This window comes from Salvelinus namaycush, chromosome 7, assembly GCF_016432855.1.
Source record: "Salvelinus namaycush isolate Seneca chromosome 7, SaNama_1.0, whole genome shotgun sequence".
In the NCBI taxonomy this organism is placed as follows: Eukaryota; Metazoa; Chordata; class Actinopteri; order Salmoniformes; family Salmonidae; genus Salvelinus; species Salvelinus namaycush.
In genome coordinates this window covers 21,855,327-21,998,141 of record NC_052313.1, presented here as the reverse complement: position 1 = coordinate 21,998,141, position 142,815 = coordinate 21,855,327, and the positions used below count along the sequence as shown (strand labels likewise).

The 142,815-nt window shown below is 42.1% G+C and overlaps 2 protein-coding genes across 2 annotated transcripts; both read left to right on the top strand.

Annotated features, from left to right (window-relative positions):
- The first annotated feature begins 52,991 nt into the window (after positions 1–52,991).
- On the top strand, positions 52,992–117,031 carry myo3a (myosin IIIA). Its single transcript, XM_038997242.1, has 38 exons — positions 52,992–53,159; positions 56,698–56,832; positions 70,306–70,410; positions 71,817–71,916; positions 77,537–77,613; positions 79,275–79,420; positions 83,727–83,792; positions 84,193–84,348; positions 86,359–86,400; positions 89,819–89,918; positions 91,210–91,326; positions 92,660–92,764; positions 92,893–92,976; positions 93,149–93,351; positions 94,286–94,384; positions 94,510–94,624; positions 95,943–96,069; positions 96,989–97,199; positions 97,505–97,652; positions 99,103–99,256; positions 99,762–99,850; positions 100,056–100,185; positions 101,180–101,274; positions 101,587–101,631; positions 102,933–103,016; positions 103,551–103,634; positions 103,975–104,180; positions 104,325–104,436; positions 104,552–104,714; positions 104,871–104,960; positions 105,074–105,197; positions 105,765–105,957; positions 106,105–106,971; positions 107,090–107,234; positions 110,595–110,686; positions 111,400–111,440; positions 116,196–116,570; positions 116,914–117,031. Exons 1-38 carry the CDS (start codon positions 52,992–52,994, stop codon positions 117,029–117,031), a joined length of 5,511 nt encoding a protein of 1,836 aa, XP_038853170.1.
- A 6,659-nt stretch (positions 117,032–123,690) lies between these two features.
- Positions 123,691–137,253, top strand: gad2 (glutamate decarboxylase 2). The gene is made up of 16 exons (XM_038996967.1): positions 123,691–123,769; positions 124,178–124,240; positions 124,399–124,554; positions 124,995–125,228; positions 126,169–126,259; positions 127,154–127,266; positions 127,773–127,888; positions 128,651–128,730; positions 128,845–128,899; positions 129,140–129,256; positions 130,089–130,153; positions 130,241–130,319; positions 130,811–130,960; positions 131,747–131,854; positions 132,886–132,975; positions 137,080–137,253. Exons 1-16 carry the CDS (start codon positions 123,691–123,693, stop codon positions 137,251–137,253), a joined length of 1,770 nt encoding a protein of 589 aa, XP_038852895.1.
- Positions 137,254–142,815: the final 5,562 nt, after the last annotated feature.

Genomic DNA, 142,815 nt, shown 5'->3' with positions numbered 1-142,815 from the left:
AATAACACATGGAATCATTTGTAACCAAAAAAGTGTGGCACAAATAAAAATATATTTTAGATTCTTCAAAGTCGGCACCTTTTGTCTTGATGACAGCTTTGCACATTGTTGGCATTCTCTCAACCAGCTTCATGTACTCTTGAAGGAGTTCCCACATATGCTGAGCACCTGTCGGCTGCTTTTCCTTCACTCTGCGGTCCAACTCATCCCAAACCATCTCAATTAGGTTGAGGTCGGGTTATTGTGGAGGCCAGATCATCTGACGCAGCACTCCATCACTCTCCTTGGTCAAGTAGCCCTTACACAGCTTGGAGGTGTGGTTTTTGATCATTGTCCAGCTGAAAAACAAATGATAGTCCTACTAAGTGCAAACCAGATGGGATGGCGTATCGCTGCAGAATGCTGTGGTTGACATGCTGGTTAAGAGTGCTTTGAATTCTAAATAAATCACAGACAGTGTCACCAGCAAAGTACCCCCACACTCACACCTCCTTCATGCTTCACGGTGGGAACCACACATGCGGAGCTCATCTGTTCACCTACTCTGCGTCTCACAAAGACACGGCGGTTGGAACCAACAATCTCAAATATGGACTCATCAGACCAAAGGACAGATTTCCTCTGGTCTAATGTCCATTGCTCGTGTTTCTTGGCCCAAGCAAGTCTCTTCTTCTTATTGGTGTCCTGGTAGTGGTTTCTTTGCAGCAATTCGACCATGAAGGCATGATTCACGCAGTCTCTTCTGAACAGTTGATGTTGAGATGTGTCTGTTACTTGAACTCTGTGAAGCATTTATTTGGGCTGCAATCTGAGGTGCAGTTAACTCTAATGAACTTATCCTCTGCAGCAGAGGTAACTCTGGGACTTCCTTTCCTGTTACGGTCCTTATGTGAGCCAGTTTCATCATAGTGCTTGATGGTTTTTGCGACTGCACTTGAAGAGACTTTCAAAGTTATTTTCATTTTCCGTATTGACTGACCTCAGGGCAGGCCGTCATTTTTAAATAAGAATTTGTTCTTAACTGACTTGCCTAGTTAAATAAAGATTAAATAAAAAAAAATTAAAAGACCATGTCTTAAAGTAACGATAGACTGTAGTTTCTCTTTGCTTATTTGAGCTGTTGCCATAATATGGACTTGGTCTTTTACCAAATAGGTCTATCTTCTGTATACCACCCCTACCTTGTCACAACACAACTGATTGGCTCAAACGCATTAAGAAGGAAAGAAATTCCACAAATTAACTTTTAACAAGGCACATTTGTTAATTGAAATGCAAAGTTGTCATCAAGGGAAAGGGTGGCTACTTTGAAGAATCTCAAATATAAAATATATATTTCATCGTTTTTATGTCTTCACTATTATTCTACAATGTAGAAAATAGTAAAAATAAAGAAAAACCCAGGAATGAGTAGGTGTGTCCAAACTTTTGACTGGTACTGTGTATATCATTAGTGTAGACGTGGCCATTTTACACTCAAACTCCCTAGGTGCTCATGTTTGTCGTTGTCACAGGTCAAATAGCATTTTTCTGACATCACCCCATTAAAATTGACATTTAAAATGGTTAAAGTAAGGGTTAGGTAAGGGTTATGATTAAGGTTAGGGTTAGAGTAGGGGTTAAGGTCAGGGTAGGGACGCTCCAAGGATCTTAGATAGCACTATACCATTTTTCTTGTCTTTGACACCAACTACAAAGAGACAGCAGCCCGCGTCACCTCCAATAGTGTATCCGTAAAAAAAACCTGTTATATAGCGACCACAACGGCTATTCAGGCTAGGCTACTACGAAGGATGCTCTTATCTGCTGAGACGCATGCATTGGACACCTGCATGACAAAACTACTATTTTGGAAAGAAGTAACCTGCAAAATGCCAAACCTCGGTTTGTAGTGTGAAAATATCTGGAAGTAAAAGGTTTTTCAAGACGGTAAGGTCACAAAGGCTCATTAGTGGCTCTATTTTTCTGCCTAGTTTGCAGCCATTTGCATCCATCTTGAAAGGTTAATTATCGCTGATAAAGAAATGGTAGCATATTATAATGCATTGACACAATACAACCAACGGTTTAAAGTCATATTTGTGTGCTAAAACATAGTCATTTGACGGATTTGTTTATATTAAAAACGCCTACGTAATGAATATACTGCTATAGTAAGTAAATTATTACTGAAAGATCAAATGCATTGTCCTTTGTACGCAACTTTCATTTGTAATAATTAACAGTGTAACTAATGAATAGTTAATGATTAATAATGACTCACTGACTAATGTAAAAGCCTATATTTTTACTGGTTTTACTATTATGAATTTGAGCATCTGAGTAAATTTGACAAATCTCTAGGCAGGTGTATGGGTAGACATCTCCATGGAAACCTCAAGCGTGTGTGTGTGTGTGCGTGCACCAGACATATGCCTGGGGTCAAGGTTAGTGGAGGTTTAAAGTTATTACTCAGAGGGCATTTTATGTGTTATTTTAGGAAGTTATACCAAACAGTGCATTGCAACACTGGCCATGCATTTCTTCTTCCCAAGTAGAGACTAGAGATGTCCTCTGTGTGGCAACAGGAGCCGATAGTGTACTCCCCCAGTGTAGAGATTGATTCCAGCACCGTGAGGAGGAAGGCCAGGGTGGGTTCCTCACAGCACTGGCTAAAGCAGGAGCATGACCTGGAAGTTGTCAAGTGGGAGAGCATGACCTCTGGGGCAACTAGCGATGTGGAGCAGGACAACACACCCAGCAGTGCTGTATCCAGTAAGAACTCCATAGAGGTCTAGAAAAATGCATGCACCAAGATGCCTTAAGATGACTTTATTACCCATAATCCATGTATTGTCCTAGATCTTCCTGTGGGTTGTGTGTATTCACACACTGGTGGCTGATATGTCCAATAATACTACCGTATTACAACTGTATAATAATACTTTGGTTCATTAATAATACATGTATTGCGTCAGTGTGCAGCTAGCTTCTATTTCTCACTGCTAATGTATCGTGTTCCCAGGGGTGAAAGTAGACATAAAAAATGTTTTATGGGCCTAATCATAGAATTACATATAGAATCCATATTAAATCAATAGTGGGCCTAATCGTAAACATATCTGTTACACAGAACACCAAAAGGCAAGCGTCATTAGGCCAGAATTTATGCGTCCACTGCTGTCGTTGCGCATCTTGGTGTCGGCCACTCATCTTTGCCTTGGCAAAATGTCAATTTTTTTATCGAACCACATCGCATTTTGGAGCGTAGGCTATACCACCCGTTTTAAAGTCCATTCGCTAATTGTTCATGCCTCTGACATGCTGTAAAGATTAAAAGTGGTCTCATAGGCTACAGTTTTCTTGACATTTTGTTTTAATTATTATGATATGCTCATGTTTTACCGGTACGGCATACTCCCACTATTTATTTTGCCGTACCGGACCGTACCACCTTATTTTCATTCCTGGGTGTTCCTCCAGCTGCCTCCCAGCCTGAGGGCAGCCTGCCTCCCCGGGTCATGCTGACCATCACCAAGCTGCAGTGCATGCTAGAAAGTAAACAGGAGCGCATTGCTGCCCTGGAGAGACAGGTGGAGGACCTGCAGCAGGACAGGAAGTTCCTCAGGAGCCAGATTGAGAACCTGACCAGCCAGCGCTCTGTCCCAACCTTCACTACCACCGCCACTTCAGCCACTGAAGGTCAGTGCCCCCAGTCCTGAATGGTGCTGTTGTTATAGTGGACTGGACAGTGGAATCTGTATGTATTATTTAAATGTGGATTTGTATGCTATCATAAGGACATAATTCAGTGTTAAATACTTATTTACCTCTATTTTATACTGTATCTCCATATAATGTAAGAAATAAGTGAAAGGTGGGAATAAAAGCAGATCACTCCGTCTTGTCTCATCACAGCACCTAAAGCGGGGAAGTCACTGTATTCCGAACCCAAACCCCGGAAGAGAGAGAGGGTTGCATCATCCAGCTCTTCCTTCAGTAATGAAAGTGGCTCAGAAATGTCTGTCTCCACTGTTATGTCCGGAGCCTCGAGCGACCACAAGAAGCGGAGACACCACAAGGAGAGGAGGAGAGGAAAGAAAGGGAAAGACTACAGCAGGAAGAGAGGTATGCTTAAAAATGGTATTCTTATCATGCCTATGAGTACTGTACAAGTTCGCTTTCAGCATCTGATCGGTTTGTACTTTTCCCATTCATTTTTTTTATTGTTCTGCCCATAAATATAAAACAAATCCATCTGATAATTCTAATATTGACTCAGTTAGCCAGCAGCATACCACCCTGTATCTCACTGCTGGCTTGCCTCTGAAGCTAAGCAGGGTTGGTCCTAGTCGGTCGCTGGATAGGAGACCAGATGCTGCTGGAAGTGGTGTTGGAGGGCCAATAGGAGGCACTCTTTCCTCTGTTCTAAATAACAATATCCCAGGGCAGTGATTGGGGACATTGCCCTGTTTAGGGTGCCATAATTCATTCATCCTCCCCCCTCTTCCCTGTAAATGTCAGTCAACTTACCTTGTAAAAAAAGTTATTGTTTGAAAAGTATCAAAACGTCAGGAACTATATTCATCATATAATTGTTATAATAATGTTATAATTAAATGTTCAGAATATGTTTTTATACTCAAATATTGATTTGAGAGATCAAGCCAAAGCCTTTTAGTGAAATGTAGTTGCAAATTAAAGCAGCAACTAAAAAGAGCAATTGGAAATGATTTGACTGGATCCACGGAGACTACATGCAATATCTATTTTCTTTAAGACAAAAGGGTAAGTTGTCTTCTTCAACATTGAACCATTTTTCAACTCTTCAATCCCCACATTCCAAGTCAGTTTTCATAGAGTTCAGCATTCCTAGCACGGACATACCATCTTCCCCTTCCTCACCGTCTCTCTTCTCCTCAGCCACTGGCGTCCAGTACGTGATCCACCGCTACAAACAAGTCCTCGCGGCCTTCATCAAGAAGAAAAGCATGAGTGGCGCTTTCCGTCACTACGGCATCGACAGGAACACCATTGCCAACACGGCGTCCATCGCTGAGCTCTACCTGGCAGCCAAGGAAACCCTGCCGCTGGTGGGGATGTTCCGCCCACGAGAGGAGACCCTGGTGAGCTACGCCCAGAAGTGTGCCCTGGTCATTGAGACTGACGTGGCGCTAGCCAGGAAGATTGAGCAGATGAAAGCCACAGGGGAGCTCCTGCCCATCACTGTGAAAAAGGCCAGGGTCATGCACTCTGCTCACCAACAGCTAGGGGGCACCGCTGAGAGCCTGTTAATGGGCTGATGATGTAGCTAGGGGGCTTTGAGGGGTGAGTTATACTGGAAGTGGAGAACACTTGTGTTGACAGATTGGAGACATATTTAATTTAAAATCTTGGACCTGGGTTGATATAATCACATGGGAAGGATTTCTCTGCCTCTCTTTATTTATTGCAATGTAACTATTAGTGTATCTAGAATGCCTTCTTTAAAAGTAATGAATGTTTTTCTATAGTTTTTTGATATCGTATGAATACAATATTCAACCGGTTTAAGCGGGTACACTTCACCCATGTTCCACAGAAGACCATGTCTTTTTGCTTAGGAATTTCCTCACTCAATAATTGCCATTCATTCATAGTGGTCTGTGCTGAACAAACACGATACTCAACAAACACGGTACTGAACAAACATGGTAGCAGCTAGCCATAGCCACAGAATGGGTTTTCCCTGTAGCATACATGACACCAGTAAAAGTAGTGACTTTTGTTTGACAGTGTTTTTCCCTGGAAGTATCCCTCTATATTTGACTTAATGTTGATAATAACTCATCTGAAGATTCCTTATAGCTGCCCTTTCCCTTGCAGACCCAAGGACAAATATACAGTAAACTCATTGTGATGGTCAGAAATGACACGTAGCTGAATGTCTTAGACGGAGACTAGAAATATGTGATGAGTACGTCCACCAGATGGCGCTGCACTCACTTCAATGGATGTTTACACTACTACTTCTGTAATCCTGAGTACATTTTCCAGGAGTATTTTTCCAAAATGGTGGACACTTTATGTCTGCTTCCAGAGAGCACTTTGATATTATTTTATTTCTTGCACCTAAGTATTTATTTGGTTTGATATTTTGAAAACCACACAGTTGGCATGTGTATACTGATGCATTTGGAACATGCTGCCGTTTTTAGGGCTGTAATTTATATGCTGTAATTTATACATTGATTTAGCTTAGTAAAATATTGCGGCTTTTAGGTGTTTTAACTCACAACCTTCAGAATTTAGGAGAATAAAATAGAATACCTGCTATTAATTGATGGTGTGAACAGGTGTTGAACTACTGTTAGTCCTACCTAGGGATATCCAATGTACTGTTGTGAATTATAATTGCTAATATGGACAATTCTTCTGTTGACACTGGGCTATTCACTTTTTGTATCAAGTTTGTTCACTTATCTCTCAAACTATGATTCTTCAAAAGATATTTTACTTCTTTGAATGGTTTGAGAAATAAAGCATTTGGCAATACTCTCATGCAGTTATGAATGTTCTTGGCTGTACCTCATTGTATTTGTGACATCACATCAACATGGTCTCATGACCAATCATTAGAGTTCTACGGTAGAGTACTCAGACCTGTGGGATTTATTTTTTTATGTCCACATGTGCAATAGCAAGCCCATTCCATAACATCAAATGTGCTCACTTTGTGTACTAATTTGTTTTCCCACCTTGTGGATAAGTTATGCACTTCATGCTTGCTCAAGCTATTCTGAGTCTTGAAGTGTTCCTTCAATGGGGGTCCATTTTGTTTGTTTGTCCTGTGACCAGAATAATCTGCAGTGCTTGCATGGACAGATGGGGCTGTTCGCTATTAGAAATCCTTGGGCAATAGTAAGTGGCAGTGCATAGCGTTGCCATTGCCTTCCCCGCTGTTTGCTTTTCAATCTGAGTGACAAATGACCAGTGCTAAGCCATTACAGGGCTGCACCCGGGCTGTTTATCTTTGCATGCGACTCACTGTCACTCTGATTCACACACTGGCCCTCCCTATCTCTCACTCTCACATCCCCCTCAGTCCGTCATTCTGTCTGCCCTAACCCACCCCACCCTCTGTTTCACTCGCTGTCTCTCCTCCCAACCCGGTTGTATCAGTCCCAATTTCCTTCATTTCCGTCTCTTGGTTGGAGATCATTTTGTCTGTAGGCCTTGTGTTTCTTTCCCCTTCTTTTTATTTTGCCCGTTTATTCTCTTGCCCTTTCAACCAACGCTCTTCCTTTTCACCTCTCTTTCTCTCTATCGCTCCCTCCTTCACTAACAATAGAGCCGATTGTGGATGAGGGGCCTGGAGGAGGTGGAGCGGTATTGCTGTGGTCAGCCAGGCGTCTCAGTCGCGCCGGCGAGAGCAAACATGAGAGAGAGCCCACACACTATAACCTGAGGTGGCAGGTGCATGCTGGTATTGTGGGAGGCACTGGGGAAGGGGCAGGCATACAGCTCGACCATCTCTCCTCACTTCCTCAGGGACAGAAATGTCACAAATGGCTTCCTCCTCCAGTCAAATATGGGATGTATCCTACATTTTAAATGGATATTTTCCTCAATTGTATTGGCATATGATTGTAATCACAACCAACAGAAAAAAAGTCATTTAAGACAAGCTATTCATACCATGTTGTAGATGTCTACATATTCATACCATGTTGTAGATGTCTACATATTCATACCATGTTGTAGATGTCTACATATTCATACCATGTTGTAGATGTCTACATGTTTATACCATTTTGTAGATGTCTACATGTTTATACCATTTTGTAGATGTCTACATATTCATACCATGTTGTAGATGTCTACATATTCATACCATGTTGTAGATGTCTACATATTCATACCATGTTGTAGATGTCTACATATTCATACCATGTTGTAGATGTCTACATGTTTATACCATTTTGTAGATGTCTACATATTCATACCATGTTGTAGATGTCTACATATTCATACCATGTTGTAGATGTCTACATATTCATACCATGTTGTAGATGTCTACATGTTTATACCATGTTGTAGATGTCTACATGTTCATACCATGTTGTAGATGTCTACATGTTTATACCATGTTGTAGATGTCTACATATTCATACCATGTTGTAGATGTCTACATATTCATACCATGTTGTAGATGTCTACATGTTTATACCATGTTGTAGATGTCTACATGTTCATACCATGTTGTAGATGTCTACATGTTTATACCATGTTGTAGATGTCTACATATTCATACCATGTTGTAGATGTCTACATATTCATACCATGTTGTAGATGTCTACATGTTTATACCATTTTGTAGATGTCTACATATTCATACCATGTTGTAGATGTCTACATATTCATACCATGTTGTAGATGTCTACATGTTTATACCATGTTGTAGATGTCTACATATTCATACCATGTTGTAGATGTCTACATATTCATACCATGTTGTAGATGTCTACATGCTTATACCATTTTGTAGATGTCTACATATTCATACCATTTTGTAGATGTCTACATATTCATACCATGTTGTAGATGTCTACATGCTTATACCATTTTGTAGATGTCTACATATTCATACCATGTTGTAGATGTCTACATGTTTATACAATTTTGTAGATGTCTACATATTCATACCATGTTGTAGATGTCTACATGTTTATACCATGTTGTAGATGTCTACATGTTTATACCATTTTGTAGATGTCTACATGTTTATACCATGTTGTAGATGTCTACATATTCATACCATGTTGTAGATGTCTACATATTCATACCATGTTGTAGATGTCTACATGTTTATACCATTTTGTAGATGTCTACATGTTTATACCATTTTGTAGATGTCTACATATTCATACCATATTGTAGATGTGTTTGCAAGTGTTGGTCAATTGACCAGAAAAAGGCAAATAAACAACATGTCCACCTGCCGGTCTTTAAGAGTGGCAGCTGTGTATGTGGCAGTAATGACTTGGGGCAATGGAGGAGATCAGTGATGGGTGTCGGCCTAATCGAGCCTGATGCATCCCCTCTCTTCTCTCTGGCTCTCTGACTCACGTTGGTCTGAGTGCAGCTGGGACTTCACTTTGTGGCGGTGTGGTTGTTTGTTTGGTACTCAAATTTTATGGCAGGTGCAATGGCACGGTCTGGGGCCCGTGTGCCTGATGAGTGCGACGTTTATATCCCTCTTGTCCAGTTTTGTAACAGACAGACGCCCCACCCCCTTTCTGATCCAAGCTAATGGTTGAATCGAGAGCATTTACATGCACTTGTTAAGGGGAGCTGATAATGACCTCTAAATACCCTCTACCAGATCTGTATCTGTGGGATGAATTGTTTGGATTTGTTACAATTTCAGCCACATGACAGATCCTATAGTCTTGGTATTTACCAGTTACTTGTTAGTAAATGAGTTAGTATGCTTCTAATGGAGGATGGAAGGATTCTAAGACAAATGTGAGAAAATAAGTTGTTTACACTTCAGCAATTGATTTGGAGCTTTCTAGTAAATAAAGAGTTGAATAACATTGCTGCCTTCTACTGTCAGATAACTTGAGTAACAACGAAAACCCTGTTTCATTACAGTATGTTGTGCTGCAGTGGTTAATACATGGCTTGTAATTGGATACTTAAACATGTTCAGGGGTTTTCAGTATTTCATGGCACATTAAAAGCACATATAATTGGGATGTGTGTAAATGAACATAGATACATGTTCCTTTAATTTTAAGGTAGAATCCTTAGTTGAAACGATAGCAAAGTGGAACACCCCGCCTCTGTTTTGGTCATTGTTAATAAGAATTTGTTCTTAACTGACTTGCCTAGTTAAATAAAGGTTACATTTAAAACATTTGGTAAAAGCTGAGGGATGGGCCTGGAGAAATGTCGCCACTCTCACATTCATAGACAAAGCTATGGATGCAAGGACTGACCATCCATGATATCAAAATTATAGTTTTAACCATGTTTTGAGGCTATACATTTTTTGTTTACATTTACATTGTTTACAAACAATGGAGAAAGAAAAGCTTATATTTTGGGTTCTGATACTGGTACAGCAGTTGAACTAAGCTCATGATATTCTTCAAGAATCAATAGGTATATATCATTAACTTAAGTCCAAATATGGATGTAGCAACTAAGGATTCTAGCTTTAATAGGGTTATTGCGATGTTTACCATCAAAATAGGGTTGGAATTCAAGATTCTTCTAATTACATATGATTTCCAATTGTCTGTATTCAATACTGTGATGGGACACCAGTTCACTACATTTTGATTTTAAGTACTGTCTTTTAAATGAGATATCAGAAGCACTTTTTGACACTTCAATGCAGCAATATAATACAGTATTTATAGTTTCAGTTATGTTCTTAAAGCCAAGCATTGATTTTTTTCATGCTCTTTAAGAAAAATAATTAAATGTAAAGTCCAAGCTTGTGGTATTTTGACATATACCTAATCAGCTACAGATACCTAGGACTTTCAACGGAGTTGGCCCTCATAATGTTATTCATTCCTGAAGGTTAAAGCCGTCACTGATCTATTATAATCTATGAAAGAGAAGTGAGAGGCTGATAAACCACGGACAGGATGTTGGTTCTAGTTATGAATACATTTCCTACGGTGAAGGCAATTTATAAATACATTTCCTACGGTGAAGGCAATTTAAAGAATTGCAATATGAAAGGGAATGTCACTGACTGTATAGCTGTACTTGTTTCCCATATTTTTGTGTAAACTGAAAATGTGATAACTGTTCAGTCATGTAGAGTAAAATATCACTCTTGCAAGATAGCAAGTATGTTGACAGATCAAATGGCCCTCGGTATGATAAGTTGGTAAAGCAATGATGAAATAGAGTAATGCAAATGCTTCTAGTCTCACCCAGCCATTCTTTGATGGAGTAACTGTCATTGGTTTTCTATTTTCTCTGGGTGGGTTTCAAAGCTGATAATCTGTTATTTGTCTGACGTGGTCTGTCGCCTCTCCATGTCTTTGTAGATGAATTGCCCATAGGATCAACCTTTGACCCCTATGATGTATCTCCCTGAGCTGAACTGACGTGTCATTTCATCTCCATGTCAGCAGTGGGTTGGAAATGATCATTTAAAGCCACCTGATAGAACAATGAAGCACCACATCTTTGAGGTAATTTGGGGACTCGAGTTTGACATTTTGTGCCATTGTGTACAACAGATGTCCTCATGTCCATGTTTTGTCATAACTCATCGCTATTCTTAGAGATATGTAAATGCTGAATGTTTCACAAATTATGAGACATCTTGACTGAGTGCGCACAAGCGAATTTGTACATTCTTTGCATTAGTATTCATTAGGATCGTTCTTAAATGGACATCTGCTCTGCATGTCTGTAAGTCATTGGCCAGGCAATCCACCTTTTATTTGCCCTGTGGGCAGCTCTCCGTTGTGAAATCTTAAAATAACCTGCCCACTGCTGAAAGTGGGTCAGAGCACCATGGCGACGTCAATCCAAAACAAAAGGACCAAGTGGTGCATTATGGGTATTTACCCCATTGGTGATTAATGTGGCGTTATAAAGAAAAGGGTTGCATGGTACCTAGCAAACTAGTCAACATCCTTATCAGTCTTCTCCAGTCGGGGTCACAACATCCTCATTGACCTTTTTGATTCATGGCCAGCCTCTGAATCCACTCTAGTGAGCACACCACCCTTGGGTAACTGCAGGGTTGCTGTAGTAACTGACTTAGCTATGTGGCAACTATTTATCAATGTGGCACTAGAGGGCACTGTTGTATCCAGAAGAATATGCAGTGTTGATTTGATTTGGCCAGACACATACAGACATACCTGGATGCACAGCCCTACCACAGCCTATTAGATTCTGTCTGAGGGTTTTATGTGGGATATTCAGTGTCTGTTTCCATTTGGAACATGTTGTGCCTATACCTTTAATTATCTTAATGTCTCGAAGACAAACCTAGAAAAATGCAAAGACATTTTCTCAAAGGAAGGCATTCAAACACAGACAAACCTTACAAATGGAATTGTGCACAATTCAAAAAGAAGAAAAAGCCTCCCACTTTTAAGGCACTAGCATTTAAATCGCGCACATACATTGGTGCTACCAAACCACTCCCCTTCCAGCATCTCGGGAAAAATGAAAGTGATCAAATACTGAGTCATTAATGCAATTTATTTTGCCCATTGAGACAGATGCAAATCTGTAGCTGCTGAATTTCGCCTTAAAGGCAGTTTTTTGCCCTCTCGATCATCAAGTCTGGAGGTATTGACATTGCTCATGTGCTTTCCATCTGGCTGTCACTGATAAGAACTTCCAAGGGGCTTCTGGGTAATAGTCTCACCAGCTTAAAAGCGGGGGGCATAATGTATTCTGCGGGAGTAGGGGGCCTTAGCAGGCTGGCTCTGCCTCTTACTCTCACTCTCACTCTCCATCTCGCTCCCTTTCTTTCTCTCTCTGAGAAGCGTCAGACACAGACAGCAGTTTCAATATAGCTGCAGGGAGGGCCATCTCGCTGCCAGAGAGTCATGATGCGCTCTGAGAGCAATGTTGTCCTGGGAGAAACAAGATGGCTGCTTTCAGATACAACCTTCAGCAATAGAGCTCGGCTAAAGCCTCGTACATAGTGACCACATCATAGCTCCCCTTGTGTATTATTGCTCATTGGATGAGTTGGCAATCTGTGTTACAGATTGACCATCCTATGATAGGATCCATGTGATTTGTGGTGTAATGCCCTTCACCCTTACCTCTTGCTCTGTCTCCATGGACAGAAAGAAAATATGTAAAGAAACAGTCACCTTTATTTTCAGGGTCACTACCTCCTGTTTACACCCCCAGGTGTCCTCAAACCCGCACAGGTGCCTCATGGGAGATGGTTGCATAAAGATAAAAAGCATGCACACTAGGTTTAACATTTTTATATTTGTGGTATTTTGCCCCAATATACAGAATGCATGTGGCATCCTATGAACACTGTTTGACCATAGTATTCAGTGAGTCAGACAGCAAAAACAAAGAGCAGTTTCAGAGGCTAGAGAGTGATATGCTCAGCAGTAGGGGACAGAGAGAAGATGATTCTACGCAACATACTGTATTAGAGAAAAGTGGGGCAAAGAAAAGAAGGAGAACGCCTCCATTCCCCCATCCATCCTGTTGGCCAGCCATAGAGTGACGTAGAGGCACAAATGCACGTCTGAGGAGAGGAAAAAAGAAAACGCTCAGGGAGCACGTAATGCAGAGTGACAGTTTTTGGGAGCCGCACCCCACGTCTGTACGCTTGCCAGACACACACAATACAAATCCGATATGTCACTCGCTCATTTCTTTCTTTTTTTATGTCAGATGTTGGACTGGACCCTGCCAGCTCTGTACCCTATTCTCTTTTGTGTTGCGTGACAACAGGGAGATTCAGATCGTGCCCACTAGACCATCTATCTCTGAGGGAGTTAATGACGGACGACAAAGGGGGATTTTTCCCCCTAAATTCTGGCTGCCATTAGTAGCCAATCAGAGCTGTCATATTACCAGGGAACACAGATAGATGACAGATTACGGCCATTGCCTTTGGCCGTAACCAAAGGCAATGGCGGGACTGTGATAATGTCGGTGTCCTGGCTGGCACACAATAAGCACACTGAGACAGCCACATGTTTTAGGGTACAGTGTAGCATGTTGGAGGCTTTTGCACGATAATCAAATCAAATCAAATCAAAAAAAAAATATTTGTCACATGCGCCGAATACAACAGCTGTAGACCTTACCGTGAAATGCTTACTTACAAGCCCTTAATTAAGAAGCCTTTTGGACCTAGACTTGGTGTTCCGGTACTGCTTGTCGTGCGGTAGCAGAGTGAACAGTCTATGACTAGGGTGGCTGGAGTCTTTGGCAATTTTTAAGGCCTTTCTCTGACACTGCCTGGTATAGAAGTCCTGGATGGCTGGAAGCTTGGCCCCAGTGATGTACTGGGCCGTACGCACTACCCCCTCGCTAGTGCCTTGTGGTCGGAGGCCAAGCAGTTGCCATACCAGGCGGTGAGGGAGAGGTTGTTATCCTGGCACCACACTGCCAGGTGTCTGACCTCCTCCCTAGAGGCTGTCTCATCGTTGTCGGTGATCAGGCCTACCACAGTTGTGTCATCAGCAAACTTAATGATGGTGTTGGAGTTGTGCTTGGCCATGCAGTCATGAGTGAACAGGGAGTACAGGAGGGCACTGAGCACGCACCCCTGAGGGGCCCCCGTGTTGGGGATCAGCGCGGTAGATGTGTTGTTACCTACCCTTACCACCTGGGGGTTTCCCGTCAGGAAGTCCAGGATCCAGTTATAGAGGGAGGTGTTTAGTCCCAGGGTGCTTAGCTTAGTGATGAGCTTTGAGGGATGATGGTGTTGAACGCTGAGCTGTAGTCAATGAATAGCATTCTCACATAGGTGTTTCTTTTGTCCAGGTGGGAAAGGGCAGTGTGGAGTGCAATAGAGATTGCGTCAGCTGTAGATCTGTTGGGGTGGTATGCAAATTGGAGTGAGTCTCGGGTTTCTGGGATAATGGTGTTGATGTGAGCCATATCCAGTCTTTTAAAGCACTTCATGGCTACAGACATGAGTGCTATGGGTTGGTAGTCATTTAGGCAGGTTACCTTGGTGTTCTTGGCACAGGAACTATGGTGGTCTGCTTGAAACATGTTGGTATTACAGACTCGGTCAGGGAGAGGTTGAAAATGTCAGTGAAGGCACTTGCCAGATGGTCAGTGCATGCTTGGAGTACACGTCCTGGTAATCCGTCTGGCCCTGCTGCCTTGTGAATGTTGACCTGTTTAAAGGTCTTACTCACATCAGCTACGGAGAGCATGATCACACAGTCATCCGGAACAGCTAGTACTCTCATGCATGCTTCAGTGTTGCTTGCATCGAAGCACGAAGTCATAGAAGTAATTTAGTTCGTCTGGTAGGCTTGTGTCACTGGGCAGCTCTCGGCTGTGCTTCCCTTTGTAGTCTGTAATAGTTTGCAAGCACTGCCAAATCCGACGAGCGTTGGAGCCGGTGTAGTACGATTCAATCTTAGTCCTGTATTGATGCTTTGCCTGTTTGATGGTTTGTCGGAGGGCATAGCGGGATTTCTTATAAGCGTCCGAGTTAGAGTCCCGCTGCTTGAAAGCGGCAGCTCTACCCTTTAGCTCAGTGCGGATGTTGCCTGTAATCCATGGCTTCTGGTTGGGGTATGTACGTGCAGTCACTGAGGGGACGATGTAATTGATGCACTTATTAATGAAGCCAGTGAATGACGTGGTGTACTCCTCAATGCCATAGGAAGAATCCCAGAACATATACCAGACTTTTAGCTTAGCATCTCTGTTATTGTAACACTTCCGTATTGAGCGAGTAATTGGTACTTCCTGCTTTAGTTTTTGCATGTAAGCAGGAATCAGGAGGATAGAGTCAGATTTGCCAAATGGTCAGATTTGCCAAATAGAGGGCAAGGGAGAGCTTTGTGTGTGTCTCTGTCTGGAGTAAAGGTGGTCTAGAGTTTTTTTTCTCTGGTTGCATGTGAAACATGCTGGTAGAAATGAGGTAAAACAGATTTAAGTTTGCCTGCATTAAAGTCCCCGGCCTCTAGGAGCGCCACTTCTGGATGAGCATTTTCTTGTTTCCTTAAGGCCTTATACAGCTCATTGAGTGCGGTCTTAGTGCGTCGGTTTGTGATGGTCAATAGACGGCCATGAAAAATTTAGATGATAACTCTGTAGATAGTGTAGTCTACAGCTTATCATGAGGTACTTTACCTCAGGCGAGCAATACCTTGAGACTACCTTAATATTAGACATCGTGCATCAGCTGTTTTTGACAAATAGACACACACCCCCACCCGTCGTCATAGCAGACGTAGCTGTTCTATCCTGCCGATGCACGAAAAACCCAGCCAACTGTATATTATCCGTGTCGTCGTTTAGCCACGATTCGGTAATTCATAAGATATTCGTTTTTAATGTCCCGTTGGTAGGATATTCTCGATCGGAGCTCATCCAGTTTATTCTCCAGTTATTGCATGTTGGCTAATAGAACGGATGGTAGAGGTGGGTTATCTACTCTCCAACAAATTCTCAAAAGTTATCCTAGTCTCTGCTCCCTGTATTTCCTTATTTTCTTCATGCGAGTGATGGGGATTTGGGCCTTGTCTGGGAGCAACGTTATACCCTTTGCGTCCGACACATTAAAGAAAAAATATTTGTCCAGTTCGAGATGAGTAATTGCTGTTCTGATATCCAGAAGCTCTTTTTGGTCGTAAGAGATGGTAGCGTCAACATTATGTACAAACAATGAGAAAAAACACACAAAATAGCACAATTGGTTAGGAGCCCGTAAAACTGCAGCCATCCCCTCAGGCGCCATTCTTTGTGGTGATAATAATCCTGTTGTCTTGTAGTTGTTCTCCATCGGCAAAGATACAATCGCTACAATCGCTTCAATGAACCAATCCAAGACCTGGGGTTGTCACAGCTTTTGTTTCCTGGCTTCTTGAAGAGGTGTGCCACGAATTAGCTAGGGCCGACCAACCAGTGCTCCCGCACATTGGCTAACCGGGCCATCTGCATTGTGTCCCACCCACCCACCACCCGCCAACTCCTCTTTTACGCTACTGCTACTCTCTGTTCATCATATATGCATAGTCACTTTAACCATATGTACATGTACATACTACCTCAATCAGCCTGACTTGTCTGTATGTAGCATCGCTACTTTTATAGACTCGCTACTGTATATAGCCTGTCCTTTTACTGTTGTTTTATTTCTTTACCTACCTATTGTTCACCTAATACCTTTTTGCACTATTGGTTAGAGCCTGTAAGTAAGCATTTCACTGTAAGGTATACACCTGCTGTATTCGGCGCACGAGACAAATAAACCTAGATTTGATTTGACGGTTTGACCTCCATTACGATAACATATGTTAATTACACAGTGCTGGGTTTCCCAATGAGCCACAATGTGCCTGTCTACTGCTCGGACAGACTCGGGCTTCTGAAGCATGTCCTTCTCCCAGACTCATCTGAGGTGCATGCAGAAATCAATGTCATTCAACCCCTTGTTCTAATATTAGAAAATTACAATCAGCAAAGTTATACAATCTGTGAGTTTCTGGCTTGCATTCTTACCATGTCATTATGGCACAGCACATGATATCGTAAGGAAAACTCACAGTATGGAAAACCCTCTATAGAAAACCCGCTATGGAAAACCCTGGCCTTAGTCAAATAAAACAGAGACAACTGTCTATTCGGGGCACTCAATACAGAAGCCTATATGTTTGTTCCACTGTTTACCCTTACGGAAAAAACACATTCATGTGAAGTTAATGTGATAACAACATGTGACAACATGTAAAAACAACATGTGACAACATGTAAAAACAACATGTGACAACATGAATCTACACGTGACAATATTTGAATGTTTTTCACATTTGAATTATTTTTTCTTCCGCATGTGAGAGTTAGACTTTCACATGTGAAAGTGCATTTTTGATTTTGTCACATGAGTTTGATTTCCACATGTAAACAACTCCCCTCACATGTCTCCTTGGTTTACCACGTGAACATTTCAGCTGCTATTTCACATATGTGTCTCATTGTAAGGTAAGTGGTACGCTGTTCAGCTAAAATAGTGTAAACATCTATAATCAATATGATATGATCACTTAGTGCTGATTTTTCAGTATGACTCTATCTGGGATTTGAACTCACAACCTCTGGATTTGGGGTTAGCTGATCTTTCTGCTGTGCCACAAAGTCTGTAGCCTTCTCAGAAGTCCCCATACAGATTCATTAACTACAATACATCTCTGCAAAGAGTGACATCTGCACTGCAATTTTTGTTATCAGTTAATCTGACTATTCTCTCATCATTTTTAATGTTCTTATTTCAGCAATTTGAGGATTTTCTGTATAGTTGTCTCATGTTGGTGAGGAATATTATTCTGTTTTTATGTTACTCCTGAATCACTATGATAAATATAATAGTTTTTCTTGAGTGTATTTTCAACAAAGCTGAGATTTACTAACTGTAAGAATACAGGTGACATCAGTTCGTCATGGTGGTGTATCAGGAAAATCGGAATGCCATAAATCAAGAGGTTGTGAGTTCAAATCCCAGGTGAGGACATGTTGAATAATAATTACTGTATAAACGTACACAATGTAGTCATGTTTGTCAAATATGTTAATTGAAAACATTTAGTTTGCAGTGTTCCAAACCACATGTGAAAAGTTATGTCAAAATCCACGTGAAATATCATCACATGTAAAGAGTTCCAATACCACATGGTTTCACATGTGAAGGACAAAAAAACATTTTTCCACATGTGAAATCATGTGGTTTTTCCATAAGGCCCTATTCTATGCTAAAACATGGAATTTCAATGATAAACAGTGTTGTCCTAGGTCAAGCGTAATTGGTACCAAAATAGTTTAATTTATGGTGCAGACCCTTACACCAACAATGCTTACTGCTGCATGCGGCATATGATACTCTACAGGCCAAAGCACACACACACATACACACATTCACACAAACACACACACACGCAAGGGGAAGGCACTGCAAGTCTATAGAACTTTTATGCAACTGAGGAGGGCACACTTTTCTCGATGAGACATTGAATTACATTTTTGAGGGCCTCTAGCTATCACATCAAGTAGACCTCTAGTTGTGTTTATGTGTGATGGGAGAGGAGTGGGCAGAGGATATAAACGACTGTTCTTCATCTGTAGTCCTCATTATGTGATTCATGTACTGAATGATTCAGCAGCATTGGGTTTGTTTACACCCACAGAGCTTTTCAGTCTTAGGGACCAAAGATAGTGACAGTGGTTGTATCAAATCAAATTGTATTTGTCACATGCGCCGAATACAACAGGTGTATTACAGTGAAATGCTTACTTACAAGCCCTTAACCAACAATGCAGTTTTAAGAAAAAATAATAAAAAAATAAAGGTAACAAATAATTAAACAGCAGCAGTAAAATAACAATAGCGAGGCTGTATACAGGGGGTACCGGCACAGAGTCAATGTGCGGGGGCACCGGTTAGTCGATGTAATTGAGGTCATATGTACATGTAGGTAGAGTTAATGTACATATTACCTCAAAGTGACTATGCATAGACAATAACAGAGAGTGGCAGCAGTGTAAAAGGGGGGCAGGGGGCAATGCAAATAGTCTGGATAGCGATTTGATTAGATGTTCAGGAGTCTTATGTCTTGGGGGTAGAAGCTGTTTAGAAACCTCTTGGACCTAGACTTGGCGCTCCGGTACCACTTGCCATGCAGTAGCAGAGAGAATAGTCTATGGCTAGGGTGGCTGGAGTCTTTGAACATTTTTAGGGCCTTCCTCTGACACAGCCTGGTATAGAGGTCCTGGATGGCAGGAAGCTTGGCCCCAGTGATGTACTGGGCCGTATACACTACCCTCTGTAGTGCCTTGCGGTCGGAGGCCGAGCAGTTGTCAAACCAGGCAGTGATGCAACCCTTCAGGATGCTCTCGATGGTGCAGCTGTAGAACCTTTTGAGGATCTGAGGTCCCATGACAAATCTTTTCAGTCTCCTGAGGGGGAATAGGTCTTGTCGTGCCCTCTTCATGACTGTTTTGGTGTGCTTGGACCATGTTAGTTTGTTGGTGATGTGGACACCAAGGAACTTGAAGCTCTCAACCTGCTCCACTACAGCCCCGTTGATAGGAATGTGGGCGTGCTCAGTCCTCCTTTTCCTGTTGTCCACAAACATCTCCTTTGTCTTGATCACGTTGAGGGAGAAGTTGTTGTCCTTGCACCACACAGTCAGGTCCCTGATCTCCTTCCTATAGGCTCTCTCGTCGTTGTCGGTGATCAGGCCTAACACTGTTGTGTCGTCAGCAAACTTAATGATGGTGTTGGAGTTGTGCCTGGCCGTGCAGTCATGAGTGAACAGGGAGTACAGGAGGGGACTGAGCACGCACCCCTGGGGGGCCGAAGTGTTGAGGATCAACATGGCGGGTGTGTTGTTACCTACCCTTACCACCTGGGGGCGGCCCATAAGGAAGTCCATGATCCAGTTGCAGAGTGAGGTGTTTAGTCCCAGGGTGCTTAGGTTAGTGATTTGAGGGCACTATGGTGTTCTCACATAGGTGTTCCTTTTGTCCAGGTGTGAAAAGGCAGTGTGGAGTGCAATAGAGATTGCATCCTCTGTGGATCTGTTGGTGCTGTATGCAAATTGGAGTGGGTCTAGGGTTTCTGGGATAATGGTGTTAATGTGAGCCATGACAAGCCTTTCAAAGCACTTCATGGCTACAGACGTGAGTGCTATGGGTCGGTAGTCATTTAGGCAGGTTACCTTAGTGTTCTTGGGCACAGGGACTATGGTGGTCTGCTTGAAACATGTTGTTATTACAGACTCAGACAGGGAGAGGTTGAAAATGTCAGTGAAGACACTTGCCAGTTGGTCAGCGCATGCTCTGGGTTTATGTCCTGGTAATCCGTCTGGCTCTGCGCCTTGTGAATGTTGACCTGTTTAAAGGTCTTACTCACTTCGGCTGCGGAGAGTGTGATCACTCAGTTGTCCGGAACAGCTGATGCTCTCATGCATGTTTCAGTGTTATTTGCCTCAAAGCGAGCATAGAAGTAATTTATCTCGTCTGGTAGGCTTGTGTCACTGGGCAGCTCTCGGCTGTGCTTCCCTTTGTAGTCTGTAATAGTTTGAAAGCCCATCCACATCCGACCAGCATTGGAGCCGGTGTAGTACAATTCGATCTTAGTCCTGTATTGATGCTTTGCCTGTTTGGTGGTTTGTCAGAGTGCATAGCGTGATTTCTTATAAGCTTCCGGGTTAGATTCCCACTCCTTGAAAGCGGCAGCTCTAGCCTTTAGCTCAGTGAGGATGTTGCCTGTAATCCATGGCTTCTGGTTGTGGTATGTACGTTCAGTCACTGAGGGGACGACATCATCGATGCACTTATTGATGAAGCCAGTGACTGATGTGGTGTAGTCCTCAATGCCATCGTAGGAATCCCGGAACATATTCCAGTCTGTGCTAGCAAAACAGTCCTGTAGCTTAGCATCTGCTTCATCTGACCACTTTTTTATTGACCGAGTCACTGGTGCTTCCTGCTTTAATTTTTGCTTGTAAGCAGGAATCAGGGGGATAGAGTTATGGTCAGATTTGCAGATGGAGGGCAAGGGAGAGCTTTGTATGCGTCTCTGTGTGTGGAAGGTGAAATTGTTGCATTTTCCATTTATATTTTTGTACAGTGTATGTTTAAGATGTGCATTCTCCATTGCACCATATTAAATTGTATTTTTACCTAAAGGCTTTTAAGTTCATTAACCATAACCAACAAACTGGATTAACTTGCTAAATACTGTGCTTCCCTCTTATTACATTTTAGTCATTTAGCAGACGCTCTTATACAGAGTGACTAGGGTTAGGTTCCTTGCTTAAGGGCACATCGACAGACTAGTCGTCTCAGGAATTCGAACTAGCAACCTTTTGGTCACTGGCCCAATGCTCTTAACCGTTAGGCTACCTTCCGCCCTATCTTAGATTATACTACAGGATCCAGCAGTGGGCGAAAATACGCTTCCAATTACACAGAAAGGGAGCAGTTTCAAGGTTACCTGTCAGGGAATCAAGCTTATTTACATCTTATGTAAGATGTCACACTAGTAGTTTGGTCTCAATGAAAGTGGGCCGCCGTTAGTGTCAAGTGGTTTGTGGCTTCAGCTCACTCTTAGGTCCTTTGGCATAGCGGTATGTTATTTTGATGCCTTGGTTAAGCGCGATACATTTTGTGACAATGTTATCATAATTTGCCAATATTTATATAACTAACAAACTGAAATATTTAGGTAAATACTGTGTTTCCCTGTCTTATCTCATAGTACACTGCAGTTTTGAAAGTTCATTTTCCATATAAAACAGGCTACCAATAACAGTTATAATAATTAGGACTAGATTCAATCATATCCGTGCTTCCCGACACCCTCATACTGAGAGAGCTGTCAAATCCACAAGTGGCACCCGGTGTTATACCTATCTCAGACATTGCCATTAAATGCACCGAGTCGCATTAGTAGGAATCCCATCCAGCCATGTTACAAGTTTGAACACTGGCATGTGTGATGTAATCTATACCTTGATTAGGCTGATATATATCCTAATTATTTTGTTAATGATAATTATCAATGATTTTCAGTTTAAGTATCATTATTTATATATAGCATACTTTTTCTCGTTCTGAACTTAAAATGCGGGTGCAACAGGTGTGGCTTCGTGACAATGACCACAAGAGTAGCCATTGACAGCTCTATTGCAGTTACACTTCCAACACCACCAAAACACCAACTATGCGGGTGTCGGCTAGCGTGGGTTAACACTAGATCTGATTGAATCTAGGCCTTAATAGCAAAATAGTTTATGGAAATAAATATGATTCTGTGATTCTGATTTGTATTAGCATAAATACGGATACATGAGGTCTAAATTAGGTTAAAAACTGCCCCCATCTCTACAGTATTCATACTTCACAGCATTATTGTATGGCTGGCCTTCATAAATTGAACTCCATATGACATGGCTATGATAGCCTTATGACGACGTTGTTGAGAAAATTGTGCACCAATATACTCCACGTCTCTATTTATAAGTGGCTCATCTTTGCATTCTGCCACAGCTGGGTTAGTCATTACTCAATAGCTTTCCACAATAATGGCCAGGCAGGCGGTGATGTCAACGCTGGAGCAGTCAGACATTCCGACCACGTACCTATGACCACAACGACCTCATCAGTTGCTTCATTTCAATCAACCTTCAGATACAATGCAGAAGAGCACCAGCTATTCAGCCGTCCACAATCCAGCATATCTCAGTGGCATCCATTACCGTGGCTTTGTTCTAACGTTGAAATGCATACACCGTAAACCCCAAGGCATTTTCTACTCAAATACTTCTAGTAAATTGAACTCAAAGTCAACGAAAAGTCATTATTACTTAAAATGTTTATGGCACTGACTCAAAACTAAATGAGAAGTCACATCAACTCTATTTTTTAAAGTTATGATAACAAAATCACTTTTTTCCCAGCATGTTCTACTGCAGGTAGATTTTTTGGAATTGTTTTCAATGTCTGTGTTTTTGCATGTACATTGAGTGATTGATCAATCTAAATGCTACACAAAGATATATAACATAAATGTTTCTAAACTAATCCAATAATTTAGTTAGATTGTTCTTACAATGTGGTGAAATGGTTGTTCCAGTTTAAATGGCTTAAGAAGTCTCCTCACACTGTTCCTAACCCTGGCAGTCATTATGAATGCAGGGTGCGGGTGAATACAAATTTCAACTGTTGGGGATATCCTAACTTTGGCTGGATTCCAGTATTACACATCACTTTGCAAGCCAGGATAACGTGACTTTCAGGAAGGGTTGCACATTTCTGGTTCACTTCCCACGTTTTCCAGAAATCCCAGTTGGAAGATTTCTGGAAATCCTTCAACCAGGACTTTTTGAAAATCTGGGAATTTTTGGGAAGTTATCAACATTTTGCAAACCTACATGCAGGCCTGATGTGGCCTGTAAACCATGAGTTTCAGGCCACTGTATTAATGTAAAACTAGGCCTCAAAATAATGCCTTATGAGATATGTAATGTTTTGTCATAAATTATTTTACCATAATGATAACATTCGCCTAGGAACTCACTGAACGAATTCAACAACCATGTCTCTTTCGCTAACAAATACAGTCAAGGGTGGTAACGTTACAATTTACTCGCAAAGGCCAGGCACACTGGGAAATTATATTAGCGGCGTGGCTTACTCAAAGTGTTCAAGCTGATAAAACTCAAATCTGGACCCCCTACAGGGTCATATTGACGCTATCGGTTTGAGTAATGACTACAAAATCACTTCAAGTAACTGTACCCAAATATATATTTATATATTATATATTAAGTGCAACATGTTTTCTCCTCAGTGTAGGTGATCACTGATTAGACATGATTGGATAGGTTAATGCAGGTGTTCCACCAATCGGGTGGGATTACTTCAGTAGTGGCACAGACAGAGTGTGCTTTTATAGAGCGTTCTCTTAAAGTTGCAATAAGTGGTTGAAGGTTGATTAGTAGGTCATCACATTCAAACTGGAATTGCCCCAAAGAGGTCAGGGGGTATAGATAGATAGATAGCTAGATAGATTTGTTTGACAGTTTATAACACAATACAACCACACACGCGGATAATGGATTTACAGTCATCGATGATGATACAAAAAGTTTGAAAGTATTTCCATTGTGGTCCTCTTAAATAAATGGTTAAAAAATGAACAAATATTAACATAGTAGTCCTAGGCTACACATTAGAGCTAGCCTATTAGCCATACATTTTTTACACATACAAGTTTGGGGTCACTTAGAAATGTCCTTGTTTTTGAAAGAAAAGCACATTTTTTGTCCATTAAAATAACATCAAATTGATCAGAAATACAGTTTAGACATTGTTAATGTTGTAAATGACTATTGTAGCTGGAAATGGAAGAATTTTAATTGAATATCTACATAGGCGTACAGAGGTCCATTATCAGCAACCATTACCCCTGTGTTCCAATGGCACGTTGTGTTAGCTAATCCAAGTTTATCATTTTAAAAGGCTAATTGATCATTAGAAAAAATGTGCTTTTCTTTCAAAAACAAGGACATTTCTAAGTGACCGCAAACTTTTGAACGGTAGTGTATAACAAATAATTAAACAAAGGACAGGACGACATTGTCATAGCCTAGAGCATTACATACAGATATAAAGAAAAAAATCATATTGTCCGATTATTAGCCAGCTTTTGATCGGCATGGCTTTGAGTTGCTGTGGTAGTTTGTTCCACTCAACAGCACCGGTGTATAAAAAGGTGTTCTTACCAGATAGACTCTTAATTTTAAAACAGGCAATATCAGAGTCTCTTGCTCTGGTGTTGTATTGGTAGACATCTCTAATATAAGTGAAATTATTCGATAGGTACCTGGGGGCTGAGTCAGTAGTAATTCTATGGACCAGAACAAGTTGAATTAAAATGATTGTTTTCTCTATTGATAGCCTGCCTAGCTGATTAAAATGCTCGACCTCCAGATGTCACGGATCCCTCCGGAACTTTCATTACGAACATCTGTCCCCTATTCTCACTGATTAGTACTTGTATAAGTGTGCCCTTTGGTTTCCATTGGGCTGTCGATTTTTGTTACAATGTCCATTGGTGCATATGAGTACCTGTGCTGTGTGTTTTGGATTTTCGTGCCCTTGTGGATTGCGCAGATGATTACAGGTCTCGTCCCGTGCGTTAAACATTGTGCGCGTGTGTATTTATTCGAGGTACTCCTCGCTTTTTTGTTTGGGTTTCAACCCTGTGTTTTTGTTACGTGTTTGCTTGGTCTTCGTCTCCGTGCCCTTACACGGCACGTCGTAATTTGGGGTATAATTTTTAAAAAATTACGCATTCCTGCGTCTGTCTCCCGATCCATTTATGCCAGCATGACACCAGATGAGTACGGGTGGGGGGTTTAAGTACAACTCTCACCAGCTTGTTTTGGCTATTCTGTAGATGTTTAGGGATGCTGGTGAACCATGATGTGCACGCATAATCAATAATCACTATCAAGATATGTTGAGGTCGGAGCTAGAAATATTTTTTTTTGCTTTATCTTTGTTCAAACATTTAGGGCCATAGTCTCACCAGTCAGGTACCCATCCAATTCACACCAAAGGTGGCTGACTGAGGCTTTTGGTGTAACCTCTGAGTTGCCCACTTTGAAAATAAAACCAGGAGACCTTGCAAGCTTTACTCTGGAACCAAAGAAGATGGATTCTGTTTTTCCAAGATGCAGAGAAAGTTTGTTATCGGAAAGCCATTTACAGATATTGGATATTTCTTCTACTGAGGCTTTGTTCTTATGGGACACCAGTAGAGCAGAGTCCTCCACATGCAAAGACTAATTATGAGAGCAGGCTGATTTCATATCGTAGGAAGAGAAGTGGGCCAAGGATGCTCCCCTGCAGGACCCCACAGCTAATACCCTTTGCACTAGAATGTGTCCCATTAACATCCACGTTTTGGTGTATACCTCAATGGCCATGGCCCTGCTGTTAAAACCAAGGGCTTTAAACTTGTAGAGCATGATACTATGATCAACCATGTCACATGCCTTCTGCAGATCCAGCATTGCCATTCCACAGAAATGTCCCCGGGTCAACTTCTTTGCTGATGAAGTCAGTTAAAAACAATAGACGTGTGAGTTGAGTGGGATTTTAAAAAACCAGACCGTAGTTTGTATAAAATATTATTCTTGCTCGTATATTCCTCTATCTGTTAATAAATTACTTTTTCCAGCACTTTAGACAGCACACTCAAAATGGATACAGGTCTATAGTTGCCCTTGTCTGTTTTGCCGCCCTTCTGTGGATAGGGATTACTGTAGCGTGTTTCCTATCCATATAGATGTTGATTAAATGGGTGACCCCAATAAGTTCAGCACCGTCTCTCAAAAACCTGGCAGCGATATTGTCGAGGCCTTAAGCTTTGGAGCAGGGTTCAGACAGTCTCTTGACAATTCAGCCTGAGACTCTGCTGTAAAGGAAAAGGCATCAAATTGTACATCCACCTTGGAGTAATAACCTAGGACCTGACCCTCCCCATACTCTCCACTACAACCAGATAGCTCCTCAACCAAATTTGAGGCAACTGTTGTGAAAAAGGTATTGCGATTGTCAGCTACCACTTCTTTGTCAAACGTGATTTCTCCATTGACCTCAAAACCCAAGCTTTTGCAATTTGTTTTCTGTTCCTCACTATATCTCAACAGTTTTAGTGACTGCCACAACTTCCTAGGATTATTCCTACCCTCACCGATTTTGAATCATCTTCAATCATCTGATTAGCTTTGTTCTTTAGGGTTCTGTGTCTAGTGAATCTTCCTCTTTGGTTCTGTTATATTCTCAAAATGCAGTATTTAATGGCCTCAAGGATTTCCTGATTCATCCAAGGTTCAGGTCTTTGTTTAATTATTTGGGGTTTCCATAGAGCCACTATATCCACAATGCTTAAACAACAGTTGTTAAAACAGTCCCATGCTTGTAAGTACCGGGTTCCAATTAACTTTCCTCAAGTGATCAATTAATGTATCTTTGCTATAATGTTTCAGAGCTCGAGCAGTTATTGTGTTGTGACAGTTAAACAACTTTTTCTGAACCTTGTTGTGTAGTAAATCATCGAATGGTAACTAATCCAAGAGGGAACAACACCACGTAGATCAACAAAAATCTTAGATCAAATCTATGAGTTGCGTAATCTAGTATGCTCTTTTATCAGTTGATGCAAATCAAATAATACCCTGCAGAATTTAATGAGGATAGGTTGATTGATTCAAAGTTAAACCACACACACGCACACGCGTACACACACACACGCACGCACGCACGCACACACACACACACACACACACACACACACACACACACACACACACACACACACACACACACACACACACACACACACACACACACACACACACACACACACACACACACACACACACACACACACACACACACACACACACACAGACGTGATGTGTGTCAATCAATATCTCTACAAATCTATCAACCTTTACATTGTTATTTGTCCTTCAGACCAGTGTGTCACAAACCCCAGCTGAACTTACACTTTATTGCCCCAAAGAGGCCAATTCAAATAGATTGGAGATCAATTAACACTTTTTCGGGGTGTGAATAGATTATTTTCCGATAAAAAAAAATTATGTTGCAAAAAACTAAAATGTCTGCTGTTTAATTACAAAACAATGTAATCTGCTATGCCTTCTCTGCTGCAATGTAAAGCAAGGTCACGATAGATTTGTTTTGGCTGACATTGCTTGGTTATATTTCTATGCATGAAGCTGTTGTTTTTCCCTTACCATTAAAGCCACAAGCAGCTATTTCACGCCATATGGCACATGAAAATATCAATTATTACAATGAGTTTACTGTGTGGGCAAGAGACTGGGCTGAACGAAAGCACAGATATCTCCCATCAAAGGCACTTCATTCTCAATGGGATAAAACCAGCCATACAGTTCTGAATCACAACACAGTGCTACTTTCTAACATGTAACATACATGTCAGATGACAGCCGCGTCAACTTCTGGTAAGATTCTCACTCTTGTTCATCTCATGCATGCAAACAGTCTTTATAATTGTCAGAAATATCCTTATATGTTTCTTACTGGAGTAGCTAAGTTATGTTATAGTATTTGTTTTGTATGTTGCTTAATTTGTGTATTGACATAAGGGATTGTATTCTGTACCCTAATTTAGAAGTTGTAATCTTCAATCTACCAGAGCAACTTCATTAGCTTTTCATTAGCCACCTACCAACGTGTGATCAAATATCTGTTTTTGTAATTCAGTCTGGTACCTTTGACCAGACCCTTGACCCATCTCTTATGGAGTTGCTTTTGATTCGCTGTCACAGAGAGGGAAATGGCTTGGGTCAAACACCTGCTTCAGCATCGATCCTATTTGCAAGTTTATGGAGCAACAATAATGGCTTCTATGTAAATCGAAGAGACTCCAGCTGATTGCAGAGGGAAACAAAAAGATAGAGAGATGGGGTTGTAATCATGTGGCTATGTATTATTTGCTGGGTGAGTGTAATGAAACACGCTACTGGAGCAAGGACGATGTTTCTTTCAACGATTGGAATCATTGATGTACTTAGCAACACTCAGAGAAAACTGAAAATCAAAATGCCATCTGAATGAATCACTTTAAAAATGTACACTACCGTTCAAAATACATTTCCTTGTTTTTGAAAGAAAAGCAAATTGTTTGTCCATTAAAATAACATAACATTTATCAGAAATACGGTGTAGACATTGTTAATGTTTTAAATGACTATTGTAGCTGGAAATGGCTGATTTGTAACGGAATATCTACATAGCCGTACAGAGGCCCATTATCAGCAACCATCACTCCTGTGTTCCAATGGCACGTTGTGTTAGCTAATCCATGTTTAGCATTTTAAAAGGCTAATTGATCATTAGAAAACCCTTTTGCAATTATGTTAGCACAGCTGAAAACTCCGCTTTCTATTCTGGTTAGAGCCAGTTTGCGCTGTTCTGTGAAGGGAGTAGTACACAGCGTTGTACGAGATCTTCAGTTTCTTGGCAATTTCTCGCATGGAATAGCCTTAATTTCTCAGAACAAGAAAAGACTGACGAGTTTCAGAAGAAAGTTCTTTGTTTCTGGACATTTCTAGCCTGTAATTGAACCCACAAATACTGATGCTCCAGATACTCGACAAGTCTAATTGCTTCTTTAATCAGGACAACAGTTTTCAGCTGTGCTTACGTAATTGCAAAAGGGTTTTCTAATGATCAATTAGCCCTTTAAAATGTTCAACTTGGATTAGCTAACACAACGAGCCATTGGAACACAGGAGTGATGGTTTCTGATAATAGTCATTTACAACATTAACAATGTCTACACTGTATTTCTGATCAATTTTATGTTATTTTAATGGACAAAAAATGAGCTTTTCTTTCAAAAACAAGGACATTTCTAAGTGACCACAAACTTTTGAACGGTCGTGTATATGATAATTGAACACAAAGGGTTTCATACTTTCTCATGGAAACTGCTAGAATCACATGTAATGTTTACCTGGTGTTCCGTCACGTCTCGATTATGCATAACGTTCTATCATACTTTTCCCTTTCTCAATACGGTCTTTGATCAAAAGAGAAGCATGATATGTCATTCTCCATTTCAATTTAGATCAAAGTAAAGATGGAAAAAACTAGGTGACTGAAATCCACAATAATCCAAAGATTCAACACACCAGAGTGATTTATGCAAGGGACATTGTTCAATTACTGGCCATCATTCATGTTCCATATTATCATCTTAATATTCTCTGACAGTTTCCTGGTGAATCATTGACAAGTCATTATTCATTGCATTGTGTCTGATGACTCCATCAGTGTGGAAGCTGCCAATTACACAGAGAGGGATACGTTTCTAGGTTACCTGTCAGGGAATAAAGCTTACTTGCATCTTATGTAAGATGAAAGTGGTGCGACATTAGTGTCAAGTAGTTTGTGGCTTCAGCTCACTCGTAGGGCCTTTGGCATAGCGGTATGTTATTTTTGATGCCTTGGTTAGGCATAATACATCTTGTGATAACTATGCTAATGTTATGGTCCGTGCTATTGGAGATCCTTGGGATGTCCCTACCCCAATGAAGTTTACATTTAAATGGTTAAGGTAAGGGTTAGGTAAGGGTAAGGGTTATGGTTATGGTTATGGTTATGGTTAGGGTAAGGGTAGGGGTTAAGGTTAGGGTTAGGGTTTAGGGTCGGGTATGGACGTCCCAAGGATCCCTGTTAGCACTGACCCTAATATTATCATAATTTGCCAATATGGATGGCGTTGTTCAGTCAAAACTCTCCATCCCAAAATGATGTCATGTTGTTGTTGTCCAAATGTATTTGATGAAAAAGGGGGCTAATTATACTGACTCAGGGCCAGAAGGGGCAATTGTCTCGCATATTTCCTTAATGTTGTGAGGGGTTAATCAGTCTGACCTTAGATAAGTCCGACAATAAGACTTAGAGGTTTATCCACCCAGCGTGCTGGACCTGTGCCCACACTAATCACAAGGTCATTATGGCCACGAGTGTCTCTCTCCATTCTGCATCCAAGAGCCATTTGTTAACCAACGGAGCAGGAAATGACCCAGGTTTTGCGGCCAGTAACCCAAGCCTGGAGGATCTGGTTGAGGGAGCGCCACTTAAGACGAGACGTTGATCAAACTAGGTCCCTTCTAGACCGAGAGTGCGGGATTAGTGGGCGGAAGTGACATTGTGATTCACGGCGCTACTGCTCGTTGACGACGACATCAACGGCTTCAAACTCACTATTGTTGACAGACTATGGTACTCCCAGTCCACTGATGGATGTGGTTCGATGTTTAATTCCTCCTTGGTGCTCGGTGAGGAATGAGATCCTTGCCTCATCCAGTTGATCTATAGTTTTAGTATGACATACATGCCGAGCGGTTAAGTGGACAAACGCACTACTTCCTATCCTCCACTTTGTAACTCTAATCCAGAGGCAAGAGAAGGGGAAGCGAGGGGAGGAGCACCACAGTATCCTCGTAATAATGGCTGTGAAAACGGAGAAGCTGTCATTAATATTGCAACTTTCTGGATGCCTTTAGCTATTGTACTGTCCCGTCAGGCAGAACCTATCATGGCCACGCACCCATAAAACACGAGCCTCCATTACACAACGTTCCATAGAGCAGCATTGGGTGTGGAAGATGAGTAGGACTGATTGGCATATGACAAGGCATAACTCAGAGATTGAGTCAACTGGACACCCAGTACAAGCCTATTAAAGTGATTGGATTACATAGATAATACTGGTTTGACTCTAGAAGTCCAGTCCAGTACAGTACAATTCTATGTTGGGCTGACAGTAGGTGGACACGTTAGTGTAAAAGGCCATTGGTGGTTATTGATTGGATAGAGTAACCTTAACATACACTATACAGTAAAGCAATACAGACAGTGGATGGTTCATTCAGGCATATATTTTATTGATTTCATATTAAGATGACCAAATCACATCCCCAGAGGTATAAGTGTGTAGTTAAACCCAGTTGAAATAAAATCCCAATTCTCTGTAACTTTCCTTAAAGAGGCAGTGCAGTCAAAAACGTGAATTTCCTGCTTAAAAAAAGGATATTTCCACACTATGAGTTCAAAATAACACTGAAATGTTTGTGAAAATGATGATAATGCCCTTTTCTGTGTGAGAGCTGTTTGAAAAAAATGATTATTCTGACCAATAACCAGTAATATTTTATTTGCATATACTGTATATCCTCCTACTCTGAAGGGGTAAGTGGGGTAGGCTCTAGAGTCTAGAATCCTATCTGCCAATCAGGGCTGTGTATGTAAATATATAAACATTTGTATCAACACGCCCATACGATCAGCCTGAGCATTTCAATTACAAAAGGAGGCTCAGGGAAATAAATTATTAATAATATATTTGGAGTTATTTTCATGAAATTAACACATATTTATTAAACATACAGTGATGATTTAATACAATTAAAAAGACTGCATAGGGGCTTTAAAAATCTATTAACTCCTGCAGTCCCACTGTGATACATGCACATTGTGGACTTCTAAACCCTTTTAAACATTGTGTATTTGAGCTACAGACTTCTGCACCATTGAATTCGTCTATTTCTTCTGCACCGGTTGGTACCAATCAGTAGTATGTGTGATTAATGGGGGCTGAGCTAGAGTGGTGTTTGTGAGACAAGGGTGGATCCTGAAGGGGCCTGGGGCCGGTTCTTTTACAAAAACGTCAGTAGAGTCAAATTATGTTCTACTTGTAGCACTGCTTTTCCTGAAAAGAAAATAGAAACACACTTCATTGTGAGGCTAACTATAAGGGCTGGACATGCAGATAAATGAAAGTCAGATAAATGAAAAGACGATTTTCGCTGGGGTCTCGGTACTGACACGGTTAACAGTTGTACACCTTACTGTGATCAAATCAGAAAGTCTAAGGGATAACTTCACAATCAATATCTAATTTTAGGCTTCATTACCTTTTACTACGGCCAAGTTGACAATGGAAGTTTGTTCCCCAGAAGCATGGCTCATGGATCGAAATAGAGTAGAACAGTTGTAGAAAGAAACACACATGTGGAGTTTGCATCAAAGCAATATCATATTGTGTTTTTATGATGGATAAATGCCAGTGAGTCTGTCGGTCACAAACTCTGTGGAGAAAACAATCAGGGACCCATCTGTTCCCCTGCATCAGCCATTACCAGTTACATTTCTACAGCAAGCTGTTCTTGCCAATACGAGCACAATCAATCAATTACAAGCACAGTGTCGTAACCAGTCATAACAACTGATGTTAGTTTATGACAACCAACATGGTTGCAGAAAATTACATTGACTGCAGGGCTCCAGACTAACATTTTCCCCTGGTGGCACTAACTTTGTCAGTTGGTCACACCAGCCCATGATTTGTTGGCACCCCAAAACATTTTTTTTTGGCGCAGCGTCAAACACATCAATGTCAGTCATCATAGAAAGTATTTAGTAATCGAGGGGCCTCCCGGGTGGCGCAGTGGTCTAGGGCACTGCATCGCAGTGCTAACTGCGCCACCAGAGTCTCTGGGTTCGCGCCCAGGCTCTGTCGCAGCCGGCCGCGACCGGGAGGTCCGTGGGGCGACGCACAATTGGCATAGCGTCGTCCGGGTTAGGGAGGGTTTGGCCGGTAGGGATATCCTTGTCTCATCGCGCTCCAGCGACTCCTGTGGCGGGCCGGGCGCAGTGCGCGCTAACCAAGGGGGCCAGGTACACGGTGTTTCCTCCGACACATTGGTGCGGCTGGCTTCCGGGTTGGAGGCGCGCTGTGTTAAGAAGCAGTGCGGCTTGGTTGGGTTGTGCTTCGGAGGACGCATGGCTTTCGACCTTCGTCTCTCCCGAGCCCGTACGGGAGTTGTAGCGATGAGACAAGATAGTAATTACTAGCGATTGGATACCACGAAAATTGGGGAGAAAATGGGATAAAATTTAAATTTTAAAAAAAAGAGAAAAAAAAGAAGTGTAATCGACTAATGATATGGTATTCAATAAATACGTTGTTACATCTAACATGTCCATGCAGGAACGCATGATATTTTGATATGCGTTTTGGGTTGACAATTAGGCTATTTTTAGGTAACACTTTACTTGGATAATCTCAAGTAGATGCTTTGTAGATGTTCAGTAGATGTTCAATAACTGTCAACAACATTTCAACTAACTATCCTCGAACCATAACCCTGACCTTAACCTTTATCCTAACCCTGAACTGAACACTTACCCTAGCCCTAATCTTTACCCTTAGCCTAACCCTTATTCTGAACCTAACCATAGCAAGCATTTGCATATCAACAATGACTTTGTTGATAGTATGACAATCTGTTGATCATCTATATGGCACTATCTAAATAAGTGTGACCTATTTTGTTAAAATTTTACTGTCAAAATAGGGCTCCAGAATGTTCCGATTTTTTTTGTTCAAAAGAGATGAATTTGCTTTCTTCTTTACGTACACTAATATTATATACAGGCCTAATTCAATTGGTTCTAATTCACCACCCGAGGAAGTGTAAACTCAAAACACATTAGCTAGATTGCTAACTCTAAATATAACACCTACTGCTAGTAGGCATGTATTCATCTAAGAGTAAATGTCTGGAAAAAAAGTGCACTCGCGGTGGCCAATGTGCAATTTCACGAGCTACGTATTTCAAACCCATATCAGATATCTTGATTGTTAAACAGTGTGCTTTGACCTTAATACTGATCGGTGAGAAATACAAAGTATACTTCCTGAAAGCTTAAACCCTACTCTCTTTAATATGGACAACTAGTTCCTTTTTACAGCAGCCCATCCCAACGAAACAGGCAGGCACAGCGGCAGGACAGACACTTTTATTACAGGAATCATGAGGATAATGTACTTTATTGTTTAACAAATTCATGGTTTTATCTGCCCCAAAATTTGGACGTTTTGATTGAGGTGACCAGGTAGAATGTGCAGCTCTCACCAGTGCGACCAATACATTTGTTTACTTGCAAAGCCAAGTCAAAGGGTCGCTTAATGTGTGGTTGCAGTCTGAAGCCTTGTGTTACGTGTTACTGTTTACAATGTGACAAGAATAGATCATGACATATTGACATGATTTGTTACGTCTGAATATGCTTTTTTAACTTATGACTGTGGTAACCAAATCTTATTTTTCAACTGGTCAAAATAAGTCCCAAAAATAGTCTTTACATCCAAGTTCTCAAGCTACAGTTTAACTTACATCCTTGCTATATCTTAACTCCTCTCCTGCAAGGGCTAAACAAAACACCAGTGCATTGTAAGCCGATACCACCATCAAGTGATTCTGAGGAGACTTTGATGAAGTCATGCCCCGTCTCACCTGACATGGACCTCTGGGTGCCCATGCTGAAGCCTGTTTTGAACCTGCCGTCTCTCGTCTTATTTATTGATTCATCTATTGGACTTCCCAACACCTCCGTAGGAAGGACCATTAAACTGATTGTCAGAGCGTGATAACTTTAACATACTCTGCAATATAGTGTTACTTATTCGGGATGAATAATAGATTGTTGAAGAAGTTGAACCCAGCCGTGAGTGACTGCAGACCGCTCTTGCTGATTAACACTGATATCAAGGATTGATACTCAAACATGTAGACGCATCTCAGAGCGGTAAGTATATTGAAATGATAATTTGATTTCAGTTAAACGTATGCCTTTGACGGTTATGAGAATTATTTGAAATGGACTGCACAGTAGGTCTCAGTCTTTGGCCTTTTGAGATGCACACTGAAGTTTATTGTCAATGCATGCAAAACAGAGACTTTGTGTAGTTGGAGCATGTCTTATTTGCAAGTCATTGGGAGTGACTATATGTGAGCATGGTGTGTCTCTGGGTAGAACCAGGCTTCTTCCCTCTCAAAGGTCAGTGAATCTTTATGTTTTATTAACTTTTTACATAAGTGATGGTAGTTGTCAACAGGCTTGTTTCTGTAAGTCTCTCTGGAGCTACAGGTTATTGATACAATAATAGATCTATAAGTATATTGTGAAGTGAGCCAATCTTAAGAGCAGTTTACTCTTCTCCTTTATCTGTGTGAAAACATAATGACAGTAGCAATGGTTGAAAATGTAATGTATTTATGGAAATACATATCTGAGGTGTATTATTAACAACCAAATGTTAGATCCGAACATGCTAGCAGGCAATAGTTAATGTGGATTTAACACTATACTTACTGTGAATGTTGTGATAGATTCAGTGAAGGCTTATCAGCAAGAGAGCAATAAATTATACTCTTACATTTGGTTTACACTTTAAATATTAAAGCACATGCTTCCCTATGAATGACCAACAATGTAAATACAGACAGTCAGGGAGACTGTAATGGCCAAAACCAGTTGACTTGGATATACCCAAATGAGAAAGTTTATCCTGGCATGCCTTCCAATGCCAAGGTTAACCCGAAACTTTAACCAACTCATCAGACACAGATTAACCAGGTCTCATTACCCCTTGTGGTGATCCGATAGGATCTCCTGTTTCTCTTAAGGGCCTCAACCGGCCAAACTTGTGTCTTATTGAAACACAAATCAGGTTGACCCGTGCATCACGTTTGTAGCCGTTTGTTTGTATTATGGGTCTTGTCAAATTGTAATTGGTGCAGAAAGCTAGATGGAATCTCAGAAGAGGTAGAGCTGTCTCTCTTCTCTTCTTTGTTTATTTTCTCTGCTCCTTGCAGCTAATCCTTCTACCTGAACACTTCATCACTTTCTGTCTGAGTGAGCAGGCACACACACACACGCATGCACACGCATGCACACACACACACACACACACACACACACACACACACACACACACACACACACACACACACACACACACACACACACACACACACACACACACACACACACACACACACACACACACACACACACACACACACTCTCTCCTCCTAGGGTTAAGTCCCCACGGCATGTGTTAGTATTGAGGTGAGCCAGCCAATTGTTAGATCTTGCCCATGTCTTCTGTGTTACAATATGTCATCACGTATAGAGTTGTAATATATTATTCACCATTTCTGTGGGTTACTTAGGTCCTGTACATTACACTAACAAGCAGCTCTATTATAGCAGAGTTGAACGCCTGTATAGAAGCCTAATTGCTCTGCATAGGTAATTGCTGATAAATGTCTCTGTAGAATGATGTATGTAGTCAGGTTTAGTTACAAACCTCGAACTTTGTTTAACTGATTTGTTCATGTTCATTTTTAACACAAACATTTAAACAACCAACATTTTCAGACTCCAAAACCAATGTGCCAAGTGCAAAAAATACCATAAATCTCATTAGAGTCTGGCATTGTGATTTATATTGAAACTTTTCTTCAATAATGTGCACGATAAAGCTGTGACTATTTATGCATTGCTGTTTACTAAACTTTTATTTAAAAACTAGCTTCCTTTATAATGCATATTGTTGAAGAAAATTTTCTAAATTAAATCACACTGAGAGATTTCATTGAGGTTTAGAGTATTTTTAGCACTTTGCACAATTATTTTGCGCTAAGAAAATGTTGCCCTTAATGTATGAAATACAGAGTTTATGTGTATTGGTTCAATTGTTGTGTCTATTTATACTGAACAAAAATATAAACACAACAGTTTAGTACTGACCAAAAATATATACACAACATGTAAAGTGTTGCTCTCATGTTTCATGAGCTGAAATAAAAGGTCCCAGAAATGTTCCATATGCACAAAAAGCTTATTTCTCTCAAATTTTGGCCACATATTTGTTTACATCCCTGTTAGCGAGAATTTCTTATTTGCCAAGATAATCCATCCACCTAACAGGTGTGGCATATAAAGAAGCTGATTAAACAACATGATCATTACACAGGTGCACCTTGTGCTGGGGAGAATAAAAGGCCACTCTAAAATGTGCAGTTTTGTCACACAACACAATGCCACAGATGTCTCAAGTTTTGAGGAAGTATGCAATTGGCATGTTGACTGCAGAAATGTGCACCAGAGCTGTTGCCAGAGAATTGAATATTAATTTCTCTACTATAAACCGCCTCCAACGTTGTTTTAGACAATTTAGCAGTACGTGCAACCGACCTCACAACTGCAGACCAAGTGTAACCACGCCAGTCCAGGACCTCCACATCCAGCATCTTCACCTGCAGGATCGTCTGAGACCAGCCTCCTGGACAGCCGATGAAACTGAGGAGTATTTCTGTCTGTAGGAAAGTCCTTTGTGGGAAAAAAACTCATTCTGATTGGCTGGTCCTGGCTCCCCAGTGGGTGAGACTGGCTCCCAAGTGGTTGGGCCTATGCCCTCCCAGGCCCACCCATAGCTGTGCCCCTGCCCAGTCATGTGAAATGCAGAGATAAGGGCCTAATTAACTTATTTCAATTGACTGATTTCCATATATGAATTGTAACTCAGTAAAATCATTGAAGTTGTTGCATGCTGCATTTATATTTTTGTTCAGTATATATAAACTCAGCAAAAAAAGAAATGTCCCTTTTTCAGGACCCTGTCTTTCAAAGATAATTAGTAAAAATCCAAATAACTTCACAGATCTTCATTGTAAAGGGGTTAAACGCTGTTTCCCATGCTTGTTCAATGAACCATAAACAATTAATGAACATGCACCTGTGGAACGGTCATTAAGACACTAACAGCTTACAGACGGTAGGCAATTAAGGTCACAGTTATGAAAAGTTAGGACACTAAAGAGGCCTTTCAACTGACTCTGGTAAACATCAAAAGAAAGATGCCCAGGGTCCCTGCTCATCTGCGTGAACGTGCCTTAGGCATGCCTGAAGGAGGCATGAGGACTGCAGATGTGGCCAGGGCAATAAATTGCAATGTCCGTACTGTGAGACGCCTAAGACAGCGCTACAGGGAGACAGGACGGACAGTTGATCGTACTCGCAGTAGCAGACCACGTGTAACAACACCTGCACAGGATCGGTACATCCAAACATCACACCTGCAGGACAGGTACAGGGTGGCAACAACAACTGCCCGAGTTACACCAGGAACGCACAATCCCTCCATCAGTGCTCAGACTGTCCGCAATAGGCTGAGAGAGGCTGGACTGAGGGGTTGTAGGCCTGTTGTAAGGCAGGTCCTCACCAGACATCACCGTCAACAACGTCGCCTATGGCCACAAACCCACCGTTGCTGGACCAGACAGGACTGGGGAAAAGTGCTCTTCACTGACGAGTCGCGGTTTTGTCTCACCAGGGGTGATGGTCGGATTTGCGTTTATCGTAGAAGGAATGAGCGTTACACCGAGGCCTCTACTCTGGAGCGGGATCAATTTGGAGGTGTAGGGTCCGTAATGGTCTGGGGTGGTGTGTCACAGCATCATCGGACTGAGCTTGTTGTCATTGCAGGCAATCTCAATGCTGTGCGTTACAGGAAAGACATCCTCCTCCCTCATGTGGTACCCTTCCGGCAGGCTCATCCTGACATGACCCTCCAGCATGACAATGCCATCCGCCATACTGCTCGTTCTGTGCGTGATTTCCTGCAAGACAGGAATGTCAGTTTTCTGCCATGGCCAGCAAAGAGCCCGGATCTCAATCCCATTGAGCACGTCTGGGACCTGTTGGATCGGAGGGTGAGGGCTAGGGCCATTCCCCTAGAAATGTCCGGGAACTTGCAGGTGCCTTGGTGGAAGAGTGGGGTAACATCTCACAGCAAGAACTGGCAAATCTGGTGTAGTCCATGAGGAGGAGATGCACTGCAGTACTTAATGCAGCTGGTGGGCACACCAGATACTGACTGTTACTTTTGATTTTGACCCCCCCTTTGTTCAGGGACACATTATTCAATTTCTGTTAGTCACATGTCTGTGGAACTTGTTCAGTTTATGTCTCAGTTGTTGAATCTTGTTACGTTCATACAAATATTTACACATGTTAAGTTTGCTGATTTTAAACGCAGTTGGCAGTGAGAGGACGTTTCTTTTTTTGCTGAGTTTACATATACACCTACTCATTCCAGGGTTTTTCTTTATTTTTACTATTTTCTACATATGGAATCATATAATAATAGTGAAGACATCAAAACTATGAAATAACACATATGGAATCATGTAGTAACCAAAAAGTGTTAAACATATCCAAATATATGTTATATTTGAGATTCTTCAAAGTAGCCACGCTTTGACTTGATGACAGCTTTGCACACTCTTGGTATTCTCTCAACCAGCTTCACCTGGAATGCTTTTCCAACAGTTTTGAAGGACTTCTCACAAATGCTGATTACAGTACTTGTTGGCTGCTTTTCCTTCACTCACATCAAACTCATCCCAAATACCCTCAATTGGGTTGAGGTCGGGTGATTGTGGAGGCCAGGTCATCTGATGCAGCACTCCATCACTCTCCCTCTTGGTCAAATAGCCTTTGCACAGCCTGGAGGTGTGTTGGGTCATTGTCCAGTTGAAAAACAAATGATAGTCCCATTAAGCGCAAACGAGATGGGATGGCATATCGCTGCAGAATGCTGTGGTAGCCACGCTGGTTGTGCCTTAAATTCTAAATGAATCACCGACAGTGTCACCAGCAAAGCACCCCCACACCATCACACCTCCTCCTCCATGCTTCACGGTGGGAACATCTCCATGCTTCACGGTGGGAACAACACATCTACTCTGCATCTCACAAAGACACAGCGGTTGGAACCAAAAATCTCAAATTTGGACTCATCAGACCAAAGGACAGATTTCGACCAGTCTAATGTCCATTGCTCGTGTTTCTTGGCCCAAGCAAGTCTCTTCTTTTTATTGGTGTCATTTGGTTGTGGTTTCTTTGCAGCAATTGGACCATGAAGGCCTGATTCACACAGTCTCCTCTGAACAGATGATGTTGAGATGTGTCTGTTATTTGAACTCTGTGAAGCATTTATTTGGGCTGCAATTTCTGAGGCTGGTAACTTTAATGAACTTATCCTCTGCAGCAGAGGTAACTCTGGGTCTTCCTTTACTGGGGCGGTCCTCGTGAGAGCCAGTTTTATCATAGCGCTTGATAGTTTTTGCGACTGCACTTGAAGAAACTTTAAAAGTTCTTGAAATTTTCCGCATTGACTCACCTTCATGTCTCTAAGTAACGTGTGACTGTCATTTCTCTTTGCTCATTTGAGCTGTTCTTGCCATAATATGGACTTGGTCTTTTACCAAACAGGGATATCTTCTGTATACCACCCCTACCTTGTCACAACACAACTGATTGGCTCAAATGCATTAAGAAGGAAAGGCAAAGTGTGTCTACTTTAAAGTATTTCAAATATAAAATATATTTTGATTTGTTTAACACTTTTTTGGTTACTACATGATTCCATATGTGTTACTTCATAGTTTTTATGTCTTCACTATTATTCTATAATGTAGAAAATTGTAAAAATAGGTAAGTTAAAAAACCCTGGAATGAGTAGGTGTGTACAAACGTTTGACTGGTACTGTATATGTTATCCTAACAAAACACTGTACATGGATAACAGGGATTAAATACAATAGAGTTAATACAATGCTCAGTGCTAAATTATGTACAAGACCACCAAGAAGAGAAAGGGATGGCACTGTGTCTTTAGCAAGCACCATATTGTAAGGTTGCACTAATCAGCTTTGCTTTGTTTATGAATGAGCATCTATATGGGGAAAGGCTCATGTTGCAACTGGCTAATTCCTCTTAATCCTGACATATCTCCTACTACTTAGAGATTGTTTCCAATGGAAGGAGCGAGGGGATTGCTAGCGAGATTAGCGCTGGTTAGCTCCTCCTCTGCTGTTTACACTCATAGTTGCTTTCCCTCTCTCACTCCCTCGAAGCTAACCGAATTCACCGAAAATGGATTAATCCTCCTCCAAAATATGTCCCCAGGCACAATGACAAAACGATGTAAGTTTTTTTCTGTTGTTGGTTTTGGTGTTGTTGTGGATTAGATAGACAAAGTTGTGTGAGGTTGACCAGGGGATAACCTTGGCCTGACTGAAATGTGGACCCATGGAGGTGTACTGTGTGTGGTTGTCAGGTATTAGTGGAGCTGTAACTTACTGGAAGATAATAGGGCAAGATTGCCTTCCCCCATTCCAGAAAACAAATGTTAGTAACCAAATAAAAAGATCCAATCAACACTCAAAGAGCCATGTCTGTATATAAGTGCATATAAAATGTATCTTTTTTCTAAACCACATTGTATATGCACTTACATGCAGACATGGCTCTTTGAATGTTGGTTGGATCTTTTTCTTTGGTTACTACAGTATCATTGGTTTTCTGGGATGGTGGAGGGTTATCTTGGTCCCATTATCTTCCTCTGATTGTAGGTCATGCAGTGTAAAGCCCCCATTCAGGAGATGGAAGACCAACTGGGGCTGCAGGTAAAATGATGAGTCCTCTGCTCTAGAGATTGGGACTGATATCACTGCTTTGACTCTTGTCCTGGATGCTGTTGGAAATGGGAACATACACCCCTGCTGTGTGAATTTATAGAATGTGTGTCAAAATACAAACCTTGCTTTATTTTTCAAACATCCAAGTTAAGGAAACTCACAGTGGGATGCAATCTCCACGTAGGTAGTGACTGGAGGAGTTGACAGCATGCACGTACACCTATAGGCCTTTAAGTTGAGCTGTATCTTTATAGCCTAATTAGGCTGAGATACAGTGCATTCGGAAAGTATTCAGACTCCTTCCTTTTTTCCTCATTTTGTTACGTTACAGCCTTATTATACAACTGGGTGTGAATACGTATGTAAATGTGATATTTCAGTTTTAAAACATTTATAAAAAATTTGAAAAACCTGGCTTTGCTTTGTCATTATGGGGTATTGTGAGTAGATTGATGAGGGGGGAAAACTATTTAATCAATTTTGGAATAAGGCTGTAATATAACAAAATGTGGAAGAAGTCAAGCGGTCAGAATACTTTCCGAATGCACTGTACTAGTAAGCACTTTGTATTGATCATTATTTTCCCAAAATGTTTGTTGTTGTTAGTCTTTTAGAGCTTTCCTAGTATGTCTTGTTGCCTTTTCAGATACCAAAACTATAGTACATCCATCCATTCACTAATACAGTATTATACAATTTGTTGAACATTGCTGGCTATCAGCTATCATCAAAGTGCACCGTCAAAGAACAGAGTTCTTCCAGGTGGAATGATACACTCACCTTTTGGTCTTTCACCTTATACCAAGAGAGTAGGCTTATTTAGGCCTTCCTGTTCTATCCCATTGTTGTCTCTGATGTTAGAGGGATCATCCATTAGGTTTTGTTCTGGGAGCCTTTGATCGTGTAATGGACCCAGAGAAACTTCCCCCTGAGTTCTTGGCCCACGCTAACAGGGTAGTCATTCGTTCAGTACTGGTGTGTCTAGTGTTCTCAATGTCTAAAGTGTTAGGACTCATTCCCACTCACACACGCACAGTGATGTAAAGTACTTAAGTAAAAATACTTTAAAGTACTTCTACTTCTATTTAAAGTACTTACTTCTACTTCTATACTTCTACTTAAGTTGTTTTTTTGGGTATCTGTACTTTACGGTTTACTATTTCACTTTTACTTTACTACATTCCTAAATAAAATAATGTACTTTTTACTCCAAACATTTTCCCTGACACCCAAAAGTACTCATTACATTTTGACAGGAAAATAGTCCAATCGATACAGGGACGTAATCCCCCATCCCTCTTTCCAACAAAGAAAAAACCCGCTCCTGCAAGTGAAGTGGACAGCCGAATAAAACCAGCCCCCAGCACCTCCTTAATATAACTTTTCATGGCTGAGTCTCTGGACCTGAGAGAGAATACAGCCCTCCTCTCAGAAAAGTGGTGTCGGGCAGGAGGTCAATGGCACAATCGTAGGTCCTGTGAGGAGGCAGTCCGCTGGCCCTTCGTTTGCTGAAGACCTGATTCAGATCCCAGTAATCCCGAAGGTACTGGGTAAAGATCAGGCTTGTCATCCCCAGCTGGGGGAACAGGAGAATCGGAAGCCTCCAGATGAGCAGGGCCAGAAAGATGTGGAGAGCGTTGCTGGCAGGTGGACTGGCATGAAGGATTCCATCCCAGAACTCTTCCTGAGGGCCAGTCAATTTGAGGATTATGGATAGAAAGCCACGGATGTCCAAGAACCAGGGGAAGCTCAGGAGAGTCCACCAAATTTCACTGGATAAACTCCACATGATAATCCAGAAGTCGTAGCTGAATAGGCATGGTGAGTTGCTTCACCTTCCCAGATCCTAGGGGCACCCCATCCAGCGCAGTGACCGACAACGGAATGTCCAGCTTAGTGAGGGCGAGCTAATGTTGGCGAGCTAATGTGCGATCCAGAAAACAGCCGGCAGCCCCAGATTCTATGAAAGCAGGAATGTCCAAATGCCCCATTGTCCCACCGCAGGTTGGCTGGAAGCATCTGACTCGCCAGTATTCTCCCATCTACTGTCAGCTCGGGACAGGAGGCACGGAAATGTCCAGACTGTCCATAGTAAAGGCAACGTTGCTCGTTAATCCTGTGCCTTCTCTCCAGAGCGGAAAGTCTGGTGCGTCCCAATTGTATTGGCTCCTCTGAAGGAGAATCAGAGCCGAATTGAGAACTCTGACGGGGTATAGGACAAACAGACGCAGCATAAGGCAGTGGAACAAATTAAGAATTGACTCCCTCAGCGGAACCCGAAACACTTGAAACCACTCAGAACCCCTCCGTCCTCTCACAACAACGTTCCCGAAGCCGGTTGTCAATCCGGATGGCCAGAACGATAAGCTCATACAGAGTGTCAGGGTTGTCCCGGGAAGCCAGTTGAGAACCTCGCTGAGTCTGTTCAGAAAGGCTGAGTGAGGTGCCTCTGTATTCCAACCGCTCTCAGCGGCGAGTGTCCGAAAGTCAATAGCGTAATCAGCTACGCTCTGGCTGCCCTGCCAAAGCACAATGAGTCTTTGAGCAGCGTTCATGCCACTGATGGGGTGATCAAAAACCCACTTAATCTCCTGGGTGAAGCTTTGCCAATTAAAACAAACGTCTGATTGCTGCTCCCATATTGCCATGGCCCAGGCCAGAGCCCGTCCTGAGAGCAAGGAGATGACGTATGCCACTCTGGAACGCTCGGTGGGAAACGTTGATGCCTGCAGCTCGTTGATGCCTGCAGCTCGAAGGCCAGCGAGCATTGGAGCAGGAACCCACGACACCTCCCAGGATGCCCCTCATAGCGCGCCGGTGCCGGGAGATGAGGCTCCCGAAGGGAGGAAGACGCTGAGCTGGTAGGGAGTGGAGGATTAGGAACAGCCACAGGTGCAGCAGCCGTTGCTCCCGTCTGTCCTGTCTGCAGAGCGGACACAAGAGTTCTTAAATCATCCGACAATGTCTGCAGCCGTGCCTCATGGCGGCCAATCACAGTTCCATGGTGGGTGAGAGCCGACCGTAAATGGTGGAGTTCGGAATGTTCCTCGCACGGCTGAGAAATCTCTGCTGGGTCCATTGTTGGCTTAGGTCTGCTGTCACAATAATGCTTGTACGAACTCGAACCCAGGCGCAGAGAAACACAGCAAGCAGAGGTAAGGGTAAATCCAGATCTTTTACTTAGAGTCTTAACAGAAACAAGTCAACCGCACAAGAGCACACTAATAAAACATGAGACCTAAGCAAAGATCCAGACCAACTGAGGAAACTAAATAAACAAGGCAACCAGGTGAACAGAGAAGATAATTAAACACAGGTGAATCCAATAAGTAATAATCAGGGTAACCTGGAAACTAGAAATCAAGGTAAGGGTGCCCTCCAGCGGTAACCTAAGGAAACAACAATCAAATAAAACAGAAACTGTGAAACCTCTCCCCTGAATTCTGCAAAATACAAAAAGTATAAGAACACATTTACTCATCTACTTTGGATATCCCAAGAAAATATATTTTACAAACAAAATCCAAGAATCCTTAAATAATATAAAGTCAACTTGGAAAATCATCAGCTATTGAATATGGAAACGACATCTACAAATATTCCATCTCAATTTATTGTTATATAGTGATCCTGATATTATTTCATGTGAATTTAATACACTTTTTTTGTGAATGTGGGTTCCTCTCTGTCAAAGAAAATGTAGAAAACTGATGGAAATCCCTTGGATTTGTTACGAATCCCGCCGAGGATGGTGCCTCTTCCCGTTCGGGCGGCGCTCGGCGGTCGTCGTCTCCGGTCTACTAGCTGCCACCGATCCCCTTTTCTGTTTTCTTTTGAGTTAGTCTAATTTGTATCACCTGTTTTGTGTTTAGGTTAGAGGGTATTTAAACCCAGTTGGCCCGCCGACTTTTGTGCGGGCTTGTTTTTCTGTTTGTGTTGGTGGTGTTCCTTATAGTGGATTTCAGTCCTACTTTTATTGGACAGTATTTTGACGCGCCCGTTGTTTGTGTGGCGTCGCCGTTTATGTAATTTATTTCTGGAAGAAATAAATATCCACTTGTTGGAGATTACCCTGCTCTCTGCACCTGACTCTCTCATTCCACCATTGGAACTGTTACAGAAGCCCGCACCTGAACATGGAGTCAGCAGAAGCAGCAACCACCCCTCTTCCATCGATGGAGGAGCGTGTCCTTCATCACACCGCCGTTCTCCATCGGATTGGGTCGGCGATGGACATGATGATGGAGAGGATGGAGCGATGGGAGAGGAGTGGTATCCCGACAGCTACACCAGCTCCTTCCCAGACGTCGCAACCTACTCCTTCAACGTCGGCATCTGGTTCAGGCGCATTGCGTCTCGCGCTCCCAAGGGAGTACGACGGAGCGGTGGCTGGGTGCCAAGGGTTTGCCAATTACTACAGGAGGTTTATCCGGGGTTTTGGTCAAGTGGCGGCACCCATTACCTCACTGCTAAAGGGAGGGCCGGTGCGTCTACAGTGGTCGGCCGAGGCAGAGGGAGCTTTCAACCAGTTGAAGGCACGGTTTACTGAGGCTCCCGTGTTAGCGCATCCGGACCCTTCATTAGCGTTCATAGTGGAGGTGGATGCGTCCGAGGCTGGTGTTGGAGCCGTGCTATCACAGCGCTCGGGCACGCCACCGAAGCTCCGTCCCTGTGCCTTCTTTTCTAAGAAGCTGGGTCCGGCGGAGCGGAACTATGATGTGGGGGACAGGGAGCTACTAGCTATGGTAAAAGCCCTGAAGGTGTGGAGACACTGGCTTGAGGGGGCGAAGTACCCTTTTCTCATCTGGACTGACCACCGCAATCTGGAGTATATCCGAGAGGCGAGGAGACTGAATCCGCGTCAGGCGAGGTGGGCCATGTTCTTTACTCGTTTTAGATTTACGATCTCTTACCGACCAGGTTCCCTCAACACTAAGGCCGACGCGCTGTCTCGTCTCTATGACACGGATGACCGGCCCATCGATCCGACTCCCATCCTTCCCGCCTCTTGTCTGGTGGCTCCGGTGGTATGGGAGGTGGACGCGGACATTGAGCGGGCGTTGAGGGTAGAACCTGTGCCGTCCCAGTGTCCGACTGGCCTTAGGTACGTACCGCTTGGTGTCCGTGATCGATTGATTCGGTGGGCTCACACACTACCTGCTTCGGGTCATCCGGGGATGGAGAGGACAGTGCGTGGTCTTAGAGGGAAATACTGGTGGCCCACCTTGGCTAAGGACGTGAGACTCTATGTCTCCTCCTGCTCGGTATGCGCTCAGAGTAAGGCTCCTAGGCACCTACCGAGAGGGAAGTTACAACCCCTTCCGGTTCCACAACGGCCATGGTCTCATCTCTCGGTAGATTTTTTGACGGATCTTCCTCCATCTCAGGGGAACACTACCATTCTGGTCGTTGTGGATCGGTTCTCTAAGTCCTGTCGTCTCCTCCCATTGCCTGGTCTCCCTACGGCCCTACAGACTGCGGAGGCTCTATTTACCCACGTCTTCCGGCATTACGGGGTGCCGGAGGATATCGTATCTGATCGAGGTCCCCAGTTCACGTCCCGGGTGTGGAGGTCGTTTATGGAGCGTCTGGGGGTCTCGGTCAGCCTCACCTCTGGGTATCACCCCGAAAGTAATGGGCAGGTGGAAAGAGTGAACCAGGAAGTGGGTAGGTTTCTGAGGTCGTATTGCCAGGACCGGCCAGGAGAATGGGCGAGGTACGTCCCGTGGGCGTAGTTGGCCCAGAACTCACTCCGCCACTCATCAACGAACATGTCGCCCTTCGAGTGTGTACTGGGGTACCAGCCGGTCCTGGCTCCGTGGCATCAGAGCCAGACCGAAGCTCCTGCGGTGGAGGAGTGGGTACAGCGCTCTAGAGAGACCTGGCGAGCGGTCCAGGACTCTCTCAGGCAGGCCAGTGAACGGCAGAAGAGGAGCGCTGACCGCCACCGCAATGAGGCCCCTGTGTTCGCACCAGGGGACAGGGTCTGGCTCTCGGCCCGAAACCTGCCCCTCTGCCTGCCCTGCCGGAAGCTGGGGCCGCAGTGTGTGGGGCCATTTAAAGTCCTGAGGAGGATAAACGAGGTGTGTTATAGGTTACAACTTCCCTCTTACTATCGTATTAACCCCTCGTTTCATGTGTCTCTCCTCAGGCCGGTGGTAGCTGGTCCCCTGCAGGAAGGTGAGGTACCGGAGGTCCCTCCTCCCCCTCTCGACATCGAGGGGTCCCCGGCGTATAGGATACGAGCCATTCTGGACTCAAGACGCCGGGTGAGGGGCCTGCAGTACCTCGTGGACTGGGAGGGGTACGGTCCGGAGGAGAGATGCTGGGTACCGGTGGGGGACATTTTGGATCCGTCCCTCTTGAGGGACTTTCACCGCCTCCATCCGGATCGCCCTGCTCCTCGCCCTCCGGGTCGTCCTCGAGGCCGGAGTCGGCGCGCTGCGGGAGCCGCGCGTCGGGAGGGGGGTACTGTTACGAATCCCGCCGAGGATGGTGCCTCTTCCCGTTCGGGCGGCGCTCGGCGGTCGTCGTCTCCGGTCTACTAGCTGCCACCGATCCCCTTTTCTGTTTTCTTTTGAGTTAGTCTAATTTGTATCACCTGTTTTGTGTTTAGGTTAGAGGGTATTTAAACCCAGTTGGCCCGCCGACTTTTGTGCGGGCTTGTTTTTTCTGTTTGTGTTGGTGGTGTTCCTTATAGTGGATTTCAGTCCTACTTTTATTGGACAGTATTTTGACGCGCCCGTTGTTTGTGTGGCCTCGCCGTTTATGTAATTTATTTCTGGAAGAAATAAATATCCACTTGTTGGAGATTACCCTGCTCTCTGCACCTGACTCTCTCATTCCACCATTGGAACTGTTACAGGATTACATTAAGGGACATTTCCCTTCTGTAGTTCAGTTTGATCTCGCTCAACCAGCTTCATGAGGTAGTCACCTGGAATGTATTTCAATTAACAGGTGTGCCTTGTTTAAAGTTAATTTGTGGAATTTCTTTCCTTCTTAATGCGTTTGAGCCAATCAGTTGTGTTGTGACAAGATAGGGTTGGTATACAGAAGATAGCCCAATTTGGTAAATTAATTTTGTTATTTTTAAAACATTTTATTTAACGTTTGTTTAACTAGGTAAGTCAGTTAAGAACAAATTCTTACTTAGAATGGCAGCCTAACCCGGAAGACGCTGGGCCAATTGTGCGCCCCCCTATGGGACTCCCAATCACGGCCAGTTGTGATACAGCCTAGATGTAAAAAGACCAAGTCCATATTATGGCAAGAACAGTTCAAATAAGCAAAGAGAAACCACAGTCCATCATTACTTTAAGACATGAAGGTCAGTCTTTCGGAACATTTCATGAACTTTGAACGTTTTTTCAAGTGCAGTCACAAAAACCATCAAGCGCTATGATGAAACTGACTCTCATGAGGATCGCCACAGGAAAGGAAGACGCAGAGTTACCTCTGCTGCAGAGGATAAGTTAATTTGAGTTACCAGCCTCAGAAATTGGCAATTACCTGCACCTCAGATTGCAGCCCAAATAAATGCTTCACAGAGTTCAAATAACAGACACATCTCAACATCAACTGTTCAGAGGAGACTGTGTGAATCAGGCCTTCATGGTCCAATTGCTGCAAAGAAACCACTACAAAAGGACACCAATAAGAAGAAAAGACTTGCTTGGGCCAAGAAACACGAGCAATGGACATTAGACTGGTCGAAATGAGTCCAAATTTGAGATTTTTGGTTCCAACCGCCTTGTCTTTGTGAGATGCAGAGTAGGTGAACGGAAGATCTCCGCATGTGTGGTTCCCACCGTGAAGCATGGAGGAGGAGGTGTGATGGTGTGGGGGTTATTTTCTGGTGACACTGTATGCGATTCATTTAGAATTCAAGGCACACTTAACCAGCGTGGCTACCACAGTATTCTGCAGTGATAAGCCATCCCATCTCGTTTGCGCTTAGTGGGACCATCATTTGTTTTTCAACTGGACAATGACCCAAAACACACCTTCAGGTGTATGAAATATAAAATATATTTGGATTTGTTTAACACTTTTTTGTTTCCTTATGTGTTATTTCATAGTTTTGATGTCTTCAGTATTATTCTGCAATGTAGAAAATAGTACAAATAAAGAAAAACCCATACATAAGTAATGTGTTTCCAAACTTTTGACTGGTACTGTATATCTTCATCAAATCTATGCAAACTGGTCTTGTTCCTAAAGATTTGAACATTGACTAAGTTATCCCCCTCTATTAATCTGGGGATCCAATATATTTTACAAATGATCGCCCAATATCTGTACTGCCATGTTGTTCTAAAATCCTACAAAAATTGGTGTATAAGACCATATTGAAACATGTAAATCAACATTGTATTCAATACTCGCACCAATATGGTTTTTGGGATAAAATCTTTACAGCCTTTAACAACAATGAATTCGCTATTGGCATCTTTTTAGATTTATCCAAAGCTTTTCACACCGTTGATCATGAAATATTATTTTCTAAATTGCATTATTACGGTTTTCGTAATTATATATAAATATATATTTTTTTTTTCACCTTTATTTAACCAGGTAGGCTAGTTGAGAACAAGTTCTCATTTACAACTGCAACCTGGCCAAGATAAAGCAGTGCGACACGAACAGCAACACAGAGTTACACATGGAATAAACAAGCGTACAGTCAATAACACAATAGAAAATGAAGTCTATATACAGTGTGTGCAAATGGCGTGAGGAGGTAGGCAATAAATAGGCCATAATAGCGAAGTAATTACAATTTAGCAGATTAACACTGGAGTGATAAATGAGCAGATGATGATGTGCAAGTAGAGATACTGGTGTGCAAAAGAGCAGAAAAGCAAATAAAAACAATATGGGGATGAGGGAGGTAGATTGGGTGGGCTATTTACAGATGGACTATGTACAGCTGCAGCGATCGGTTAGCTGTTCAGATAGCTGGTGATATAATGTAGCAATATGTATGATAGAGAACAATTTGTTTATGCAAACGGCTGTGCATCTACCAGGACCAAGATATCCTGTGGTTTGCCACAGGGTTCAATAATTGGACCTTCTTTATTCCTAATCTATGTCAATGACTTTGCTGGTGTGTCTTCTACCGTACTTCCTATTCTCTTTGCTGATGATACACACAATCATTTTGATTCATTTATTAATGAAGCCAACTCAGGTATGGCCACATTTTATGGCCACACAAATTATCTTTAAATGTTTAAAAAAATCCAACTTTATTGTATTCACTAGTAAGCATAAGAAATATAGTTACAAAATTAAAATAAAAAAGAGCCAGAATCTCAATTGGTAGGAATGAAATGGAACAAGTCACATCCACTAGATTCCTCAGAGTTCTAATTGATGAAAAGTTATCCTGGAATGATCATATTCAATTTGTTTGTAGCAAAGTGATGAAATCTGTTGATATCATCAGAAAGAATAGTGGTTTGGTTCATCAGGCTTGCTTCCTAACTCTATACTAAAACTTAATTAACTGTAATATTGTCTGGGCCAGTACATATGCCTCCAGCCTACACAAATTACTCATCATACGAAACACATTTAATTACCTGGCTCCATCTGCACCTTTGTTTAAGAAACTCAATATCTTGTCTATTTACAACATTAATGTACGCCAGTTATGCACTTTCATCTACAAATACTCATACCTCCCAGATAGTTTACCCTTCAATGGATTCTTCCATGTTAATTCTGAAATCCATCTATATAACACAAGACACTGCGATAACCTTCATCCTCCCCTCTGCCGCACCTCACATAGTCAATTCTCTATCAGATACAAAGGTACCATACTCTGGAATTCTTATCTTCACATTGCCAAAACCTCATCATCGATCAATAACTTAAAGCGAAGACTGGGGGTCAGCCTGAAACGACATAATAATCCCCTCCATATAGCCTAACTCGCACGCACGCACGCACACACACACACACACACACACACACACACACACACACACACACACACACACACACACACACACATTTTTTCTTGTATACTGAGTATATCATGCACAATTATAATTAATATGCTTTGATTAACTGATTGAAAAAACACCTCACTTGCATTACCAGTTTTTTTTAATCTATTCTGTCTTTCACTTCTTTTCTTTGGTGCAAATAAATAAAACCTAAAACATTGGCTCTGTTTCAACCCAATTAGATCCACTCCAATGTTCAAAGTGCAAGGCCTATGCACGCTGTGTATCTGAGGTAATCAAGTATCCTTGAGTAATGTTCTCAGGACATTGTGAACAACCCTTACAATTACAATCATCTCAGTGGAATTCCAACAAGGATAAACACTGCAGTAACAAATCTAATGAGAGATAAAGCTACAGATCCTTTACAATCACTTTACTTTACATGAACCAATATTTGAGAAGGCCCAGGACTACACTATTGTTTTGACTACCAGAAATAGACCATGGATTTATAAAGACACAAATAACAAGCCTGGCTAACAAGCTTGCCCATCCATCCATCCATCCATCCAGTACCTTCTTCGTCATTTGAACTGGCATGTGGGGAGGGGTTAAGGAAGACACAAGACACACGAATGGAAGCATGCAACCATGGTAACCACAATTGGAAGGAAATATGTAGAATGAACTGCCAAGACTGGAGACATATTGCTTATATGCAAAGATGTGAATCATTTGATTTGATGTGCCAAGATTGGTCGCCCTTTTGTTTATTTCATTCATGGAATGACAAGTTGGGGCTTTAGCAAGAAACGTTCAATCACAATGGCCATGTTATTCCTTTACCCCTCTCTTTCCCAGGAGATCTCTCATGAAGATGTTTCCACAATCAGGGAAATCGATTATCTTCGACACATTTCCTGATCCGACAGATACCTGGGAGATCATCGAGACCATCGGGAAAGGGACTTATGGCAAAGTCTACAAAGTCCTCAACAAGATCGATGGCAGCAAAGCGGCTGTCAAGATCCTGGACCCCATCCATGTGAGTAATGTTTCCTTACTTAGGTTCTGAAGTATGTGTGTCTGCATGTCGAGGTGAATGCTTTTGAAATGAGCATGTTTTTGAAATGAGCATGTTGGGGCTTGGTATTTAAGTAGGCCAATAGTAGGAATGTCCTTTCATGCCATGCAGGTGTTGTCGTTACTATGCATTAGTGTGGCTGGCCGGTAGTAGTCTTCGGTATGTTTATGGTCCTGGGGAGCCATAGTGAGGACACATCACATTACCTGTAGCCCCAGACCTGTCATGTGGGGAGTTTCAGGGAGCTTCAGGCCCTGTGCTGCCATCCATGATGAATAGAAATGACACATTAGTCGGGCACGTGGTTTTCAGGCACAGGTTTCACATGGATTTTCCCGTTTATTTTTCACACATTTTTCACATGACTCAGACACATGGTTTTCCAACATTTCACATGTGCTATTCTAAGTTTCACATGTGTGCTTTTGGAACCGGTGGTATTGGAACCCATGTCTCCCACAGGAGAAGCCAATGTCTTGACTGTTTGATCAAGAGGGCCAATATTGGGTTTGTCTTCCAATGTATATGTAATGAACACAATGGGAGACAGAGAGCTGGTTTAAAGCGCAGGGCGAAGCAGGTGTTTATTTGTAACGGACCACAGGAGGAGGCAGGTAGCTGGGTCCAGGGGCAGGCAGAAGGTCATACACATGGGGTCCAAAAAGGCAACAGTACAGGCAGAACAGTACAGTACAGGCAGGGAAAAGGCCAGGAGTTCAGGCAATAGGTTGATAACAGGAAATCCGATAGGCTAAAGTACAGACAGGGAAAAGGCGTTGTTAGTGAGGCAGTGAACAATGTGAACAATATCTCACAATGACGGGGTGCAAAGAACTGAACTAAATTGTGTGTGATAATGACATACAGGTGTGTGAACAGGTGATCAGAATTCAGATGATTGGGATCTGGAGAGTGAGCTGCGTTCAGGAGATCTATGTGTTTGAGAGTGTGAGTTGGAAACAGACATTACAGTATATTTATTATCAATTTCTCTCAATCTCAGAATATTGACTGTTCAATAAAAAATAGGGCTGTCAAATGATACATTTTTAAAAATGAGTTAATCGCAGGATTTGCTGTGATTAATCACGATTAATAGCAAATTCAGAATGTTCTCGAATTGAGCTGTCATTTAAGCTTTTTTTACATAAAGAATATTGACGTCTTGATTTTGTCCAAAGTAACATTTAGCAAAATCAGGTATATTTAAGATTTAGCAAAGCTGTCATTAAGGCAAAGGGTGGCTACTTTGAAGAATCTCAAATGTAAAATATATTTGGATTATTTTAACACTTTTTTGGTTACTTCATGATTTTATATGTGTTATTTCATAGTTTTGATGTCTTCACTATTATTGTACAATGTAGAAAAAAGTGAAAATAAAGAAAAACCCTTGAATGACTAGGTGTGTCCTAACTTGTGACGGGTACTGTATATTTAAGAGCCAAAACATTTATTATGGACATAAAAAATCCTCAGAAACGCCATCTTGTTCTCATTGACTAGCATACTAAATTTAACTAGCTAGCTATCTTGTTTTCACTCGGTCAAAACAATAAGAGGATACAACAAAAAGACCAGAAAACTCATCACAATTTTGTTAAACATGTAATCTCTAGATTTAGAAAATGTAACCATGTGTACAAACTGGAAAACAGGATAAAAAATAAGAAGATATGGAGAGATAGCTTCGCTGTTCTTTTCACTGGACTTCAACATTGGAAGAAAAAACACTCCAAATACCTCTCCCTTGTGGTATCGCATAGTATACATGTATATCAGTGCAACACAATGGAGCGCTACAATAACAATGTGGTGGATGGCTCAGGAAAAATAAATCATATTTTTTTACGCACTTGAATTATTATACACAGGTAGAAAACATTGCTACTGCAACATGTTAACACCACCTTTTCACGTGAGGAGAATAACATTATTTCACCCCCACATGTGAACTTGCAATTCCACATGTGAAACTTTGATTTTCACAGGTGAAGGTTTTTCAGATGTGAACTTGCAATTCCACATGTGAAAGTGATATTTTCACATTAAGAGTTTTCTTACATGTGAAACTGCAAATGTGATTTTTACGTCATTGTTTTTCACATGTGAAATTGCAATTCACATGAGGTGAAAACATGTTATTTTCCTCACATGAGAAAAGGTGGTGTTAACACGTGAACTGTACATTTAATACATGTGAAAATATGGTGTCATGAAAACAGCAATTTCCAATATGAAAATCCGATTTTCACATGTTAAACTGCAAATTTAAAGTCTATCTTATTGGCTTCTGTTCTCCTCTGAGGTTCTGTCTTCTGTTTGGTCACACTTTGTCACTTTATCAATCTTTTCTCTCTTTCTTTATTTCATATTCTCTATGTCTTTCTCTCTCTCAGTCAGTCTTCTGTCTCCACAACAGACTTCCCCAACCTCCTCATTAGAATTGTTCTTTCTCTTTCTTTCTCTTTATCAATTTATATATTTTATCTATCTCCATCTCTCTCTCTCTGTATAGCTTAATATCAGCCTCCCCTTCTTTTGATAACAACACAAAGCATCAACTGTAGATTTACCTAGATTGTGCTTTCAAGGCCCTACAATTACATGAAAGAGGGAAATGTTTCATTGTTCATTCATAAAACATATATTTCATTACTGATCTAGAGAAAATACACGCTTGAAATGAACGTGGTTGCTATGGCTATAAAATCGAGCTAACATTTTCTTCCTCTCACTCAGTTTTGAGAAATGACATCTGGTGAGATGCTGGAAAAATATGACACAAATGGCACATTGCTACGTTGACAGAACATTTGAAAAGATCAACTACAGTAGCTACTTGACTGTATAATGTTTTCATTATTGGTCATGTAGTTCAGTAAGCACTAGAAGTGTTTACAATTCCTAACAATGGTTTCTTTCAAAAGCAGATACTCAACGCTATACGTGGACAAGGTTTAAGTAGATTATGCAACTCTTGTTGTGTTCATTTGCTTTTCCAGGTACAATGAATGGCACTATTAAGTGAAAGCGTAATGAACAGTTGTTTTTATCCATTTACCTCTAGAATCATCTTAATAGCTGTCTCATTAGTCTGTAGGGAGTTTGTTACTGTATTTCATTAATGAAGAATAATTATCTATAGACCCTTCTCTGAGAGGAGCATCCTTTTAATCAATCGGTTGATAGGTTCCTGCAGAGAACACAAGCATGCAGTACATGCACAATATCACTCATTAAAGATGATCAGATTCGTAAGCATTGAGATGACATTTTTGTAACCACAGCGGTTGGTTCCATTATGACTGTTTAATTCTTCTTTGTGATGCGAGCATGTATTGTGATTTGGCATATGATTGAATACATAACATGACAAACAATCTATCATAAGATTTGGCTGCAGAACACCAAATTGTCACAGATTAGGTCATTGAGGATTCATGATAAGTCTCCTGTCATTTTACATTGTTGACCCATGTTGGTTATTGTTTTCCAGGATATCGATGAGGAGATTGAAGCAGAATACAATATCCTCAAGGCTCTCTCTGACCACTCCAATGTGGTTAAATTCTTCGGGATGTACTACCAGAAGGATGTCAAAAACGGGGACCAGTTGTGGCTAGTTCTTGAGGTAAAGCCCACAATGTTTTTTTGCTGTACATCAATGTGACTAACTATTTACATTTTAGTCAATTATAAGACACTCTTATCCAGAGTGACTTACAGAAGCAATTAGGGTTAAGTGCCTTGGTCAATGATAGATTTGTTCAACTAGTCGGCTCTATACTAGGTAGACAGCACAGTGGTGAAGGGACAAGGCAGGGGAAGGTATTATGTAACAGTATAAGATCCAGCAGGAGGTCTGGACATACAGCTTTCCCATAGAAGGCCATATGGGCTCTGGTGTCATTGGCTCAACCTGTGTCGTGCTGAGTGAAGCAGAGGAGGGATTTGCATTTCCTGGGCTGTCTCCACGAATCAGTGTGGACAGCTGATTTTGCTCTTGTCTGGCTGAGTGCAGTATATTCTGGGTGTCCAGGGGCTGTTTTCACAACTGCAAATATAAGTTCATTACACTTTTTATACTACCCTGCAATCGCCAACACATTGCCTGGCTCAGGTATTTTGTTTTCACATTGTCCTTTGGAGCACAGTTCAAGCAACTTATTGTGGATTCGTAACCAGTTTAGCTCAGCTTGGCTCAGCTCGGCTCAGTAGTGTCTAAAGGGTATAGGTGTCCTGAATGCTGGCCGTCAAGGGCCACTTAATTTGCTGTTCTTCTCCAGTCAATGGTTTGAATGATCAATTAATACAGTTTATTGACCAGAGTCGTTGATTGAAAGGTATGGATGGAAAACCAGAAAACATAACTGGTCTGGAGGACCTGAGTTGGGGATACCTTCTCTGGAGGCTCCATCATGGGAAGCTTATGTTCAGTATTGGTGTGAGTAAGACTCAACATCAGGTAGAGGATTTAGCTGAGCAATGTGCCTCAAGATTATAGCAGGTATCCCCAGGTGACCCTTTAATACGACGCACATTAACATGAACATTAAAAGATCAACATGTATAAATATTGTTCAAACTCAAGCATGTGTTGTTACAGTTTAGTAGTGAGTTTTTAGGGCAATACAAAGGCACAATGTCAGCAGTCCAGTAAGCTTGTCAGTGTTACTAACTATTCTACTGTAAGTACAGTGTAATGCCTCGATTAAAAAGGATTTCCTCATTTCGACATGTCAAGTCAAGCGCAGTATTTGGCTGGCTCAAGAGGAAGAATAACCACAGTGAAGTCTGAGACTTTTGCCTGGCTGCTTTTTATTCACACAATGAAAAACAACCGTATCCTTCTGAACGTACTGAGTGTGAATTTCGTGACTCAATTATGAAAACGGTGTTTTTTGAGAGAAAAATTTCAAGGGGACCTTGTTGATGTTATGATTGTGAGAGGCAGTGTGGCCCGTAGCTCTGCATCCTTTACATTGTATTTCCCCCAGAATGCCAAGCTCCAGACAAACGTGTTTTACGGAGGTCAACCTGCGTCTGAGGAAAGTGTTAGCGAGATCTGATGCGCCACTAGCTGAGCTTTGTGCTGTCTGATATTTGACCCTCAAATTTGAGATCCTGCTGTGAAGATCGAGAGAGACTGTTTCAAATATTATATGAACTGCTGGTAATAATGGTCAGCTGGCCCAGGAGGCTCTGGTGGGAAAGCTCACAGCGCCAAAAGTCACACATGCTGTCTGTGTTAGATGTTCAGATTCCAGTTGTGTGTTCGTTTGTGTCTAATCACATAATATCTTTGTATGTAGGGTTAGATGTAGGATATTTTCTGTATGTTACCGAACAGTGTTTGCCAGTGTAATTGTGTGCGTTTTTGAGTTGTGTGAGTGTGATTGTGAATGTATATGTGCACTTGCGTGCATTGTGTGTGCACGTGTGTCCCCGGCATTTGTTTGTGAGCCCCTATTGAAGCATGCAGGACAAGCGGCCTCTCTGCTGTGCCTCAGGGAAAGTTATTTGTTGGCCTGCTTCTTAACTGATGTTGTCCTCCGTGCCGCTGTGTTCTGTGTGATGCTTCAGCCTGTTTCCATTACCCTAGCCTCTTTTACAAGTCTGTAATCTAAGGTAAAGTAGCCAAGCTTGAACAAAGCTCACACATTTCTGTTATCCAAGCTCAGAGGGCTTGAACATTATCAACTATCCCCTCTCGGTGTAATGCTAACCCAGTAGATAGTTTTCACATCGCCAGCTTATGTTTCTGCCTGGCTCTCCTCAGTTTCCTTCTCGGTGGAAGGGTCGTTTAATCACCTGTCTGACTTTAGATGTCAGGCTCCTCTCTGAATGAAAGTTGGACTTCAAACCAATAATGTTACCAGCAGGAGGACAGGGGTTTTCTGTTAGCATGATCACCATAAGCATACTCTGAATACAATGTTACCACACCATTCAGACTTCCAAAGCATACCAATCAAGGGCCGCAGTCTTAGTTAGAGTAAATCCTATTCTGTCACAAGGCAGGTGTTGATATGTACCAATTGGGCCTTTGTTTTAAGTCCTCACTAGGACTCCCTGAGGTATTTCAGTGGAGCACATTTACCGCGGGTTAGAAAAGCAAAGCCAGTGTTTGGGCGAGTTCAGTCAACTTTGCTACTTTGTTTGCTCTCTATCCCCACTGTGTTTTGCATATCTGTATGCAAACTCTTTCCTCATTCAAAAACCTCAAGCCAGCAGGCCAAATCTGAGGGACTAATCCACGGGGCCTGCCAGTCGCGTTTCTGGACGCAGTGTGTGTGTGTGTGTGTGTGTGTGTGTGTGTGTGTGTGTGTGTGTGTGTGTGTGTGTGTGTGTGTGTGTGTGTGTGTGTGTGTGTGTGTGTGTGTGTGTGTGTGTGTGTGTGTGTGTGTGTGTGTGTGTGTGTGTGTGTGTGTATGAGAGTGTGTGCATGTGTGTGTATTTATACAAAGGGAGAGGGGAAAATACAAAGGGGCGAGGATGGGTGATAGAGGATGCAATCACCATGGTTACAGTCCTTCCTTCTGAACTGTAATTTTCCGTGGTTCATTGTGGATCAGAGGATCCCCTCTCCTCACGCCTCGCTGCTCATTATGACGACGATCTGCACAAATTGCATCCTTCACTTTGTTGCTTCCTCATTGGGCCTCATTGGGCTCTGCTCTTGTGCTTATAACTCAGTCTCTCTAGTGGACTCCTTTATGATAGATAGCGGATGTGGGGAGATGAGGGAGCTTTCATCTTTTGCTCCCAATCTGGGTCCATTGAAGGTTTGAGACCTCAACCCTATAAAAACTTCAAAGATACCAATAAAGGGACCAATTTGATTCTCTAATTGGGAATATTGTCGACCTAAATTGTATACCTTGATATTTTTGGTTCTCATGGTTGAATGGTAAACCCAAGGAGCTGTGCTATTTATGGGGCAGCAAGTAGCCTAGTGGTTAGAGCGTTGGGCCAGTAACCGAAAGGTTGCTAGATCGAATCCTAAAAATCTGTCGTTCTGCCCCTAACAAGGCAGTTAACCCACTGTTCCTGGGCCGTCATTGTAAATAAGAATTTGTTCTTACCTTACTTGCCTAGTAGAATTTTTTTAAATGTAATTATCAAGATCTTATTTCACATGGCTTTTTAAATTTACTTGGTACTTTATGATGAAAAGCCATGAACTAACATAATTAGGAGTTTAGTTAGGAATAACTTTAATTCAACTTTAATGTTCTCCTGTCTTTGAAATCAAATCAAATGTTATTTGTCACGTGCGCCGAATACAACAGGTGTAGACCCTTACAGCATTTACATTTACATTTACATTTAAGTCATTTAGCAGACGCTCTTATCCAGAGCGACTTACAAATTGGTGCATTCACCTTATGATATCCAGTGGAACAACCACTTTACAATAGTGCATCTAAATCTTTTAAGGGGGGGGGGGGGGGGGGGGGGGGGGGTTAGAAGGATTATCCTTTATCCTATCCTAGGTATTCCTTAAAGAGGTGGGGTTTCAGGTGTCTCCGGAAGGTGGTGATTGACTCCGCTGACCTGGCGTTGTGAGGGAGTTTGTTCCACCATTGGGGTGCCAGAGCAGCGAACAGTTTTGACTGGGCTGAGCGGGAACTGTACTTCCTCAGAGGTAGGGAGGCGAGCAGGGCAGAGGTGGATGAACGCAGTGCCCTTGTTTGGGTGTAGGGCCTGATCAGAGCCTGAAGGTACGGAGGTGCCGTTCCCCTCACAGCTCCGTAGGCAAGCACCATGGTCTTGTAGCGGATGCGAGCTTCAACTGGAAGCCAGTGGAGAGAGCGGAGGAGCGGGGTGACGTGAGAGAACTTGGGAAGGTTGAACACCAGACGGGCTGCGGCGTTCTGGATGAGTTGTAGGGGTTTAATGGCACAGGCAGGGAGCCCAGCCAACAGCGAGTTGCAGTAATCCAGACGGGAGATGACAAGTGCCTGGATTAGGACCTGCGCCGCTTCCTGTGTGAGGCAGGGTCGTACTCTGCGAATGTTGTAGAGCATGAACCTACAGGAACGGGTCACCGCCTTGATGTTAGTTGAGAACGACAGGGTGTTGTCCAGGATCACGCCAAGGTTCTTAGCACTCTGGGAGGAGGACACAATGGAGTTGTCAACCGTGATGGCGAGATCATGGAACGGGCAGTCCTTCCCCGGGAGGAAGAGCAGCTCCGTCTTGCCGAGGTTCAGCTTGAGGTGGTGATCCGTCATCCACACTGATATGTCTGCCAGACATGCAGAGATGCGATTCGCCACCTGGTTATCAGAAGGGGGAAAGGAGAAGATGAATTGTGTGTCGTCTGCATAGCAATGATAGGAGAGACCATGTGAGGATATGACAGAGCCAAGTGACTTGGTGTATAGCGAGAATAGGAGAGGGCCTAGAACAGAGCCCTGGGGGACACCAGTGGTGAGAGCACGTGGTGCGGACAGATTCTCGCCACGCCACCTGGTAGGAGCGACCTGTCAGGTAGGACGCAATCCAAGCGTGGGCCGCGCCGGAGATGCCCAACTCGAGTAAGGTCTACAGTGAAATGCTTACTTACAGGCTCTAACCAACACCTGGGAGCGGCCCGTCAGGAAATGCAAGATCTAGTTGCAGAGGGAGGTGTTTAGTCCCAGGATCCTTAGCTTAGTGATGAGCTTTGAGGGTACTATGGTGTTGAACTCTGAGCTGTAGTCAATGAATAGCATTCTTTCATCGGTGTTCCTTTTGTCCAGGAGGGAAAGTACAGTGTGGAGTGCATCATCTGTGGATCTGTTTGGGCGGCATGCAAATTGGAGTGGGTCTAAGGTTTCTGGGATAATGGTGTTGTTGTGACATTACCAGCCTTTCAACACACTTCATGGCTACGGACGTGAGTGCTACGGGTCTGTAGTCATCTAGGCAGGTTGCCTTCATGTTCTTGGGCACAGGGACTATGGTGGTCTGCTTGAAACATGTTGGTATTACAGACTCAATCAGGGACATGTTGAAAATGTCAGTGAAGACACCTGCCAGTTGGTCAGCACATGCCCGGAGCACACGTCCTGGTAATCTGTCTGGCCCTGCAGCCTTGTGAATGTTGACCTGTTTAAAAGTCTTACTCACGTCGGCTTCGGAGACTGTGCTCACACAGTCGTCCGGAACAGCTAATGCTCTCATGTATGTCTTAGTGTTGCTTGTCTCGAAGCGAGCATAGAAGTGATTTAGCTCGTCTGGTAGGCTCGTGTCACTGGGCAGCTCGCGGCTGTGCTTCCCTTTGTAGTCTGTAATAGTTTGCAAGCCCTGCCACATAAGATGAGCGTCGGAGCCGGTGTAGTACAATTCAATCTTAGCCCTGTATTGACGCTTTGCCTGTTTGATAGTTCATCGGAGGGCATAGCTGGATTTCTTATAAGCTTCCGGCTTAGAGTCGCGCACCTTGAAAGCGGCAGCTCTACCCTTTAGCTCAGTGCGAATGTTGCCTGTAATCCATGGCTTCTGGTTGGGGTATGTATGTACAGTCACTGTGGGGACGACGTCCTTGATGCACTTATTGATAAAGCCAGTGACTGATGATAAAGCCAGTGACTGATGTGGTGTACTCCTCAATGCCATCGGAAGAATCCCGGAACATGTTCCAGTCTGTGATAGCAAAACACACAAAGCAGTGTTTCAGTCCCTTATTATCAATTATGCAAACAACCTCTATAACGTCAGCCCAATGTTACATTTTGAATTATTATCTTTTTGTGGTACTAATAGCTCTTCCAGCATCGTATTAGTCATAAATTGATATTGCTGTGTATTCTGTGCCCATGTTGTATTTATGATTTTTATTTTAATCAGTGGACCTTAGTCTTCTCCTCACTAACAGCACATAACACATTGCTAATTAAGTGATACTGCCTGAGAAGCCGGTGTTCGGAGGATATATTGGCACAGGTGTTGTGTACCATCATATTCAAATAATGATTGACATATTTTCATTAAAGACGTTAATTTGATTAAATTATTCATACTATTTAATCCTTCCATGAGATATAGTCCTGACACAAATCTAGGGTTGCTACCCAAGCCGGCTGGTTGTTCATTCTATCGGTTAGGTTGCCAGAGACCCAATCGTGAAGTCTTTTCGTTCTCAATCTATGGACCTTCGTTCTAAATGTTTCGTTGCCGTGATGGCTAGCAACATTCTTATCCCTTGCTTGCTAGCTAGCCAACTTCGGCTAACACAGTCACGTCAAACAGTGCAGCCAGAATAACAGCAAAGTGCAGCATTTGTGTTTGATTAAGCTGTTTTCTTGTGACATTTATTTCGATACATCCATAACAATGAGCTAATGATGTGCAATTTTGCCTGGCATAGAACATTTGCTCTCTCGCCAGGACACTGTTCAGAGGAGCTAGCCATCAACACAGCTAACACAATCACATAAAACTGAAGCTGGAATGACAGCAAACCAGCTGCATTTAGTTTCTTTTGACCTCTTTTTCCACTGACATTTCTTTGTATATATCCATAAAAAGGATGCTGGTTCATGATTTCGACTGTCTGAGTAAAGCTGCTTGCTTGTCTGTCTCATCCAGAGTCCCAACATCTTCATTATGGTGGGACAGCTGCAAATTGAGTTTTGATATTGAAACAATGTTGCAAATGTCGGAGAGATAGACGGCAACGTTTACACAAATCTCTGCTATTTTTTGTGGTGGAGATCAAGTTTATAAATTGCCTGGTTGGGCTGATCAGACAGTGGATTGCGCAGTGAGATAGAACAGTAAATGGGCATTTTAACGTCATAGCCTTAGCCGGTGGTAACTTGTGGAATAGACACCGGCTGGAATTAAGTTTTAGCCAATCAGCATCCAGGATTACACCCACCTGTTGTATAAAAGGAAATAAGGCCTCGAGTGCCAGGAAGTGAAGTGGTTGGCAGGATAAAGCTAGCATCTTGGGTAGTTCTGGCTTCACATATGTTTTTAATCTCTGCACCCAGAATCAAGTCATGCGTGCGTGCTTGGTCAGCTACTCAACAAATGTAAAATGGTTTGTCTGAAACGAGTGACTTCCTATGTGCAGGGCTAGCTATACATATGCCTGACTACTGCTGTTTCCCCTCACTGAGTTGCTACACAATGTCGAGGTTCCAGTTCCTCACAGAGATACGGTGCCTAAAGACACCCTGTCTTACACTTACACTGTGTGCTTTTGGAAGTCATCGAATCAAATCAAATTTGATTTGTCACATACACGTGTTTAGCAGATGTTATAACGGGTGTAGCGAAATGAGTGGTAAGGTAAGCCGATGTAAAAATACTTGTAGCCATGTCATTCAGTATCAAAGCTCAAAGGATAACCTCTGAGCTGATAACACCAGACTTAAACTGTAATGCAAACTCTTATGTAGGTAAGCTAGTTGAACAGCAATGCGCCAAAACAACGGTTAGTGTCATCAGTAGTGGCATGATCACAGTGTTATGGCAGTTGTCGTCAGCGTTTACATATTGTTACATACATGGCTAAATATTGTACAGACTTATTTTCAAACCAATGAAAATGATCCAAAACAACCAAACAATTACCATGAAGCACGTTGGCATGATTAGTATTGGAGCACACTGCAACCATCAATTCTATGACCACCATCCCACCATAATAATGAAGGATCATTGCAGCGATGGCATGTTTAATGCAGATAAACTAACAGGGGGGAGATTGCGTTCATTATACACCGGGTGACTTAAATATTGAGACAGCGATCCCTATGATAGGGGTAGATAATTGTTCCGTCTGTGAAATGAGCTGAGAAGATGGATCCGTGGTCTGACGTTTAAATAGCCCGGCACTCTGCTTTTTGACACACATATATCAATCATAGTGTGCCGCTGCTTCAAACCCTCGGCCACTCTGCCCTTGTGTACCCAATACCTTAATTTGAACAGCAATCCAGTGCTCTGTTCTACGCTTTAAGTTGTGAAATCATTTCATATAAAGTACTAATAACATGCATCTAATCATGTTTAATGTTCTTTTTTGAAACACACTATTTGTCTTTCAGCTCTGTTGTCTTCAAGCCTGCATTTTACTCCCTTAAAAACACTGTCCTTATTCTCCCTGACTCCAAGTCGTCGCCAACTCTGGCCGTTATTAATTGACAATGAGGTTTATAATGGCTTTGTTTTTAGGGCTTTAAATAAACACAGTCAGAAATCAGAGACCTTGGCCTGAGGACCAGACACGCACACCATGCACTCACACACGTACACACACACACCCACACACGCACGCGCACACGCACGCACGCACGCACACACACACGCACACGCGCACGCACACACGCATGCGCATGCACACACGCACACACGCACACACGCACACACACACACACACACACACACACACACACACACACACACACACACACACACACACACACACACACACACACACACACACACACACAATGATTAAACATCATTTTTGTTACAAGTTGAAAAGTAACAAAGGTCCTTTTATGGAGACATCTCTTTGTGCTGCAGTAAACATAGATCTACACAATTATACTGCTCAATATAACTAGCTGCACCTGTAGAGAAAACATCTCCAAGCTTAAAATGGAATGCCCAATCAAAAGAGGGGGGTATGGGGAGGGGGGGGCATACATATTTGTGACATCCTCATCATCTTTTCTTCTTCTTTTTTTCATGGTCTTTGATCCATTAAACTCATTTACATGACAAAAGCAGCACCTGATCTGTATTGGATCATCTCCTGTTCTGTTTCGAGGCTTACTGGCCAAACCTTTGAGCTGACAAAGAAGAACTATGGTGATTCACAATATGCATTTCTTTTGAAGCTGTCTTGTTGCGTTGTGGTGATTGGTTAAGGTCCACATATCCTATAGGCGGGATCATCATGTGATGACTCACAGTACCCACTGACAGCTCTTAGCTAATGATTGACAGGACCCAGTATAGCAATGATGATGACCCAGTATGGAGCTCAGAAAGCTTCACATCCCTACTACTAGTTATCTATCGTCATCGGGTTTCCACTAGCTACCACAACCACAAAGTCAAAATGGCTATATCGTAAAAATGTATTAAAACAAAAATGTGCTTTTGTCTTCATTTAAGGTTAGAGTTAGGCATTAAGTTAGCAGTGTGGTTAGGGTTAAGGTTAGGTTTAAAATCTGATTTGAAGAAAATAAATTGAAATAGGTGGTGTTTATGACTTTATGGTTGTGGTAACTAGTTTGTGTACAGTATTTCATACCATCCCTCCATTTTTATTGTGGGTATAAATAGCAGGCTAAGACTTTTAAATCCAACAGCTAGTCTAGCAGAAGGTAGGGGGATGGAGCCGGTGATGGCAGCTAACAGTATTAGCCCCTAAGTCTCAAGTCATTTCCATACAACATGTGAGGAATTATGTTCATGTCTGACTGTAACAATGTGCCCACAGTCTCTCGCGGGGAGATAACCATGAGGTTTCAAAATGAAGCCAAAATCTGACATTAAAGTATATGTTCTTCGTGTAGACTTGTCTGAACTCTGGGGATATTTGACCAATGTTGACAGAAGAGACAATCTGATTTGATGGGTTCTGGTTTAGGGCCAAATGTGGGTATTGATGGAATTAGCTATTTTGGGATGTGTACCTGTAACAGTAGTTGGCAACATGACTTGAAGTGACTCAAATGCAAGAACTTAATAAGCTAATACGCTACATCTAGGTAATCCCAAATAGAAAACAATGTAGCTAAGTGTGAAATTTCACACGTCGTCTTTAGTCAGCCAGGGGGTGCGACTGCCTCTTTCAACATGTCCAAAATAATTAATGTTGGCGTTAAATGGGGCACTCTAGAAGACCAAACAGTGTGGCTGGGAGAGAGAGTGCTAACGTTTAGCTTGGCTAATGCCATGGCACTGGAGCCTAGCTAGCTCATTAAAATGGATCGGTCTGCCTTGCCCTGTGTAATTTAATGATGACAGGTGATCTCGGCTGTGATGTGGACTCTGACGTCAGGCTCAGCCGGCTCTCTGAGACGCTCCTGTCTGCAGAGGCTTCTGATACGCCCTGCTTGACTGCAGTCTGTCTGCAAAGGCTGATAGGAAATAGCCGGGGCTTGCAGGAAGTGAAGTGAAGTATTACTGTTACAGTTTATGGAATACTGGGGTTTTGACTGAGCTTCTATTTAACAATGTTTTTCCATATCATCAGGACAGACAGACAGACATGCAGGTACAACATATCATGGTTTAGTCCTTGCGAGGGCAAATCAGTTTGCCCATGTTCAGCCCTCTAGGGGTCTGTGTGAAGCTCTCACATGTGAAGGGTGCTTGACATCATCTGACTTCCCTAACAATACACCACCTGGCTACCACACATCTTGTCTGTCGTCATCACACGTCTTGACGTCCGTATCTAAGTGTTGAAGGAAACATAAGAAAACAGGAGAATTTAAGCATATCAAAGCGGCACGTCCATCTACAGTCATGACCAAAATTACTGGCACCCTTGATAAAGATGAGCAAAAAAGACAAATACTGAGCTATATTGTGTGCCCAAAAAAATTCAGAAATGCTATTATTTTCTGCTAACACAACTGCTCAGATTTGATTTAACAAGGTATCTTTTTATTTTTGTAGATTTTTACGTGTCAAAATGATTGGCACCACTGTTTTTATTGCTACGGCAGGATAACAACACTGAGCCGTTAGACCAATCCATCTTTCCAGATCCTTGATGTCCTTCATATGTGTTTACGGACTGCCCTCTTCAATTCAAACCACAGGTTTTCAATGGGTTTCAAGTGTTGCAAATGTTGATTTTGCGGTCGATTAACCATTTCTTTGTGGATTTTGATTAGTTCTTGGGGTTATTGTCTTGCTGGAAGATCCACTTGCAGCCAAGTTTCAGCCTCCTGGTAGAGGCAGCCAGGTTTTTTGGCTAAAATGTCCTGGTACTGGGTAAAGTTCATTGTGTCGTTGACCTCATCAATGGCCCCACGACCAGTGGAAGCAAAATAGCCCCATAACCTCAAGCTCGGCCGCCATATTTTACTGTAAGTATGGGGTTCTTTTCTGTAGTATGCATCCTTTTTTTGATGACAAATTGTTTTGGGGCTCTTTGGCCACACATACCAGTGGTTGAAAACGGGCAGCACTAATTCTGACCCCTATCTTTTATATAGTTATTTAATTGTCTATTCATTTTATTAGTTTAAGATAATATCACTTTTAAATGTTTTGGAGCATTACAATATTGCTCAGTATTTGTATTATTCATTTTATACAGTCTTTTTTGCGCATCTTTATCAAGGGTGCCAATAATTACGGTCATGACTGTATATTCGAACCATTTCCTTTCCTTTCCCCCATTTAAAAAGTGCACACTGTGTACTGTAAACTGTAGACTAAGTGGAACAGGCAAATTACAACTCCCTGTGGTTAGCTCAATGAATGCATGTAACTGGCAGAGAAACATGAGGGCAGAAACACAGTGCACAATGGCTTTGGGCCATGTGGACAGAATGTTAATGAGATCAGAAAATGGCTCTGTCTTTTTGGGAACTCCTTACGAAGTCACAAACAGAGAAGCTATCTATAAAAACCTGGTTGTGTTACTGCATTTTTCCTCGATCAATTTCCCATCCTCATATATTTTGGGAATTTAGTATTAAAACATTGTTTTTGCTTGCATTTCCGTGACTTGTGAATGATCATGGAAACAAATATCACAAAAACGCTATAAACTCTCTATAACTTGTTACCATTACATCATAGTAGACATGATTACATTGATGATTACACTTTGTGTTTTGTGACTCACTCTGAGAATTATTGTGAAACATTTTTAGGTTGTCCTCCACAAGAGGATGCTTCTAATTTTCTGTAACCACTGAATTTTCTTCCCTCATTATCCTTTCAATTCACAAGTGAGACAGAGATGTCTCTGATTATAGGAGTGTAAGTGTTCTACGCATAATTAGACAAATAGACATTTCCCTTTTTGAATGCAAAATGCTTTTATGCATGCAATTCCTCATGAAAATGCAGGCAAAACAAGTACCACTTCTGAGAGTGCATAGACAAAATATTTATTGCTTGATTCAAGCTTTCCACTGATGCAGATGAGATGTCATTGTATCTGTCTATAAAGTACTTAGACACAGCTACTTAGAGTGTACTATTATGTGGCACTCTGTTTCCTCCACATCTCAGTCGGCACTCAAGGGCGTTTTCCCCTTTATCTGGAGGTCAGGTGATGACAGCCCAAAATAATGGGGTATTATTGTTGCCTTGGCAACACATAGGGCAATTTTCTGTGATTTTCCTGTGATTTTCAGGCAGGCGTTGACATAATCGAGCCACATCTCACTTTAAGGAGATAGATTGTGCTACTCACAATGTAACATAGCAACCTTTATGTAGTATGCGGAAAGTTACAATTCTTCGTACGAGAGATATGTTGTGTAATCAAGCGTAGGTTTTTTTTTTTTTTTTTTTTGTGGTGGAAAATGAGCACTGATCACTTGGTAATGAAAACAAATCCAATGACTCAAGTCTGCTTTCCCTTGACATTCTGCTCAGTAAAGCTCTCTGCCAAATGTATACTTTAAAACACTTTTCGTGGGTTTTCATCAAGGCATATGCATATGCATGGACTTTAATCTTCCTGACAGGAATAGTCTCCAAAGTAGGCGGAGGTGCTTCATTCGAGGACCTCGATTCGCACATCTTTAATAATTACAGTTTAGTCATCACAAAGCCGATTATACCCCTCTTAGGAGAATCTGCATTTTCTCTATACGCACAATTCCTACCTCCCCCTAAGCTGTTTCATATAGATAAGCGTAGAGAGATTGAACAAAATAATCAACTATCACCACCATGGTCTTCAGAGCTTTGAAGATTCCTTCTGAAATCTTAATTTTATACCCAGCGCTTTTATCAGAAGGGTGTTACACAATGCGAAGCTACGGTATGCACATCGAGATGTGGCATATCTAGATTTAAGCTCATTGTCTCAGCTTTGGCCAGAATATGCTGACTCACGCTACGGTTTAGCAAAGGAAAGCTATTGTCTTCTCTCTTTCTTATGTGCCTGTAGCTCTGCAATGGAGGTTCGGTGACAGACCTGGCCAAAGGCATGCTGAAGAGAGGGGACAGAATGGATGAGGCGATCATTGCCTATATCATACACGAGGCCCTCACGGTAAGCATGCTCTTTGAACGGTGGATGGACTTGTGACAGAGAGAGAGAGAGAGAGTCGCTCACCAACCAAGATTTCACAAAATGGGACAAACACCAAATTGAGACTCTGCATGCAGAATTCTGCAAAAATATCCTCCGTGTACAACGTAGAACACCAAATAATGCATGCAGAGCAGAATTAGGCCGATACCCACTAATTATCAAAATCCAGAAAAGAGCCGTTAAATTCTACAACCACCTAAAAGGAAGCGATTCCCAAACCTTCCATAACAAAGCCATCACCTACAGAGAGATGAACCTGGAGAAGAGTCCCCTAAGCAAGCTGGTCCTAGGGCTCTGTTCACAAACACAAACACACCCCACAGAGCCCCAGGACAACAGCACAATTAGACCCAACCAAATCATGAGAAAACAAAAAGATAATTACTTGACACATTGGAAAGAATTAACAAAAAAACAGAGCAAACTAGAATGCTATTTGGCCCTAAACAGAGAGTACACAGTGGCAGAATACCTGACCACTGTGACTGACCCAAACTTAAGGAAAGCTTTGACTATGTACAGACTCAGTGAGCATAGCCTTGCTATTGAGAAAGGCCGCCGTAGGCAGACATGGCTCTCAAGAGAAGACAGGCTATGTGCACACTGCCCACAAAATGAGGTGGAAACTGAGCTGCACTTCCTAACCTCCTGCCCAATGTATGACCATATTAGAGAGACATATTTCCCTCAGATTACACAGATCCACAAAGAATTTGAAAACAAATCCAATTTTGATAAACTCCCATATCTACTGGGAGAAATTCCACAGTGTGCCATCACAGCAGCAAGATTTGTGACCTGTTGCCACAAGAAAAGGGCAACCAGTGAAGAACAAACACCATTGTAAATACAACCCATATTTATGCTTATTTATTTTAACTTGTGTGCTTTAACCATTTGTACATTGTTACAACACTGTATATATATAATATAACATTTGTAATGTCTTTATTGTTTTGAAACTTCTGTATGTGTAATGTTTACTGTTAATTTGTATTGTTTATTTCACTTTTGTATAATATCTACCTCACTTGCTTTGGCAATGTTAACACATGTTTCCCATGCCAATAAAGCCCCTTGAATTGAATTGAATTGAATTGAATTGAATTGAGAGAGAGAGAGAGAGAGAGAGAGAGAGAGAGAGAGAGAGAGAGAGAGAGAGAGAGAGAGAGAGAGAGAGAGAGAGAGAGAGAGAGAGAGAGAGAGAGAGAGAGAGAGAGAGAGAGAGAGAGAGAGAGAGAGAGAGAGAGAGAGAGAGAGAGAGAGAGAGAGAGAGAGAGACTGAAAATTACTTTTCCCAACTATGAATTGAATGACCCTCTTTCCGATGACTTACTATATTACTACTATCTCTACTGTTACAGGGTCTCCATCACCTGCACATCAACAAGACCATCCACCGGGATGTCAAAGGCAACAACATCCTACTGACCACACAAGGAGGGGTGAAGCTGGTGGACTTTGGTACGCTCTGTGGTCTGTGTGTGTGTGTGTGTGTGTGTGTGTGTGTGTGTGTGTGTGTGTGTGTGTCTGTCTGGCTCAGTATATTGTGTTCATTTGTCAGCCGTCTATGTGTGCCTACGTGTCTGTGATACTGCCGATGGATCAAATCCATTACCCCAAATTGTTTGCCACCTTAATTGGCTTACATTTATTTTCTTATCCAGGGTGGAATACGTTTACCCGGTGGTGGGAAGGTGGTAGGTGGGTAGCCGCAAATACATTTCCATTAGACGCAGTGTCTCCTGCATTTGGCCTCACCGCAGAGGACATTGTTGTTATTTCCTCTGTGTTAGCAATGCAGCGCTGATTTGTTTTGTGTTATTCTCAACCAAATGAAGCTCTCTGTGCACTAGCCAGAATCTGAATAAGGAGAAATGATTCAGGCCATTTCAAGCGGTGACTCAGCGAAGCTCCTTTGGGGCCTGAAAAGCAGCATGCCTCTTTCCATTACAGCTGAATCTCCTCTTTATTCAGCCTGTTAAGCGAAGCTTCTCTTAAAAGCATCAACCTGCGCATGTTGCTGCCTCCCTCTCTTCCCTCACTTAAACCAATGAGTAATGCGTCTTGTGAATTTTTGTCGGCTCCATAGAAATTCCACGAATAACACACTTCGCCCATTTGCGCTCTCTGTTGCCGCTCCTCTGTTTAACACTTCCATTAACGAGGTATTCACTTCTGAGGAGGCTCCACTTTAGCTATAAGCTACTCTCAAGTGATACTCTCATGACTCGCTGTGCTCGCCCAATCCCTCAGTAAGATGGTCGCCACCCGCTTCAGTCCATATCAGCCCCAGTGCAGAGGCAATGTAAAGATGCTAATTACGTTGGGGGAATTCTGGGTAGCGGAGAGATAACGGGGAAGCTTGGCATTCACGCAATGAGGGTAGAAAGGGAGGAGGAGGGTGAACCTGGACATATGAAATAAGCAGATAGGAGGAGCAGACCCCACAGAGGGAAAGAGAGAGGGAGACAGTGATGACTCACAACCCCACAGAGAGAAAGAGAGAGGGAGACAGTGATGACTCACAACCCCACAGAGAGAAAGAGAGAGGGAGACAGTGATGACTCATGACCCCACAGAGGGAAAGAGAGAGGGAGATAGTGATGACTCACAACCCCACAGAGAGAAAGAGAGAGGGAGACAGTGATGACTCATGACCCCACAGAGCAAAAGAGAGAGGAAGATAGTGATGACTCATGACCCCACAGAGAGAAAGAGAGAGAGAGATAGTGATGACTCATGAAACCCACAGAGAGAAAGAGATAGGAAGATAGTGATGACTCATGACCCCACAAAGAGAGAAAGAGAGAGGGAGACAGTGATGACTCATGACCCCACAGAGATAAAGAGATAGGGAGATAGTGATGACTCACGACCCCACAGAGAGACAGCGAGAGGGAGATAGTGATGACTCACAACCCCACAGAGAGAAAGCGAGAGGGAGATAGTGATGACTCATGTTTCAAAGTTCCCCTGGCTCCGTCAAAGTCAGTCAACAGAAAAGCCTTGTTTGGTCAGGATAGTAAAGTAATGGTAGACTATAGAAAAGCTATGGTGTTGTTACAGAGAAGCTGTCATTTAGACACACAATGTGCTCCTTCCACTCTGTTGTTTAATATTTCACTCACCACATTCCCGATGAATACTTCATTCAAATGAGGGCAGAATTCAATCAAACCTGCACTCCAGGAAACACCCTGTACCCCTCCCTTTCAAATGACCATTCTGCATGATCTGATTTAGCAAATACTAGTGCTACACTCTACAATATGAATACAGAGTTAGGAGGTGACCTATAAACAACTAGGACTGTTGGAGGCTGTCTGAATATCCCATGGTCAGATTCATTTGATCAAGCATGCCTTTATTTTGACAAGCACCCCATCAGAAATAAATAACGCCCCATACGTTTGTACAGAGACACAGAGATCTGTGTTTTACAGTGTGGTGTTATGTTGGTTTCATCAGTGTTTCTGAGGCTGTAAACTATAATACATATCACTGATACGAGGGGGGGGTACCAAAATGTTATGCATTTTTTTTTTAAATCTCATTTGCAGGGGCTCTTTTCCAGAGCGACTTACAGGAAGGAGCTTTGTTCAAGGGCTCGTCAACAGATGTTTCACCTAGTCAGCTCAGGGATTCGAACAGCGACCTTTTGGTTACTGACCAAACGCTCTTAATTTAACCGCTAGGCTACTTGCCGCATAAATATGTGTTGCTGTGACAAAAACAAAGATTGTCATGGGAACAGAGAAGAGTTTGTTATGTTTCTTCATTTAGCTTCAAATGTGCTGTCGTTATGGTGAGAATCACCCAAATCCTCCTCCACTGAATTAATGTAGTCTACTCTTGTTGGGGTTGGCGACCCATGTTATCTCACCCACTGTGAAAACTAAAAGACACTCAACTGCACATTTATTCAAATAGGCTTTCATGCTGTGCAGGAAAAATTGTATTCCGCTTCTCTCCTGAATCCTGGTAACTGATTTTGATAAGAGAAAGGCTGGGGAATATATAAATGATACGTGGAGCTACAGACAGACAGACAGACGGCCTAGAGCGACGAAATAGACAGACAGTGGTGATATAGGGGGCTGGACATAGGTGGCTAGGAGAGAGGGGGGACAGAGAGAGAGAGAGAGAGAGAGAGAGAGAGAGAGGAAGATAGGAGGGACACGTGCTCCACGCGTGTCCTGCGTCACGCCGAGGCTAATAGTTTTCCATGTGGGGGACTGGCACGTCCCACGCTACACTAAGCAGCTGAAAAGATAAAACCCCTGCAGTGACTCATCACCACCCTGAGAAAAAAGAAGCCCTGAAAAAGAGAAGAAGAATATGGATGGGAGGCCATCTTTTCAGTTTCTTAATGAATATGCTAATTGACAGTGTTATCTCTCTGATGATTATTAAGGGTGTTCCGCCGGGCCCTGCCTCTGGGTAATGTTGTAGAAAAAGAACGGCCACGGGGGCTTTTTATAGGCCCGTCTTTGTGCATACGTGTCAGGGCCTCATAACCATTTCATCACACGTAATGAAATGGTTAAATACTGTTTAATATGTGTGAACATATGTGTGTAGGACGTGTGTGTTTGATTGGGTGTAGGTTTTCTGTGTGTGTGTGTGCGTGTGCGTGTGCGTGTGCGTGTGCGTGTGTGTAAGCAGGTAGCCTAGCGATTAAGGACATTGGGCCGGTAACCGAATGGTTGCTGGTTTGAATCCCAGTCCTGACTAGGTGAAAAGTCTGTCGATGTGCCCTTGAGCAAGTCACTTAACCCAAGTCGCTCTGATAAATGACTCAAATGTGTCTGTGTACTGACTATCTGTGCACATTTTTCTGCTAGTAACATGTATGTGTTCGTGCATGCATCGTTTGTGTGTGTGTGCATGCATGAACGTGTGTAAGCACAGTGTGTCAGCCCTGTGTATATCCCCTCCTGCATATAATCCTAATCCCTTTTGATGTTTGCTACAGCACCGTTGAGAATCTGCTGCTTACTGCATTCCTTCTCCTGGCTATTCATTCCATCCAGAATTCAGTTTAACCCATTCAACAAGGAGGTCCTCGGAGAGATATCCAACATATACTCTTTACAAATAACATCATTTTATACTCTAGTTCATTAATATTTACTATACAGTTACATACAGCATAGATAAAACAAACATTGTTTTACAAATTTGTGATTTGTTGACTCAGATGGAGTGTACTGTATACTGTATATTAATCTATGCTAGCAACATGTCATATACTGTATTGTAAATACTTTGGAATTCTCCAGTTGTCTGTTTAAACATATAAGCACATAGTAACCACATAGCTATTTGTTGATGCACAGCTTCTCTCTCAGTCCGTAGTTGTCCTGCTGCATTCTGTTGATAGCCTAGTACTCATCGGTGGATTCAGTTCAAGCTGTTCCTCTACCACCTACTGCAGCTTCACACTGATTTGTCTGGACTGGAGTCTGGAGTCACGACTGTGGCTCGGCCTGTCGTTGATTGTCCAGACATTTTGATATTAACACATGAGCAGTGGTGGAAAAAGTACCCAATTTTCATACTTGAGTAAAAGTAAAGATACCTTAATCAAAAATGACTAAAGTGAAAGTGAAAATCACCCAGTAAAATTCTACTTGAGTAAAAGTCTAAAAGTATTTGGTTTTAAATATATTTAAGTATCAAAAATCAATGTAAATGCTAAAATATACTTAAGTATCAAAAGTAAAAGTATAAATCATTTCAAATTCCTTATTTTAAGCAAACCAGATGGCATCATTTTCTTGTTTTTTAAATTGACAGATAGCCAGTAGCCACTCCAACACTCAGACATCATTTACAAATGAAACGTGTGTTTAGTGAGTCTGCCAGATCAGGCAGTAGGGATGACAAGGGATGGTCTCTTGATAAGTGCGTGAATTTGACCATTTTTCTGTCATGCTAAGCATATAAAATGTAACGAGTACTGTAAAATGGAGTAAAAAATAATATTATTTTCTTTAGGAACGTAGTGAAGTAAAAGTTAAACGGTAAAGTACAGATACCCCCCCAAAAAACGACTTAAGTATTACATTCAAGTATTTTTACTAAAGTACTTTACACCACTGCACATGAGTGTTACTCATGTGTGTAACATCTTCCTACCCTCACAACTGTGAAGGTAGGAAGAGAAAGCAGCCTTCTGCTAATGGCTATGGTCACAGTGAAGAGCCGACCCGTGGTCCCATTCAGATTGACTGGACCTTTAGAATAATTCTTAGTTAAATATCCACCGTAGACGTAGCTGTTTGAGATGTATACAGTCTCCTTTCAAAATGACCAGAAGATAATGTGAACACTTACCAATTGATACCAATTAAATCATGTCATGGTTTGAATGGGTTTAGTCGGTATTGTGTAGATTAGAAAGCAAGTGCTAATAAAGTCGTTCTGAGGTTTGTTCGTGATGGATCTCTAGTCAAATGCACTGCTAAATCACCTGAGGGTATTTGTGATGCAAAGCAATCCATCATTTGCTTGAGAGCTATCACAAGTTGGCGTGTGTATAGGCTATGTTTGAGGCTATGTGTGTGTGTTTGAGTGTTTGGGTGTGTGTGTGTGTGTGTGTGTGTGTGTGTGTGTGTGTGTGTGTGTGTGTGTGTGTGTGTGTGTGTGTGTGTGTGTGTGTGTGTGTGTGTGTGTGTGTGTGTGTGTGTGTGTGTGTGTGTGTGTGTGTGTGTGTGTGTGTGTGTGTGTGTGTGTGTGTGTGCATGCGTTTGTGCACACGTCTGTTTTCGTTCAATGTCACCAGTGACCGCACCATCATGGCTAACAGAGTGGGTTTGGAATTTCGTTTACCTCATCCATCCCAGCTGGAATATGAATAGCACTTCACTCTTTGACCCTATGACAGCTCATCATCGGAACCAGCTGCTCTGGTTTCTGTCTGATGGACATGAGATGAAAAAATCATTATATTGCTTTAAATGAATGCTCCTGTCTATAGATGTCCTATGTAACTGAACTGTGCTGTCCCGATGTATACAGCCGTTCATACTGTGGATCCTATCTAATTGAGCTATGTTGTCCTTGTGTCTTTGTGCAGGTGTTTCGGCCCAGTTGACGAACACTCGTCTTCGTAGGAACACCTCAGTGGGAACACCTTTCTGGATGGCGCCAGAGGTAGGCCTCATTCCTTTTACCTCGATAGACACTTACACAGCACCCAACACTGGACCTGTAGAAAGAATGCTGACTTTTGTTGACCTTGATAAGTAGAATTTATTTATTTGACCTTTATTTAACTAGGCAAGTCAGTTAAGAACGTATTCTTATTTACAATGAAGGCCTACCCTGGCCAAACCCGGACGACACTGGGTCAATTGTGTGCCGCTATGAGACTCCCAATCACAGCCGGTTGTGATACAGCCTGGATTCAAACCAGGTTGTCTGTAGTGACGCCTCTAACACTGAGATGCATTGCCTTAGACCGCTGCGCCACCCGGGAGCCCCGAATAAGAACCAAATCTCACCTGAGTGTTGGCCTCTGACCAGCTACTCAATGTTTTTGTCTGTCACAAGACACTTGGCTGGCTCACACCACAACATGATGCTGAAGATGACCTGGTTAGAACAGCCGTCCTTCTTTTTTTACATGACTTTTACATCCACTTTGCAAACGTATTTGGTGTTAACTCATGCGGAGAAATGGCATTTTACATAACGTTTACATAGAGTATAGCTAATGACATTAGATTCGGAGGTGGATGTCCTTTCAGGTGGACCATTTGAGTAATAAAATACTTAAAAAAAAAAACAACGTACAGAACACCGAACAGACACAGAGAGAGGAGTGCGGCAGATAGTCGATAGGCTATCGTAAGGCTTCTCTGCCAGTTTTGGAAGTTTTTTACGAAGGGTTGGATGGTACCTACTGTGCTTTGTTGGAAAAAGATAAGAGTACCTCAAATGAAGTGGATTTGAGTTGAGGGTAAGGCAAGATGGATTCTAATGTATCTGCTTGGCTCGTCTTGTTGTCGTAAATGTTGAATATTCTTCATGACTGTTGAGATGAAGATTCCGTATTGCTCACGGTTTCTTGTTATTCATGTGAGTTGTTCATGACACTACTCTTCATCTGTGTTTGTGCGTGTGTACTGTGCTGTGGTGTGCATTCTGCACGTTAATGTGTACTTCATTATGTTCATGTGACATTTTGTCATTTAGAATATTTATTTCTGGGACCCTTGTTGATAAAGGTGTCTTAATGATGTTGTAATTGTTATGTTTGGACAATATTATGCATTTGTTGAGTCCGCTACTAAAGTATGTACCTTGGGAATGATTACTGTTGTTTCCCTGCAGGTGATTGAGGTGTCTGGGTGTGGATTTAACTGTGTGTATCGATGCTCTGTCTGTGTACGTACCGTATGTGTCTCCTATGGGGAGATCTATTTTGTTAGTGGGATGCCATTTCGGCCTAAGGATATTGTTGATGGCGGTGTTTGTGTGTGTGTGTGTGTGTGTGTGTGTGTGTGTGTGTGTGTGTGTGTGTGTGTGTGTGTGTGTGTGTGTGTGCGTGCGTGCGTGCGTGCGTGCGTGCGTGCGTGCGTGCGTGCGTGCGTGCGTGCGTGCGTGCGTGCGTGCGTGCGTGCGAGTGTCCTATCTGTACAATATTCCCTGTAGATGCCTGCAGCAGTTGTTGATAAAGGTGTGCCCGTAACTCCCAAGACACTCTCAGTAATATTCTCCTTAGAAAAGCTTTTTGAAACTATTAGAAAGACAGACTGCATTTTCCTGCTGCTAATCGTAATGAGGGTGTGTGCGCGTGTCTCCATCTACAGGTTATAGCGTGTGAGCAGCAGTTGGACTCCACGTATGACGCTCGCTGTGACGTCTGGTCCCTGGGCATTACTGCCATAGAGCTGGGAGATGGAGACCCGCCCCTCTCCGACCTCCATCCAATGAGAGCTCTCTTCAAAATCCCCAGGTCAGGCTCCTATAACTGCACATTTAACCATCTTGGGATTGAACCGGGGTTTTCAGTGCAAGATATCCAACAGAGAAGGAAGTAATTGCCTAACTCACTGAGCTAAAGGCTAGGCGTTAGCTATGAGAGCTAACATCTGTTGTTAGATATCAGACAACGAGACGTTATTGCAACAACTAACATCAGCCTAGCAATCTAACTACTACACAGATGGCAGCTGTGGTGGCTATTCATAATGATAAATGTCCATTGGGGTAGGGGCAGGGTAGATGTCTGTTGAGGGGTGGTAGAAAGTCAGGGGGGGGGCAGGGGGAGCAGGTAGCTAACTAGTGGTGGCTATTCAGCAGCCTGATGGTCTGGGGGTAGAAGCTATTGGCCAGTCTTAGTTTTAGCCATAATGCTCCTGTACTGCCCGCATTTGAGTGATGAAAACGGGGAGAACAGGCCGTGGCGAGGCTGAGGTCCCTGATGATCTTCTTGGCCTTCCTGCGACACCTGGTGTTGTAGGTGTCCTGGAGGGCAGGCAGTGTGCACACAATGGCGCATTCGGCTGAGCATACCACCCTCTGAAGAGCCATGCGGTCAACGGCGGTGGAGTTGCCGTACCAAGCTGTGATGCAGCCTGACAGTATGCTCTCGATGGTGCTCCTGTAGAACACTGTGAGGGCCCTTCATACACAAAAGAGCAACACAATCATCACAACTAGGTTTTATGCACGCCTAGTCTATATCATATGCAGCAATCATATGTCCATTACTGCGCTTTTCAGTTGGTAGAATAGAACGTCAAAGTAGGGCAGTGCAGGCGGTTTGGACTGCAATTTACAAAACCATTTGCACTCTACAGTTCTGTAGCCAGCGAGACGAATTGGCCTTCCATACAACTGTCTGTGGGGCTTGGATCTGTCAGAAGGCAAAATGAATAGATAGCTTTCTTTTGCATTACAGCAGCTTAGACGTACCACCTCTCTCTGCTGTTTACTGTGATCCTCCTCTTTCTGTTGATACATAGGGAGGAATCTAGATCATCTTTTTCCTCCTCTGCCCCCACTGTGTTGGGGGCGGAGGAGGTGAATGGTTATTGATTACTGTCATTGGTCTTCAGGTTGTGAGGCGGGTGCACAAGCGCTCATCACCGCTGTCATCTTGACGCCACAACATTTTGTCCATCTCCACCCTACCACTGTGTGCGCCGACACACAGAGGCACACACACACGCCTCACTAGACTGGAAAAATTGCACATTGCAAATGACAAAAGAGTAGCTTCCTCTCTATTCTTTCTTTCACCTCTCTCTCTCTCTCTCTCTCTCTCTCTCTCTCTCTCTCTCTCTCTCTCTCTCTCACTCTCTCTCTCTCTCTCTATCTCTCTTTCTCTCTATCTCTCTTTTTCTCTCTCTCTCTCTCTCTCTCGCTCTCTCTCTCTATCTCTCTCATTCTTGCTATGACCCTCTCTGTCTAAAAACACACACACACACACAAAGGCCATTCTCTCAGCTCCCCCCTCTGTTGTTAGTGTACTCTTTGCCTTGGAGGTTTTTTGCTCCAGAGCAGTCATCATCACACAGCTTTCTCTGAATCTTTGTGACTGCTGTTACAAGAGCTGCAGGCTCTCTCCACACACTTCCCTCACACTCCTCTTTCACCATGCTGGCCAGGATCTCCATTGAGAAACCATGTTAAATGGACAAAATTCAATAGATTCAGTGGGATGATTGCCACTGACTTTTGTATTTTTGGTTGCCAAAATTCCCTTATCCTTTGTTTTGCCAACACTCTACATCCAACGCTGTCCTGTCATGCCAGCAGACAGGCTAGTATACAAGTAATCAAACACATTGAGGAGGTTTGTAAATGCATTTTCACTAATGCATTCAAATGGGCCTTGAGTTCAACAGTGATTCATTTCATTCTCTTACTCACACACTAGTGACCAGCGGAGGTACGCGCTGTGTTTTTGCTTGAAGTGCTGTCCCCATTTAATAGCCATGATGACATCACCCAAGATGTCCGGAAGCTGTTCCTCCACTGGATTATGGCTAGGGAACCTGTGTTCAGGATTATCCCGGTTTGATCCCAGAGAGAGCAGTTCTGCCAACACTCCCTCTGGCCTGGCACTGCCTAGCAGTGACCCAGCCAGATAAGGGACGGGAACAGACCCCAGGTCAAGTCTAAAATACACACTACACATGCAGGCAAACATACACACACAAAATATGTCCCAGCATACAGTGCATGTCCAAAATACATGAATTTAGGTGAAGGAAGGGTCAAAGGAACACTTCAGTTTGTCCCCATAGGGGACCCCTTGTTTGATGCTAGGTAAAAGCCTTTACAGAGGGTTCTACCTGAACCCACTATGTAGGGTTCTCATAGAACCCCCTGTAAATGGTTCTACCTAGAGCTCTCTATGAATGGTTTAACCGAGAACCCTTTTATCTTCTTCCTAGAACCCTCTATGAACAGTTCCACCAGCCTTACTAGCCTTTAAAATGTCATTATTTATGACAATATATTACATATATCATAAGGCCTTTATTTGAGAGCCTAATTATACCCTAACACTTGCCTAGTTAAATAAAGTTAAAAATATGTTTTTTTTATTAACACAGTGGTGTTAGGAAACTCCTGGTTTACAGGCCACATCAGGCCTGCAAGTCACATTATGCTGGCTTGCAAAGTGATGTTTAATTAGTTTTGGAATCCAACCAGAGTTAGGATATCCAACAAGTGGAATTTTGTAGGGAAGATTGACTATTGAGAATACCTCAATCAATCATCTTAACTGGAACAACCATCTAGAACAACCATCTCAGTAACAGGTGCAATAAGTCCAACTACTAACAGATTGGATTAGTTTAGAATAATTCATGCTATTTTTCTGTGTGTAGCATAAAATGTATCAATGTACATGCAAAAACACAGACATTAAACAAACCATTTTGAAAACCACCCTGCAAAAGAGTATGCTAGGAAATCTGTAGAACCATTCTTGCCTTCCAAAGAGTCCTTCTTGCCTACTAAAGAATCATCAAAGAGCCCTTTCTTCCAAAAACGGTTCTTAGGATGACAAAGGTTCTAGGTGGAACCCTGTACCTTACAAAGAACCGCTGTCTTCCATAAAGGGTTCTTCAGATCAAAACGGTTCTTGGTAAAACCCCATACCTCCGCAAATAACCCTTTTGGAACCCACCGCCTGTGGAGGAGGAGAAGAAAGATACAGGGGTGTATAGGAATGGTCCAAATGTTTCCCGGAATAACACATTTTAAACACATTGAGTAGGTTGTACTAATAACACAGATCAATTAGTTGCATGAGAATTGTATGAGATATGATGAGCTCGTTTGACCACCGCTATTATCTTGACTCAATATTATTGATGGCTGCGTCCTTTTACAATTGTCAAAACCCTTTAGTCTCTCACCAGTATATCCCTACAGTCCTTGTTTCCTCTCAGCTCTTAGATTCCACATTCAGCTCCAGTATCCAGGTCTAGAAAGCAGATGTTTGACTTTCCCCTCCCCACAGCTTCTCCAGACCTGTTTGTCTTCCAGATAAGAATTCATTTTAATAGTGGGAGCGTTGGCAGAACAGAGTCCATTTAAATGTCTGACACACACTCTGTCTATATGGGGTGTGAACTAAGTGTGATAACCAGGAGATGTATGCCCTCCCGTTACAGCAATGAATCGCTGTCGTTGCGGACGTGAAAAGGCCCCGCTGCATTAGCGAGTCAATATCAACTCTTACATCCTGTGCCAAGCACCCTCTTATAAAGAGACACTTTAAACAGGACAGGGAATTATAGCAAATTAGCGTTATTGTTCCTTAGTGGGTGAGGTCTTGTCTTGTCAGGGTTGGGGAGCTAACTACAGTGTCTGGCTGTATTTGCTTGTTAAAGGACAACTTTTTTGTATTCATTATGGTTACTTTGAGATTGGAGTAGAAAGTCTGCATAATGGGCATAATGTCTTATAACTGTGTTATATCCCGATTGGCATAACACCTGTCAACATTTTGATGGTCCCATGACAAGTTTATGTCAGCATTCTGCAAGTACAACCTGGTGTTGTTTAGGTTCGAAATCATTTGTTGGTGTTTTTCACCGAAATGCTTAGATCCAAGTGGCCTTAAAGTTTCCCTATGTGAGTGTCAGGCTTAACGTTGAGATTTCTCTTGGTATCTGAAATGAAGCACAGTGTTAACATTTCATTCCATCATCCTGCTCCCAGCCGTAGCCTCTGTTCTCCTCCCAGTCTGTGTAATTCACATTTTATCTTATCTTTTGATGATTTCCCCCGTACAGAAACCCTCCCCCTACCCTGTACCAGCCGGAGCTGTGGTCGGACCACTTTAACGACTTCATCTGCAAGTGAGTTTAATGGGAGCTGTGTGTGTGTGTATGTTATGTGTCTGTTGGTGTGTGGGTGCGTGTGTGCATGCATTTGTGTGCTTGTGTGTGTGTGTGTGTGTGTGTGTGTGTGTGTGTGTGTGTGTGTGTGTGTGTGTGTGTGTGTGTGTGTGTGTGTGTGTGTGTGTGTGTGTGTGTGTGTGTGTGTGTGTTGTTGCTAATTACAGAGCACAAAAGTGTAAACATTCCCTCTCATTTACAGGCCAAAATACTTGCTTTATTATCCTCTTCAGATTTGCTCGTCATACACCATTCACCCCCTAAAATAGAAGCATGAATCAGAGTATCACAATGTTCAGTTGCTGATTGCAAGGCCCAGAGCATCAGTAACATTCTCCCTGTCCAACTGTCTCACCCACAGATGTCTGATCAAGGACTTTGAGCTGAGGCCTAATGTTCTAGACCTGCTCCAGCATGTGTTCATCAAACAGATTGTAGGCCGAGAGAGGATCCTGCAGAAACAGCTGATGGAACTCATAGACCTCAACCAGCAGATAGGAACCACTGGGAAGACAAGGTACCGTCATGATGCAGATGACCTCTGTTAGACAATGGTAGAAAGATAAAAGCTACAAAGGCCCCACATAGCACTATGTATTCAGGATCCAACTGACCTTTGCATTAAATGACTGTCTCGCCTTGTTCACCAACTACTTCTCAGATAGAGTTCAGTGTGTCAAATCGGAGGGTCTGTTGTCCGGACCTCTGGCAGTCTCTATGGGGGTGCCACAGGGTTCAATTCTCGGGCCGACTCTTTTTTCTGTATATATCAATGATGTCGCTCTTGCTGCTGGGGATTCTCTGATCCACCTCAACGCAGACGACACCATTCTGTATATATCTGGCCCTTCTTTGGACACTGTGTTAACAAACCTCCAAACAAGCTTCAGTGCCATACAACACTCCTTCCGTGGCCTCCAACTGTTTTTAAATGTTAGTAAAACTAAATGCATGCTCTTCAACTGATTGTTGCCCACACCCGCCCGCCTGACTAGCATCACTACTCTGGACGGTTCTGACTTAGAATATGTGGACAACTACAAATACCTAGGTGTCTGGTTAGACTGTAAACTCTCCTTCCAGACTCACATTAAGCATCTCCAATCCAAAATTACATCTAGAATCGGCTTCCTATTTTGCAACAAAGCATCCTTCACTCATGCTGCCAAACTTACCCTCGCAAAATTGACTCTCCTACTGATCTTTTACTTCGGCGATGTAATTTACAAAATAGCCTCCAACACTCCACTCAGCAAATTGGATGTAGTCTATCACAGTGCCATCCGTTTTGTCACCAAAGCCCCATATACTACCCACCACTGCGACCTGTATGCTCTAGTTGGCTGGCCCTCACTACATATTAGTTGCCAAACCCACTGGCTCCAGGTCATCTATAAGTCTTTGCTAGGTAACGCCCCGACTTATCTCAGCTCACTGGTCACAATAGCAACAGCCACCCGTAGCACGTGCTCCAGCAGGTATATTTCACTGGTCATCCCCAAAGCCAACGCTTCCTTTGGCCGCCTTTCTTTTCAGTTCTCTGCTGCCAATTACTGGAACGAATTGCAAAAATCCCTGAAGCTGGAGTCTTACATCTCCCTCTATAACTTTAAGCATCAGCTGTCAGAGCAGCTTACCGATCACTGTACCTGTACACAGCCAATCTGTAAATAGCACACCCAACTACCTCATTCCCATGTTGTTATTTATCCTCTTGCTCTTTTGCACCCCAGTATCTCTACTTGCACATCATCATCTGCACATCTATCACTCCAGTGTTAATGCTAAATTGTAATTATTTGGCCTCTATAGCCTATTTATTGCCTTACCTCCCTACTCTTCTACATTTGCACACACTGTACATTGATTTTTATTGTGTTATTGACTGTACGTTTGTTTATGTGTAACTCTGTGTTGTTGTTTTTGTCGCACTGCTTTGCTTTATCTTGGCCAGGTCGCAGTTGTAAATGAGAACTTGTTCTCAACTGGCCTACCTGGTTAAATAAAGGTGAAATAAAAGAAAACAAAAAACGTATGGAACATTCTAGAAACTCCTTCCATATGAATGTCATAATGTATTTCATAACATCTCCCTGTTGGCCATGTAGACCTATTCTTATATAACCGTGCATGTTTGACATGTCATAGTACAATCATGTTACTTGTTATCTACAAAAGGGACCCATGCCGTGATCCAACGTGAACATGTAGTGGATTTATTTCATCTTAACTTTCAAACTCAAGCTTCACCTACTCCACACAGTACTTTATGTTCTATTGCATTCTATTACGTTCCTACTGGTTGCACAACTGTCTGCCGTTGGAGGAGATAGGCATTATCTTTACTTGGATGTGGATGTAGACAGTAATCCAAATTGCACATCAGCTGGATATTGGGTCACCTTCAGGCTCAACGTTTCACCAGTGACTGAATGTTGGGCCCCTGAAGCCCAGATATGAAGTTCAACCACTGCAACTACATGCCATATCCTGCTTATGAACTGTAATGTTATTTCTGTCATTTAAGCCATCATGGAAAGACAGACAGAAGCACAGACAGTAACGACAGGTAGGGGATATGAATGCCCTAGTAGGGGTTGTAGGGGTAGCTAGTTACCTGCCCACTTATTTTGTCTAATCAAAGCCCTAACTGTAGACTGTAGTTTGTAGCCTACCCACAACCCAGCACTTTGCTGAAATCAAGTCATTGTGCTGTGTCTAGATGATTGTTGTCGACATCTAAGGATGACACTGTCATCCTTGTGTTCCAGATGTGTTTTAGTCAGGCTAGACCCTTTCGAGAGCAGACGTGTTGTTCGTTTCTCCTTCTTCTGTTTCATGTCTGACTTTGACTGTAGTTTTTACAACCTACACCCATGTTTTAACAAATCAAACCTCTGTATGACCCATCAAATAGCGTGAAAAATGACATTGTCACAGCTTTACTGACTTTATTGTCCCCATAGGGAAATTGTGTTGCACTGTCATGTAAAGTGGCGTTTAATTACAAAACAAATTGACAATACAATTTTCCTAACAGTTACATAGCAATAAAAAGAGGCTGGCCTTACTGGGTGGATAGGAACATTAGCCCAAGCTATTTAGGAGGGATATCACACCTGGCACAAATGATTGTCTAGTTCCGTTTTTCCTGCCGAGGGGTGCCCTATACCCGCACCCAGAGGGGACTAGTTCAAAGTCCGGGTACAGGGGGTGGCTTGGGTCTAAAATTATTTTGTGAGCCTTGCAGAGGGCCCTGACCTTAAAGATCTCATCCAGGCCTGTCTGTTTGACTCCAAGTACCTTACTTGCTGTGGTGATAATCCTTGTCAAAATATTTCTCTGACTGACAGTGGCATTGCCAAACCAACAAACAATACAAACAGTTGAAATACTCTCAATGAAAGATTTGTAAAACAGAGTCAGTATAGTACAGTCAACATTAAAAGATCCCAGCCTTTTGAGAAAGTACAGTCTCTGTTGACTCTTTTTGTAGATCAGGTCTGTACATTTACTCCATTGAAGCTTATTGTCCAAGAGGACACCCAGCTATTTGTATTCCTCTACAATCTCTATGTTCTGACCTCTGATAGATGTTGCAGAGGTAGGTGTTGTACACTTCCTGAAGTCTATGCACATCTCTTTGGTCTTGTTGGTATTCAGGACTAAGTGTGATTCGTCACACCACTCTACAAAGTCATTTAGGACCGGGCCATGGTGTTCCTCGTCATCATGCAACAGGCTGATCAAGGCAGTGTCATCAGCGAACTTAACAAGGTGTCTGTCAGGATGGGAACTAGTACAACTATTAGTGTACATGGAGAGCCTGTGTTGGTGGTGCGTATGTCTGACACGTGGGGACCTATTTTGACCCGCTGTGACCGTTGGCTCAGGAAGTCCAACAGCCAATAAAACAGCCCCATATCTAAGGAGAAGTCCCGAATGAGTCTCTGTGCCAGAATGTAAGGCTGGATTGTGTTGAAGGCAGAAGAAAAGTCAACAAACAAAACCCTGACATGGGATTTGGCACCCTCTAGATGTCTATAGACCATGTTGAGGAGTATAAGAATGGCATCATCAACTCCTCTACTGGGCTGATAAGCAAACTGAAACGGGTCGAGGAGTTTCTGGGTGGCGCTGAGAACATGACTTTTCACAATTTTCTCAAGGCACTTCGTTACTAAGGATGTCAAGTCATTCAGCACAGAGGGATTAGATGCTTTAGGAATGGGTATAATTATTGAGTTTTTCCACAATACTGGCACGTGTTGCTGGTCAAGCGAGGATTGGATTTTTTTTGAAAAAACACCAGCCAAGGGGCGGCAGGTAGCCTAGTGGTTAGAGCGTTGAACGAGTAACCGAAAGGTTGATCGAATCCCCGAGCTGACAAGGTAAAAATGTGTCATTCTGCCCCTGAACAAGGCAGTTAACCAACTGTTCCTAGGCCGTCATTGTAAATAAGAATTTGTTCTTAACTAACTTGCCTAGTTAAATAAAGGTTCAGTTAAAAAAAAGAATTCAGCACCATTTTATAATCAGGTTTAGCACAATCAGCCAGTAGAGTCAGACAACGTGGAGTAAGACATGTCGTGGCACCACAAGGCAGGGAGGGAAAAGACAGGAAAAGGAGCTACTAGCCGGTTAGACACAATAACAATAGGATCAGTGGGGACCAGCAATTTATTTGTTTAAGAGTTGGTCAAGCTCTGTTGTGGTCAGCCTCAACCTTTATCCACCTGGGGAGGTAAACTTGGAGTCGCACTCAAGAGAGGTGAAAGGACAAACAGGAGAGGAGGGACTGGACAGCCATGCAGCTAAATTGTCATCGTGGGCAAAAAGCTTGTGTAGAAGCACAGCTTGAATAGATCTAGATCAGGGCTCTACTACCCTGTTCCTGGAGAGCTAACGTCCTGTAGGTTTTTGGTCCAACCCTAATCTAGTGCACCTGATTGATTCTAATGATTAGCTGGTTGATAGACTGAGTCAGGTCAGTTATAACTGGGGTTGGAGTGAAAACCTACAGGATGGTAGTTTACAGTTTACAGTTTAGCTCTCCAGTAACAGGGTTTGGAGACCCCTGATCTAGATTGATTCGATCTAGATTGACTCAGTTACAGGAAAAAATAGTATAGTATAAATACTGTAGTATTACTATAGTAGTTATTCTAGTGTTTTTGCGGACTGTAGTACACTGTATTATTTACTGTAGTGTTTTTGGGGACGTTACTGTAATATTTACTAAAGTGTTTTTGTTTTATTATCTATGACATAGAAGTGGGGTCTTTCTCCTTGAGGAACCCTACTGGAGAAATACTAAAAGACCAATGTTCTATAACCTGTAGGTATGTAGGACTGGGGTCTGAACAGATAGTTCAGTCCTTCTGCTCTTTTCTATAATTTGTATGGAACACAATATGCTCTATATTGGCATGTACTATAGGTTTCTCACTTACGGGTGGTCCAAATTTTAATATTGGTGGAGGGGAATGGGCAGAGTATATGCAAATAAAATACTGTAATATAGTTTTTAAAAACTGCATTGTTTTTGCGGACTGTAGTGTTTAGCAAACTAGTATACTGTAGTATTTACTATAGTATTCTACAGTATACTACAAAACGATATAGTAAGTACTACACATGATCGAGGAATACTAGTGTGTAGTATAGTAATCTACAGTGTACTACAGTTTACTACAGCATTCTATAGTAAGTACTGTAGTATTCTATAGTAAACTGTAGTATTTTTATGTGGGAGTGTGTGGATGTGGGAGATGTGTTTAATTTAAGTAGATAGAAAGTAAAAAGAGAAAAAGGAGTCAAGGTGTTGCAGTTTTAAGAAAATAACATTATAGAGGAACGTAATGTGAAGCCATTGTTAAATGCTGGATTAATCTACTGCAATCACGTATCAGCTATGTTGTTGTTATAAGTTAGTTGTTTAGATGCAACTAGTTGCTTTAGACTTTATACTGCATCCTGTGTTGTAGGCATGAGCGCATCCACACCAAGAAAGGTGGTCAAATGATGTCATCAAGCCCCACCCCCGACGAAGTGGATGACCTTGTCAGCCTGGAAGTACTTGATGAGGTAAGAGATGAAATTAGCTGAAGATATCGGACATCTATTATCAACACGGTAGTAGCTTCCCCTTAGCCGATAGGTGGAATTGTTAGCCATATTGCTCAACTCTAGCCAATCCTTTCAGATCCACACAAAAAATGGAATCGTCTTTGTGTTAATCAGTGTCAAGGTGGTTATATTTTATTCTCACTCTGTATTAATAACCTAGGTCAGGGAGGGGCAACTGGTGGCCGACTTCCCATTTTGTAGGCCCATGGATACATTTCCCAAAACTGAAGCAACTTTCTTTTTTTTACCGCTTAGGGCCCCCAAAAGGCTAGGGCCGCTCTGACTGCATGTGTGGGTATGGATGTGGGTACACAGACCCATGAGCCACTTCAGCTCCTCATGATGAGTTCAGATTTTTTGTTGCCTCCATCCCCATCAAAGCTGCCATACCTGACCTACACTCTTATGAAAAAAAAAGGTTCCAAAAGGGTTCTTCGGCTGTCCCCATAGGAGAACCCTTTTTGCTTCCAGATATAACGCTTATGTGTTCTTTTAGGGTTTCTGTAGAAAGGGATTTACCTGGAACCCAAAAGGGTTCTACCTTGAACCCAAAATTGTTCTTTAAATGGTTATCCCATGGGCACAGCCAAAGAACCCTTTTAGGTTCTAGATAGCACCATTTTTTCTATGAGTGTAGGTTACTGATAACCACCCACAGTTTAAGTTAGGACAGTGTTTCCTCTCAGAATTACGTCCCTCTAGTCTCTACACCGGTATTAAATTAATATACTGTAGAAGCAAAATAGCAATATTTGTACCAAACACATTTAGGGTGATTTATCAAAGCTGAGTACTCCATTGACATTTTGAAACATACAAATTGCTCAGTCGCCTCGGGATATTTCTGCCCATTCTTCTACATGGCTGGTTTAGTTTATATCCTAGTCTGGGCCCGAGGGAGGGTGTGGAAACAGAATGTATGATCTGAGCACAATGCCTAATGGAATCAAGGTGGAGATGATGAACGGAACTGAGTCCAGATTCTCATATTCATGTAAACAACGACAGTGTACATTTGTTACGTTGCATAATGCTTATTTACGCTGACAGATATATTGCCAACTTGCCAGCGTACCGTAAGCAATCCTAATAAGTGTTGAAGCTTACTGCAATGTTTCCTCAGTAATCATTGCTCTGCACCGAGGCCCTCGTCAAATGATACTGAAATACTGTGATGACGTTTCTTCAAACATCAATTATTACCTTTGAATGTCACAATACTGAATGCGCACGTTTGATCTCTTCCCAGAATTCAGTCACAGAGCAGCTTCAGAGGCGCTATGCCAAGGACCAGATCTATACCTACGTTGGAGACATCCTCATTGCAGTTAACCCGTTTCACAAGATGGAGCTGTATAGCCCACAGGTGTGTGTATTTGTGTGTGCGATGTGTGTTTGTCTGTCTGTGTGTATTCCTGTGAGCGTGTGTGTTAATGTGGTCAAACAGACACTACTGAATGTACCCAACCGTATCTCATTAGGACCTCAGTGCCCCATTTCCTCTTTCCCTTCCACGCTCCCGCTCCCGCTCCCGCTCCCGCTCCCGCTCCCGCTCCCGCTCCCGCTCCCGCTCCCGCTGTCTCTCTCTCTCTCTCTCTCTCTCTCTCTCTCTCTCTCTCTCTCTCTCTCTCTCTCTCTCTCTTTCTCTCTCTCTCTCTCTCTCTCTCTCTCTCTCTCTCTCTCTCTCTCTCTCTCTCTCCCCCCCCTTCCACTGGCCACACTTTTCCATTTATCACACGGTTTCTTCACTACCTCTCTTTTTAGAGTTTATACAGTTCTGGAAAAATGTTACTTGTCTTACTGAACTGCTGATGTTTTTGTAATTGAACCCTTCAAGACAAAATGCCATGATACTATTGTTAAGTTGTATTGTCCATTGTGGCATGTTGTACATAATTAAACGAGTCATTACTTAGAATAGTAGCAACTGCACTGATGAGTGTTTGTCTTGCACTATAATGGGAATAAACACATTTTTGAAAATTGCTTGAAGAGATTCTCCGGTACTTTTGTATACTTTCTAGCCAGTAGTTCTGAAAATAGTTCTGAAAGTAGCGCTCAAGAGCCAGAAGTGGTACCACGTCATCGCTCTCAAGTTTCAAGTTTTATTAGTCATATGTATGGTATACACATGGTATACACCGTCCAACGAAATGCTTACCTGCGGGTTCCTTCTCAACAATGCAACAACAATTAGAATTCATAAAAGGAATATGAACATAAAGTAAATGGCTCACTCTCGCTCTGCTGTGTGTGCATGATGTGCCTCTTGCTAGCTGTCCCTCAATTGGTGAGGGGCTGAAGCTCATTGGTTGAACTCGAGTTGCTAGGGGGCTGGCCCACGTGTGGGAAAATCTAAAGAAAATGTCATTATCTTCCAGAAAACAGTTGCTTTCAAACTAGGGATTTCGTGGCTAATTGATGTAAGATCGTAATTATGCTCATAGATTAGGCATGTATGAACTACACAATGACACAACCAGCTCAAAGAGGGAGGTTTAAAAAAAATACATATTACGCTCCAAAGTTCCAGAGCATGTCTTTAATCTCTTTATCTTTTTGCTATACTAGAAGGCAGCTAGAAAGTTGTTGTATTTGATTCAGCCCATTTTAGCTGCATATAGTGTAGCTAACTTACTTGTTGGTATCAAATTCAAATGAAATCCCCTCACATGTGCCTTATCCTTTTCCTTGCACAGTACACAAAGATGTACATAGGAGCGAAACGCACCGCGAACCCGCCACACATCTTTGCTGTTGCTGACATAGCCTACCAGTCCATGGTGTCATACAACGCAGACCAGGTACACAAGTCCGTGTCAACTGTAATGTATGAATGATACAGTACGTTACACTATGTGCTGTACAAGCATAGCAACATGTCAGTAGACCAGAATACCATAGTAACTGGGGACTGGTTGTTTCTGTGCAGTGCATTGTTATCAGTGGAGAGAGCGGTGCAGGAAAGACAGAGAGCGCCCATCTATTGGTCGAGCAGCTCACAGTGCTTGGAAAGGTGAGATACGGTGGTAAGAATGACATAGAATGTAATTACGGCACTTCATGTTCACTTGTGACGGCAAACATGATACTCTGCCTGTTACAGTGCACCATTGCAGATCATGCTTTTATTGTTACTCATCGCTTAAAATGATATGTTTTTATGCTGATCGTCCACATCTTTGCAGGCCAATAATCGCTCACTCCAAGAGAAGATCCTATTGGTCAATAACTTGGTGGAGGCTTTTGGGAACGCATGCACCGCCATCAACGACAACTCCAGCCGCTTCGGGAAATACCTGGAGATGAAGTTTACCTGCGGGGGGACCGTTGTCGGAGCGCAAATCTCAGAATACCTCCTGGAGAAATCCCGCGTCGTACATCAGGCCACGTAAGACCCCTCAGACAGCTTCACTAAGGCATTCATATGGGCCTCATCTGACTGGCACATAGCCTTCATGTAATACGTATAAGGCATTCTTGTGACTTTCACATGACAACAACATTACGATTGTGGCCAGTGGCCAATTAATGTGTGTGTCCATCTATTTGCTCAAAAGTCATTACTTCTATAATTTCTTAGCAGCCTCTGGTCAAGAAGGGCAAGGGATAACTGGAAGATTCTTTTCTCTGTCCCTCTGAAGCTGGCGGAAGTGCCTTCCCACTGCAGTTTATTGCTCCTGTTGTATTATCCCATGACCAGGGAGTGCAGAGAGTAGAGTGAGAGCGGATAGCTTATTTCCTGTTTGATCAAAGGTTCTAGCTGTCGATGTCTCCTCATTGGGGCTTCAAAGGGTGACTTTTTGCTCTTGGTAAATAAATTCAGACTGAGGGTGAAGGATCGGTGCACTCTCTGAGAGTAATGTTGTCTGTCAGTTAACTATGTACCTACTGCCTAGATTCAAAGTGTCACTTCTCTCATGGGGTTATATTGTCTTAGGTGCCAAAAGTCGGTTTTCTTCTGGAATGGAAAAATATATGTGGGGGGAATAAAATTATGTTAAAATTAGTGGTTTAAATTCAACCATCATGAAGCCTATAATCGGATGTGATAAGTATTGCATGACAAATAGCTTTAAAACTGATGACAGTCTATCACAACTGACTTAACACAGCAGTCTAGATTAGCTTGGTTGCTTGCCAATTATGTGTTTTGGAGTACATCTTACTATGTCTTTGGCTTTTTATGAGATTGTAAATAGGCTTCTGGTAATCTTAGGCAACCATAGCTGACAGACTTGGATGGGATTAATATTCTTTGTGTTTCAATCATCAAACATATTCATATGTGATGACATATACCTGTCGTGTGACTGTCCTTACAGAGGTGAGAAGAACTTCCACATATTCTACTACATCTACGCTGGTTTAGCTGAGCGGAAGAAACTTGCCCACTACAAGCTATCAGACAGCAAAACCCCAAAGTAAGCCCCACAATTAACCTTCCTATCTCTCGTAACCCTATGCTTTCCCAAATACCCTACTTTGCTGCCTTCACCCCACCAATCATGACCTTATTTGTGGTTTATTTTCCTTTCTTCTGTCCCAGATATCTGTTCAACGAGCACATTAAATTGGGCCCTGACATAGTGAACAACACCTTCTACAAGGAGCAGTTTGACGCGGTGGAACAGTGTTTCAAAGTCATCGGCTTTACCCTGGAGGTACATACACTATAGTACATTGGCTTCATTGCTGATTCCTAAAGCAAAGAAAACCAACCTCCTGTCCAAAGGTTACACACACAACCGTTCTCAGTTAAAGCCTGGAGGATTTTTTACTAGGTTGCTCTCTATGTGGAGAGTGTCTTTGCCATGTCATGATGCTTTATAAAAATAAACAAAATGTATGTTTCGTCACAAATGGCTCCTATTTTATTGCCTTGGCTGTGAAAAGGGGAAATTATAATAAATGAGGAATTCAAAGGAGAGAAAAAAGAATTAATGTGCAGTAACTGATGTGAAATTTGCAAATGGCCATAAAGCAGTTCCAGGAAAAGAGGCCCATTCTGGTTGAACGGTCAAGAGAATGATTTCCAGTGTTGTTGTTAGCTGTCATATGAGTCAGTGTGGACTGTGGCATGATGCCTTGTACAGTTTGCAATTAGCAACATGGACACTGATGAAGCCCAAGGAAGTACCGTAAATAACTGATTGCCTCTGGGTTCCACAAGTCAATAGTACTTATCGTACATACAGTATAATCACTATAATCGCTAACCACTCTGCTAGTATGGCTACCTCCCATTCTCCTGTCTACCTTGCACATAAAGAAAGGGTGCATCTAAAGTGCATTTCTGATTTGGATTAAATGGATTCTGATTTGATTTTGATTCATTAGGATCCCCATTAGCTGACGCCAATGGCGTCCGGCACAAAACGGAAAAGACATTACAGACAAAATACTTTAGAATTTACAGACATTTAAAAACATTAACATGAATTGTGTGTGTGCGTGTGTGTGTGTGTGTGTGTGTGTGTGTGTGTGTGTGTGTGTGTGTGTGTGTGTGTGTGTGTGTGTGTGTGTGTGTGTGTGTGTGTGTGTGTGTGTGTGTGTGTGTGTGTGTGTGTGTATCTATCAGTTACACATACATGTCAGTACATACACACAAACAAGTAGTTCACATTGGGGGAGAGGTGTTTTAAACCGTGCTAGCTTTTGGATAGCAGCTCCCCATCAAGAGAGAGCAGAGTTATCACGAGTTTGTCGGTGTCATGTCAGTCTGAGTATAGTGACGTTAGGACACGGCATGTGACAGTGATGCCAAAGCCATCAAACAGACATGATGTAGGAATTCTGTCAGATTGTAGGCTACCAAGCCCCAATGCTATTAACTAGGTAGTTCCAATCGAACCACTGAATCTATGAAAAAGCCTTCAGATGAAATCTGCAAATGAGTATTCCATGACTTTGTATCAAAGTATAAATGTGTTATATTCTGAACAATAAGGTCAAGTTTAATCACACATTTTGAACCCTTAGGAGCTGGGCAGTGTGTACAGTACTCTGGCTGCTATCCTAAACTCAGGCGACATTGAGTTTGCCTCTGTGGCCTCCGAGCACCAAACCGACAAAAGCAACATCTCCAACATAGCAGTTCTGGAGAATGGTGAGACACAGACGCACAGTCCAGCACCTGGTGTGATGTAAAGCTAACATGACTCTCACCTCTTTCCCCGCTAATGCCCATTACCTCTACAGAGTGGCCAGCCTAGCGTGAACGCTGGAGACATAAAGCACTAAAGTATCTCCAACCTGTTTACATGCAGTCCCTTTAAATTCAGCTTGACACACCTGACATTAGTTGTGTTTGATGATTTTAATTTATCCCTATCTGAGAACCCTTTGAATAACCCTCTTTGGTTCCAGGTAGAACCCTTTTGGATCCAGGTAGAACCCTTTTGGGTTCCATGTAAAAACCCTTTCCATAGAGGGTTCTACATGAAACTCAAAAGGGTTCTCCTATGGGCACAGACGAATAACCCTTTTGGAACCATTTTTTCCCCCTAAGAGTGTGGTCTTCCATCTGTATCATGGTGTGAGAGCCAGTTATCTTATTTTACCAGCTGCAGTTTGAAGAAGTGTTATCTCGTTTTGATAAATGTGAATGTGCGTGTCTATGTCAGGGTGGCTGTATTCATGTCTGTGTGTATGTTGAGATTTGTGTCCTTGTTTATGTGGAGTGCCATGTATGGTTTTGTTTTGCTGATGGGCAAATGTGGGATATCTGCATCTTTTCTAATAGGACCTATTTTGTTTGACTATGTCTGGTTTATGTGTAAAGTACGTGTACAGGATATCTCTCTGAATGTGTACATTTTCATCATGTTTGCATACACATACAGTATATCGTCCCAACTATGTCCTCCCTGCTGCCTGTCTACACATACCGCATGTCTATATCATGTGCACGTTTTCTGTGTTGTCTCTGCAAATCTACATGCAAACGTCAATACCGCAGGGCCGTTTCTATGGTGACAACACCCAGTACCTCTATATTCTTTCCATCCCTGGGTTTCTCCCCACAGCGGCGTCGCTGCTGTGTATCCGTCCAGACGAGCTCCAGGAGGCCCTGACGTCCCACTGCGTAGTGGCCCGGGGCGAGACCATCGTCAGGCCCAACACGGTGGAGAAGGCCACGGAGGTGAGGGACGCCATGGGCAAGGCCCTATACGGCAGGCTCTTCAGCTGGATCGTCAACCGCATCAACACCCTGCTCCGACCCGACACACACCTAGGGTAAGAGAGCGTGTGTGTGTGTGTGTGTGTGTGTGTGTGTGTGTGTGTGTGTGTGTGTGTGTGTGTGTGTGTGTGTGTGTGTGTGTGTGTGTGTGTGTGTGTGTGTGTGTGTGTGTGTGTGTGTGTGTGTGTGTGTGTGTGTGTGTGTGTGTGCGGATGCCCTGAAAATGAACATAAACCTCACTAGTAGGTGCTAATCATAACGACTGTCATCATTATAAAACCTTCCTGATCTGTCTCTCTCCGCCTCATAGTCTCTAATACTCTTCCTTAATACCTAATCATTTCTGATCTCCCCCTGACAGAGAGGACGACAAGGGCCTGAACATTGGCATCCTGGACATCTTTGGCTTTGAGAACTTCAAGAGGAACTCGTTTGAGCAGCTCTGCATCAACATCGCCAACGAACAGATCCAGTTCTACTTCAACCAACACATATTCGCCTGGGAGCAGGTAGCCCATTCCTCCTTGTCGCTAACATAGTCGTCTCTCTCGGAAATAGTATGAATACTCATCTGAGTGTGCCTATGCCTCCAGGGAAGCATTTCAAAGCACTTGTCACCTTTGGATACGACTTGATTTCCATTTAAATAGTGATAATGCATCGTGGTTTGTCACCTGGCTCTTTAACAGAGTGCGTAACGGGTGAAATATCCTTCCGCTTGTATTTACGATGGGGAAAGGGTTGACAATTCCCTAGCCGTGGTCTCTGGGGTGCGCTTTTGCCTCGGGCAGAGAATGGTTTGCTCATGTTAAATGCTTTAGTCTAACCCCATAGAGAGGTTCCATAAATCATTGCAAAGGAGGGTCAATTAGGAGTTAAAGACAGTTAGTGTAGGATGTAAACTCGCACGAGGGCAAAGTCTGGCATAAGGCCCCGATATATAGATGTACTGTATGTACAGAACGCAAGGCTTTTTCTACAGTGCTAAGTGTACAATATATTTGTCTAAAATGTCCTGACTAAATTCTGCACAGTAACACATCTGTAAAACCATGTATATCTCTTCAGAACAATCATACCGGTATTGTAACATCAGGCTCTTGATAGACTACATCCTTCCTGGAGAGAGTAATAATATTTACTTGTTTTTATCAGACAAACAATAAAGAGCAAAGCCCAGAGGAACAAGCTCTTCCGATGCTTGTCTGTGTCCGTCTGTTGTTCTGGAATGCTTTGTTTTGTTTCCTCAGGATGTTATTTCAGCAGCGTTGTCCTACTGTCCTGAGAAGAGGTTGCAGATTCAGAATGACTTTACCTGAGGCTAATGCTGTGTTCTGTTCCAGATATTAGATGCCTTGTGTGCATGCGCGAGGGTGTTTGTCTGTGTGCCTGTACCCATTGTGAACATGGGTACATAAAAGTAGAGCAGGGCAGTATCGACAAAAATCCATATTGCGATAAATTGCCTGGATTGATGCCATAACGATAAACAGAACGATATGTTTGTGCACCACAGTTTTTTAAATTGTCTTTTATACTACTACTAGTAGTTTGATGGTTGTAGCTATCAATTGTCCCATTAGCAATCACCCATATTAGCAAACTTATTTCATTTAAAGCTTCACATTTCTCTAGTATAGGCTACTTATCATAATGAACGTGCGATAAGTGATTGGTATGGTCGGTGTCGCTAATGTTCGGTTTGTCGTCCCAGCTCTACCTAAAAGCTTTGACGTTGTATTTCAATTGTGTGCTTCACCTCTAGAGAGACATATACTGTATGTTCTGTGATGTTTCTGACTCATAGTTGGGCCTTGACTTTATCAGGTGAGCCGAACATGAAGAACTAAACTCAACCTAGCAAGGGTGATGTTATCTGTCAGATATGGTTTTGGTTTTGTTCAAAACCAGCTTCACCGTTCCAATTGAAATCTTTCTGTCCCTTACCCTCTCCTATAGGACGAGTACCTGAATGAGGATGTGGACGCCAGGGTGATTGAGTATGAGGACAACCGTCCTCTCCTGGACCTGTTCCTGCAGAAGCCCATGGGCATGCTGTCACTGCTGGACGAGGAGAGCCGTTTTCCCCAAGCCACCGACCAGACCCTTGTAGGCAAGTCCCCACAGTCCTCACTCAGTCCTCGTGTAGCTACTAAGATCTAATCCCAAATGCCTCAGGGCAGTGATCGGTGTCCTGGTTAAGTGCCCAACTTGGCCCCATTTTCATCATGGCCCCCCAATGGTGTTCGTGCATTACCCTTGTCGCTGCTTCACATTGGTGGTGGATGAGGTGAGCTCCCTCCATTACTATGTAAAGCACTTTGGGTGTCTAGAAAAGTGCTATATAAGTCCAATAAATTATTATTATTATTATTACGAAGTGTACACCAGTTTTATCCTGTTAGCTAAGCCACTCATCCACTCATGTCATGAATTATTCAATAGGTTCATTTAGGACCTAAAAGTAGTTTAAACATTGCTTTTTAAATAATTAGCAGCCTTGCAAGTGTTATGTGTATGCATTCTTGTTTATTCTGTCATTCAATTATGTTTACATGCTTAGCCATCCAGCTTGGACTGCTAGTTAATTAACCCGTGTGAACTTTTGTCCATTGTAGAAAAGTTTGAAGACAACCTGAAATCCAAAAACTTTTGGAGACCAAAAAGGGTGGACCTTGGCTTTGGAATTCATCACTATGCTGGAAAGGTTATAAGGCCTCCTTGGTCTAATACATCAAATATATGTTTTAGGTCAAATATTTAGAGTTGGCAATAATAATGAAAAAAAGACAGGATATGGGAAACCCCAACCCTTAATGTGAATAACAGTAGCAGGTGAAATAATCTGAGGTTGCTGTAAAACCGTGTTTGTGCGTACAGGTCTTCTTACCCCCTCTGTTGATCATGTTTAGGTGATCTACAACGCTGCAGGCTTCCTCTCTAAGAACAGAGATACACTACCGGCAGATATTGTTCTTCTGCTGAGGTCGTCAGAAAATCAGCTGATTCGCAAACTGGTCACCCACCCGCTCACCAAAACAGGTAAACACACATGGCCTAATAGCAACAATCAACTAACCTATGTTTTCACTTTGTATGTCATAACTGAGGTAGTCTCTCAAATTGACAGTTTTCTTGTCAAGCAAGGCATCGATTTTATTCCCATCTGACTCTCTCCAGACTTGCCTTGTGGTGATTATTCAAATATTGTATCGTAACAACCTCAGTATTTATAAGAAATGAATGCCGATGTAAACAAATGTGTTTATTTGTCTAAATTGAAATGCTAAATGCCAAAGAACCAAAGAAAACCGGTCCATGTCACTTTTTTCAGTACGGCCTGTTGTTATTGGAGGCAGGGCTTTTGTTGTGACAAGCTGGTCTTTGCAGCGTGAGTATCCTTCATAGGCAGAGGACGCGGCCAACTGAGCCCAAATCCAATCAGCAATCCCATAATCACTCTTTAATATACCCCTGAAGCTGTTTTATTGAGCTACGGCAACCTCTCCTCCCCCTTTGTACTGCCATCCCTACTGCCCTCATGAAAGCTAACACGATGACATGCTAGCACGCTACTGGAGAGATTAGCAGAGAGCGAGTCCACTTCTCTATAGCTGTGTGCTATTGAAATAGCATCGGCCTATAGCTATACACCTGACATTATCAAGTAACATGGAAATTCTGGCTATGTTTGTTGATGAATTTGCATGGCAGATGTTGCATCACTAATTTTGATTTTCGGATTGCCTTCTTTTGCTAACTTGGAATTTTCCCTCTTTAGAGTTACTTGCTCTATGGGGTCAAGCTTGTTTCGTTTATTTCTCCCACATATTCCCTCCACCTTCTTCCATTTTAGTACAACTTGATTTGGTTATATTAAATATAAATGTCCACTTGCATGTCTAACTACTGCCTTTTTGTTTTTCCATGAAGGCGCTGATTGCCAGTTATCTCACTAACTCTTTCCTCTTTGAAAGTGTGGTGTAGCTTGTCCATTTGTTCTCAACGTCTCTCCCGCTATCTCTCTATCCTCTAGGTAATTTGGCCCACACAAAGGGTAAAGGGATGAACACACTCATGAGCATGCCTCGCACCCCAGCACACCCTCACCGCACCATGAACTTTGCCAAGGTACGGGTATAAGATGTTCTAACTTATTGTCCTTTATACACACTCAAACAAAGTTTATAGTTCTGTCGCATTGCCTTTCTTGCTTCCCTTTTCTAATACAGTAACGCTAAGTGTCCTCGTTGTAATTCCATGTCAAAAATCTTTGAAAAAATAATGTTGTCTATTTTTTCAGTCTCGCTTTCTCTTTCAGACAAACTAACCTTGTGTGTCCTCTCTGACTCTCCCTGTCTCTCTCTCTCTCTCTCTCTCTGTCTCCCCTGTCTCTCTCTCTCTCTGTCTCTCCTGTCTCTCTCTTCTTTTATCCTTGTAAAGATGGGAGTGCTTAAGTTATTCAGTTCTAGTATGTCACTCTGTGAGGTAATGGCAATCTCCCTGTCTATGTTGTATCTATGTTGTATGGCAAACCATCTACCCACCCCTAGGAAATAATAAGACTAGTCATTTTACATTTGTTTTTCTTCATTACTCGTCCAATTCCTATCCTTTCGTATTTCCCTTTCAATAGATGAGAGTGAGAATCTATGAGTTTGGCTGCAAAAGCAGTCTTTTTGATTTTCCTTAGAACCTCAGAGTGAATTGATTGTCTGATTAGATGTTAAAGGGGAGGCTTTCATGTGCGTACGACTGATAATTTGGATCTTTTCTCATTTACCTTGTTTTAATGGGGTTATTTCTGTTTATGACACCGCGCCCCATGATATTGACTCGTTTTGAGGATGTGCCCTTCACGCACTCGTAAGAGATTGAAGTCATAACATTATCAACTTAAAGTTGTTTGTTGTATTTCTGCATAACAACCTAAAGTTACCCCTAGAACGTATCTTCCCCACAAAAAGGGAACAACCCTTTACTTTCCAGTACCCCATACTAATCTGATTGTTAGGGGAAGAGGAAGGTTGCATTTTTTGAAGTCACAATTCCCACTTTGTCAAACCAATTTATATACCTGAGGGCCATTGGCAGAGGCTAAACCAGGCAATTAACTGTCTTTGATGAGTACATGAATGTATTTCCATTCATCTGCATATTTTACATTTCCGCCTAAGAAAGCACATCAAAGACTCCTCCTGTAGTCATGAGAGTGAAAGTGTCATTTCAGACATGTTTTAGACTCATGGTGTAATGGTATGTTTTGTCAGTGCTGTTGCTTTTTAGTGAGCAATGTGACACATGTGCAATGTTTCAAGGTTCGTATGTGGCCGTGTCCCAGATTAGCATATCTTTGCATTTATAGTATGCGTTCTCCTTATTACTCTGCTATTGAGAACATTGTCTGAAATTCTCAGAGGGCATTTTATGGAATAAGAAATGTCCCACTGATTTTCAAGTGTGTCTGGATTTTTTTTTTAAATGTCAGTTTCACCAATGATCATAAGCAGGAAAATAGCTAGTTCCTCTGTGGTAAAATCCTTATAATCCATGCCATATCTAGCAATGCCAGTGGAAACAAACTGACTGAACACATACATTCTCTTATGATCAAGTGGTCACTGTCCTTTGTCACAAACGTCTAATTTGGTACCTCTGAAGACAATACTCAGCATTAAACATTTAAAACAAGTTGTCTTTATGCAAACTTGATTCCTAACTTGATTCCTAACTTGATTCCTAACTTGGCTCGTGTTTGTTTATGCTTCCTCTTTATGCATCTCTTGCAGCCTTCTTCTCGGAAATTAACTCTCACCCCAGAAAAAAAACACGCGCCTTTCTTGCTTCTCGATCACACAGTACATATTCAAACGGTGATTGGTGATTTTCTAAATTTTGTGATTTTCACACAACAACAAAAATGAGAGACAATTCCATGAAAAAATACGATACACAGATGATTGGGGTAATAAGGCTTCTGAATGCTGATACCCAATTCAGGCTGTTACCTATTTGTTATTCACAGGACAGTATTTTGGGGTTCAGAGCCCTCATCTAACACATCATTGCTTTTCATGTTAATTACACATTGATGAATAACTTCCAATCCATAATGATTTTATACTCGTACCGTTCAGTCAATAAAAAAAGGGCCAGTTTTCCCTAGACTGAGATTAAGCCTTGGTTTTAACATCATTCTCAATGGAGAATCTCAGCTGACATGGCTTTTAAGTCCAAGACTGAAGTTAATCTGTGTCCGGGAAACTAGCCCATAGTATTTTACACTATACTGTATATAATACATATAATACTGTTTTTCAAAATTCACTGATATAACTCAACAAATACACCTACCATAAACCTGTGGTGAATCCTTTTGATAAACTGTGTGTGTTTTGTGTGTCCAGGGTGATACTGGAACTGGAGAGACCACCCACCATCCTAGAGAGTCCACCAACATGAGAACACAGACAGTAGCCTCCTACTTCAGAGTAAGAATGTCTCACTTGATCACTTCCTACATTACTGAGTGGATAGATTATCCCCAACCCTGGTAGTATAGCTCTGAATGGTAGTACAGTTATGTTGATAAACTGACTTGTAGTACAGCACATTTGCATACTGTGACATGTAATGTGTACCTATTTATCTCATTGGCGTTGTAGCAGTACCCCTGGATAATTGGATTATAAATACTGGTTTACACAAGAAAAGAAAGCAACTAAATATGTCTTCTCATACAGGAATTCAAGAATAGGCATTTTCGTCTTATTCAGGTCTTTACCTGGACACTAGTTTTGATTGGATGCTTCCTGCCTCTTCATTCACCAGTATTCCCTAATGGACCTGCTGTCCAAGATGGTGGCGGGACAGCCCCACTTTGTGCGCTGCATCAAGCCCAACAATGACCGGCAGGCCAGTAAGTTTGACCGGGAGAAGGTGCTGGTGCAGCTGCGTTACACGGGTGTCCTGGAGACAGCTAAGATCCGCCGGCAGGGCTACTCTCACCGCATCCTCTACACCAACTTCGTCAACAGGTTGGTGATCCTAATCATAGAAAAGACTCCATAGGCTCCCACGTATTGCTTGTGAATGACTAGAAGAATGGAAAACTCATTTTGAGGGTTTTAGGCTAATAGTGTGCAGGAATGGTTTGGTAAGTCTAGTATTGGTTGTTGCAGGTACTACATACTGGCTTTCCATGCGCACAAGGAGCCGGATGCGAGCCCAGAGACTTGTGCAGCTATATTGGAAAAAACCAAACTGGAAAATTGGGTCCTGGGCAAAACGAAAGTAAGCTCACATTCATGGAGTATTTTGGAGTCTAATGTAAATGATTAGACAAATCTCATGGAGAGTATGACTGAGTCTACACCCTTCGATTGTGTTTCCATGTGGTGTCTCTCAGGTGTTTCTGAAGTACTACCATGTGGAGACCCTCAACCTGATGGTGAGGCAGACCACAGACCGCATCGTTCTGGTCCAGGCCTACGTCCGGGGCTGGCTGGGGGCCAAACGTTACCGCAAAATACTGGAGAAGAGAGCACAGAGCGCTGTGGCCATACAATCAGGTCAGTCCGTGGTCACTTTGACCTTATGACCATAGTGGAACCAAAACTGTCCCAGTTCCTTTTAAACGTGTGCAAATACTGTTAAAGTCGTTATTATCATAAACGATAGTTCATATCTGTATGTTAATGATTTGTCTCTAATATATCGTCCACCAGCGTACAGAGGACATAAAGTACGGAGGAGATGTGCTGATGATAAATTAAGCAAAGCCAAGTTTGAGACCTTCATCACCCAGTTACAGGCTGGTGAGGAGACCATGATGCTACTTCCTCATTGTTTTCTAAGATCGGTTTGTTCGTGTTCAGAGGATACTGAGTACGTTTAGTGTAGCTTCAACTTGTACCATCCTATTCTGCAGTTTGCCGAGGTTACCTCGCCAAGAGGAAGTACAAGGAGATGGTGGAGGAAAAAAACAAAGCAGCAGCTAAGATTCAGGCCCATTACAGAGGACACAGGGAGAGGAAGAGTTTCAAAAAGAAAAGGTAAGGACAACCGTCAATGGATCTGCACTACGCAAAAACATAGTCAAATGTAGGACAGTAGATCCAGCACTTTTTAAGCATTGTGAAGTTAATGTTTTATTTAGTATGCATTTTATATTTAAGCACTAAGGCCCAAGGTGGTGTGGTATATGGTCAATATACCACAGATATGGGTTGTTCTTATGCACAACGTAACGTGGACTGCCTGGACACATCCCCTAGCCGTGGTATATTGGCCATATACCACAAACCACCGATGTGCCTTATTGCTATAATAAACTGGTTACCAACGTAATTAGAACATTAAAAAGTATTTTTTTGTCATACCCGAGGTATATGGTCTGATATACCACTGCTTTCAACCAATCAGCATTCAGGGCTCGAACCACCCAGTTTATAATTCGTATTTCAGTATTTATTAGGATCCCCGTTAGCTGCTGACAAGGCAGGAACTACTCTTCATATAAACGTATATGTGGAGTATACCCCCTATAGTTGTTCCAGATCATAAACCGTTTACATTGAGTTTGATTCTGTTCAGAGCAAAATCAACTGCATTCTCTTTAGGGATGCCATTGAGAAAGACAGGATAGAGAAAGAGAGGATCGAAGCTGCCAAACTGGAGGAGGAAGAGATGGCCAAATCCGCTGTGGTCCTCCAGAGTAATTACAGGGGCTACAAGGAGAGAAAGAAACTCAGGGAGCGCCACAAGACACTGTCCGGAGACGAGTTGAGACTAAGGTCACCCTCACCTGTAGAGGTGGAGCCTGCTATTACGGAGGAGGATGAAGAGGAGGATCAGGAGTTTGCAGTGGAAAAGGAAGAGGGGAATGGGTTGACCGAAGTTGCGGAGGAGGAGGAAGAGGATGAAGACACGGCCAAGGCGGAAGAGGACGACGACGATGAGCACACGGAAGTGGGTGAAGAGCTGGTGGACGAGGAAGACACAGAAATTGACGAGCAACAGAATGCAGAGCGAGCAGAAGGGGAGGAGGTTAACCCGGAACAGGAAGCTAAGGCAGCTACAGTTCTCCAGAGCAACTTCAGGGGCCACAAAGAGAGGAAGAGGCTGGTTGAAGAAGGCAAGATCCCAGCAAGGAAACAGAGAGTGATGAGCCCAACTGAAGACGAGACCGCAAAGGTAGAAGGTATGTCAAAACCAGCAGGAAGGTCAAAGGTTCCAGAGACAGCAGCCGTGTCTGCAGGTGTGGAAGAGAAGGAGGAAGTAGATGAGGCCAAGGCAGCTACGGTCATCCAAAGTAACTTCCGTGGCCACAAGGAGCGCAAACGCCTGCAGGAGGAAGGAAAAATCCCCAAGAAAAAGAAGGCGAAAGAGGCCAAAGAACAACCCAAACAAGAACTTGTCCAGCCACAGGAGCCAACGCTAGAATCCCAACCAGAGCCGTCCACCGCAAGCCAGTCGGAGCCAGACGAGGAAAAAGCTGCCACCGTTCTGCAGAGCAATTTCAGAGGACACCGGGATAGAAAGAAATTCAAGGAGGAGAGAGAACGGGTCAAAAGGAGCAAGGAGGAACCCATGGTTGAGGAACAGGAGGAAGGGTTGAAGGTTGAAGACAGGGTTGTGGACCTCACCGATGTAGAGCTGGTTCGCATGGAGGAGACAGAGTCTCAGGGAGGGGATAGGTATGACGAGGAGCAGGCAGCGGTGAAGATCCAGAGCCAGTTCAGGGGCTACAAGGACAGGAAGAACCTGAAGGCCACCAAGGCCACAGCCCAGAGAGATACGGAGGAACTGGAGGTCTTTTCTAAAGAGGTAATCTAGTACTAACCCACTACAACCCACTTGATATGTCTGCCAGCAGCTTTTCTTGGGGTTCTGAACCCCCAACTTTTTGATTATATGTATCAATTGTCCATTGTCTATACAACAGGTCACTAAGTCTTCCCAGAACTACATGAGCCTCCAGCAGAAGCTGAACGAGATCATCCTGGCCCACCAGATAAACCCAGCCAATAACGGCATGTTTGTCAAAGGGCAGGCAGTCAATGGCTTTGCTGCCAACCATCAGCAATCAGGTAAGTGTCTGACTTGTGTGAAAACCACAAGACATTGTACAAAGCAAAGACACAACAAATGTACTGTTGAGTACAGACATGGATGAAATTCAATACATTTGAGAATAAGTCAATCTAAATATTGTAGACTGGTTTTATACAAAAACCAACTGGTGATCAAAAACTACTAATGGTGATCCCGAGTCACTCTGGCAGTGTTGAGTATAATTTCCTGTCTGAAGAAGCAATCAAATCCTTATTTTCTGGTCTATCCATCTTTCCAGTGGGCTCCTGGCTCGTCTGCTTGGTCAAACAGCTCCAAGACTATCCCTCACAGACAGAGAGCTGAATAGAGTTCACTGACACTCATTGAAATAAGACAGAGTGCACTTGCAAATAGCCTTTACTTCCATAACCAACTCCTTCTTCGTTTGTAAAGAGAACTTATGTCCAGTGTTTCTTTGAGTGTCAGTTTGGCCCTATAGACTACACAATATGTGGTATGTGTTCTCAAACACATTTCAAGTATTTACATTTTTCGAAGCAGCTTTCTCAATGTGTGAAGTGCACAGATATTATAATTTTTTATGTCTTGTGTCATTTCCCCCTTTTTGTGAACTCATTCTCCTATTTCAGGAGCTATTTTCAGCCTACGCTCAGTCATTCCTGCCTCAGGTGCGAAACAAGATGGGGAAAAGAAGGCACAGCTTTTGTTATGTCTCCGCTTCGCACTAGCTGATGATTCTATCAGCGGACAAAGCTCTGTTTTCTCTCTCATTAAGGCTAGATTGTATCTTAAAAAAACCTGGGGATGTCAAGTGCCAAAACCGGAAAGCGGTTCTCGACGCGATGCGTCATCAGAAAATGAATTTGATTCCCACCGGTGATATGTGCAATGGCTTTGAAAGGATGGGCAAGGGAGCTGGCAGAGTGAAAGTTCAGCATCTCAGTGCTTGGTGTGTCAAATCCGTCTGGCAGCTGAAATGTTATTATCATCATGAGTTTACCAGGTGTCAGGAAGAAATATAATTATTGTGTCATCCATGATTAGTTGTATTGGTGTCATGGGTGACTTTCTCATATTGGATTGTGAGAGGCAAGCCTAGAATTTGGGGACTATGTGTGGCTGCTTGCAGTGCTGTGTCTAGGTATAAGCGGCCGCTCAACACAATTGGTAACCTGGTATCAAATCTGCATTTTCTGAATGTGAGATATATACGCTATATTAGTACGATAACAACTCACCACAACAATAAAATCCAAACTGCAATCTCTTGAGATGCCTGCTATGTGCCCTTTACAAGGTGTTCTGAACAGCAACACATTGCCTGAGGAGCAGAATTCATTTCCAGAGACATTATATCCTCCAAAAATGTCTTCATCGATTTGATCCAATAATAAGCTGTCCTCGTACCTCGCTACATTTCAATTAAAATCCTAATTTTTATATGCAGAAAGAAAGTTGGGGACATTTCTTAGAATGCCAATCATATTTCACTTCATGGAAAAGGTCATTAAATGCTAATCACGTTTCATAAGGCACCGCTGTGGCAATTACAACAACCATTAATATGGGGATTTCAAATGAGCTTTTCTCCTTTGAGCAATACAGAATCACTGACGACCTTTAAATAGACAGGTTCAATAATATGAAAAACTATGCCAACCCATGCATGAAATACAGCCTTTCCCTTACATACTGTATCCATATGCACACATACACGTGTTATTCAATACGTTACTGAGAGCTATAGGTCACCATAATATGGAACACAGTGGAGGCTGCTGAGGGGAGCACAGCTCATAATCATTTATGGAACAGAGGGTATGGAATGGCACTTGGACACTATGTGTTCACTCCCGATAGCCTCTCCAGTGATCATACGCCCAGTCATAAAGCCTCTTCAGTAAGTCTTTAGAAAAACAGGGTCAAACATAACGACCTAAGTCAAGTTTCCATACAGCTCTGTAGGCCAAATATCAGCCTCAAGTAGGCTACATAGCAACCAACGCCTAAGCCCGTGAGGTTAGTTTAACTGAATAATGTAGGCTTACGATTTTTGGGGACATTTAAGCTTGTAAAATGCCTAAAATTCTCAAAACTTAAAGTCCTACTCCAGTCTCCTTTTCAGCTCATTTGTCACCTGATTTACTTAACAAAAGATCCATCTCAATAGGTAGTCCAGGTATCTCATGACATGAAACTAGTGGGCGGGTGGATCTTTCCTCTTTTGTTCTCCATTGTTCCTCTATTGTTCATCAATAGTGAGGTTGGCGATGACATCACAAATTACCATCAAACTAACTCCTTGAATGCCCTTCTCCTTGAAGTTTGCAGTTGTGTAAAAACATTTTTTACCCTTTAATGTGTGTACTTTACCATATTTATACTTAGGATAACGCAGTAAAAACTTTTCAACAGTAAAAGTTACAAAATCTTTAAGTCTTTGGTAGAATAGAATCTCCTGAAGCCACCATTATTAAAACGCCCTCCCATTTCAACATTATTTCCAGGTAATATTCTCTTCAGGTATTGCTACAATTGTAGCAATGTTTGTCCTCTTGGAAGCTATGTTTAAAGGCAGTGATTAAAATATTAGAGAAACCGTGCAGAATAGTGTGAAGTGGAGTAGAGTTAACCAGCAGGTGTCACGTTCCTGACCTGTTTTCCCTTGTTTTGTATTTATTTAGTATGGTCAGGGCGTGAGTTGGGTGGGTTGTCTATGTGTGATTTTCTATGTTGGGATTTTTGTGTTCGGCCTGGTATGATTCTCAATCAGAGACAGCTGTCAATCGTTGTCCCTGATTGAGAATCATACTTAGGCAGCCGGGGTTTCACGTGTGTTTTGTGGGTGTTTGTCTACCGTGTTAGTGTTTTCACCACACGGTACTGTTTCGGGTTTTTTGCACTTCGTTTATTGTTTTGTATTTCAGTGTTCAGTTTCGGTTTTAATAAATCATCATGAGCACGAACCACTCTGCATATTGGTCCGATCCTTCTCGCCTCTCCTCGTCCGATGAGGAGGACGAAATAGACAATCGTTACAGCAGGGGAGTCATTGTGTGTTCTCGCTGCCCTCAGGGGGTCAATCGCCTCCTCATGCTAGTCTTTTGGAAGCTATTTTCTCAAGCATAACATGAAGAAAAAAATTCACTCAGTTCCTGTGTAAAAAAACCCCACAAGGACACAAAATGTCTCTGTTTATTACATAGCAATCTTTTAAAATTATGAACCAGGGATTTGTCAAGTCACAATTGATAAATACTGTAGATAAAAATGAAAAACCTGGATAACAATACACCTATGTCTACTTTCTCTAGCTACTTAATAATCAAAGCATTATCGCTGATCTGGGTCTTTTTGTTGTTGTGATGTTTCAGTCGATCTGAAAGTGTGTCGGACGCCTCGCAGAACCCAGCAGCCAAAGACGCTCAACACCCCTGAGGACTCTACGTACTACAACCTCATCCATGTGAGTCTGACTCCATCCATACAGTAGTGAGCCATTCTCTGTCACCTTCACAGCACTGTAATTATTGCATTTTTATCTATTGGCATTCGCACTACATTATTGAGGTGGCCATTTTTCTCCAAGAGTGATTAAGACACAAGATCAAAGGGGATGTAACGATCTGTGTTAAGTTGTTAGAAGTTTTCCAACGTTAAAGTTTTCCATTAATGTAGTTTTGCCAATGTCTGTCCATGACAACTTCAAGTTCTCCGATGGAAAGCAGGAAAGCATATTACAAAACCGTACAAGTCTCTCAACTGGTATAGATTCAACTTGAATCCTATTGGGTGTGCTATTAAGCCTTGATGCACTCCAGCATGTGTTATATTGTTGAAATATTTCTGTCTAATAATTTCAGTATGCACTAGAAAGGCACAAAGTAGGTGCTGGAGAGTCCCTGCAGGTGTGTTCCAACCTCGTCCCTTCAGCTTCAGCTGATCTCAAGCTAGCTGATCTTAATTGTTAGTCAACCAACAGATCGATTGATTACGGGACTAATCACCTGCCAACATTCGACTTATAGGTTGTTACATAGTTATAGGTTGTTACATAGTCTTGAAGGCTATACAGGAGGCTATACGCCTTATAAGTAGGCTATAAAGCTAAACATATTCGCAGATTTGAATCCTAGTTTATTTCCATGTAACACTACTTCCTGTGTCTTTCCCATTCAGAGGTCTGTCCAGGATGACAAACGCAGGCCACGGAAACAAGGGTAAGTCAACGGCCCATCATTCACCCTGTTTTAACGAGCCACTTGTAGCTACTGGCAGGCCTTTAAGAGGTTAGGTCTGAAACTTGGCACTCTGCTTGTGAGTAATGAATATGGGGACAGTGCCAACTGTAAGGCCAGGGTGTGGGTCCAAACTTAACGGCCTGTAGCCTTACACATTTACAATGGACTTAATTGGCCTTATCCTTCATCCTCCTTATACAACGGTTTTACTTAATGAAATCTAACTATATGACAAGTGCCATGTGGACAAAGTCCAATATAATGCACTCATAGTAACATCAGTATTTTTACTGTGTGTTTGTTGAGTATTTTATGAAAGATGCAGTGATCAATTATTTAGGATCTACAATAAACCTAATATGTTGCAATACATGATAGACAGACCATTTGAGCCTCCTTTGTTTCGTTTTTTGTTTGATGTGAATCTGTGTGTGTCCCAGTGTGTCTGTGTGTGTCCCAGTGTGTCTGTGTGTGTGGGCCACGAGGTGAGTGTAGCTCCCAGAAAGGTGATGATAGAGGTTCCCCTAGGCTGGCAGACAGACAGATAGGTCTGGATGAACAAGGAAGGGGTATGGTACTTTATCAAATTAATCTGGACACACACACACACACACACACACATACACACACACACACACACACACACACACACACACACACACACACACACACACACACACACACACACACACACACACACACACACACACACACACACACACACACACACACATACACTGGGATGTGAGACGACGAGACTGTACACATCAAGGGTAATAATTTGTTAGCAGATAAATAAAGCCAGCTATGGACAGGAGCAGTTTACATGCATCATTAAGAATGAGAAGGTCAGGAGGAAAGATAGCATCTCCAACTGTCGCTGACAGCTGAGAGAGGGGGGGGAGAGGGGGGGGAGAGGGAGAGGGACAGGGGTGGGGAGAGGGAGTGAAATAGGAGGGGAGAGAGGGATAGAGAGAGGTGGATTGTGTCAGTGAGGAAAAGCAGTGGTGAAACAGCACAGTGAAAAAATGAAGGAAGACAGATAGATACAGTGCCTTCAGAAAGTATTCATACCCCTTGACTTATTCCACATTTTGTTGTGTTACAGCCTGAATTCAAAATTGAATAAATAAAAATGTTTCTCATCCATCTACACACAATACCCCATAATGACAAAGTGAAAATATGTTTTTAATGTGTTTAGCTAATGTGTTAAAAATGTAATACAGAAATATCTGATTTACATAAGTATTCACACCCTGAGTCAATACTTTGTAGAAGCCCATTTGCCATTGATTACAGCTGTGTCTTTCTGGGTAAGTCTCTAAGAACTTTCCACACCTGGATCGTGCAACATTTACCCATTATTATTTTCAAAATTCATCCAAGCTCCATCAAATTGGTTGTTGATCATTGTTAGTCAACCATTTTCAGGTCTTGCCATAGATTTTCAAGTACAGTGCATTCGGAAATTATTTAGACCCCTTGACTTTTTCCACATTTTGTTACATTACAGCCTTATTCTAAAATGTATTAAATAAATAAAAATCCTCGTCTATCTACACACAATATCCCATAATGACAAAGCAAAAACAGTTTTTTAGAAATGTTTGCAAATGTATAATAAAAAATCATTTAAAAAACGTATTTACATAAGTGTTCAGACCCTTTGCTATGAGACTCAGGTGCATCGTGTTTCCATTGATCATCCTTTCGATATTTCTACAACTTGATTGGAGTCCACCTGTGGTAAATTCAATTGATTGAACATGATTTGGAAAGTCACACATCTGTCTATAATAAGGTCCCACAGTTGACAGTGCAGGTCAGAGAAAAAACCAAGACATGAGGTCGAAGGAATTGTCCATAGAGCTCCGAGACAAGATTGTGTCGAGGCACAGATGTGGGGAAGGGTGCCAAAAACATTCTGTAGCATTGAAGGTCCCCAAGAACACAGTGGTCTCCACCATTATTAAATGGAAGAAGTTTGGAACCACCAACACTCTTCCTAGAGCTGGCCGCCAGGCCAAACTGAGCAATCGGGGGAGAAGGGCCTTGGTCAGGGAGGTGACCAAGAACCCGATGGTCACTCTGAAAGAGCTCCAGAGTTCCTCTGTGGAGATGGGAGAACCTTCCAGAAGGACAACCATCTCTGCAACACTCCACCAATCAGACCTTTATGGAAGAGTGGCCAGACGGAAGCCACTCCTCAGTAAAAGGCACATGACAGCCCACTTGGAGTTTGCCAAAAGGCACCTAAAGGACTCTGACCATGAGAAACAAGATTCTCTGGTCTGATGAAACCAAGATTTAATCCATTTTAGAATAAGGCTGTAATATAACAAAATGTGGGAAAAGTTGAGGGTTCTGAATACTTTCCGAATGAGTCAAAACTGTAACACGGCCACACGGCCACTCAGGAACGTTCACTGTCTTCTTGGTAAGCAACTCTAGTTTAGATTTGGCCTTGTGTTTTAGATTATTGTCCTGCTGAAAGGTTTCTTGGTAAGCAACTCTAGTGTAGATTTGGTCTTGTGTTTTAGATTATTGTCCTGCTGAAAGGTGAATTCATCATTCTATCTGTTGGAAAGCAGACTGAACCAGGTTTTGCCTGTTCAGTATTACTTTATGGAATATTTTTATTCTGTACAGGCTTCCTTCTTTTCACTCTGTCAATTAGATTCGTATTGTGGAGTAACTGCAATGTTGTTGATCCATCCGTAGTTCTCCTATCACAGCCATTCAACTCAGTAACTGTTTTAAAGTAACCAGTAACCAGCGGTTTCCTTCCTCTGTGGGGTACAGAGATGAGGTAGTCATTCAAAAATCATGTTAAACACTATTAATGCACACAGAGTCCATGCAACTTATTATGTGACTTGTTAAGCAATTTTTTTCTCCTGAACTTATTTAGGCTTGCCATAACAAAGGGATTGAATACTTATGGACTCAAGACGTTTCAACCTTTTTTTTAGTTGGTAAGAAAATTGAAAAACATAATTCCATTTTGACATAGTGTGCAGGCCAGTGACAAAAAAAGATTACAATTGAATCCACTTTTAATTGAGGCTGTAACACAACAAAATTTGGAAAAAATCAAGGGGTGTGAATACTAGAAAAGCAGAGAAAAAATAAGAGAGGTTCACAGAGAAGGGGAAGGAACCAATGAACAGAAGAATGTCTGAGAGAGAGAGAGAGAGAAAGAGACACCAAGCCTGGTGTAGAACGATTGGGCTGGTAATGATGGAGGGATATGGAAAGAGTGAGAGAGATAAGCCCTATACCACTGCAAAGTAAACCCCATTCAGGTTCAATAAACCCCATTTGGCTCCTGAGACGCAGGTCCTATTCAATTAATACTGGTAATCAGGTCTCCAGAGAATGACACAAATGATTCCCCTTGCGCTGTGAGAATAAGCATTCGGATTCAACAATAAAACTTGTTTACTGTGTTAATGAAAATGCAAACCCAACTAAAACTCAACTTTCAGTGCTGGAGGAACACCTTTTTAGTTTCAACCCGGAAACCCATTCTGCGGTTTTGATTGAATAGCACCCATTGTGTGGCCGGTCTAACTGAACGATATAATAGTGGCAGAATCCTGTTAGTTAGAGAGTCCGTAGGCATTGAGGCTTGCTCGTCTGCCTGCCTCTGCCTGTGACATAGATTACTGTTTCTATTACATAAGTCAACCAATAAGCCGGAAAGAAGAGGGGGGATATGAAAACCCACAGAGGGGAAATTTCCATTTGAGTCTGTCAATAGAAGAGGAGGGGAGGCAGTGATTAATCAGGAACTAGGAAGGCCCTTCCGCCTCGGCTGTAGAACTAAAGGTCCTGGGTTCACATTATGCACAGCTCCAGCTAGCTCATCACAAGGCTGGTGTAATGAGGAAGTGGAGTAATGGAGTTCATATTGATGCTCATCCTGCTATGAAATAAAAGGCTACTGTAGCCAACGGGTGAATAGCGTGGCTCGCTGGAGAAACTTCCTCAATACCAATCAATGGCCGAGCAAATGTATTGTTCATATTTCCTCGCCATGATACAATACAGCAATACAACAGCTTCTAACCCCAAGCCATGAGACTGCTGAACAATTCATAAAACTCTCCACCGGACAATTTACTATGACTCCCCCCCCCCCTACCCCCCCTTGTACACTGCTGCTACTCACTGTTTATTTGTTTTTGTTACCTATGCATAGTCACTTCATCCCCACCTACATGTACAGATTACCTCAACTAGCCTGTACACTGACTCGGTACCGGTGCCCCCTGTATATCAATCAATCAATCAAATGTATTTATAAAGCCCTTCTTACATCAGCTGATGTCACAAAGTGCTGTACAGAAGCCCAGCCTAAATCCCCAAACAGCAAGCAATGCAGGTGTAGAAGCATGTTATTGTTATTGTTTTTCTTATTGTGTTACTTTTTAATATTACTTTTTATTTTAGCCTACTTGGTAAATCATTTCTTCTTCTTAAACTGCACTGTTGGTTAAGGGCTTGTAAGTAAGCATTTCACAGTAAAGTCTATACTTGCTGTATTTGGTGCATGTGGCAAATAAAGTTTGATTTGATTTGAATTGATCGGTTTGCCATATTCAGAAAGCCAAATTATCATTCCAAACTGAAGTTTGGAAAAATGTATGGCATATGAAATGTCGACTTTGACTTATTGTCATATAGTAAGTGACTGACCATAACTGCATTCTCCTGTCTGTGCTCCAGTCCTGGGAAGCTGCTGGACGTAGATGACCAGTACTACCAGGGCCTCCCCACCAGTAAGTCCACCGGCGCCATAGCCGGAGACCGACGCACCTCTCTCACCAGACGAGCATCTCTCGAGAGGAGGCAGTCTATCGAACAGAGGCGCTCTATAGAGAGGAGACAGTCTTCTGCGAGGAGACAGTCTTCTGACAGGAGGCAGTCTACAGCTGCAGAAAGAAGTCCACAGACAAGAAGAGAGTCTGCAGCCGCTGACAGGAGGCAGTCTACCGACCAAAGACAGACTGCAGGTGCAGACAGAAGTCCACAGACCAAAAGACAAACTCCAGACAGGAGACAATCTAGAGAGAGGGCAGTCTCCGAGCCAGCAGATAAAAGGTGTGTAATCCATTCACTACAGACAAATGCATATACTCACATATCTATTGTGAATACGTGTGAATACACAGACACAAGACACTGATACATACTGTATGTCCATAGCATGAAAGTATGTAATGAAGCAGAGAGACTGTAGAGAGAAAACAAACAAATCCTAAATATTCCACCATGAGCCTTGATCGTTTCTCAATCTATTAATTACCATCTATCATTCCATCTTCATCCCTCTACTCATCTCTCACTGTACTGCATCTCTCTTTCCCTCTTTCACTGTTTGGTCCTCTGTTCATTTCCTGCTTGGCCCTGTCTCACTTTATCTCCTGTGCTGCTGTGTTGACAGGCACTCCGTTCCCAGACTGCCCTCTGCAGAGGGCCAGGACGACAACCCTTATGACTACAGAAAACTCCTGCGAAAGACCTCCCAGAGAAGAAGGCTCATCAAACAGTACAGAGACTGAGCAGTGCCCTTCTCAATGGCATACTCCATTTAAAGCAAATTGGCATAACACCTCTCTGTATGTGACACTGCCAGAAGCATGCCATAACATCTGTCATAATGCGACATGATAGTTCATTAATGTTGACTTTTGTTAACATCTGACAAAAACCCTATTTGAATGTCTAATGAGTTGCGTTCTTCACCTGATAGTGTTGTCTCAGCTGTTATAAACTAACATTGGTTTTCATAAAATGTCATGACAGCTGGTATGTTTTGCTTATGGCATTGTTATGAAGGTATTGCGTCAAGCCACTTCCCTGACGCAGATGGCGTCACGAACAGGTTAACTTTGTCAGTCTGTAAATACTTTTGTCAGCCGACTCAGGCTCTTCTAAGAAGCAGATTTGTTGTATCTACTTTAAACAATGCTGGTAAGCTTCATTCGCTTCTTAGTGTGAGCTGATAATGTGTTCTTTATCCTTCAAAATGTATATGAAAGGAATTGAATGTCAAAAGAGATAGAAAATAGAAATGGAGTGGTATATGGTGCAAGCCATGAAGGCTCTAGCTCTAGGATCTTTTTCAGTGTATTGTGATCGATTTAAAATAGGGTTATTACTATTTATGTCAATTAATATAAAGTTGGAACCAAAATGTGGTCCTATGTAATTTATGGTGATGCGCGGTGGGTGATCAAACAAGGGTTCGTGGTCATCATTGGCTGTAGGCAGTTTACTTTCCTGAAATTCACTGCATTGGCACTACCACGTTTTTTAGTGTATGGTTTGTGATGTACAGTATGTGGATATGAATGCTTCTTTGCTGCTTGAATTGTCAATATTATCAACTCAAACATCATTTTATTACTGTTGTGAAGTGTAAATATACAAAAGCAATACAGGTACATGCAAAAGGTCAACGCTAATTTGAATACATAAATTGACTACTAGACCATAGTGTATGTCGTAACATCAGACCAAATGTAATGTCATATTGGTTTTTAACGCAATAACGGCACGATTTAAGGTTGCAGTGATCTGTCTTTCAATTGCAATGTGTGTTATTACAGTTGATTACCAACCACGGTTAGTACTTTATCTTGTTTAACTTTAATTAAGTGGCTGTCTATATATTTGGGTCTTTTAAAATACATAATTTATAATTTATCAAATAGTGTGTGCATATGTCATTGCTCTCCTTGGTGTGACATACAGAAACCTCTGAAGAGCAGATAGGTTGCTGTACTTCCTGATAAACTATCAGTCACTTTCTGCATTTCCTGTCCATATTTTTTTGTCTTTAAGAATAACTGTCCGTCCGTCTGCCAAGCCCCATCCTTCGGCTTACCTTGCATATGGCTCTAACCGTTTATTAATTAAGAGAGCCCTTGGGGATGTTGACAGCTTGCCCTGACATGGACATTTTGGGGGAAAGTAGTGAAAAGTAGTGCACCTTACCTGAGATCTGGTGTTTGGAGGGGGTTTGAATGTAAACCCAATGTAAGTGTTCTGATACACAGAACGGGTTTTAAAACAGACTAGAAGTACTCTGAAACACCCAAAGTGGTTCTTTAATCTGAATATTGGTGTCTTTAAGAGGGTGTTGTAAAAACAGTTTTGGGGGTTTTAGTGCAGCATTAAAAAAAATGCAATCAAAATAGTTAAGAAATGCAAATGATTTATAGCCTAAATATTGATTGATGAGGACCTGTGGAGAATATTTTTTGTGGAATCTACCTTTTTTCTATGCTTTATTTAGACTGGAAACAGGAGGAGACAGAGAAGGAGTTCTGGGGCAGTAAGATGGTACGTTTCATTTGAATTTTATTCAAATTTTACAAACTCAGCCACAAAAAGATTCTAGGGTGAATTTTTTATTTTTTATTTTTTTACAAACATACAGTATACTTACTAAAAATGATTGCAAGTTATTTCAATGATTTGTTCATTTAATTTTACCTAACAATTTAAGAATAAATCCAACTTAACATGTGGCTTAAAATTTAAGATATTTTATGAGGATAACCAAAGCCTGAGAAATTTGAGACATTGAACTAATTGGTTTTAATCCTATCGTGCCACATGGCTCTGTTTTTAGAGGATTATGGGTCATTCAAAAATGTTTAGACTTTATTCTTATTTTACACAATGATGTATGAATGTTTGAAGAAAGAAAAGTATATTTACAGTATAGTTTAGTATTTAGCAGCTTGATGCACCATAAGGTGTAATAGATCAGGATGAACGGACATCAAAACCGTCATTTTTGATGTTCAATGATGAGAAAACCCAGTCCCACATTTCTAACTTTTGATGGAAGAGGAAAGAAACCACAGTGTGATGCATGTTGCAAAACCTGTAGTTACTGTTGCCAAAATGGGTTAAACAGGCAAATGAACAGACACATAAATGAATGTTAAACAATAAAATACTCTGCACTAGACAGGATTTGAAATACCATAATAGTGTTTTGAAGCTATAGAGGGAGGAAACGGCACCAAAAGAGAAGTTATCTAATTCTGCACTAAACAGAATTTGAAACACCAAAATAGTTTTTTCAACCTTTTTTGGTAGGGCTCCCAGTCCTTGGCAAGGTGTTGTGCAACACTTTATTAAGTGGTGTTACAACACACCATGCAGTGGTGATTTTAGCATGTAAATATTGGTGGGGGAAACTCAACAAAAGAAATTGGGGATGCATGACAGGGAAGCCACTACAGAACACACCATGATACCAAACAATACATTAATTGCACTATAACGGTGACAAACTGTGCCCACAAATTGTTAGGGCCTATTGTACATAAAGCTGTCCCAACAGCAGAGTTTTCTTTTCAGAACCATGGATTGAATCCTTACCACCGCTACACCTGGCTATCAGAGAAGACTTGTCTGGCACCGAAACAGTTCATTCAGCCTCATTTACTGCCTTTAAAATAAAAATAGCTGATATGGCTGACGTGCTTAAACAAATGTGGTTTCTACTGGCAATTGAGATGTACATACTATGGCATAAGGGAGCGATGAGCGGAAAAGAGGCAATCCGTAATTTCGATTAAGACATTAATGAGCAAGCTAAGACGGACGTAGACAATATAACTATTTGTTCAGCACGTTTGAAATGTACAGAGACAAAATTCAGAACATGGGCCGTTCTTACAGTATTCTCCCTGTACACCAAGTCATAACCGTAGGATAAATAAAGGGGGGCATATAAGCAGACAATGAAAGCTCTTACAATATTCAATGATTACATTTCTCTAAAACAGGCTATAGGCTACATGTGCACCACCAAGTCAGAACAGTAGGCTAAATTATGAGGGGGGAAGGGACCCAATTATTAAGATGAGACACATGGGCTATTAACAGCTTACTACATAACATACACTTAGTATTACTTTCTTAGCTACAGTATACATATCTCCCTGGCAGATTACTTAATTTATGCAGCAGCATACAAGACATTTTTGGACTCATCTTGTTGTGCTGTGCTCACTTGAACAGGAAGGTGGCGCGGTGGTCCTTCTTGTGGGCAAATTTTGTCGTCAATTTTTTTAATCAAAGTCTTGCATTCTCTGGATTTATAGTGCTTTTAAGGCAACTGAGAACTGTGAAAAATACAAGGTCGAATCATGATGTCAGTGGTCTTCAGGTCGGAGCTCTAGAGAGTGGCATGTGTTCCCGACTTGGAATTCTGAGTTGGATGACCGTTCAAAAAGTATTTTCCCAGTTTGAGCTTGTTTTTTCGAAGTTTCCAGTTGTCTTGAACTCACTGAAATCTGATATTTCCCAGTTAAGAGTTTCCAGTTGTTTTGAACGCAGCAGAAGTCATGCTGAATTGACAGCATGGCCAATGTATTCAACCTTTTCTGGCCCATGATGTTACATGTGAATGTTTATCCTTTTAAGTTTGTAAAAGAGTCCCTTAAACCCAGACTTGAACTACACACCGTCTCCACCGAATAGCAGGCTAGTGATTGTATTGCAACGCTTGCAGTTAGCCACTGATCCCTTCCAAGCCACTCATTGTTGAATTTGCGATTTTCAACTTGTTGTGTAATGTTTATGTCCAATGGCCGATGAGCACGATACATTTTATCTATAATTTCTCATCATATGACAAGGACCGAAAAGGATTTGCCAGTAGATTGTCGACTTGATTCATGATGATGACTGCTTGTGTAGCTGGCTAGCTAAGATTTTGAAAATATGATGTTGACATGATCAGTCCAATCAAAGCTTCGGTACATATAACGTGAACCGATGTAATTTTATCTGTGGCCAATGACCTTGAGCCTTCTTGGATGGGAACTTCTACTGTAAATCTATGGCAGCACCTACGGGGCCTGAACTTTCTAGCTCTCCCTGTAGATTTTGCAGAGACGTAGTGTCCCCATGAGTGACAGAACACTGAACTAATCATGGCGCAGACAGAGAGCATTACCAACCCCTATGTTCTGTATGTTCCGCTGGCTGCCCCACCACCACAGAAAGCACTGAGCTAGGCTGTAACACCTGCATTTTGGAGCTGCCTTACTCAAGAAAACAAAAAAGAGACCATGTTTGTATGCGGCTTTATTAGTTAAATTCTTCTTCTTCTTTTTTTTACATTGTTTGCAAAATTATATGTTATGCGTATTAATGCCAAAATAACATGCAAAACAGGCAATATTTTTGTTTTTAGCTAAACAGGTGGGGCTCAAAACAGGTGGGGCTCCTGAATGGGGTCGCCACTGACACCATGTATTGCTTCAAAACTTCTCAGGATGATGTGTTTCAATACTCCAGAAATGTTAAGGTTTTATCTCCTTCGTGTTGGTGGCAGCTCAGTTGCCACTCGCTTTGGTGTTACAAAGCACTTAATTTTAACAGTGTAGATTGTATTGCCTAATTTAGATTGAGAATGGCTTTCAACATTACTGTTGTGTTCAGGTATGCCTACATTCACTGTGAATTGTTTTGACTTTACACACTCTACTTCCCATGCTCAGGTTGAATAATGTGGGAATAATTTGAACGCTGTTTAATAATAAATTGTCCAAATATATTACCACTTATGTAACTGCAAACCACGAAGCTGCAGTGTTATTCGTCTTTCCTATGTATTTCCCTTACGTTGACTTAGCAATTTTTTTTTGAGTGAATCCGTAACCTTTAGTGTGACATTTAAAGCAGAAAAGCCCACAGGGTTTGTTACTGATTCACTTGGGATGTGTTCTCAGTGGTCACACTAGCAGCACAACTGATTGATGATAGCGTCCAACAGAATGTAGTCTGCCCAAAAACAAAACACATCCCTATTTCCCCAGACGACCTCATAGCTATGTTTCTTCTATTTGTAGGCCTGTGCATAGCGCAGGTAGTAGGGATGCTGAAAAATCAGAATTACAAAAAAAGATTTATACAAAAAAAAAAGATATATATTATTATTATTGTTTATTTTTTACAAAAGTAGTAAACTGGGGCTTTACTAGTCCTGTATTAGCAGACCGATATAGCCATCTGGGATCTGGATGCATGGCTCTTGGACAGCACTGACAGTCATGGCTTGAAGGGCTACATCTTTTGTCAAGTTAAAACGTCAGATTTGACTTTTCATAGCAAGTTAGGAGAACTTATGCAGCAGAATTAACGTAGCAGGTTAGGGGAATTAGGTTAAGTTTAGGAAAAGGGTTAGGGTTAGCTGAAATTCAAAACATGTCAACTTTTGACATTCATTTGACAAAAGCTGGAGCCCTTCTAGCCATGACCGACGGAGAGCCAGGCACAATAAATGGACCGCGGATTTGAACGCCACTCTCGGTTTGAACTCTAGCGGAGCGAGAGGGACCCACGCGTTCCCACTCCACACCGCTTTACGTTTCCTTGACCGGAGCCCCCCTCCGGTCAAGGAATGATAGGATGCGACAAGGCATAAAAAAGTTTTGGATCAATGAATTACCAGGACAGCCAAGCTGGAGTAAAACAGTTTAAATGAGACTGTTTCTGGTGTTGAGTTCCACGTACCCAGCAGGAGGGGGACAAAGATGTGTGGTCACGACTCATGACGCAACCCAGTTCGTCATGAACTGAATCACATTGGAATTTATTTAGTTTCGTGAAACCAGGTTAGCACTACGGTGGGACACGTTTGTTTTATTAAGTTGCTTATAGCATTAATATAGCAAACCCTGCGCTCTACTTTTCACCGCTGGATTATACTCTGCATAGTAGTGCTTATTCCTGAAAGTGGCCTTAGTGAAATCGCCTTTTTATCGCCTTTTTTCACAATACGGATATATTCATACTCTTACACTCTGCCATACTACATTGCCTTGCCTATTTAACCCAGTGGTGAGAGGTTGCGCTTTACACTGAATCGCGAGGGGCTCTGGGTAACTGTTACCGAATTCTCTGAGAAGACAATGCCTGGCATTCCATCTGTATACCTGTGGTCGCCTGCGTACAGAGAAGAGTCTCGGTGAAGAGAGCGCTACGTTTTGAGCACTTTTGCAGTTTCGTTTGTGTCTCTGTTGAATGCACAGTTTGATTTTGTGCAGCTGGAAAAGAGTCGACAGACAGCTTCAGCACCGCGTCTCTGAACAGCTCCCGTTTCCCTTCGGCACATTTTCCCGGGGTTGAATGGGCGCTATTTGTCCCTGTCTTTCATATAGCTCTTAACTGCTGGCGACTGTTTGCAATGGCATCACACGGATTTTGGGGTCTTGGCGCGCCAGAGAATGCTGGTGATAATACCAGTAACCAAAGCCCCACTACGCGTGAGTATTATCGGCTTGAGCCCCTAAAGGGAAAATGAAATAACCTATTTGGTTGGATAAATCAACGTTAATGCTTGCAACCCCTAACTCGCATAAACAATGTATTCAGGCTACCAGGATAAATGTGGCTTAACAATGACCGGTAGACGATGTCACATATTGTTTTGATGTCATGCATATAGCCCCTAGACAAAATGGGCTTAGTCAAGGTTAAGGCGACTTCAAAAAAATGTTGATTATATAAATTGCTAGTAGCCCTATCATTGTGAATTTGGTAGCCCAATACAGCGTATTATGTTCACGTGAGGTTGTGTTCACGTGAGGTTGTGTTTTTTGCTGAATATTTGTAAGTTACACAGAGCCTGAATATAGCCCATTATTCATCAGTCTTTGACTTGCTCTCTCCAGCCAGGGCATGGTGCCAGGCGGCGGCCCAAAAACTACCTGGAGGCATTGGATCGAAACTGTGTGGTAGGTTGGTTCTGGAAAAGAAAAAACAGCTATAATTTGCATATTAGCATAGCCCATATGAGGCAATATAACAATGTCGCAACATATTCACTGCTTATCGTGCATTGAATTGTTTCCTCTTTTTCCTGATTTGTATGAACTGAAACAAACATTTAAAGCTCTACTCAGTGTTGCTGGAGAGGGCGAGAAAACACCTGAGCCGACATCCACCAAACTGGATGAGACAACGGTTGGGACCTGCGGATGCAACAAACCGTGCAATTGTCTGAAGGCGACTGAGGCGACTCTCGGTTTCTCAGATCTATATTCAACAGGTAGGCCTATAAACATGATAGGCCTATGTTGATACATTTTTCACATACGAAATCGTGATATGAGTGGCCTACCCGAATGATGCAGCATTCATATGAAAAACAGAGTAACCTTCAACAAATTCAACAAGAAGCTTATTTTAAAACCCACGTAGGCATACTGACGTATAGACCTATTATTTTGAACAGAAAATGTGTTATGTTTTCTTATTTACATATAATTAATTTAGGTTAGTCATTATCACTTCGAAACAAATAATAAAATAGTCGATGGCCTTATGTATCTGGTGTAAATGTGTAGCCTACTATTTCCTAATATGTCTACAGTTTATACGCATTTTCTCCTTACTTAAATCTGGTCCTATCTGTCCTTCATTTTCAAGGTTAAAATGACATTTTAGATTTAAAATTCAAATTGCCTGCATTTTTACATTGATTCACAGATCTACTACCCGCGTTGGATGGTGACTTGAAGACAATGACTTTTCTCCAAGAAGTTGTGGATATTTTGCTGGCATATATCACGGAATCGTTTGATAGGGAAACGAAAGTCATTGATTTCCACTATCCCAATGAATTGCTTCAGAGAAACAACTGGGAACTGCAGGATGAGCCAGAAACACTGGATGATATTTTGATAAGCTGTCGTGCAACTCTGAAATACGCTATCAAAACAGGTATTATAAGATATATATTTATTGCAACAAAATGCTAATTTCGCAGCTTTTTTTATGAGAGGAAATGGGCAATTCAAAATCAATATTGCCTGTCCGCCTGCTGTTTTACTCAGCCTATAGCTATCTATATGTTTTTTGTAAATTCGTTTTGGGTCAATATACACCAAATTAATTGCTAAATGTTTTCTTCTGAAGAGTTGTTCCTGTTCATACATTAGGCCTATGGCTACCCAGACGAAAATTAAAGTACAGCAGGCAGATTGTTTAAAAATATATATTAATAGATTGAGATTAAAATATAAACCAGGCCTATCCAGTGGCATATCCAAGAAAACAGACCTACATGTGTGTTTTCGTTACATGTTTTTATTTAGCAAATGACTGTAGATGGTGTGTATAGATGGTGGAAATCTAATGTTTTTGACGTCATAATCTGTTAAATGTGCTAAATCATTTCCCCCGTGCCGCACTATTCGGGATGAAGAAAGGCATAATATATGGAGCGAAATGGCATGATGTCCTTCTCCAAAATACAATTTCCAAACGAATTTGACAGTATCCATGCTAAAATCACTAACATGTTCCACATATGCCATGCTATTATCCTCACCATGTTCAATTTAAAAACTCAAACGAATACCCCTCAGGGCTGGTAAAATGACAAAAAATACTGAAACGTTTTGACATCACCTTCTCTCTAAAATGTTCTAGCACGACCATACAAGCTTAATAGTTGTCACTCCAAGAACACACCACAAGTGAATTAAACTATGAAGGAGTTACATACAGCCTTACATGCCAAGCTGTGCCAAGTGGCATAGGCACCAGAATCACATAAAAAGCATAGTATGGAAAACAGAAATACAGGAAAATATGCCTGACATTTAAAAAAAGACCACAAATAAATGCTGTCATCTCACACAATTTCCTCTGCTTCTAGCCCACCCCAGATACTTCAATCAGCTCTCTACAGGATTAGATATGGTTGGTCTTGCAGCTGATTGGCTAACGTCCACCGCAAACACCAACATGTGAGTATGACTAGCCTCATCATGATTCAAATGATAAAAACATAATAACAATCATTTCCATTTCCGGTCCATCCATAGGCATTCTCTGCTGGGTCTTCTCACACTGATGGTGGGGTCTCACTCAAAGAGAGCATGTGAAAGGTTGAAAGGAAAGGCAGCACAGAATTCAATCCCGTATTAATTTAACCCCACCCCTTACCGCCTTCCCTCCTTCGCTATCCCCATGGCAATTCAAACGGAGAAAATTAGCATTTTGGCTTGATTCGGGCTAATCGGAAGTTAATTTCTGGCTGAGTGGGGGATGATATATACTGAGAGTCATGGCTCAGTGAAATAAGGGTTCTGCTGGCACAATTAAATGCACTGAATCCCCAAAATGAATACATTTGTAATCAATTTGGAGTCAGACATGCTGCAGTGTAGCAAGCCGTTTGTATGATGCAGAGAATGTTGAACTGTTTTGTAATGTAGAGAAAAAAGTTATACATAGAGCATTGCATTTAAACTACATAACCTGCAATGACCTTTATAAATTCCACTGTGTTTGTGGTTGAATTGCAAGTTAATTGACAATCAAATAAAGAATGTTCTACATTGACATCTACTGCTATGTGCATTCCAATAAACCCAAAGTTTTGCTTTGTCTGTCGACTTTGAAATACGTTGTCAGCTTCTATGAGCTGTATAACCCCATCCCTCGTGCTAAACCTGAGCCCATGATAAACTGTTTCTCAAGCCACGGTTGTGAAACCATAGAACTCCAGAGGGGAGAAAAGACAGATGCTAAATCATTTGTCTGTCGTTACATTTAACTATTACATTTTTTTTTCGGGGGGTGGATCTGGATCCATATTTTGTGTAACTCAGTCATGTGATCTCTCTTGTGCAATCCAGGTTCACCTATGAGGTGGCTCCAGTGTTCGTGCTGCTGGAATACGTCACTTTGAAGAAAATGAGGGAGATCATTGGCTGGGAGGATGGCCGAGGGGATGGAATCTTCTCTCCCGGTGCGTAGGTGACGCCAATTATAACCCCCATCAGATTCACGGAAAATTGGTTGGCCCATCTCCAGCTATGTGTAAATTAGCATTTTGATGACAAAAAGGGAACTACTTTCCACAGTCAATTAGCATAAAACCCCTTCCTCCCTTACAACATAACGGTTACTTTCATTTCTCCTCTGGACTCTTGGTTGACATATAACAAAAACAAAAAAACATAGCAGGTTATAATAACAGAGGCAAACTGCTGCTTTTTCACAATTACATGGACATGTAAATATATGTTATCATTGAAACATTGTATTTTTTGATTATTTCCTCAAAACATTTAAGACAGATTCTCCTGAGACATGTATGTTACCAATACATAACCATTGAATTTACTTTTTAGCCCTGTGTTACTGAATAGCCAAAGCATGATCTTCATGTGAGTTTTGACATCTGATGGCTGTACCAAATGATCCTTACACAACACAAGTGATTGAGCGGTGTGTGCCGCCTCTCTCCCCTAGGTGGTGCCATTTCCAATATGTATGCCATGCTGCTGGCTCGCTTCAAGATGTTTCCTGAAGTGAAGGAGAAAGGAATGTCATCAGTCCCCAGACTGGCAGCCTTCACATCCGAGCATGTAGGCCCCACTCACCTTACTCCTATCTTTCATTTTCACTTTATTTAATTTGTTAATTCATTCATTTATCCTTTTATACATTTCTTGCTTTGACTTCCTTTTTGTGTTCATTTATTGTGCATTTCATTTAGTTGCTTCATAGTGATGTTATCCCAATGTTTTGGTGAGGGAGTATAATTTGTATGCTTTGTTCTTAGATTACGTCAAATTACAAGGATCCAGCGTTCACTACTTAAAGAGGGTAATGTTTGGCAAAGTGGGCGTCAGAATCCCAATGAAATCCCTTTGGCATACTGCTGGGCCAGCTGTTCCATATAAAGCCAGGTCACATTTCTCATCACTGATGTAGTTATGTTGTAGAAAAGGGACTGACATCTCAGCCAGTGGCACCCGATAGGTTTTTAGTTGGGAAATGTCTGTGTCACCTTCACATGCAGCCATAGCTAATGTGAGGCTGATTTGCTGACATTCTGCATGACAGTACAGCACACAAGGACACTTGCTGTTATCTCCTCTCCCCTGCAGTGGCCCAGGACATTTAAACAATTCGGCAAACAACAGCTAAAATAGAACACTCCCAAAAGCCTTTGCTTTGCCTTGGACAGCAACATTCCAAAGTTACTACAGCTCATCTCTTTTTATTCTTTCCTTGGTCTTGAATTCCCTTTATAGCAGCGTTCATTGAAATGCATCAAACAGGAAACGTAATCAGGTTAAGAGAAGAGCTTGTGCGAGGGATTTCTCTACTTCTGTGTCTTTTAGAGTCATTTCTCAATCAAGAAAGGAGCAGCAGCCCTCGGCATTGGTACAGAGAGTGTCATCTGCATCAAAGCAGATGAGAGGTACTGTAGTGTTTTAACTATAGAGTAGGCCTCAGGAGCAGAATAAAACAGAACATGTCATTTAATGGCAAAAGCATTCAAGCAATGAAATCTTGTTTTTTTCTTTCTTCACAGTGGTAAAATGATACCAGCTGACCTTGAAAGGAAAATACTGGAAGCCAAGCAGAAGGTAATTTCATACACACATGACACATCCATCCATATCCCTGTTAAAGAGCAATGGCTATTAAGTCGTTTTTTTTCATATAGTGAAACCATATGGACATTTACCACAATGATGATCAGGAATGTGTTGTGCTATTATCTAGAATATATCATCGGTAATGTCATGTGTATAATGGGAAATATTTATAATGTTGGTATGTGACACTGTACATGCAAATTATTTCTTTTCATGTTGTATGTTTAGGGATTTGTGCCATTCTTTGTGAGTGCGACGGCTGGCACCACAGTCTACGGAGCCTTTGACCCCCTCATTGCCATCTCAGATATCTGTAAGAAGTACCAAGTCTGGTTTCACGTGGATGTAAGTAGAAACACGTGTACTTTATCTCATTTTGTTTTTTACATGCTGATTTTGTACAGCTGACCGATAAGATTCGTCCCAACTGGTATACAGAGCAAGACTCCTGTTATGTGGCAAATTACAGGATATTACCTTAAGTTACACTATACAAGTGGCTATTACACACTCAAGTTACTTTAGGTGAATACCTTTGTTGTTACCTCATCAGATGGTAAATCCATAGCATTTAGCTTTGGGTGGACAGGGGCATACAGAGCTCACCAGTCAGAGTTTGATTCATGTAATATATCTGAGTCCCCTCTGCTGCTTTCAGCTGACCTAGATAGGAGACAGCCACTCAGCCAGTTTCCTCTGTAACACTGGAGATTAAGGAAACTGGAGCAGGGGCTGTAAATCATCCTTTCCCCTGACTTCCCCATCATGGCCTCTCTCACCGAAGGACTCTGTGTAATGGAGGTGATTGAGGCATGACATAGAGACACCTCTATTAAGACCAAGAAAGGAGATCCATCAGTGTCAAACCGCAGACATGCTAGATTTGTTTAGGGCCTTTTTACGTTGAATTCTTGTGTTTTCGAACGTAGAACTGTGAGAGTGAGGTTTAGGTTTAGGAGCTCCCTTTCCACAAAATATGAAATAGAAACGAGTCGTCAGTATTTGCAGGAAACTGTCAGCGGGCTCACTCCGGGAACATGAACTGTATGTTATTACATATGGCTGGTTGAGTACAGACATGCTGTGGTGTATTGGGGCTCTTCATGTTGAGACTCAGTCTCACGCTCCAAAGTGTTCTGTAGTTTGGTCATCTCACTATCTCTCTCTCCCTACTCAGGGTGCGTGGGGAGGCAGTCTCATCATGTCCAGGAAGCACAAGTGGAAGCTAGATGGAGTTGAGAGGTCCGTACTGAAATGTACTAAAATGATTAATTTTCATCTTTTAAATCAATATTCGGAAAAAGTACCCATTGTTGTTTCAATTCACAGGGCCAATTCAGTGACATGGAACCCTCACAAGATGATGGCAGTCCCACTGCAGTGCTCAGCCCTGCTGGTCCGGGAGGAGGTAAGAGGTCAAAGGGGAGATATCCCCTTTACATATATATTAATCACAATGTTTCTTTCGTTACATTTCAGAATAAGAGGCCTACTGTATGTTGCTACATGACTAAGGTCATTGCTAAGTTACACATCCATCCTAAATGACCTTGTAGCGAATGAGATTACAGGATATGTATTAACTAGCTATTGTCACTGTTGTATAATCGGAATTGTAAACTGGGTGGGTCAAGCCCTGAATGCTGATTGGCTGAAAGCCGTGGTATATCAGACCGTATACTATGGGTATGACAAAACATTTATTTGTACTACTAATTACGTTGGTAACCAGTTTATAATAGCAATAAGGCACCTCGGGGGTTTGTGATATATGGCCAATATACCACGGCTAAGGGCTGTGCCCAGGCACTCAGAACAGCCCCTAGCCGTGGTATATTGGCCATATACCACAAACCCCCTCAGGCCTTATTGCTTAAGTGAATCTTTTCTCTTCTCCAGGGGCTGATGCAAAACTGCAACCAGATGCACGCCTGCTACCTGTTCCAGCAGGATAAGCACTACGACCTGTCCTACGACACTGGGGACAAGGCCTTGCAGTGTGGACGTCATGTGGACATCTTCAAGCTCTGGCTCATGTGGAGAGCTAAGGTTGGTAGAGTACTGGTTGCAAATGTAGTTCTCTTTCGATCATTTAGTTCAATAAAGATCCCCTCTAGAGATTTTCATCATGCCTTGATTAATTGTACATTTTTATATTATAGTTCTCTTTGCCAGGGACTATCTCATGTATATTTCAAAATAGATATTCCATAAGCCTTTTACATCCTAGTACAATGTACGGTGTATTGCTTTTTTGATTGCATTGTTGACGTCTGTTTGACTACATTGTGTGCAGTATGAATTCAACATCTTTAGTAGCCTTCTGTTTCTTCAGTCAACAAATGGTCCTGTTAAGTATAATATAGTGAGCTTTGTGATGCTGGATATCCCAGACAAATAGATTCCCTCTGACCATGTGGCTGGGATGTAAAGTCTGTCCTGGTCTGCAAGTAGTTAGTTTGACCCCTGCAGCTTGACAGTTGAGGACTAGTGGGGTAATTGCTTATCACAGTGCTACAATGGGAACTGACATCAACCTGCATTGCGAAGACAGGGATGTGTGGAGGGAGTTGTTTTTGCTCGTGTTGCATTTGGGACCACGGGTTTTAGTGTACCAAGTGTCTTCTCTAATTTGGTCAAGACATTTATGAAACATTCTTGGAAAATGTCAATCACCACAGGATTATTAAACGGCATTATTTGTTCATGCTATCAGTTATTGGGACTTAAAAAATATTAGCTATCGTTAGTATGATTTTAAAATAAGCTCTCTTTTTTTCACCATTGCTGTTACCTTTACCGTGTTGTTGACCGTGTTTTCCTCTTCACTGATAGGGCACCATCGGGTTCGAGGCTCAGATTGACAAGTGTCTGGAGCTTTCGGAGTACCTGTACAACAAGATCAAGGGCAGGGAAGGATATGAGATGGTCTTCAATGGAAAGGTATGTTCATATTAACTGTTTTGTATGGTTAGACACTGAACGGCATGAATGATAACCCAAAAAAACAAACCAAATACTATACATTTATGTGATGATGTTGTGAATGGCTAAAATCTAATTGTAATGTATTTTATACTATAGAGTAGGGCTGAGCCATGCCATAGAGCCCTCAAAACTCAACCTCGAAGCCATTTCCACTGTGTGTGTTTTTTCATTGTTCCCCTCTAATGATGGATGGATTTAGACCTGGGACACCAAGTGGTTGCAATGAATTATCAGGTAGAAAAGAAAACCAGCAGGCTCCGGACCTCGTAGGGTACGAGTTGAATACCCCTGCGGTAGAGTATGGACAGCCTAGCATTTAAAATACTTGTATTTTGCTATGCTTATAATTACAGCCATATAAAAGACAGAAACCACTATAACACAATAGAGGGACAGGCAGGAATAGTCCAAATCCCCTGGGCATTGGTCCAGGTGTTAACTTGGCTTGGTGGCCCAGAAAACCATAGCACCATATCAGTGCAGTCGGGACTCAACACTCCCGCTAAATGAGTCTGGTATGCATGGTCAGTCAACCATTGGTAATGAATGCTTTTCACCAGTGAACAGGCAGGTTTTTTTCTCCCATCACATCTGGTACTAGGAGATAGACATGTGAGACACTCAGACATAGCTAGAGGGTCTATGAATGAGAGCCACTCTACCTGCTTACTATTCAGACCACTGCCACCGACAGCACCACCCGACACAGCAGAACTCACAGCAGAGTTCTTTTGTCAGGGTGTGAATTGCTCAGTATACACAGCGCCGACTTGATAAATTGACAGCCATGATTGCTTTGAGAGCTTTCTATTTAGTACAACCTGAGTGAATTCCAATATTCCATGGTTTCTCTAATGGATTTTTTTTCGCCTGTCTTTCCAGCTCCTCAATTTGACGTGTGCACCTGCGTGTGTGTGTGCTTCCACGTGTAAAGCATAATAATTGACTGATGAATCATTTCGTCTTCCCATTTTGCATTGTCCCAGCCTCAACACACCAACGTGTGTTTCTGGTACCTCCCTCCTGGCATGCGGTACCTGGAGGACAAAGAGGAGAAAAAGAAGCGCCTGCACAAGGTGAGCAGTAAGACATAAAGGACTAGTCCGGTCTTTATTGTCCCAGCCTCAAACGCCTCCGTCTCACTGCACTCAGTTTGTCCACATCATGTCTCCTTCACCCGAAACAAAATGGCAGTCCTCTGATGTAATTTGTAGAAAAGCCCCTGTGCCTAAAAATGGAAGGAGTTTGGGAAGTCATTAAGCATGTAAATAGAGTTCATTTGCTCAACCTCGATAGCACAATTGGAATGAGAGAATCTAAAATGACAGACATGTTTCCGTGGACTGTGTGAGGAGGAGGGAGTGAAAATGGGGGGGAGGGGCTACTGTTCGTGAGTTCAATCATTGGCCGTGGGTTGTTACTGTGGCAGCCACTCAGCAGCAGGGGTCCTCTAATCTGCAATTAGGATGAACAGATGATGTGCGTGCCAGCCATACAAAGAGACCTCTCTCTCTCTCTCTCTCAAACACACATGGGGCTCTATTAAAATCTGATACACTTTAACCGACATCCGCATAGCGGTTGTTTTGGTGGTGTCAGAGGTGGAACTGAGTTAGAGCTGTCAAATCCACAAGTGACTCCCGGCATTATACCTAAAACGGACATTGCCATTGGCTGCAGGGAGTCACATTAACAGAAATCCCATCTAGCCCTGTTTACAAGTTTGAACACTGGAATGTGAGATGTAATCTACACCTCGATTAGGCTGATAGAAATTCTCATTATTTTATTTCATGATTTTTACATTTTAGCGTAATTATTTTTATATAGCCACTTTCTCGCTCTGAACTTCTAAAGTGAGTGGGGCGGGTGTGGCTTCGTGACAATGATCGCAAGAGCAGCTGCTCACTGCTTTGAAGGCTCCAATGCAGTTCCACCTCTGACACCTCCGAAACATGCGCTATGGGGTGTCTGTTATCGCCGGTTAACGCTTGATCTGATTGAATCTATGCCATTGTCTCATTCACACATGCATGATCACATCCGTATTAAAACAGTGTTGACATGCCCCATCTGTTATGGGTATAGATGTTTAGCAGGACTGATATTCTGCGTTTTCTGCAGACAGAGGTGATTGTCATAATGATGACCATTTAGCACAATTAGGGACTGTGCTGGAAGACATGATATTCTGAATCCATTTTGACTAGCTTTTTTTCAACCACCAGTGTTTTCAACAGTGCTTTGAAACAATTGGACACAAAATCCTTTGCCAAAGGACTGATTCAAGTGAGGCACAATTCAGAGTTGATTATTTATTGTTATTTGCAGGGTTGCCAATTACAACAGGACACCTGCAACAGATTTGTGTGGAATGACTGTAGTAATAATAATAATAATAATAATAATAATAATATTACATTTGTAGAGCACATTTCCCATGCTCAATGCGCATAAGGTAGAAAGCAAAAACAAAAAACAGCATCAATACACCAGTAAGGAGAAACAATGACCACAATACATCAAAACATGACCTACTGATTCAACATATAGACTCGAAGCAAATTAAGCGATCAAACATTAAAAGCTAACTAGCATTTTGCATTATCATGATGAAGTGGCTGGTGAAAACTCGACTGCTGACATGCAAAAACATTTTGGGACCGTATCAACAGTGCACTAATGAAACAAATACCAAAATATGTTTTTTTGTGGATTTTCCCTTTAAAGACAATATCCATTTTCCTTATTAAGCCTAAACTTGCAGAAGTTTCCAAAGTTCCGTTTGCCTTCTGTAAGTTAATACTCCAGATATAAGTCTATAGAAGATTACTGTGGACCTGCAGGTGATTTGAATCTGTAAAGCTCTAAGCTGAAAAGTTGAGCCTCACAAACTGTCACCTAGCCTTACCTCTTGGTAGTACCTCCTTGCCCCTTTAAGCCAAATGTGAATTACAAAAATACTGTACATCCAAGTAAAATAGCTTTTTATTCTATGTATTTCTCTTGAGCACTTCTCCCCCATATTTTGTATTAATGCTGAAAATCCGTGCATGGATAGAATGCCTCTACTCCATATGACACCTACAGGTGTAGGATCTTAATGTGATCACCCTTTTGTTGCTGAGAATTTTCCTGCGCTGCAGGAAATGCAGATGAGCTTCATGATTTACATACATTCAATGAAAACCCGCACTAACACACGGTTATATACCACTTTTCATGTAGCCTAATTCTGACCAGCTAATAACCTAACCACTGATCAAGCAACATTATGGACTAAACCAGGGGTCTCTAACAGGTTGATCGTGAGCTAGCAGTAGCTCGCAGACCACCTGTGAGTAGCTCACCAAACAATTCTGAAAGTACATGCAATTTTTACGTGTTCCACCGCAAACTGTCATAAACAAATTTCACAATTATCAGACACCGCAAGCTCCCAGCTACTATCTAACCAACGCAACATTGAAATTATATGACATAGTGGTTAGCCACTATTGGCTTAGAAAGGCAAACCTAACACAATATCTGCCAATTAAATTCCAGCAAAATTGCCCCTTTCTGTCTGTGTGGTGCAGGCGCTTTTCTATTACTCCGTGTGTAGCCAGTAGTGATGGGTCGTTCGCGATTGACACAATAGATGCACAATTAAAGGGCCAGATGCGCAATTAAAGGGGTATTACACAAAACAATCTAAATGTGTTAGTTCTCTTACAGACCCCCAAATAATTCAAATCAAATCAAATGTTATTGGTCGCAAACACATGGTTAGCAGATGTTAATGTGAGTGTAGCGAAATGCTTGTGCTTCTAGTTCCGACAATGCAGTAATATCTAACAAGTAATCTATCAAATTCACAACAACTACCTTATACACACAAATGTAAGGGATGAATAAGAATATGTACAGTTGAAGTCGGAAGTTTACATACACCTTAGCAAAATACATTTAAACTCAGTTTTTCACAATTCCTGACATTTAATCCTAGTAAATATTCCCTGTCTTAGGTCAGTTAGGATCACCACTTTATTTTAAGAATGTGAAATGTCAGAATAATAGTCGAGAGAATGATTTATTTCAGCTTTTATTTCTTTCATCACATTCCCAGTGGGTCAGAAGTTTACATACACTCAATTAGTATTTGTTAGCATTGCCTTTAAATTGTTTAACTTGGGTCAAACATTTCGGGTAGCCTTCCAGAAGCTTCCCACAATAAGTTGGGTGAATTTTGGCCCATTCCTCCTGACAGAGCTGGTGTTACTGAGTCAGGTTTATAGGCCTCCTTGCTCGCACACGCTTTTTCAGTTCTGCCCACAAATTTTCTACAGGATTGAGGTCAGGGCTTTGTGATGGCTACTCTAATACCTTAACTTTGTTGTCCTTAAGCCATTTTTGCCACAACTTTGGAAGTATGCTTGGGGTCATTGTCCATTTGGAAGACCCATTTGCGACCAAGCTTTAACTTCCTGACTGATGTCTTGAGCTGTTGCTTCAATATATCCACATAATTTTCCTGCCTCATGATGCCATCTATTTTGTGAAGTACACCAGTCCCTCCTGCAGCAAAGCACCCCCACAACATGATGCTGCCACCCCGTGCTTCACGGTTGGGATGGTGTTCTTCAGCTTGCAAGCCACTATCTCCTCCAGAACATGTAATTGAATCTGCCTCTGCACATCAGAGAATTAATCCACAAAGCCAGACGGACTGGACTGAACAACAAATAAATGACTTTTACCAAGTTTTACTGCAAGATAGCCTCTCAACATCACAGTTTCTGCTGAACTCTTGTGAACCTTGTTGGTGTTAGATTTACTTATCACCCCAGCTGTCTGTAGCTGTCTTTTCGGCCTGTCCACCGAGTGAATGTAATTTGTGCATCTGTAGATACTATAGCTTGACTACAGGGATGTGTCACACAGTGAAAACACAGAGGTTTGATAAAGTGAACGGCATTTAATACTGAAAGTTTCCTTTTTTTAGGGAGTAAAACGTTGATTCGTGTCCATTTGTTTGTCAAAGGAAATTGTCAATTTATCCAGGCTTCACAAAAAGGGGCTTGACATTTTTAAATAAATACACGTGACCTTGTTTTACAATAGTATTTCCTCGTAATAGTCGAAAAGCACTTAACACTTTTTCTTTGTAACACAACAATTGTATGTGTCTTGTTGTCTAGGTGGCTCCAGTGATCAAGGCCAGGATGATGGAGTATGGGACAACCATGGTCAGCTACCAACCACAGGGGGACAAGGTCAACTTCTTCCGCATGGTCATCTCCAACCCCGCGGCCACCTTTGAGGACATCGACTTTCTTATCGAGGAAATCGAGCGGCTCGGTCAGGATCTATAAGACTTGTGTCACCCAAATATCCCTTTCCTTTTCCCTAAACGGATGAAATGTTTGTTGTGAATGTGTTGGTAATCTATTTTTCTTTCTTCCAAAGTCATATATTATAACAAGGTATGTTTGAGAAAAAAAATAATTGATAGATATATCCATATTTATGTATCGTAGCTTTGTCGTGGACCTCCTTGGTCTGGGGCTCTGTAAAAGTTTTTCCTAGTGTAGAGTAGTGTAATTGATGTAACTTTATATGTATTTTTGTGATATGAAATGCTAGTGCAATAGGTTGATGAGGAAGAGTTTATTTTCTAATTGTTTTCTCATTTGCCAGGTATATTGGAAGTGCCAGATGTGGTTAAATTCCATTGTAAGCTACATTCTAGTCTCACTCATGTTTAAAAGAACATTCCGCTGATCTCAACTCAGTCCACTGCCTTCACATTTGCATACAAGCAGTGGTTTTGGTAAAATGTTGGTTGACTCACTTCTACTTGTATTAGAAAACAATGACAAAGTCTCCAAATCCTACACATCCCATAACTGTAGTATCTGAATTTAAACACATTTCCAAAAAATCTGGAGGATGAAAAGAGTAGTGCCTCACAGCAGTGAAGGAGAAAGGCAATGTTAATTGACTACACCAAGCAGCTCTAAGAATAGCGCCACAGTAATACTCTTCAAAGCAGCCATGTTTATGCTCAACAGCAAACGCACTTTTCATTTGATGACCTCATTTATTTAATGTCACTTTCAATTCTCTCTCTGGTGTGTAGTGGGTGCAAGATGACATAAACTCAGCAAAGAAAGAAACGTCCTCTCACTTCAACTGCGTTTATTTTCAGCAAACTTAGCATGTGTAAATATTTGTATGAACATAACACGATTCAACAACTGAGACATAAACTGAACAGGTTACACAGACATGTGACAAACAGAAATTGAATAATGTGTCCCTGAACAAAGGGGGGAGGGGGGGTCAAAATCAAAAGTAACAATCAGGATCTGGTGTGGCCACCAGCTGCATTAGGTACTGCAGTGCATCTCCTCCTCGTGGACTGCACCAGATTTGCCAGTTCTTGCTGTGAGATGTTACCCCACTCTTCCACCAAGGCACCTGCAAGTTCCCGGACATTTCTGAGGGGAATGGCCCTAGCCCTCACCCTCCGATCCAACAGGTCCCAGACGTGCTCAATGGGATTGAGATCCGGGCTCTTCGCTGGCCATGGCAGAACACTGACATCCCCGTCTTGCTGGAAATCACGCACAGAACGAGCAGTATGGCTGGTGGCATTGTCATGCTGGAGGGTCATGTCAGGATGAGCCTGCAGGAAGGGTACCACATGAGGGAGGAGGATGTCTTCCCTCTAACGCACAACATTGAGATTGCCTGCAATGACAACAAGCTCAGTCCGATGATGCTGTGACACACCGCCCCAGACCGTGACGGACCCTCTACCTCCAAATCGATCCCGCTCCAGAGTACAGGCCTCGGTGTAAAGCTAATTCCTTTGACGATAAACGTGAATCCGACCATCACCCCTGGTGAGACAAAACCACGACTCGTCAGTGAAGAGCACTTTTTCCCAGTACTGTCTGGTCCAGCGACGGTGGGTTTGTGCCCATAGGCGACGTTGTTGCCGGTGATGTCTGGTGAGGACCTGCCTTACAACAGGCCTACAAGCCCTCAGTCCAGCCTCTCTCAGCCTATTGCGGACAGTCTGAGCACTGATGGAGGAATTGTGCGTTTCCGGTGTAACTCGGGCAGTTGTTGTTTCTATCCTGTCCCTGTCCTGCAGGTGTGATGTTTGGATGTACCAATCCTGTGCAGCTGTTGTTACACGTGGTCTGCCACTGCGAGGACGATCAGCTGTCCATCATGTCTCCCTGTAAAGCTGTCTTAGGCGTCTCACAGTACGGACATTGCAATTTATTGCACTGGCCACATTAGCAGTCCTCATGCCTCCTTGCAGCATGCCTAAGGCATGTTCACGCAGATGAGCAGGGACCCTGGGCATCTTTCTTTTGGTGTTTTTCAGAGTCAGTAGAAAGGCCTCTTTAGTGTCCTAAGTTTTCATAACTGTGACCTTAATTGCCTACCGTCTGTAAGCTGTTAGTGTCTTAACGACCTTTACACAGGTGCATGTTCATTAATTGTTTATGGTTCATTGAACAAGCGTTTAAACCCTTTACAATGAAGATCTGTGTAATGATTTGGATTTTTACGAATTATATTTGAAAGACAGGGTCCTGAAAAAGGTATGTTTCTTTTTTTGCTGAGTTTAGGTGTGTGTGACCGAAACATATGACGGGGAGTAATTCAGGCCAGTTGTATAGTCAGCCATGTTGTTTGTACCTCTCAGTAAATTGATATACACTGAGTATACCAAACCTTAGGAACACCTTCCTAATATGAGTTTTAACCTGTCTCCTCCCCTTCATCTACACAGATTGAAGTGGATTTATCAAGGGATCATAGCGTTCACCTGGTCAGTCTATGTCATGGAAAGATTAGGTATTTGTAATGTTTTGTACACTCAGTGTAATTCTGTGGCATTGTCACCTTCTTGGGATAGACATCAGACCTTTAAGACCAGAGTCTTCATTGGAGAGAACCTGTATTTAAAGTGGAGTGAAGAGATTTGGTCAATATACTGCTTATTTATGGGGCCAATGAGCGATTACATGTAGAGAGAGGTATTAGAAACGGATAGAATTTTGTTTTGAGTATAGGCACTTCACCAGGCTTGCAGCTATACTTGACATCACTTGCACAAAAGCATAGGGAAGAGAGGTGCCTCCCTTATCTTTGTGGTTGAGGCATCTACTGCGTATTAATTCTCAAGCAATTACGTATTTATCTGGCCAATAAACAAAGTTAACAAGCATCTTTTTGGTCAACTCAATAGTCTGCAAAATTAGATGATCATATGCAAGTGTCCAAAAAATGTATAACTTGCAAAACATTGTTAAAAGTTATGGACAATTGCATAGGTCAGTAGAGGGCAAGCACTGCTTCACTATAAGCAGGGGTTTTGTAGCATTGCCATTAGAACACAAGTTAGAGAAGCACAATTTGCTCAACATGGTTTGTCAGTGTACAATCACTGTTAATCATAGGTTGTAAATAGAATTTTTAGATGCCATAACTGTAGTACATATCTATGTGTATGCATTTGTGTATACAAAAGGCATATAATCAGAGACTATTTGTGAGGTAAAATTATTCATATTTTCTCTTTTGAAAGAACAGTATTTTCATCCCTGTTAGTTGATATTGCTTCTTCCTGTGTTTTTATGTCAAAATACTTGACTTGATTAGTGTATGATAGCTACTTCAAAGATAAATGCGTTCAGGGACTGGCTTTCAAAGGAAATTTTCCGAATTCATCTGGGAAACCATTTCAGATTACGACTATGGTACAGTGTCGATTTCAAATGAGTATGCAAAGCCATTTCTAAACTCAAGCCCTGTGGTTTTTGTGTACAAGTGAAACAGTACTTGACAGTATGTGCCAATGTGTACTTTTGTGTGTTTGTAACTGTGTTGCCTTAGTATCAATCGCCAGTATTGTCTAGTTCTCCTCAAAGGGAAGATTGTGCACTTTAGACTAAACGCATAAGATGACCTAATAATGTGCAATGTCCAATGGTTGTTCATAGTTCGATGTTAAAAAACGTACACAAAAAATGGAAACTGTCATTAGTCTGAATGTGTGGCGACTTAAGGGTCTGTTGGAAGTACCGCGTTTGATTGGAAAATGCTTGCTTTTATTGTTCCGTTGTTTTGTAGTTGGAGTGATCTTTAGATATGATGAAGTCCATCAACTGTCTTCAACAATGGAAGTTTATATATTTAAAAATAATACAAAAAAATGCTGCATCCTTAAATCTATTTTCTGAAGTGATTCTATCTTTCCATCCCTTCTCTAAATTGTCAAGCACACTGTGACACAAGCAACATTGGCTATTGAATCATAGAAACAAAAACAAGAATCTCACTGTGGTAGTCGGAAAGTCAGCCATTTTGTTTCTCTTGCTGCTGCTACTAGATTTGCTTCCTTTGCATGTGCATGAAACGCCTTGCCTTTCCAGCTTGTGAAATACAATCTACGGTATATGTAGTCCGGTTTCCACTAGTTGCCACAGCCACAAGTTAAAATTGGCTTTTTCGTAAAAATGTATTTAAGGTTAGGGTTAGGCATACGTTTAGCAGTGTGGTTAAAGTTAGGGTTAAGGTTTAAAACCACATTTTATGAAGATACATTTTAGAAATAGGCAGGGTTTATGACTTTTTGGCCGTGGTAACTAGTGACAACCATGTAGTCCCTCTTAAGAGCTTTAGCGCCAAATGAATAGCTTAGCTTATACTATAGTGTGCACTGTCGCTAGCCTTTAACAGCTGCTTTGTGTATCGTTGACGTCCTGTAAAAAGTTAGCTTCTTGCTCAGCAAGCATGCTAATCTTGCCTTGCAACTGTCCTCTCTGTGCTAATCTAACTTTCTCTATACTGTATCTCTTTCGCTTTAAGTCTGTCGCTATGAACGTAGAATAATATATCTTTATGTGTAGATCCCAAGCATGCCTTTCTAAAAGCTCTTCTATACATATATATATATATATAACCTCTCTATCTCTCTCTATCGCTCTCTAGCTTTGCCCTTGTAGCAATCAAATCTCTCTACGAATAATGTATTGCTTTCCTCTGAAGTTTCTTGGCTACCCACAATATTCGCAGTCTGTATGAGAAGGTTTTTGGTTTACGCTGGCTTGTGTCATGGTGATGGACTTGAAAAACAACATTACATAAATAGTTTCATTTAACCGTGTCAGTGGAATCTGAATATAAGCGGTCCCTTTTCCTGAGGTCCCTAATTGCCTGAACTGGTGTATGGAAACAATAGATCCTGTACAGTCAAGATTCCCAACCTGGTTTCTGGGATAAGTCTAAAATATATTATTTTTGCCCTGTAACAAAGTATGTTTGAAATGACAATCTGAGAATTGACTGTGTTTACAGCAATAAACACACAAACATGCATTCATGTGATACAAGAAGAATGTATTATATAAACTTATCCTGTAAACTTGGTTAGTGGTTTTGAATGAATAGGAACACTTATGTACAGTCGCATGTATACAAGCCTCTCTCAAACATCCAGTTATCTTGAAATGTGTGTCACTCTCTTGGGGAAATACAAATAAATATTCTTCTTGCCAAAAGTTAAAGACATCCTCAGTTTTGTCTTTTATCCTGCTTCAACACAATTTCTAGACCTCTGGAAATGTCAGAAAACGTCCAAACATGAAAGAGCAATATTGCATAGTTGGGTGATTCTGCAACGACGGGAACTTCTATGTCTTGAGTCAATTTGGGGGATTTTATTTAAAAAAAATGATTTTATTCTTTATATGTTAAGTTCACACTACAATCACCCCAGATTTCTTTATCACCTCTCTATCATGTATTTTAGCTACTTTTCAGATGCATTTTATACCTTCATTTCACTCTTTCGCCCTTGTACCTGACCCAGACTTTTGAGCTTCTACGATGAGAAAACATTAATAACT

What these genes read in the sequence shown, in the direction of transcription:
- myo3a (XM_038997242.1), top strand. Translation starts at nt 52,992, where the DNA reads ATGTTTCCACAATCAGGGAAATCGATTATCTTCGACACATTTCCTGAT. An exon ending in GGAACCACTGGGAAGACAAG is followed by an intron (nt 84,349 to 86,358) that starts GTACCGTCATGA and finishes CTGTCATTTAAG; the next exon opens with CCATCATGGAAAGACAGACA. An exon ending in ACACAGTACATATTCAAACG is followed by an intron (nt 103,017 to 103,550) that starts GTGATTGGTGAT and finishes TTGTGTGTCCAG; the next exon opens with GGTGATACTGGAACTGGAGA.
- gad2 (XM_038996967.1), top strand. Translation starts at nt 123,691, where the DNA reads ATGGCATCACACGGATTTTGGGGTCTTGGCGCGCCAGAGAATGCTGGT. An exon ending in CAGCCTTCACATCCGAGCAT is followed by an intron (nt 127,889 to 128,650) that starts GTAGGCCCCACT and finishes TGTGTCTTTTAG; the next exon opens with AGTCATTTCTCAATCAAGAA. An exon ending in AAAAGAAGCGCCTGCACAAG is followed by an intron (nt 132,976 to 137,079) that starts GTGAGCAGTAAG and finishes CTTGTTGTCTAG; the next exon opens with GTGGCTCCAGTGATCAAGGC.